A 119,859-nucleotide genomic window follows, 5' to 3' on the forward strand; every position below is an offset into this window, starting at 1 on the left:
CTCAGACTACATTTTTAGGGCTTGTTCACACCAGGTGAAGTGAGGTAACGGGTGCAAAATGTCATGTTTTTTCCTGTACCACACAAAAACGTTGCCTTTTGCAGTCACACGTGGGTGCCAATATTTCTGACACCCCCACACATCTAGCAAATGCATGCATGTTCCTGCCCATTAAAAAAAATGCGACTTGGACGAACGTGCAAAAAAGCACGTCCTCGGGACTCACCTCCCGGTGTGATTGAGCTCTGACTGGTGTGCCCTGGGATTGTGCAGTTCTAAAGGGTACCTTGGCAGAAAAAGGTTGAAAACCGCTGGTCTGTAATGTGATTTTTCTGAATATATGTGAAAAACAAACGCACATTAGCCTGGTAGTGTTCATCTGTGCTGCTATTTGAAGGGCTCTGGGATTGTCATACACGATGTTGCTGACGCTCTCCACTTTCTTTTCAGATGGCAAAACGCTCCCTAAGGCCATTCTGCACAGTGTGCAGCCGCCACTTCAAGACTCCACGCAAGTTTGTAGAGCACATGAAATCCCCAGAGCACAAACAGAAGTCACAGGAGGTAAAGAGGAGGATGATGGGTTAGGAAGCTGAAAAGCTCATTTGTTCTGCCGCAAGCTTTTAATTGAGCTGGATTGCAGGTATACGGAGAGAGGAGCAGAGTGGAGGCGTACAGCTTGAGCCAGGTGCCCTTTGGATTGGATAATTTTAGTCCAGCTTAAAAGAAGTGTTTTTGTGTGTGTGGGGGGGGGGGTTGCAGTTTCATATGTACCAAGGTGGATGCGTCATTGGTCCGATGCTGCATCTGTTCCCCGCTGCCTTCTCACAACTCCCCAAGCAGAGTGCTGCGCACTGTCAAACAGCCGTCTCAGGCTCTTGGCGGCTCGCTGAGACAGGTATCAGTTCAGGCACCTGGCGGATCCAGACTTTATTGTTGTGATGATGCAGTGCCCGGACTGATTCCAGTGACGTCAGCAAAATGAATTGCACTCCTGTGACTCATAGAAGCCCAGTCAAACAAGCTCAGGCTGGACTTCTCCTTTTAAAGGAATAATATAAAAAAAATTGTCCTACATCGGTTAAAATAAAGCTGTTGTCCCACATCAACTCTCCTCTCTGCAATACAGCACTGGTCCTCTTAACAGGTTGAATTCATTCCACTTAAAGTGGTTGTAAACTCTCAAAAAAAAAAACACTGCAAAACAAAGCATTGCATACAAGCTCATTCTGAAATGCCTCAGAAGCTGTTGCAGCAGTCCCCGTACACCGCTGTGACCGCCACTTGTCTCCTGGAGTTATTTCCGGGTTTGTGGGCTCCAGCGCTGATTGGCTGGAGCCGCAATGTTACTCCCGTGCATGCACAGGTACTGAAGAAACGTCACGAGCAAGACGTTTCTTCAGTGCGCATGTGCTGATGACATCGGCACATGCGGATACAGTGAAGATCTCCTAAACTGTGCAGGTTTAGGAGATATTAACACGGGACCTACAGGTAAGCCTTCTAGGCTTACCTGTAGGTAAAAGTGGTAGTACAGGGTTTACAACCACTTTAAGGCTGGTACACGCAGGCCAGATATCGGTTGGGTTAGCAGACTAGCCAACATTCGGCCAGTGTGTAGAACAGCCTGTCCAACAGAAACCAGCTTAATGTTTGGGGGATCCCCATGCTTGAGCTAGTATACAAGGAAAAGAACAGCTGCTCCCGGTGTATTAAGATAAGGCTGATTGGAGTATTTTGAAAAAGAAAAATGGCTGCACATCTAGAACTTCCGATTGCCTTTTATTTTGCTTCACAAAGATAACACCAGAGACCCCAAACTGTGGTCACGTAGACACGTTTCACACATACATCTTGTGCTTAATCATTACCAATATCACTAATTAACAACCACTAATGATTGAGCACAAGATGTATGTGTGAAACGTCTGTGACCATATAGTTACATAGTAGGTGAGGTAGAAAAAAGACACAAGTCTAACCTATGTGTGTGATTGTATGTCAGTATTGCATTGTATATCCCTGTATGTTGCGTTCGTTCAGGTGATTATCTAATAGTTTCAATGCCCCCCCCCCCCGCTGAGACCACCGCTGTGGAAGGGAATTCTACATCCTTGCCGCTCTTACAGTAAAGAACCCTCTATGTAGTTTGAGGTTAAACCTCTTTCTTCTAATTTTAATGAGTGGCCACGAGTCTTGTTAAACTCCCTTCTGCAAAAAAGTTTTATCCCTATTATGGGGTCACCAGTACGGTATTTGTATATTGAAATCATATCCCCTCTCAAGCGTCTCTTCTCCAGAGAGAATAAGTTCAGTGTTCACAACTTTTCCTCATAACTTGTATCCTCCAGAACCTTTATTAGCTTTGTTGCCCTTCTTTGTACTCGCTTCATTTCCAGTACATCCTTCCTGAGGACTGGTGCCCAGAACTGGACAGCATGCCCCAGATGCGGCCGGACCAGAGTCTTGTAGAGCGGGAGAATTATCGTTTTATCTCTGGAGTTGATCCCCTTTTTTTATGCATGCCAATATTCTGTTTGCTTTGTTAGCCACATCTACTAGGACTCCCAGGTCCTTTTCCATCCTAGATTCAGTTTGTTGTCTCTGGTGTGATCTCTGTGAAGCAAAATAAAAGGCAATCGGAATTTCTGGATGTGCAGCCATTTCTTTCTTCTTCCCATGCTTGAGCTTGTGTTGTGGCATGGCCTCATTGGAGTCTAGCCCAGTGATGGCGAACCTTGGCACCCCAGATGTTTCGGAACTACATTTCCCATGATGCTCATGCACTCTTCAGTGTGGTTGAGCATCATGGGAAATGTAGTTCCAAAACATCTGGGGTGCCAAGGTTCGCCATCACTGGTCTAGCCATTCTCAACCTTATGCACATGGGTCTGCTTCATGGTGTGTGGCTTATGGATTTTTTCCTTTCACATTGCTACAGTGTGACCCAAAAACATTGGTATTTTTGTGTCACGTTGACTAGTGTGTTTATACTGGGAGGGCAATCCCCCTGTCAGAACTCAATAGCTCAGTGGGGAGATCGCTGTACTAACATCACAAGGAGCACCACTTTTATTTTTTTTTTATTTTTTTTCTTCGTTAAGCTTGCTGGGTTGAGCAAAAAACAAGTGGTGTACCAAGCATTATTGTAAGCCCAGGGCTTCAAGGACCAACTCCCTGGATTGTGGGTCATCAAGCTACACAGGGCTGACACCACACTTTTACACCCACCACCGGAAGATGACAATTGGCATCATGCAAGATACAGTTCATGCTGGTTTCCTAAGTACAGTGTAAACCTGCCTTTGTTTTGTGAGTTTTGCTATCATGTGGGAATGATATGCTCTGAGGTCAATGTCTTCTGTCTGCGGTACATACAGTGTCTCACAAGTACACCCCTCACATTTTTGTAAATATTTTATTATACCTTTTTCATGTGACAACACTGAAGAAATTACACTTTGCTACAATGTAGTGTATTGAGTGTACAGCTTGTATAATGGTGTAAGTTTTATACAAGCTGTACACTCACTACTTTTACATTGTAGCAATGTTTCATTTCTTCAGTGTTGTCACATGAAAAGGTATAATAAAATATTTGCAAAAATGTGAGGGGTGTACTCCTTTTTGTGAGATTCTGTATACAAAACCAAAAGTCATAGAGTGGACTTTGTGACTTCAGCATTTTGCCAACTTTTAGTGGTTAACAGCTTACCGTTCTATAATACTTGATCCTTGGGGTTTTCTGCTCAGCAGGAATCTTTCCATGTCCCATCCATTGTCTTGCATAATCTTTTCCAGGTGAAGCTTTCTGAAAAGGAGCCGTGGAACATGGAAGAGTCAGAGGATTTGATCACAGTGGATGCAGTGGGATGCTTTGAGGACGAGGATGATGAGGAGGAGGAGGAAGAGGGGATTAGTGCAGATGATACTGCGGAGGAACCAGAGAGCTTTATGGTAAAGAAATTATTTTGGATGCAAGTCAATTGTTCCTAAACTTGCTGATCTAGAGCAGACTATTTAAAATGTTAGCCAAGTGCAGCCAAACCTGATATTTGCCCACTGAGACCAGTATATTATAGCACAAAGGCTGCATGTATTTCTCTCATTGGCTTTAATAGCTACAATTCCCATACTGCAACCATTTCTGTTATTGGGCCTATTGCCTAGCGGGGTAGTCCCCATATTTTTCCATTCATGCTAGTGGAGGATTCAACTGATATGTTCACAAGTGACGGTAATGGGCATGCCAAGTTACCAGTTAGTCTAGAAGAGGTTGGAATAGTAGAAATGGTCTGTGAATATGGTGTCCTTTTGCCAGTAACGAAAATCAGGTTTGTTTAGAATTGTTAATTTATGGTAACAAATGGTGAAACCTCTTTGTTTTGTAATCAGCTTTCTTAACATTTTAGGTAATTTTCCACCTTTTAATTCTTGTAAACTCAGAGCTGTTACTTGAGTGAGTAAAGTGTAGCAAGAGAGCTAAAATGCCTTTCTTGGAGAAAATGCTGCTCCAGGTACTTTACTGTTGGCCACATGTCTGAAGGCCTACAAGCTGTTTTTTGTGGTCCTCTTCTGAAGGGAAACATACGTTTTTATATCGGCTAACTTTTGCAGTAGGGTCATTTTTAATTCCCTTTAGTAGGGCTCATATGACCAAATGCCTAGGCTTTGAGATATGTGGTAATATGAACGGGAGCATGAACCAAAATGATTATCTTCTGAAGAAAGAAGTGTGTAAAACTCAACTTCAGACAAAATGTTTTGCTGCTTCAATCTGGTGCTGTCCCTTGCAGTAACACTTTTCCACAAGATGCCTTAAAGTGGAGTTCCACCCAAAAATTGAACATCCGCTTTAGGCCGGTTCACACATGTGCAGTGCGAATTGAAGCTCTGGCTTCCCTGCAAAGAGAAAAAATCAGTTGTTCTGCACATCAGTTTTTGATCAGGTTAGGATTGCATCAGTATCAAGTCAGGTTTACATCAGGATTTTACTCTGTTCGCAACGGAGTGCATCTGCAAATCAAATGCGTTCCCATAGAAGATAATGTGCTTGCAATTTGCACCTCAATGCCCAGAAAATGCACAAGTTTTCTTTTGGTGCTTTTGGGGAAGGGCCTTTTTCTTAAATTCCCCCCCCCCCCCCCCCCAAAAAAAAGTTGCACAATCTCTTGGTGAAAAGATCAGATTGAAGTGATCACATTCCCTCCTGTTCTCAGCTGTATAACAGCTGGGGGGAGGAGAACCAGGAAGCACTTGGTGCTTGCAGTGAGTGGCTGTGCAGCAGGGGCGGGTCAGGACAAGTCTGACCATTTGAGGAGCGCACACGGAGTTCCCAGCATAGCTAGAGAACTGACAACGATGTACTCTCCTGCTTGGTGTGGTCAGTTTTTAATAGGAAAGCTAGAGGACTAGCAGGAACACCATGGATTTCACATAGGAAGGAAGCAATCCAAGGAGACCAGGATACTTTTCTCAGACAAGCACATGGTACAACAAATGCCTATCAGGAATATGAGGTGCTGGGGTAACCAACGTTTTTAGTTCAGCTCTGCTTATTTGTATTTGATTGTATCTGAAGCAGTAAACTGTGATAGAAATGTATACCTGCAGAAGCACTAGAGGGGCCATAGAGCATTGCAGTGACGTGAAGATGAATTCAATTAGCACCCTTTGCATAAACCTGCTCATAGATTAATCAAAATTTGACTGATTCTGCAGGGAGCTGATGAATTTTGATCATCTATGGCTGTTCCCGCAATCTAAACAACTTTTATCAAATGGGGATGCTGGAAAATTTTCTCTATCAGCTGCAGCGCTGATCAGTGTATTCTGACAGTGGAGGAAGCCCCATTGCCAGAATACAATAGCACAGCAGGGAGGATTCCTCCAGCCACCTCACATGTGGATGTAGGAATTTTCGTTTTTGTTTTTTCGATCAGCTGTCCGTCAAAAAAAAAAGCCCAACGATTTGGTTTATTGGCAGCAACCAAAAAGCTAAAAATACTTCTGACTGGATAGCTTTTTGTTTGCCGCTAATAGTGTTATGCAAAGAGCACTTGTGGACCTTGTCTTCAGTTCATTGCTTGGATGTTCTATTTAGAAGTGCACCACGACTCGTATCTGTGTAGGACATAAATTTTTTTTTTCCTGGGACAACCTCTGATGTGGCAGCAATTATGCAGCCTCCCTCAGTTTAACCATGGGTGCCAGTGCCACACTTTTTGCATCTGTCATAAGAAATTGCAGGTTATGGCCTCTGGCCGTATTAAGTGATTTCAATTGGATGGACATTTTTTGTTTTCATACATCATGGGACACAGTCAGTAATATTCATTACCTGCTGAGTTATACTCCATCGGGTGAATGGACACTGGTAGACCAAAGGTCTTCAGACAGGAAGTGATTTAATTTTTTACCAGTGGCTTGAAAGACCCTGTTGACAAGAAATTGGAGTTATTAAAGGCTTCCTTTTCTTTGGCTGGTTTAGCTATTCAGCCAGCTGTTGCAGCAATTGGTATTTACCAGTCCGTAAAGGATCAGGTCAAACGGCCTGATAGGCCTAACCAGGAGGATGATCTGCCTGAAAGTAAGACCGATATTGCTTGATCGCTGTGTTTTGCTGCTGTTGCTTTAAAGGATTTAGTACAGCCGGTTTCTCATCTGACTCTCTCTTGTCTGTACATTTGCACAGACTTTTATGGCTTAAAAACTGGTCACCCGAGCTTCCATGTAACGTTATTGGTGGGTTTCCCATTTTCATGGGGAACGTTTATTCGGTGATCACCTGGGCAAATCTATCCAAAAGATTTCCGGAGGGAAGAGTTCTCTACTTCCTGTGAAGAAAAGCACCAGACGTCCCTCTTTTAAAAACCCATGGACTGCTTCCTCAAATGTCTCAGCGTCAGGGCAGTTCCGCTGCCAACAGGATGCTAGGGCCAGGGCCAAAAAAATCTAAATCCAGCACCAAGCTCTCCTTTTGCGGGGGCACTCCCACTCCATTGGGTGGGGGGGGAGGCTGCTGCACTTTGCGGACATTTGGAAAACCAAAATTCAGGACAAGTGGTTCACCTCAATTGTATCTCGCGGTTACAAGCTGGAGTTGCGTGGAGGTTCCCCCTCAGAGGTTTCTAAGATCCAGTGTTCCCTCGGATCCTCCAGAAAGAAACTTTGCTTCAGGCACTACATTATCTAGTGCATCAAGAAGTGATTGTAGAGGTTCCTGTATTCAAAAGGGCACAAGGTTTTACTCAAACCTGTTTACGTTTCAGAAACCAAACCGGGACACGAGGCCCATTTTGGACCTAAGGTGCCTGAACAGGTATCTATTAATAGTCCTTTTCGGATAGTCTGTCCGTTCAGTGGTAACCTCACTCCAGAGGGGAGACGTTCTAGCCTCCGTCAATATAAGACACATATTTACACTTGCCTATCTTTCAGCCTCATCAGGGGTTTCTATGTTTTGCAAGAGAGCAATGTCCTTTTCAGTTTGTGGCTCTACCATTTGGTCTTGCTACATGCTCCCGGGTGTTCAGCACCAGTATTGGGTCTTTTAAGGGCCCAAGGGATCCTGGTGCTCGGGTATCTGGATGACCTCCTGCTCAAAGAGAACTCTGTACAGGCTCTAGAACAGAGCATAATTTATACAGTGTGGTATTTGAAAAGCTTAGGCTGGATAATAAAATACCAAAAAGTCAGCCTTGAGACGAGCTCAAAGTCTAAAGTATTTGGGTCTGATCCTAAACTCAGGCCAAGCAAGAGTATTGCCACTGGTAAGGATCTGTGCCCTGAAGGATCAGGTGCATCAGTTAAGGGGCACCAGACAACCCTCCATTTGGCTCTGTATGAGTCTTCTAGGGAGGATGATATTCTCCTTTGAGGAAGTGCCCTATGCCCAGTTCCATTCCAGGCCCTTACAACAAGACTTCTTGTTGGCTTGGAACAGAGTAAGAAAAGCCCTGGATTATACAATGTGCTCATCTCCTCAGGTATGCTTAAGCCTAAACTGGTGGTTGCAGGATCAGAACATGCAAAAGGGAAAATCCTTTCTCCCGGTAACTTGGAGAGTACTGACTACACATGCCAGTCGACGTTTTTATGAATACGAACACACCAATTCTTAGCACCACATCCCAGAATTTACAGATGCCCGTCTCTCAGGCTAGGGAGCAACCCTAGACTGGCTCAGAGGAAATTGTCAGGGACAGAGCAGACCCTGCCCATCAATGTTCTAGATTTACAGGCAGTACGTCAGGCCCTATGGTCCTGGAAGGTGGAGATTCAGGACTGCCCCATCAGGGTTCAATCTAACAATGCCACAGCAGTGGCCTATATAAACCACCAAGTCAGTACCAGGAGTCGTTTAGCTCTGAAGGAGGTGAATTACATACTAGCTTGGGCAGAGGGACATGTGCCAATTCTATCAGCAGTCCATATCCCAGGAGTAGAGAACTGGAAGGCAGATTATCTCAGCCGCCAGCAGATCTGCCCAGGGAAATGGTCCCTACACCCAGAGGTATTCCAGGAAATTTGCCAATGTTTGGGATGGCCAGAGGTCAACCTACTGGCATCCAGGTTCAACAAGAATCTACAGCAGTTTGTCTCGAACAAGAGATTGTCTGGCAATTGGAGCAGATGCTCTGATAGTTCCATAGAGCCAGTACTCCCTGGTTTATGCTTTCCCTCCGATCCCCCTCCTTCCACATTTGTTTCCAGGATTCGGAGAGAGGGTGGCACCAGCCTGGCCCAGAAGACCCTGGTTCCCGGAGATTGAGACTGACGATAGGCGGGCCATGGGCGCTTCCACGTCGCCCTGATCTACTGTCTCAAGGTCCTATATTCCACCCCAATTTACAGTCTCTAAATTTGACGGCATGGCTATTGAAACCAGGGTGTTGAAGGACCGTGGCATCTCAGGACCAGTGGTGTCTACTCTAGTTCATGCTAGAAAAGCTGTCATTAGGAAAATTTATCATAAGGTCTGGAAGACTTATATTGCTTGGTGTGAAGCCAGAGAATGGCGTCCTCGGAAATGTGATTGGGAGAAATCTCTTTTCTACAGTCAGCTGTGGAAATCAAATTTGGCTTTGAGTACAATCAGGTCAAGTTTCGGCCCTATCGGTATTCTTCCAAAGGCCTTTAGCCTCCCACTCACTGATCTGAACCTTTTATGCAAGGAGTCACTCGCTTGCTTCCCCCCCCCCCCCCCCCCATTAGGTCTGTGTTTACAGACACAACCACTTGAACCTATTAAGGAAATTCAGGGAACATGCAGGGAACCATAGTTGATCCTTCACCATGACAGTCATGTTACAACTGTTGCATCCTTTTTGCCAAAAGTGGTGTCAGCCTTTCATTTAAATCGGTACATTATTTTGCCGCCTTTTTTCGCTCAGCCTCGTTCGGCAGAAGAGACATGACTGCGTTCTTTGGACGTTGTCCGGGCAGTCAAGGTTTATTTGTCTAGATCTGCAGAGATCCGAGGATTAGACTAAAGACCAAGAAGCTTCCAAAGCTTCCATTGCCAATTGGGTCTGTCAATTGGACATTCAGGCCTACAGTCTAAAACGTATAGCTCCTCCGTTTAGGTTGAGAGTTCATTCTACCAGGGGTGTAGGAACCTCCTGGGCTTTTTCGCCATTGGGTATCTGTGGCTCAGATTTGTAAGGCTGCTACCTAATCTTCAATGCTTATGTTCACAAAATTTTATCAAGTGGATGTTAGAGCAGCTGAGGATTTGGCTTTCAGCTGCAGTGTACTGCAGGCTGCTCTATATAAGTTCTGATGGCTATTGCTTGCTCTGGGATGTCCCAACAGGTAATGAATATTAGCCTGACTCTGTGTCCCATGCTGTATGAGAAAGGAAAATGGGATTTTATTATTTTTTCTCATCATACTTACCTGTAAAATCCTTTTTCTTTGAGTACATCATGGGACATGGAGATTATTATTATTATTATTATTATTATTATTATTATTCAGGATTTATATAGCGCCCACAGTTTACGTAGCACTTTACAACTTGAGGGTAGACAGTACAAATACAATACACTTTAATACAGTAGGAATCAGAGGGCCCTGCTCCTTAGAGCTTACATTCTAAGAGGGAAGGTCAAGAGATACAAGAGGTACTGTAATAACTGTGGGCGATGTGCTGATTGAGAAGATAAATGTACAGTTAGGTGGCCAGATAAGCTTCTCTGAAGAGATGAGTTTTCAGGGATTGTCTGAAAGTGGATAAAGTAGGAGAAAATTGGACAGATTGGGGTAGAGCATTCCAGAGGATTGGAGGGGCTCTGGAGAAGTCCTGAAGGTGAGCAGTACACTGCTGCTGCTAAACTGACATTTTGGAGGAGTTGGGCAATCTTCTTTTTTTTTTATTTTTATTTTTTTCAACTGCACCTGAACTCTCCTCTGTTATCTTATCAGTACATGTACACAGGGTCATTTATAATAGTTTATAGGTAGTTGCGTTTAGAGGCCTTTTTTTGGAAAGCAAAAAAATGAGTTCAGGCGCTGTGTTTAGAGGCATTTGTACCATCAAGCGCTTTTAAACCAGGTAACTCGCATTTAGCTGCATTTTGTTTACAGGCGGTTTAAATTTTTTGGTATTTGGAAGAAGAAAATATTTTTTACAAACGCTTCTAAGCGCAAAACGGACGTTTTAAACGTGGGTTACTATCTGTCAAGTTAAAGCGTTCAGGAGAGGTTGTAAAAAACATCCCATGTACATTAAGACTGAGCCTGACCTGTGTCCCATGATGTACTCAAAGAAAAGGATTTTACAGGCAAGTATGATGAGAAAATCCTATTTTTGATCTAATTATTTGGCAGGGCCCTGCTTATGGTCCTCTTCTCTTCCTTTTTTTTTATTTTTTCCTAAATGGGATTTGTCATGTAAAGCTGTTTTTTCCTCTGTATATACAAGTAAAATCCTGACAAAAGTTAATTCTTTGCTGTATCCAAAACAAAAATTTGCCCTGCAGTTAGTTTCATATTGTTATTTGTAGTAATGTACTGTTATTGTGCAGGTACAGGGAGAGGACAGGGGTGCTGACCGTGGGGAAGAGGAATACAATCCAGACACTGCCTATGGTAAGTCCCAGGACTGCTCATCCTGCGTCGTTAGTCTTTTGGGTGCCGCCGTGGCAGGATTGAAGGTCCACACCAAGTGCCGTAGTCAGGAGAGGCTAAGCGCCATCAGCATTGCTTTCTTCCTTCTGCTTTTCAGTTTCATTGAGTTTGTCCGTGATTGTCTGTTTCCCTCTGGATCTTTTCTCTGATCACTACACCTGTAGGAAAGTCTGCTCTTAGTCCTATGTATTTTGTGTTGTCTGTGAAGCATCCATCCATTTCCCTCATGTTCTCCTACCCCCTCTTATCTGGTTCCTGTAACATACTTTCTTCTCTGTTCTTTATTTTATGTTTCCCTTTTGATATCCATTCTGTGATTTGCCCTCCCGTTTCACAGGCCTGGATTATATGGTCCCCGTCGAGGGTTCTCTCTGCAGGCTGTGTCACAAATTCTATCCTAGTGACTCTGCTGCCCGGCTCACACACTGCAAGTCCTTGGTGCATTTTCAGAACATCCAGGTTAGACCCTTCTCCTATTGCATGGCCTGGCTTCTGTTTTGTTTGACGCTCACTCTCTGCGTTTTTCACTGTTGCATAATCATCCTACCTGGTGTCCTTAGCTTTGACTCTAGATCACTGTGTTTCATCCATCCTTACTTATTTCCTGGTCATCTGTCTTCTGGCTTATCTCCCCAACATCCTGCAGCATCTGCTCCCTGAATTTAATAGCTTTTTGTGCAAATTGTGAAGCCAGATGTTACCAAGAATAAGTCTTCCCCACATCTCTTGATCCTGGCAAGTAGAATCAAATGCAGCACAAATCTGACCGTCATTAAAAGCATAGAGCAGTTGTATTTGGCACTGCCAATGCTTGTACAGCTTAAAGGAGAATATAAGAAAGAAACAAATCTTTAAAGTACGTTTTACAGGCTTTTGACCAGATGGTCCTGGATAATATAACCTCACTTGTATCATAATAATAGTTTTATCTTTATTGCCCACCTACCCAGCCCATAATGAAACTTACTGGAATAAATTATTATAGGTCACCATACATGGATACTGTGCAGTACATAGTATTCAGTGAGAACATCAGGAATGGTTTATTAATGGGGAAAAAGATGTCTAAATATATAATATTAGAGCTGTGATTTTTCTTGGGCAGGTGAGCAAATGAAGTTGGAGATCGGATAAATATAGGCAAACCCAACACGTTTTTTATCTGCTCCCTATTTTAAATGAGCTGTAGTGTAATCATACATTGATCAGAGAGGAAATTGCACAGTAATGACTTTGCTTAGGAGGAGGAATTTCAAGCTTAACCGTAGCTCATCTTCTACTGTGGTGGGGTTTAATACAACTAAAAGGGCTCCTATGGGCTCTTGAGAGCCTGTCTATGCCTGTCCTTTCTTCTTTGGCTTCTATGAATCACGCATCATACTACAGCTTCTATGAATGAAACAGAACCTCTGAATGGAGTATATGTGGATGATTGATAGGTCCACCCAGTCCAAATTCGTGGGTCACCTATGCTACATTTAGATTATTTTTCATTCATAGAAGCTGTAGTAAGGTTTCTATGAATGGTGGAAAAGTGGCATAGTCTGGCTCTTGACAAAAACCTGTGATGACAACCCCTTAATTGTACTAAAACCCAAAGCACTGGGGAATTACAGCAGCAGGGGAAAGAGGAATCCGCACAGGGGACACATCCTACTGACTAAGTTGTGCTGAATTTTCAGTTTTTTTTTTTTTTTTTTTTTTTTGGCTACACTAAATCTAAGCTTTAAATAGGAAAGATATAAAAATGCAACATTAGCTGAAAGGAGATAAAAATTCACCCTTGCCACGGCATACAATTAAATACAGCAGACAGTGCCTTGAAAATAGTCATACCCCTTGAAATTTTCTACATTTCCAACACAAAGTGGCACATAATTGTGAAGTGGAAAGAAAACGATAGATATTTATGCTAAAAAAAATAAAAAAATGTCAAAACCATTTATGGTTTTACTTCCACTTCACAATTATGTGCCACTTTGTGTTGGTCTATCCCAATAAAATACATCTGTTTTTGGTTGTAACATGACAAAACGTGGAAAATTTTAAGGGGTATGAATAATTTTTCAAGGCCCTGTAATATATTTGTAGTGTTTAAACGGGTACATTTCTTCTTCTTTTTTTTTTTTTTTTTTTTTTTTTTTAACCACAATGCTGCAAAAATTTTAATAAAAGCTAGATGAATCAAGGAAAATACACAGCTTTGAGTATGCAGTGCATCTGGAAAGTATTCACAGCACTTTTTTTCCACCTTTTTGCTATGTTACAGCCTTATTCCAAAATGGATTAAATTCATTATTTTCCTCAAAATTCTACAAACAATACCTCCATAATGACAACGTGAAAGAAATTTGAAATTGTTGCAAATTTAGTAAAAATGAAGAAAAAAATCACATGTACATAAGTATTTACAGCCTTTGCCATGACACTCAAAATTGAGCTTAGGGCATCCTGTTTCCACTGATAATTATTGATGTTTCTATAACTTGATTGGTGTTCACCTGTAGTAAATTGAGTCTATTGGACATGATTTGGAAAGGCACACACCTGTCTATATAAGGGCCCACAGTAAACTAAACATGTCAGAGCAAAAACCAAGCCATGAAGTCCAATGAATTGTCTGTAGACCACCGAGAAAATTGTGTCCAGGCACAGACCTGGGGAAGGGTACAGAAAAATTTCTGTAGCATTGAATGTCCCAATGAGCACAGTGACCTCCATCATCCATAAATTGAAGAAGTTTGGAACCACCAGGACTCTTCCTAGAGCAGAACGCCGAAGGAGAAGGCCTTAGTTAGGGAGGTGACCAAGAACCCAATGGTCACACTGACAGAGCTCCTAGCATTCCTCTGGAGAGAGGAGAAACTTCCAGAAGAACCATCTCTGTAGCACTCCGCGTGTATGATGATGCGGCCAGATTGAAGCCACTCCTCCAGTAAAAAGCACATGACAGCCCACCTGGTGTGTGCCAAAAGGTACCTGAAGGGCTCTCATGACCATGAGAAACTCTGTTCTCTGGTCTGATGAAATAGATTTAACTCTTTGGCCTCAACAGCAAGCATGTCTGGAGGCAACCAGGCACTGCTCATCATCCCTACAGTGAAGCATGGTGGTGGCAACATGCTGTGGGGATGTTTTTCAGCGGCAGGAACTAGACAGGATCGAGGGAAAGATGAATGCAGCAATGTTCAGACACATCCTTGCAACCTGCTCCACAGCGCTCTGGGGCAAAGGTTCATCTTCCAACAGGACAACAACCCTAAGCACACAGCCAAGATAACCAAGGAGTAGCTATGGGACAACTCTGTGCATGTCCTTGAGTGGTCCAGCCAGAGCCCAGACTTGAACCTGATTGAACATCTCTGGAGAGATCTGACAATGGTTGTGCACTGACGCTCCCTATCCAACCTGATAGCGCTTGAGAGGTCCTGCAAAGAAGAATGGGAGAAACTGCCCAAAAATAGGTATGCCAAGCTTGTAGCATCATACTCAAAAAGTCTTGAGGCTGTAATTGTTGCCAAATTAACTTCAACAAAGCATAGAGAAAAGGCTGTGAATACTTGTGTGTTTTGTTTCAAATCTTTGAAAATGTATAATATGTTATGGGGTAATGTTCGTAGAATTTTGAGACTGAATCAATTTTGGCATAAGGCTGTAAAATAACAATGTGGAAGAAGTGAAGTGCTGTAAATACTTTCTGGGTGCACTGTACATTCGAGAACACAGCACATTTTATATATATATATATATATATATATATATATATATATATATATAAATATAAATTTAAAAAAAAGGGGGGGGGCTAGCAACAATCTGCCCAATAATACCATGAGTCAAAGGGCAGCAACAACGGGTGCTTGATTCACATTTTGACCATTCACTTACAAAGCGACACATTGCCGCTTTGCTTTATTTTAATGCAACATGGTAAATTTGACAGGCTCTACCACCTGTGAAACTCTCCCATGGAAGTGAAGGAGACCACACTGCAGTGCAAAATCCCTCTTTGCCAGTTAAAAAAAATAAAATAAAAAAAAAAAGCATACGGAGGAGGCAGTATTGCCTCCTGACCACCTGCAGACCTCCCCTCATTGTTCTCTGAAAAGTGACTAATCACAGGGCCATGATGAACACTGCTGCGGGTGTGAAAGGAGCCAAAATGATAACAAATTACCTGTTAAAATGATAACCAGCTTGGAATATTGCTATATATAATATATAAACAACAATATAATTTTTTTAAGAATGTGTATATTTTTATCATAATAAAGAGGTGCTCCTTTAGCTTCAGTCAAGTGTCTGAGCCCACCCTTAAGAGGAGCCTCCTGGGAGTGTATGTCATCAGTTTGCTGCAGGCAAAGGGATGCATTTCCCCTGTCTCTCTCCATAGAAAGCCAAGAACATGAAATATTTTGGATTGGTATTAACATAATTGTATGTCTGTGGATAAATGATTTAACAAAGATGGCAGCATGCCAAGATTTAGTGTGATCTGTTTTGAGAAGTACATACTGTAAGTGTTTAGGCTTATGCCTTACTTGGCATGCATTTAACATGAAAGTTTGGATTTTTGCACTTACTGGAAAATCCACGTCCTATAGTTTGAAACACACAAATACTTTTGGGATATACTGCTGCCTACAAGAGGATTTGGACACTAGCAGAAAAAAAAAGTATCAGCACAGTTAACCCCTCCTACTCCCAACATTCCTCATTTTTATGAAAAGGCAGTAGCGGGAGAATGACGGTAGACACGGATGGGTGAGGTCTTCGTCCCTTGTTTAAAGGCTAAGTTTACCTGTGGCACATGTTACACCTGCGAAGTGAAGGCACTGCTGGTGTGCTGAAGAAATGGGGACATGCAAATATGCATCCTTGATGTCCACGGAGGGAAAACATTGGGAGTAATAATAGCGGCCTGTGACTCTATGGGTGTAACATACGTTTAAGATACTCTGCATTGCGGTGACTGAAAGCTCAGGGGCCACTAATGCTGCAGGACAATCTGCTAAGGATTCTGCAAGGGAAGGTATGGAAGCATATTTATTACCTCTGCAATCAGTCAGCATCTGCTGAAGTGGGAGCACCCAGTACAGCTGAACTGTTTCCAGGATCCAATATGTTGCACTGCAAGGCAGGGGCAATGTAGCTAAGCGTATTAGGCAAAGCCTTAAATACGAACAAACGGATTACTGGTAGTAGGTGGGTGTAGGCAGGCAATAGGATGAATTCACATGTCCAGGAGCAGCAGAGTGATGCTTCAACGTTGGAATTCTTAGGAAAGAAAGTTTAGTGTGTGTGTGTGTGTGACACTTCACCTAGTTGGTGTTGATGCTCTGTACCTCAACGCTGGCGCCTTTTGATGGAAAGTGGGAATTTCAAATGACGTCCAAAGGTCCAAATAGGGTAGCTCCATGCACTAAGCTCATGCAACCTACTCATAAAGTGAGTTAAACCTGGGTTAAATCTATCTGGGTTAACACTAGTTCTGTGCTATGGCGCTAGATCCTGAAAGTGCTCTATGGCTAGCTAACACAGTTCATTCAAGTCTGTAAAGTGCCAAAATGCAGAGCCCAGTGGCCGAATGTCACATTCCACAGCGGCCATCCAATCCAGAAGGTCTAGGTACAGCATCTGAAGCAATTTTTGAGGAAACTGATCTGGCTAGCTGTGTTTAGAGACCAGCTCGGGCATCTTGTGAAGTAATCTTAACTGAAGGGGGAAAAAAAATGACTAACAAAGGTGTTTTTTTTTTTTTTTTTTTTTTTTTTGTGTTTTTTTTTTTTGTAGAGAAAATACATCCTTGCATACATACAGAGACATTGAGGTCCTCTGACTAAGCCCCTGTTGGCTGGTTAAACACATCAGGGGCCATGGTTTGTGGAGCAGCACTGGCTGAGGCTATTTTAACATCTATACTTGCACTCCGGTCGGGTGGGGAGTGCGGCATTCCCTGTGTACATAGATTGGATTTTGTTTGCCGGAGTCCAAATGTTTCTGTAGGCAGCAGTATACCTCTACAGTCTATGAATTTCTGTGTTGTCCTAAATGTACCTAGAGCCCACCCATACCATGTGTAGCTTTGTAGAAACAGGACCAGAAGCTAGTCTGCACACATGACCATGATATAAACACCGCCACGCAAGTACTTGCTCAGAAGAAGGCCCTTGCTTAGGAAGCCAAGGGTGGGACCTTTTTAAAATGCAGAACCGAATAAAACACCTTTTGGAGTACAGGGGCAGAACACTAAACTTGGCAAACCAAGGCAAAGTTGTTCTCAGACATGCATTACAGATTGAAATACACATTTTGCACTTTCAAATCACTGACTTGCCCAAGAGACAGAACTGTGTGAAAAACTCTAAATGCTTTATGCCTAGTTAGAAGTCAGGTTACTTCGAGCTCCAAACAGATGGAATGTTGGCACTGGATGCCCTCTAGAGCCAGCACAATCATTTTTCAAATTAATTTTTGACTTTACATTTACAGAGATACAAAGCTGTAAAGAATCGCATGGCTACCCAAGGCGAAATTTCAGCTTTAAAGTCGGAGGGTGAAGGAGAGAAAACGACTAGCACCACCAGTCACAGAGATGAAGATTTGCCTAATCTGGCAGAGAAGAGCAGCTCTGTACCAACAAAGCTGACCAGCGAGAAACGCACAAGAGTACAGATTGGAAGTGGCAATGAGGATTCTAATGCAGGATTTGATGCTGCTGTGGGTACAAGTGGAGAGGATTCTGGGTACCTTATGGAGCCAGAGATGCAGCTTGGCAAAAGTGAAGAGGGAGAAGTGGTGGCAGTTGACCAGGAAACCGCCTATGATGATAGCACACTGAGCCCTGTCCATGACCAACTACTATAGGCCTACAGACTTGGCTGCAGTAGTGTTTATTAGTGATTTTCTATGGGGATAAGTGTTAGAGAGGCCTTCTGGTTAGTCCAAGTGAGTGATGGCAAAACACAGATGTTAGGTTATTTAAAGATAGTGTATCCTACAGATGGCATTTCCATACATAAAGGAAGTATTCACAGCATAACTGTGGCTTTCACCTTTGTTATAATGCAATAGTATTTCTTTCCCATTATGTGGAAGGTTCAAAGTGCATACAAAGAGAGCAAAAATGGATGCCGATGTAGGATAAAAATGTAAACTTAGCCTAGCAGCTGTGTTGTGTGGTGTGTTTTTTTTTTTTTTTTTTTTTTTTTATTATTTTAAACTCAAACTAAATGTGTAATGTGACCACGCATGCCCAGCTAAGGCTATGTGTGCGGTCTATATGGTGTAATATTAAATGTATTAAGGCCTAGGCACCTGGTCTCGTGATGCTAGATAAGCACATTTGAAAGGAGGTTGGGACTTTAAAAGGAAGCGGCTGAAGTGTGGAGGTAAAAAAAAAGTATTTAATTTAATTCATAACAATATGATGCAGAGTAAATTCATATATATACATACATGTACATCTATTTGGCACAAGATATGTTTATGATGACATCAAGGTATATGTAAAAACACATCAATCAAGAAGCATATGCAAACAATAGATAGTATGTAGAGCAGCAACATGGCCTAAAAATGCCTTAAGGTGGCATACCCGGTACCGATGTCTATAATCGCATAGTCTAAACAAAAATTTACTGAATTAATATTGGTGACATCGTCAGGACATAATAGATATCACTGTAGCATCCAATGTAGCTTGACACGTTTTGTGGATGTATCTCCACTCATCAGGCGCAGATGCAACCGATTCCTGTAAAATGTACAGATATGGTAAACCTCACTCTATATAGAGGTGAATAGATACAATACATAAGGTGCTTAAAAAGAGCTTAACCAAGCATATCTACCAACCCTGGCAGCAAACGGCAACTGGCACATGGTGAGTCAGAGGCACAAATCACCCCCCGGGAGCTGAGGCGGTGTATTAGGCAGCAACAGTTGTAGTGGAAAATGCCTGGGTGTGAGCATGAACTCCGTGTACTGGCAGTGCTGGTATATGGGTCGGCGAACAGACGTATCTAAAATCGGATGTATAAATGATGTTGTCATAAACATATCTTGTGCCAAATAGATGTACGTGTGTGTGTGTGTGTGTGTGTGTGTGTGTGTATATATATATATATATATATATGTGTATGTATGTATGTATGTATGTATGTATGTATGTATGTATGTATGTATATGAATTTACTCTGTATCATATATTGTTATGAATTAAATTAAATACTTTTTTTACCTCTACCGCCGCACTTCAGCCGCTTCATTTTAAATTCCCAACCTCCTTTTAAATTTGCCTGATATCGGGATGGAGGCGCTAACCCGTGCCTCATTTAAAGTCACAAACTGTTTTTTATCTAGATAAAGTAGCACCACATTCCTAAGCAGGAGAGCTACTGCCATTTTCAACAAGGAGATATAACGGTCTGCATGACAGTTGGTGAGGTGTAATATAGTTCAGGACAGTTGGTAATTTGACACAGATTGTAAAGTACAAGTGGCCACTGACTTACTTGTAATTTGGATAAACAATTTTTTTCATTATATGTAGATAGGTTATCTTGACATCTCTTCCTGACAAAACCACTCCCCCCTTGCTGTCTCATATTTGCTTCTGATATTACATCAGATCCCAAACTCTATATCACACCTGATATAGCTGGCAAGTTGCAGTAGAAGATGAAGGAATTCTGACAAATGTTTAAGCTTATCCAACCAGTCAGATTATGCTCAGCAGATTTTAACATCTATGATGAGGTTGTTTTAGACATAAATTGAAAGGTATAGTTATGTCCTTATACAACCTGTAACTGTAAACTGTAATTCTTCTGAAACCAACTTTGGTTGTCCAGCTTCTGAAATGTGTGAGAGCCTGTCTTGAATTTTTAATGTATATTTTACATTGACCATTTAGGTGCTTGTTTAGAATTATACAAATAATTGCTGGTAGTTTTCCTCATGCAGCTACTAAAAAAAAAAATGGGTGGGAAATTTTGATCAATTGGTAAAATCAGATTTAGATGACAAAATATTTGGATGGAAATTGCCTAGAGTGGGTTAATAGGCAAAACTGTGAATCAATATTTTCTGATTAAATGGCAAACCTACAATTTTTTTAAATAAGTCAGTCTCTCAGTGTTTACATTATGCAGTTAGAGACTCAATTTAGCAGCGCTTTTGGAGATGGCCTGCAGTACCCCATTTGTGCTTATAGATGGTACTGTGTGACACAAATCCTGGCTGTTTAAAAAAAAAAAAATGTACGAAGCTCCAATATGGTACTGGATACATGCTTGAAGATTTGGTAGATTTTTAATGATAAAACTGATACCATGGATCTGGAAGATTAAGCAGCTTTACAGCAGTCTGCAACTACATTCAGAGACAGCTGGCTGTGGCCCTAAAAGTGGATTCTTACTAATATATAAATGCATTCCAGATCAACGGCAACAGGGGTCACTTGTAGAGTTAGTTCATGATCAAGCTTATTGCTTTGTTAAATTTTACCAGCTATGTTTTTGAATTGATACTGTATTTATATTCCAATCAAGCTATTCCTGAAACACCCATAAAGGACTGTATGTGCTGTACAGTGTCTACTGTAAGGTTTGTAGTGTTACACGCATTGCCTCAGGGGAAGAAAGTGGAATAAGGTATATTGTGATTGGCAGGGTATCATGGAAAATTTCTGGTGTTCTTAGTTGGGTTTCAGGCTTGAACATGACCACCTTAGTTAGATGGGGCTGGGTTTATAATAAGGCATTTACCATAGGCCAGTACTAGCAACTTACAAGTAGCGGACTTTAGCTTATAACCGTTCAAAGGAACTCCTATCTCTGCCCCATGGTGGTACATAGAACACCTGAACAGAGGATGTGTGGAGGTTACCACCTGAGGATTAATACTAGTTTTAGGATTGTCATTCTGGTTCGATGACCCCTCTGACTGCCTTTCCTGGGCTACATGTTTGTATCGGATTGGCATGCTTATGCCCCCCCATTAGTTATTGAAAAGTGACAGATTTTACCCCTGAAGGGATTGTGGACACCTTTTTTTTTTTTTTTTTTTTAGGAACACATTTTATACCTACCTGCTCCGTGCAATGGTTTTGCAGAGCGGCCCTGATCCTCCTCCATGAGTTCACCACCAGCACTTATGGCTTCCCCCCTTGGCGAGTTCACATAATAGGCCACTTGCTATGTGGGAGGGGGAGGGGGGGACTTGCGTGGTCTTGCTCCTGAGCCAGCTCTGTGTGTTCAATAAAAAAAAAAACCTGTGTGCAGCAGCACCCCCAATACTGATCCAGCAATGTCCTTGAGCCTTGCTTCTCATGGGACTTGAGCTCCTGGTTGGCTTTTGGCAGCAGCAGGACCCATTGGCTTCTGCCGCTGTCAATCACAGCCAGTGAGCCAATCAGGAAATGGAGAGGGTGGGGCAGAGCCAAGCCACAGCTCTGTGTGAATGGACAAGTACACAGCCATGGCTTTCAGGTGCTTGGGTGCCCACACAGCAAGCTACTTGCTGTGGGGGCACCTGGAGGGAGGGGCCAGGAGTGTCGGCAGGGAACCTGAGAAGAGGAGGATTCTGGCTGCTTTGTGCAAAACCACTGCACAGTCACAGGTAAGTACAACATGTTTATTTTTTTTAAACAAAAAAAAAAAAAAAAAATCCATCCACTGAGCTATACAACTACATCATGACATGATGGTATAATGCAGTCACAGAAATACAGTCCTCTAGTGGCACTCCTTAATCCCTACTAATTTCACCCAGCAAAGGCTAATCTTGCCTAAGTATGCTTGAGCTTTTTCTGGAGCTTGGCAGAACATATGTTTTTTTTTATATATATATATATATATATATATATATATATATATATGTGTGTGTGTGTGTGTATATATATATATATATATGTACACAACGGGGTTACCAAGGCCACTCCAACAAAGATGCCCCATTGCAGAGCGAAGACTCTAGGAATGCTAGGAAGTTCATTTCCATAATGTAATGGAAAACTCAAAATGAATGAGACAGGTCCCAGTGTTTGGCACAAGAGGCTCATATGTTAGGTGGGGACAACAGACACTTGCTAACATTGTCTATGGAAAAGTAATGCTATCTTTTGATAAGCACTGTATAAAGTTTAACTGTAATCCAGACAGTCCATCTCATTGCTTTAAAAAAAAAGGCATAACTAGCTAAAATTGTAAAATGGAATTTGAAACGTTACACAGGTGGCATAGGTCAGTTTTATGACCGAAAATAGTCCTAGGTTGGGTTTTGTGACAATTGGAGAACCTTGCTTTAAATTTTAACTTAAGTCAAACTGTTAAATATACATGGAAATTGATTCTGCCAATGTTCAGTATTTGTAATTGATAGATCCCTGCCATACTAAATAAAGCTAAAAGGAAGTGCCACTGCTATTCACAACTGTAGATATGTGTGGATTCCTGGGTCACCAACTTGCCTTCAATGGCTCATTGTACTCTTGAGTATTTCCACACTGGTGAGAGATTCCTGTGCCCACCACTCCCGATTGGATGCAGTTGTTTGTCCATAATTTTCTGTGCAACTTCTTTGACTTTTCAGTTGAAGGATGTCAGGCAGGAGGGTGCCAACAGAGCCACACACATTTTGCCCAGCTTATCATGCTTAAGATGAGAACTGATTCTTGGCAATCATCTTGATTAGCTTTAAGCCAACGCTAGGGAGGGTTTGGCTGCTATAAGTCTGTACAGTGCTCTTGATAACATGGCAATGGACTCTGCTATTAAACCTAGTGTTAGTGCCATTGTTTTATCAACAAGCACACTGTTGCATCACCTCTTGAAAGCCTCCTACTTGCAGGCAATGCATGTTTCACTTGCAGTTCTTTGGGATAAATGATGAGAACTCTTCACTTTTGGTCCATTTACAACTTTTTTAGGAAACAAACTTGTCATTTTTAAACATTTTTAGTATAATAAAAATTGTAGTGAAACAAAACCAGTGTTTTTTCTTGTATTGGTTTTATTTTTATTTATTTTTTGTATGTAATGTATGCAGATGCCAACTTAAAAGAATTCCTTTTAAAGCTTTCAGATTGATAAAGAAAGAGTTAGACCCTCTGTCGTGTTGAAAGCCTCAGTCACACTGTTCAGCCTAATCAAAGTATTTAGAGGCTTCTTAAACGTTTACACCAACCCTAGTTTACCAGAGCAAGATTCAACAGAAAGTGGGGTAGATTAGGCACTATTCGCATTGCTGATTTGCCACACTGCAAATTCCTGTGGTACAAATCTGCTAATTCCTGCTGCTGAGATTGCGTGTGGATATCAGCGGCCGCTGAGACTATTCACTGCAGTGACAGACAGGCTGTTGGTGGCTGTGGCTACTTATTGCTTATTATTTTTCTGTATCACCCCAGTGATGGACATAAAGGTGCCCCTCAGTGTAGCCTTAAAGGCTTCCCATTCTACGGAAGGGACCGCTGCTCCCAAATTGTCCTTCCAGTAGCCCGTAATACCCCTCCTGTACCACCTCGTCCTCCAACCAGTAAGAATTTAGGCGCCAAATGGCAGGGCTCAAACCCGGGAGGATAGCAAGGTCCACAGAGAGGGGAGCGTGGTCTGAGACACCTCTAGGCAAATAGACTGCAGAGACAATGAGAAGAGTATCCGCCGGAGCAAATGCCATATCAATCCGAGACATGGTGTGGCAGGAGTTGGAGTGACAAGAGTATTGGTTCTCATTCGGATGCTTCCAGCGCCACACCTCCTTAAGGTCATAAACCTGTATCCAGTTTAGAAGAGAGGGGAAAGGCCTACCCCCGCCCTTTCGGCCCACAGCTGGGACCAATATGGCGTTAGTCACCCACAAAAAAAAAAAAGGTCCAGGGGGTCTGTTCTACAGTTGAAGTGATAATTTTGACAATACTTCCACTGAAAATGGTGGCCACGCCACAAACTGGTGAGGGGGTAATGTGGAGTCCAGTGTGGCTCTCAACTGGATGTAAGTAAAAAGGGAAAAAACATGTCCTGATCCAGCATGTAGTACCACTAGTGTTGATGTTCAGAAGTCGGTCGCCCTTCCTCATGGCAAGGAAAGAGATCGCAGGCCGGTTAAGGAATAATTCCAGGTGTAAAAGCAAGGTCTAGTGTATGGCTGAGTTGTGTCCTTTGATGTACAGGAGAGATGTCAGGATTAGTATCTCAGAGCATATAGGCATCAGGGTAGAAGTGGCCGACATCAGTGGTATACTCAAAGCACAGGACATTCTGCTCGCTCGGGGAACCCAACAAAACGGAGATTGTTCCCGCGCAAATGATTTTCCAAATCATCAATTTTAGCACGAAGGGCAGCCATCTCCCCGGTGGTATCACGCATATTAACCGACAGGGGATGCACCGTGTTCTCCAAGGAACTAATACGTTCGTCCATGTCTCCAGCCCTGTCACGCAGGTTCTGGACATCCTGCTTCAGGAGTGAGAAATCCTTACGTATAGAGGCTATTTAATTAGTGAGTGAGGCTTTGCAATCCTGTATAGCCAGCATAATGGTGGCCAGTGTAGGTTCACTAGGGGGAGAACTGCTGGGAGTCCTGCGATAGCTGAGAGTCCTGCAATAGCTGGGATTCCTGTGTTAGCTTGGGGTCTATTTGTGTGCAGAATTTAGCTGGATTTGAAGCACTCACCCCAGTAGTCTGTCTCCTGTCTGCAGAGAAGGATGCCTGTAGCGTGCCTGCCTGACTGGCATGCGTTCCAGCGCTATCTTGCCCCTGGAACCCGGTCAGCCAGTCTGCCACGGATGGGGGCCAGGGCGGCCGTACTTCACCATTTTGGCCAGCCTGCTTTGTGGAATGATTTAAGCCCTTCAGTGAGGCGGTAGAATGGCTGTTGAGAGCTGGAGAGGTGTAACTATGTGGCTGCTCGCTCCACCATCAAGCCACACCCCCCCTATTAAATGAAGTCAGTTGCTCAAAGCTACCAAGTAGATTCAGACTTTAAACTCTTAAAATTGATTAATCTGATTGGTGGAAGATGATATTTATATTAGGGGTGTTGAATATAATCGGTGCATCACGATTCAGGCGTTCACGATGCAGAGCCTGCATGGTGGATAAAGCCCCCTCCCCTTCACTGAAGCAGAAAGTTGATGAGCTGACTGCCAGTACAGTGTAGGAGGCGTTCAAGGAGACCCGACACGAGGAGGTTTCATTGGAGGCAACGGAAGGCGAAAACATACTGAGTAGCATGGAGGATGGGGAATCGGCTGACAGAGTAGGCGACTACCAGTGTTCACTGATCCCATCCATCCTTGCTGCCGCTGATCCCAGCAACCTCTCTGCCACTGGAGAAAAATTGTTTCTCTAACTGCTCGAATTTTTGGATAAAGTTTTTAACCGTGCGCAGTAATCGTGATGCATTGTGGAATCTAATCGTGGACAGGATAATCGGAATTGAATTATGAGACAAGTGAAGATGCGCACTCCTAATTTATATAGTATGCAATAGGGTTGGTTTATTAAGAATAGAGGGTGCCAAGTGAGCTTAGAAAAGAGGGTGGAGTTGTGTTCATTTTAATTGGGCAATCGTGGGATAGCAAAAATCTTTTTTATTTCAGAATGCTGCAGAGACCACTGCTTCCACACACAGAGAAATGGTCTTTCTCTAGAGCAATGCAGCCAGGGGGACGGGGATTTCCTACTCTGGGTCTGGCCACTTTTCTTTTTCTTTCAATCATTTTTATTAAACATGTAAACATCAAGTTGCACATCAATTTTACATTATAACGTTACTTTACACTCAGATTCAGTTTAACAATATGTATTGCATTAGTGGTTACAATACTTTCCAACATTGGGGTATGTTTCGTACAACATGGAACGTTCTCATCCGTATATCCTGTAATGGGAGAGGGGGCTCCCCCTGCGTGCCCCTATGGGATCATTCTGCATCGCAGGGCGTCGCCCCTCCCCCATCCTTAATATACCATCAACCTTTTCATGTCTATCCAAAATTAAACCCTTATGATCAATATAAGCTCAAAAGAAGGTATGTGGAGGAAAAGTAACATATCAGAAACTCTTTAGAACGTAAAAAGGGAAAGGCCTTTATAAGTTTAAGGCTTAACAAAGGAAAGAGACGAACGTAGAAAGTGGCTTCTCCAGGGTGCCCAGTTATACTCGTATTTGTAAGCTCTGTTGTCTTTATATGCCATTATTATCTTATATTCAGCTATTGTATTTAATATGGCGATTACTTCTCTAACATCAGGGGCTTCCATGCTTTTCCATCTGTACATTATTGCTGCTAATATATGCGTGGTTATAGACCTTACTGGTTTTGGGTAAGTGTGCATATTTATGCTCAAAATGGCTGCTCGAATTTTTGGATAAAGTTTTTAACCGTGCGCAGTAATCGTGATGCATTGTGGAATCTAATCGTGGACAGGATAATCGGAATTGAATTATGAGACAAGTGAAGATGCGCACTCCTAATTTATATAGTATGCAATAGGGTTGGTTTATTAAGAATAGAGGGTGCCAAGTGAGCTTAGAAAAGAGGGTGGAGTTGTGTTCATTTTAATTGGGCAATCGTGGGATAGCAAAAATCTTTTTTATTTCAGAATGCTGCAGAGACCACTGCTTCCACACACAGAGAAATGGTCTTTCTCTAGAGCAATGCAGCCAGGAGGACGGGGATTTCCTACTCTGGGTCTGGCCACTTTTCTTTTTCTTTCAATCATTTTTATTAAACATGTAAACATCAAGTTGCACATCAATTTTACATTATAACGTTACTTTACACTCAGATTCAGTTTAACAATATGTATTGCATTAGTGGTTACAATACTTTCCAACATTGGGGTATGTTTCGTACAACATGGAACGTTCTCATCCGTATATCCTGTAATGGGAGAGGGGGCTCCCCCTGCGTGCCCCTATGGGATCATTCTGCATCGCAGGGCGTCGCCCCTCCCCCATCCTTAATATACCATCAACCTTTTCATGTCTATCCAAAATTAAACCCTTATGATCAATATAAGCTCAAAAGAAGGTATGTGGAGGAAAAGTAACATATCAGAAACTCTTTAGAACGTAAAAAGGGAAAGGCCTTTATAAGTTTAAGGCTTAACAAAGGAAAGAGACGAACGTAGAAAGTGGCTTCTCCAGGGTGCCCAGTTATACTCGTATTTGTAAGCTCTGTTGTCTTTATATGCCATTATTATCTTATATTCAGCTATTGTATTTAATATGGCGATTACTTCTCTAACATCAGGGGCTTCCATGCTTTTCCATCTGTACATTATTGCTGCTAATATATGCGTGGTTATAGACCTTACTGGTTTTGGGTAAGTGTGCATATTTATGCTCAAAATGGCTTGCTATCTATACTCCCCTGTGGATTTAAGTCCGACGAGGCTTTATAAGCCGCTTGGATTGTAGGGTGGTTTGCCAAGTCACTATCTTTTTGTAAATCACGTGCCATAAGCAGTGACAATGAGGATCTACCTTGCAATCCGTGCTATTTCCAATTGACACCACGGTTTAGTTCTGGGTTCCTCAAACCAGTTTCTAAGTTTGTCCAGAACAGCCGCTGTGTGAGAATCTTTTAGTACTGGCACCCCCATTCCCCCTGCTAGTTTGAGTTTACTTTGTATGTAAGGTGAGCATCTGGCTCTTTTACCTGCCTAAATAAATTTTGATAGCTGTCTTTGCATAACAGTGAAAAACGTCATAGGTAGCGATATTGGTAGAGCTCTGAAGTAATAGAGCAATTTGGTTACAAATAGCATTTTATACGCTGCTAGGTGTCCAGAACACGTCGGGTAAAGTTTTTGGATTCTATTAAGTTCCTGCTGAAACTTGTTAATGAGGGGGTTGTAGTTAACATGATAAAGGTTTGTTAGAGGAGAGGTAAGTTGGACCCCTAGATAGGTAAGTGAGCCTTTAGTCCACGGATATGGGAGAGATTGTTTAAGGGAAGTTTCTACGTCAGTTGTTATACCTATACCTAGGATCTGTGACTTTGTGGCATTAACCTGGTAGTAGGAGACTTTACTAAATTGTTGTAGAATTTTATGGGTAGCAGGTAGTGATATGGTTGGGTCGGATAGGGAAAGTATGACATCATCCGCAAATAGAGATAGTATGTGGGATGGAGTATGCTTTTATACCTTTTGATGTTGGGATTTGTTCTTATTTTTTTGGCCAGGGGTTCCATAATTAGGGCAAAAATTAGTGGAGACAGGGGACATCCCTACCTCGTACCATTTGTTATTTGGAATCATTTAGAGAACATACCCTCTGCAAACACAAACGCTGATGGACAGGAGTACATTGCAAGTATTGCAGGGGTGTACAAACTTTTTTCAAAGTGGGCCGGATTTGATGAAGTGAACATGCCTGAGGGCCGACCATTTTGCCTGACATTCTTTGAACCATTGAAAATTCGGTCTAAGTGTGTCCATCCGAGCACTAATACACGGCCCAACAAGAATTCTCCCGCCTTTGTCGCACTCGTTCCCAACACACATACGAATGCTCTGCACTTTAGGGGGCACCTTTAATTCTTAATGGTACCCCACACATTGGAAAATGTAGGGTGCTTTTGGTGCAGTGCAATAAAAAAAAAAAAAAAAAAAAACACACACAGACACATGTGCGCACACACACACACACACACACACGTGCACACACACACACACACATACAGACACATGTACACACACAGACACATGTGCACACACACACACACACATACAGACACATGTGCACACACACACACATACAGACACATGTGCACACACACATACAGACACATGTGCACAGACACATGTACACACACACACACACATACAGACACATGTGCACACACACACATACAGACACATGTGCACACACACATACAGACATACATGTACACAAATACAGACACATGCATACACATACATACACACACATGAATAAAGGCCTTTTTAACACGAATCTAGCTTGTAGTACAGTACCTTTGCAGCTTCCTCATTCAGCCGGGTACTGCACTGTAGGGGGAAGCAGAGAGCACAGCACAATCCTCTGCACTTTACTTTCACTTTTGAAGCTCACGGAGCTTCTCACAGTGCCGGGGATCGGCTGATCTGACAGCCCTGCTCCCATGGCACAATAAATTGAGAAAGAGCAGGCGGGGCGTTCAAAACCGGACCGCGGGCCGGACTTTGGACATGCCTGAAGTATTGCATCTCTTATAAAGCCCACTAGCCCAAACTTCTGCAAGACTTTTCTCTCAAATACCCCCAGTGTACTCTATCGAAAGCCTTTGCATCCAACGCAAGGAGCAGAGAAGGCTTCCTGTTCTGTTCCACGAGATGCACCAGGTTTAACATCCGCCTAGCAGCATCTGTAGCCTGACGTCCCATCACAAAACCAACTTGGTCATATTTAATTTGGACAATTGGGTTGCTAATCTGTTTGCAACTAGTTTAGCGTAGATTTTCACATCTTCATTTAGTAGTGATATAGGTCTAAAGTTTTGTGGCACATGTGGTGCTTTTCCAGGTTTGGAGATTGTCGTAATTGTTGCTGTGAGCATGTCTGGTGGAAATTCTGCACTCGACTGTGCTTTAGTAAAAATGGTGATAGAATATTGGTATACATTTGGTAATATTCTGAAGAATACCCATCTGGGCCTGGGGATTTGTTTATGGGGAGCCCTTTAATCGTGTTTTCTATTTCCTGGATTGTAAGTAGTAGGTTTAGCATATTCAGGTCGGTTTGTGTCACCTGGGGTAAGTTAAGTGAAGAGAGAAAGTCGGAGATTATCTCCTCAGTAGGTTTGGGAGTTTTGGGGTCGTTTCTGAGATTGTATAATTTTGCGTAGTAGTTGCTGAACACGTCAGCTATTTCTTTAGGATTCGTTACCTTCAAATTTTGTGGGGTTTATTAAATAGGGAATTCTTTGTTTAAATGTCTTTTCCTTCACCTGACTGGCCAGAAGCTTCCCCGCCCTGTTCCCACACCTGTAAGACAGCGCCTTCAGAGAATGTACCTGACTATCGTACTGAGCTACCAGGTGTGCTCGCAAGTCCTGTCTAGCTGTAAAGGGTGATTCTATAAGTTGTTGGGAGGCGTTTTGTTTAAGGGTTTCCAAATAGTTAATTTGTGCAAGTAGGTCAGAGAGTCGTTTAGACCGTTGCACTCATTTGTATAAGCAGACCACGTACATAGGCTTTATGTGCACTCCATAGTGTGAAGAGGTCGCCGACCGAGGGAGCATTAATGGCAAAAAAAATCCTCCAATGCCTTTTTAATTTGGGTTTGGTTTTCAGGTTTTGACAGGTTATAAAGGTCTATTCGCCACATGTTTGCTCTGGTCTCAACTCAACGACCCCCCTACACACATGACATCATGCGGTCAGACCACACGCCTATATCCATGTTCCAAACAGCACAAATTTGTCTGTTAAAAATAGATCTATGTGGGAGTATGTATGGTGTACACCTGAGAAAAACGTGTAATCCCTCTCGGATGCATGTTGACACCTCCACACATCGCATAGACCCCGAAGTTAGCATAAATCGGTCAATAGTCGCTCTACGCTGTTGGAGTCTAGGCCACTTTCTAAAGAAAACAGACTGTAAGACTTTGCAAACCTTTATTTTGATTTATCTGGAATGTATTTTGACATTGTTCAGTTGGGCTTAAATCATTTTTGCTATTGTACATGCATATAGGCACAGCATAAGAAATACAAATTTTACATTTTAAAATGCAGAAATTCTATGTTTAGAAAAATCTGGATAATAAAATGTTATCAGTTAATATACCATTGCAAGAATACCATTTAATGTTCTTGTGATGGAGGTAAATAACAAAATAACCATTCTACCAGCCAAAAGAAGTTTGATAATCAGGGGATTCATTCATCAGGACTCCACTCATGCAGGCTACAGTCATGCATTTTCATTATATATACACACACACTAGTGGGTTTTTTTTTTTGTTGTTGTTGCAAAAAGGCATCTTAAATAAAGCAACTGCATGCAGTTACACTGAATTTGTTCAAGGCACAGAGAAGGGAAATGCTGCCGGGGGGGTGTTAAGAAGGCAGTAACCCAGAAGAGCGATGTGTACAAATACGTATTGCCTTCAGTGCTGCACATAATACAGCAGTGCCTGAACATTGTAAATAGTGGGGATGTATCTGTTGGAAGTGACAGACATGAATGTATTTAATGTACCATAAGGCACTGACTAGGCAGTGGGGGTGTACGCAGTACAAATATTTTAAAATGTAAAGTTTGGTAGCACCTGTATGACCCCCACTGGGGTGCTTGTGTGAAAAGCCAGCAGTACTGTATAGAAGAAGCATGTGGTATAGAGAGGAATTGCAAGTTTGTGTGCGTTTTGGTAACACACAGCCATCATCTCTCACTGCAATCTTCTAATTGTGGTAAAAGCGCTACATGTTGCCTTCAATGACCCACGCAGCTTTAAATGTACACAGTAATAAATAACATGAGCCAAATTAACAAAGGTCTCTATAAACGAGGGTTATATTGCAGACATAGACCTAGTGTTGCTGCTCAACCCTAATTGTCCTCCATGTCAAAGTGGTCAACCATTACACGGTGTGGGTTTCCACCCAACGACACAGCCTTTGTGAATATCGGCAAGGGCTGACGGTGGAGAACTCCTGTCCACGGTAACGCATGCTCTTCCAAAGATGCTCCAGCCTTTTCCTCAAGCCATACACAGTGAATATGTCAATGATGCCAACAAAGTATCTTTGTTCTGGCCCATCCATCACATGCAAAGGGTTCCTGTAGTTTGGCAGCAAGCGACGGTTTTGCGCCACAACATTAGATATGTCAGATACCGTGCTGGCTTGCTGCCCAATCTTCTGCATGGTCTGACGTCTGGCAGATGTCACTTCTGGGGTGCCGCTACAATCTGTGCTGTTATCCTCTTTATCCACAGATTCGCCTTCCTCTTCTACTGTGCCAGGAACGGAGGCACAGTGAGATGTAGTAGGACTGCCAGTCCCATTTACAGACCTAAAAAAAAATAAAAAATAACACTATTATATTCTCTGCTTATAGCAATTGGCTTCACCTAGATGCACTCCAATGTAACTAAAAACGGATATAATTCTAAAGAAAATCTCTAGTTTACTTTACAGATATACATGTAAATGGGTGCCTAAATAATATAAATAAGTTAATGTGTCTGCAAATATTAATGAAAAAAAAAAAACAATTTCAAAGATTAGTTTACACACCAGCATTTGGTTAGAATAGGAGCACTAAAAGCTTCTGCAACCAAATAGATGCTATCAGTAATTTTATCCTGTTAAAGTAGCAGAGCCTGTTATTTAACCTCTCTTCCATGTGTTTTTTTTTTATTTATTTTTTTAAATCCACGTTTATCTTCTTGTAACACTTTATATTTAACAACAGTGTGCACAATGATGATCTACAGAGCCATACAGAATTCTTTTTATAATTCAAACCTGCATTTCTACATTGTTCATCAAAGAACACAGGAATTCATAAACAGGTGGGTTCTACTGCCACCTACATACGTTTGGGACATTGGCAAACAGAAAAGTTGTAAGACAGTCTTTGTATAACCCATCCTCTACCCAGCATCCCTCTTCTTTTTTTTTTTTTCCTCTAGTGACCTAGGGCCTTTTACACCTTTTCTTCAGCCTTGCCGAAACAACATATTTCTTTATTGTACATCATGGGACACAGAGCCATAATTAAGTAATTACTTAATGGGTTATGGGCCACCTTCAGGTGTTGACACTGGTATACCCAATACAGGAACTTGACTCCCCTTTATAAACCCCTTCTCCTTCCAGAAGTACCTCAGTTTTTCCGCCAGTGTCTAAGGTGTTGGTCACGAGTGAAGATGTGCTCTGAGGAGCTCCAGGAGGGATCCATGCTGGATTTAAAAAGCCTCCAACAGGAACCATCCACCCCACTGCGGCCACAGGATGGTACCCGGACCCCGCATAGAAGTATGGGGTTTTGCCTGTAACAGTTCTCTTTGAGGGCTGGACCCTAGGAACCAGGACTCTTGTTGGTCTTGCTACATTACCCAATGTTGTCCCGAGGGTGCTATACATGTCCAAAGGAGTGGAATCTCTATTAAAAGGGACCCGGTCTTTGAAGGTTTTTTTTTTAACAAATATTTTTTATTTATATTTCAAAAATAAAATGGAAAACAAACATGCATCAAAAGGGTACATACAAATAGTATATGCAGACAGAGAACCAAATTGCCGTACACAGGAATCCCAAACATCACCAGGCAAAGTGCAGAGTCATAGTCAGTGCAGTACATATTATAGCCATAACCCGAGACCACCCACCGTAACAGAAAAACCACAGAAGATAACACAAGAGGAACCCACCCCCCCTAGCCTAGTCAATGGTCAAGTGTTTCGCCTCAACCCATGCCGCCCAGATCTTCCCAAATTTCCCGGGACAATTCCTGCCCAGATATGTGAGTTTGTACAGCGGCAGGGCCGCATTCACCAGAGACTGCCACAATTTTTTTGTAGGAGGGAGAGGTTGATTCCATTGCAATAGTATTGCTTTCCTCGCGTACAATGCAGTGTAGAAAATGAACAGTTTCTTCCCCCAGCAAATGTCCAAAAAATCACAGATACCCAGCAGGAGAGGTAGTGGGCTAAGTGGGATCGTAAGCTCCCCCACCGCATTAATGTCGGCCAAGACGTCTCCCCAGAATCCCACTACCCTGGGGCAGGACCACACCATGTGAAAGAAGTCAGCATCGTCTACGTTACATCTAGGGCAGGTAGTCAGACGGTCAGGGTAAATCCTTACCAGGCACGTCGGCGAAAAGTACACCCGATGGAGGAATTTCAGTTGTATAAACCTGTCCCTTGCAGAAATCGCAAGAGTCAGATATTGCTGTACCCCCCCCCTCCCAGTCATCCTCAGTCAGCTCCGGAATGTCACTGCGCCATAATTCAAACAAATGGGAGATCCTAGTCTCATCCCGCATGACCAGCTCAGCATAGATTACAGACATTGTGCGCGTCCCCCCCTCCCCCCGCAGAACCAAGCACATCCTCCACAGCAGACACCCCCAGAGACACTCCGGAGGGGAACTGGGACCGGAAGGCGTGTCGCAACTGTAGAAACCTGAAAAAAATATGGTTCGGCAGGTCTCTAGCTTGTTTAAGATCGTCAAAGGAGAGTAGTTGCCCCTGAGACACTATGTCCCCCAGTGCTATAACTCCATATCTGGCCCAGGCAATCGGATCAGGGATGGATTGAATATGGGGCAGGCGGGGGTTCCCCCAGAGGGGAGTCCCCGGGGCCCACACCCCCGAGCCCACCAGTTGCTTGTGTACCAGTTCCCATACTTTAAGAGTCGTGCGCATCGGAATAGTTATCCCGGGGTTAGATCGTGGTCCCCTATGGATCAGGTTCCCTAGTTCCGCGTAGGAGCCCAACAACGCCGCCTCCAACGAGGATGCAGGGTTGGCCGGGCCCCCGGAGAGCCACCATTTAATAGTCACTAGGACTGCCGCCCAGTAGTACTTCTGGAAACAGGGTAATGCTAAACCTCCGCGCACAAGGGGCCGCTGGAGGGTCGCTCTAGCTATTCTAGGGGGCCTACCATTCCAAACGAAGGACGAGACAATGCCATCTAGTCTCTTAAAAAATCTAAGTGGGATATGGACCGGGGTCTGGCGGAAGAGGTAGGTGAACTTAGGAAGAACCGACATTTTAATTAAATTGACCCTTCCCACTGGCGAAAGCGGTAGGGACCGCCACATAGTACATTTCTGGACTAGCTGGGTGACCACTGGGCTTAAATTGAGGGTAATAAACAGTTTCAGGTCCCTGTGTATTTCAACACCGAGATACTTAAATTGAGAAACCCTCCGCAGTTGCTCATCAAACCGGAAGGCCCCAACACCGTCATGTAGTGGAAACAGAGTCGATTTCGCCCAATTAATGCGTATACCCGAAAACCGTCCAAACTCGTCGATAAGCGATAACGCTGCTTTTAGGGAGGTTCCGTCATCTCTGAGATACAACAGAGTATCATCAGCATATAACGAAACCTTTTCCTGCAAAGGGCCCCTGACAATGCCCCGAACCCCAGGAGAGGAGCGGAGGAGAGCCGCCATCGGTTCAATTGCCAGAGCAAAAAGTCCCGGTGACAGGGGGCACCCCTGCCTGGTTCCCCTATGGAGGGGAAAAATCGGGGAGAGGACCGTACCCGTGCGCACCCTAGCTGTGGGGGCCGTGTACACTGCCCTGACCCAGGAGACGAAGGCTCGACCAAATCCAAACTTACGGAGGACTTCCCACAAATAGACCCACTCCACGGAGTCGAAGGCCTTCTCCGCGTCTAGGGAGGCCACAACCTCCTCCGTGCCTTCTTCATCCCCCGAGGCCAAGACAGTGAAAAGTCTGCGAATATTAATATCAGTTCCCTTCCCCGGCATAAAGCCTGACTGATCTTCATGGACTAGGGTAAGTATAACATCGTTCAGTCGCCTGGCAAGGATTTTGGTCAGCACCTTTGCGTCTGAATTGAGCAGGGAAATAGGTCTGTACGACGAGCACAGCTGGGGGTCCTTCCCAGGTTTAGGGATTACCACTATAATGGCTTGTGCCATAGATGGAGGGAGATCTGCCTCCTGAAGGGACGTAGTAAACATATCATGCATTCGAACAGACACCTCCTCCAGGTAATGTTTATAAAATTCTGGGGGTATCCCATCCTCCCCAGGGGTCTTCCCCGGCTGCATGGACCGCAGCGCAAGCCGGACCTCCGCCAGTGTAATCGGGGAGTCCAGACCGTCCCTGGCCTCAGTGGTGAGGGCAGGGAGTGTCACCCCCTCTAAAAAGGCATGCAACGCCTGCGGTGAATACTGTGCCCTAGAGGAATAAAGGGTGGAGTAGAACTCTGCAAAACAGGCGTTAATGGCCAGGGGGTCCGTCACCAATGTCCCAACACTGTTCCGTATGCGAGGTATAGTGGAGACTGGGGCCTGCTCCTTAGAGATCCAGGCCAACAGCCTCCCCGTCTTTTCGCCCTGTTCAAAAATCCTCTGCGTCTGAGCAAGGTGACGCTTGCTCGTTTTAGCCACCCGAAGCAACACCACCTCCCGGTACGCTACTTTCATATCCTGTGCCGTGAGCGGGTTGGCCGTGAGGGTGAAGCGGGTTTCAAGGTCAAGGGCCCTGGCTTCTGCCTCCTCCACCGTGATCCTATCATTTCTATGCTCCCGGCCAATGGAAGAAAGGTAACACCCCCTCATATAAGCCTTGAAAGCATCCCAAACCATCCCTCCCGCAGCCGTGCCCGCGTTGGAGGCCCAGAAACCCCTCATTTCACCACCCATCTCAAAGGCAACAGTGGGGTGCTCAATCCATTAGCGGGACAATCGCCAGAGTCTATCCCTCGGGGGGGTAGAGGTCTGCAACGTACACAACAAGGGGGAGTGGTCAGAGATGCCCCAAGGGAGTACCTCAATGTCAAGAACCCTGGGAAGTATGGGGGCACCAGCATAAACAAGGTCTATACGGGAGAGTGTGTTATGGGAGGAGGAGTAGCGCGTAAACCTGCGGTCTGATGGGTGTTTCCACCTCCAGACATCCTCCAACCCAAACACCTGGGCCCAGCGGGAGACCGGCGAGTCCGTAGCCCGGTCAGGTGCCAACCTATCGAGGGAAGGGTTAGGAGGGATATTAAAGTCCCCCGCTAGAACTACATTGTCAGTATGAAATTGGGCGATCAGGGCAGTTAATTTGTGTAACAGAGACAGGTGCGCTGGAGGTGGCATATAAAGACCCACCAGCACCATCTCTAACGTGTCTATTCTGGCGTGCACCAACACGTATCTCCCATCCTGATCTGTAACAATGTCAAGAGGCTCAAAATTAAGGGACTTATGGACGAGGACGCTAACTCCCCGGGCATAGCCGGAATACGTGGCATGATAGTGATGTCCCACCCAGGGGCGTTTCAGGCCCATAATCCGTCCCCCCACTAGATGCGTCTCCTGAAGAATACAAATATGCAGAGCATATTTTTTCATGTAGTCGAAAACAAGGGAGCGTTTAATCTTCTGGTTAAGCCCCCTAACATTCCAAGACAGGATCTTCAACGGAGCCATAACCTGGAAGGGCAGGGGGGACCAACGGATAGGACCGCCTGACCAGTGTCAAGGCACAGAAATCTCAACCCATGTAATGCAATGACATACACAGTACATTTGTTATAGTAGAGCTGTCCACAATAGAACACATATAAGCATGTAACAAAAGAAAAAAAAAAAAAAACACAACCAAGAAACAAACAAAACTCCCCTCCCTTCCCACCCCACACCCCAGAAAACCAACCCCAGGGTGTTTGAGAACCCGAACCAAACTGAACTAAACCCATTCAAAGGAGAAATCTCCCGTGGGGGCGGTGCGTATCAACCAGCACACCTAGGACAGAGTCACCTACGCAGAGTAGACAGACCTCCGCGCAGCCGCTTCCTGGAGGCAAAACAAAATTAAAGGGGAACAAACAAGAGTATGGATGACACCTCAGCTTGATCGCTTGGAAAGTTCCAAGGGCCCAGTCTTAGTTGCAACTCTTCCAGCAAGGAAAAAAAAAACAGAAAAAATCGTCAGGAGAGTAGAACAAAACAAGGGGGGAGAAAAAGGAACACCTCCGGGAGCCAGGGCAGTCAGAGTGTCCAAATCCGGCAACACGGTGTAACATGTCCACGTCCAGAGGGAACCACACACACCCCCGCAGGCAGAGGCCCAGGGGAGAGGCGAGGCCAGAGGGCCCCCAGGGTAGTAACATGGACCCCCCCGTGGATCAGCAGTGTATAACCGCTCCAGAGCAGCTCCTCGCCCCCTGCCCAAAACAACAAACGGGACAGAGGGGGGGGCAATTCAACAGAATTCCCAAGTTCAGAGACGGAGGGTCAAAATTCGGGGGGGGGGGGGGGACTAATCTGCTTACCAGTGGACAAAGCTGGGGATGCGCGTGAACCTCCGCCAGGGACGTGCCATCTAGGAGCAGCCTTGCCGGGGAAGTGAATCAATCCAACTGGAGGCCTCGCTCGGGGACGTGAAGAAACGGACGGATTCCCCATCAATCACTCTGAGCTTCGCGGGGAACATCATATTGTACTTGAGACCCTTGGCACGCAGCTGGGCCTTGACTTGGTCGAATGTCCGGCGTTGCCTCTGCGTCTCCATGGAATAGTCAAGGAACAGCATTAGTTTAGTATTTTCAAAGCGCAGTTCGCCCACCTTCCTCGCCTCCCGGAGAACCAAGTCCCTGTCTCGAAAGTTCAACAGGCGGAAAATAAATGTGCGCGGCGGGGCCCCCGGCGGGCCACAAACAGACGGGATTCTATGCGCTCGTTCAACCACAAATTGAGGAGAGAACACAGCTAGCGGGAGAAGTGTGCGCAGCAGATGCTCAGTAAAAGCCTCTGTATCTCGGCCCTCCGAGCCCTCCGGCAGGCCCACCAGCCTCAAGTTATTCCTCCGATTCCTGTTCTCCTGATCCTCCGCCCTGGATTCCAGCGCCTTCACCCGCACTTGTAGGGTGCGGAGGGTGGCATCGTGGTCGCGGGTAACATCTTCCACGTCCCCCACTCTACGCTCCGCCTCGGTAAGCCGCTCCCGGTGCTTATCCATATCACGCCGGATAAGCCCCATGTCGAGCTGTATCTGCTCTACCTTGGTGGTCAGGGTATTCTGGCAGCCCGTAATCGCTTGCATAAGAGCCTGGAATTGATCAGTATCCATCGGCGGCGCATCCGCCTGGTCCGTCTGAGACGCCATGTTATAGTGGGCCTTCCCGCGTGCAGCGCGGGTCTGTAGCGGGGTGCCCGGCGGGGTTCCCGGTGCCGCGTGTTTCTTCCTATGGGAATCGGAGCTACCCCTGCGCATCCCCAACTCTCACCGCCGCTTCACCGGCCCAACAGGATAGGCATATGTCCCCAATAGCCGGATAAAAAGCCTGCCAGGTGCGGAGCTCCGTCACAACACGTCCTAGCTGGTTGCCATCTTGGCCACGCCCCCCGGTCTTTGAAGGTTTAACTACGCTGCCCACCATGATGGGTGAAATTTGGATCTGTTTACAGCAGTATCCTGCAGCGAGGAAAAGGTAGGAGAAAAGCATCAGAACTGCAAAGTCCACCTATGACTTTTCCTTAAATATATAATGTTGTAATGCCTCAAAAACTCCTCTAGAGAGAGTAAGAAAGTATTACCCTGTTGATTCTGTGCTACAAGCTTGTGTCTTAGCAGCCGGGGGGGGGAGGGGGGGGGGCTCTCCTCTCCCCCCCCCCCCCAAGGGGAAACTGAGTGCCAGAGGGTACAGGTACTAGGTACAGTACATTTGTAACAGTATTATAAGATAGTGTTATAAACGCTAATAGCTGTTAAACTGCTCAATACCCCCCCCCCCCCCATAGGGTGCGGGGTGGCGTTTTTAGTAAAGAAAACATTTACTTGCCAACTAGAGTGTAAAACGCTTTCAGAGGGGAGACATGCCACATGCCGGCTGCGGCCTCCTTTCCTCCTTTTGGCTGTGTTTAAAGCCGTTCACATGCGCGCGAACGAGGCTGACAAATTTCAGGGAGGGGCGTGGCTTAAACAACGACGCACAGAGTCGGTGTGCAGACTCTGCGTCCTTAGAAAGTACACGGCTTAAAAGCTAATGCTCTGAGAACACAAAGCTGTCTACCAGAGCAGCTGAAGCAAGGCTGCCACAGGAACACTGGAGCATGCGAGGGGGTTTACACAGGCATTTTCAGTACAGGAAAATACATCATTGTTTAGCATTTGTTTTATCTATGCTGTTAATGTTTTTCCTGCTATTGCTCAGCAAATAGAACAGTTCTTAGAGTACCTCTGCTTTGTGCTTAGCACTATGGCTTCCAAGGCTACTACTAAGGCACCCAAGGTTACAACCCCAGGCACTGGTAACTCCAGCCATGCCTCCATACTGTCATCCTCTCCGGCGATACCAGATATGGCAAGCCATGGTGAGTCTTTGGAACCGATTGGTGGTGCAACTGCTTCTCACACTTCAGCCCCTGTATACATGACTGAAGATGCATTTTTCTCTGCCCTGCAGGGCTTAGAAGGAAGATTAGCAGCTTTAATCGCATCCTCCATCCAAGGTGATAGGAAGCCTGCTAGATCCCTCTCTCCCACTCCAAACCCTTTATCAAGGAAACAATGGGGACAAGATGAGGCGTTACCCTCAGACAATTGAGAGGAAAAGCAAGCCGATTATTCTTCTGCTGAGGAAACAACAGCTGATGAATCAGCTTCACAATCTGAGGTACAAATCCTAATGGAAATGGTTTGTTCAATCTTCATGCTACCCCTAACAGAGTTAGCTGAAGGCCCGGTTTCCTCATTGGATTCTTTGAAACCTTTAAAACCTTTGCATGCGTTTCCAGTCCATGCATTACTAGAAAAGCTTATTTATGCCGAATGGGATCATCCGGGTAAGCATTTTCTCCCTCCAAAGATATTCTCAGTTCTCTATCCCATGGAGGAAAAATTCACAAAAAAGTGGACGGTTCCAGCAGTTGACGCTGCGATTTCCAGTGTGAATAAAAGTCTAACTTGTCCAGTAGACAATGCACAAATGCTTTAAGATCCAGCAGATAAAAAAAAGTTGGGATTCCTGTTAAGATCCTTTCTTTAGCAGGGACCGTTACTCACCCTGCAGTTGCAGCAATAGGTATCTGTCAGTCCTTAAAGGACCAATTCACACATACTCTTAAAGAGCTTCCTGCACAACAGGCCTGTCAATTGGCTGAGTTACCAAAAGCATTATGTTTTGCCATAGATGCTATGAAAGATGCTATTCACCATGTGTTCTGCCTTGCGCTTGTGCTAGTACACATGCGTAGGACCCTTTGGTTAAAGTATTGGTCTTCCTAAGCACCTTGTAAAAAGCTTCTGACTAGTTTTCCCTTTCATGGGGAGCGATTATTTGCTGATGATTTGGATAAATACATCCAGACGATTTATAGTGGAAAGAGTACTCTTTTGCCAGTCAAAAGAAAGAATAAATGTCCCTCATTTAAACTGACTTTCTCCTGTACCAGGGGCATCCACCTCTAGGCAGTGGCAACAGCCTTCACCGTCAAACTCTAGAGGAAAACCTCAGGGTCAGACCCAGGCACAAAGGAAGACCTGGGCCCGCAAATCTGCAAAGCAGAATGCTAAAGCCTCATCATGAAGAGGCATATCCCCTCACCAGAGTGGGGGGAAGACTTCTGAACCACTCAGAAGTCTGGCAAAGGGAAATTCAGAACAGATGGGTAATCTCCACGGTGTCTCTGGGATACAAACTAGAATTTGGGAGTTCCCACCGTCTCGTTTCCTGAGCTCAAATGTTCCCAAAGATCCAGGGAAAAATAAATCCCTGTTTCAAGCATTAGACCGATTATTGGCTCAGGGGGTAATCGTATAGATTCCCAAAGAAGAGTAAGGTTTGGGGTTTTATTCAAACCTGTTTACGGTACCAAAACCAAATGGGGATGTCAGACCCATTCTAGATCTAAGGAATCGAAATCAGTTCCTGAAGATCCGCTCTTTTTGTATAGAGTTAATCAAGTCAGTAGTTTCCATCCTACAAGGAAAATAATTCCTGGATGGCCGCACATCAAAAAAGCATCTTTATTGAAAAAATATTTAAATCCAAGTACAGTAACCTCATAAAAATAGGGAAAACAGGTCAAATAGCTACTGCGTTTCACGCCCCATCATGGCGCTTATTCATAGCTAAAAAAGAAGCGTTTTCATGGGTAGATATAGAAGCATTTAGACAACCCTATAGGCTAAACGACCAATCAAAAAGAGCAATCTCAATCCCATGAGCATGCTTCAAAATACTTCCCTTAGCAAAATGGAACACACCTGAGCAACAAAAGGGTGGCCAACACTTGTACTTGTCAGCCATGCTCAGTGTGTGAATCCAATAATCCTGGATCTAGTACAAAATGACAGCTTCAATATCAAAGGTATCTTATCGGACATTATCTGCTGAAAAAATTGCCACAACTATGCATACTTCACTATCGTTATTGGAACTATATAAAAATGAACACATATCATATAAAGAATCCATGCATATTGTCATGACACCTGTAAATTTGAACAGATCCAAAAAATTGTGTTTTTTTTTCTCAATTTTGGTTCAACTGCCTGCTACAGTGTCTTGGTCACCTACAGCTGCCTGAAACCCTCATTAGCACCAGCCGCCTGGGTTTGTGAGTATTAAAAGCCTTGCCTCACTTTGGGCTTAGTTGCCGATCACTGTGCTGTCCAGTATGCCCTCCAAGGACACAAAGGGGACAGTCCTCTCAGGCCCATACTCCCCTAACAGTTCTGTGGGCATTTACCTGGTATCATGAATAGAAATGACATCCATAAGCTGGGACACCTATTGTTATAGGGTCTAAGCATCTGGTTGATCCTCTGTCACCTTACATGGCTTCTGATAGACTCCCCTAATCTGGTTCAGCTTCAGCTATTGGTCGTTCTGGTAGTAATGTGTTACAGATGGTTCCTGGTTCCTTTCTTGGTTCTATCATTGGCTGTTGCCCACCTCTCCGTTGGATTGCTTTTGGACATCCTGTTTGAATTCATGTGTCCTTCAAACGACAAAAATCACTACACGACATAACAACTTACCTGTAAAATCCTTTTCTTGGAGTACATCATGGGACACAGAGGTCCCTCCCCTCTTTTATGGGGTTTACGTATATTACTTTGCTACAAAAACTGAGGTACTCCTGGAAAGAGGAGGGATTATATAGGGGAGTGAACTTCCTGTATGGGTTATACCAGTGTCCATCACCTGAAGGTAACCCATTAAGGTATTACTTAGGCTCTAAGTAATACCTTAATGGGTTATGGGTCACCTTCAGTAATTACCTAATGGGAAGTCCCATAGCAATACTACTTGAGGGGAGGGAGAGACAACCTGGAGGGCACCCCCAGACTTGAGGACTTATACTGCTGCCTGCAGCACACTGTGCCCGAAAGGCGCTAGCCTCATACCTCCTTATATCCACCTGATAACATTTTGTGAAGATATGTACTAAAGACCAAGTTGCCGCGTTGCAGATCTTGAATAAGCCATGGAGGCCTGATGACGCCTTGCCCAAGAAGCACTAACCAACCTGGTAGAGTGTGCTTTGACTTGAAAAGGAGGAAAAGTTCTCCTTAAATCATAAGTTTGAATTATAACTTGCCGAATCCACTTAGCGACAGTGGATTTCAACGCTGCCTTTCCTTTCTTAGGACCTTCTGGCAGAATAAATAAGACACCAGTGTTTCTAATCTGAGTAGTTGTCTTTAAATAGATTTTCATTGCTCTCACCACATCAAGACAATGTAGTGACTTCTCTTCCCTGGAACATGGTTTAGGAAAAAAATGATGGCAGGACAATATCTTGGTTCAGCTGAAAACCTGAGACCACTTTTGGCAAAAAATCTGGACGAGGGCGTAATACCACTCTGTCCTCATGAATAAGTATGGCTCTTTACACGAAAGAGCAGCCAATTCCAAAACCCTCCTTACTGAGGATATAGCAACCAAGAACACCAGCTTCCTTGTCAGAAGGACTAAGGGAATATGCTGTATCGGTTGAAATGGCTGTTTTTGTAACACTGACAAACTAAGTTCAAGTCCCAAGGGCTCAAAAGGTGATTTCACTGGCAGATTAAGCCGCATCACCCCTTGCATAAAACCCCAGACTAAAGAATGCGTAGCAAGCAGTCTTTGACATGATCGATAAGGCTAAGACTTGGCCCTTAATAGTACTCAAGGCCAACTTCATCTCTACCCCTAATTGTAGAAAGGCAAGAATTCTGCCTATGATATAGCTCTGAGGGTGCCAAGCCTTGGATTCACACCAGGAAACATAAGCCCTCCAGACTCTATAATATATAGTTCTGGAAGCTAGCTTCCTTACATTAATCAAAGTAGAGATAACTTACCCAGAAAGCCCACGTTTCTTAAGAATGTGGGTTTCAATAGCCAGGCCGTTAAATTTAGCATTCGTAAAGTAGGATGGAATATCGGGCCCTGTGAGAGCAGGTCTGGCCTTAGTGGAAGGGACCATGGATCCTCCACTGCCATCGTTACGATTTCTGCATACCATGAACTTCTGAACCATGTTGGTGCTACCAGAATTACTGGCTTTCTTTCCAGCTTGATTCTGCAAAGAAGTCATGGTAGCAACTGAATAGGGGGAATGCATAGATCAGTGAGAACTGATCCCACGGGGCCCCGACGCATCTGTTCCGCATGCGAGTGGATCCCTTGTCCTGGACACAACATTGACTAACTTCATGTTGAATCTGGATGCAAGAAGATCTATGTCCGGAGTCCCCCATCTTTGGCAAACAGCCAAAAAATGCCGGTGTGAAGAGACCATTCCCCTGGGAATAACTGCTGGCAAATTAAGTAGTCTGCCTGCCAGTTTTCTACTCCCGGAACAAAGACTGCTGATAGGCACGGAACATTCCTTTCTGCCCAAGTTAGAATATGGTTCACATCTCTCTGCGCTGAGAGACTCTTGGTGCCCTTGAGCCAGACGCACTGCCTGAATCTCTAGGATGTTGATGGGCAAGGCTCTTTTGGTTCTTGTCCCTGGACAGTCGTCTTCTGTAGTACTGCTCCCCAGCCCGAAAGGCTGGCATCTGTCGTTCCTACTTTCCAAATAATTGGTCTGAAGGATTTTCCTTTCAGCAGATTCTGGGTTAGTAACCACAAACTGAGGCTTGGGGACAGCTGCATTGGCAAGTCCAAAGCTTGGATCATTTTGTTCCAAGCAGACATGATATGGTTTTGCAACAATCTCGAATGGAACTGGGCATAGGGGATTGCTTCGAATGAAGCCACCATCTTTTCCAAAACATCATGCAAAAGGCCAATGGAGAGATCGCCTTTCGACCTGACCATTCCCAACCAGCTCTCGTATGGAGTTGATTTTTGCCGGAGGCAAGAACACCATTCTCTGGGCTGTGTCTATGATCAGACCCAAATACTCCAGCTTTTTTTAGCGGTTTAAAGGAAGACTTCTATAGGTTGAGATTCCAGCCCAGACTTTCCAGGTAACTGGTTGTAATGTGTACACTTTGCTCCAAGCGAGCCACTGACTAGCAATAGATCGTCTAGGTATGCCAAGACTGTTATTCCCTGTGCCCTTAACCTGGCTAGAGGTGGGGCCAGCACTTTTGTGATCGCCTGGGGTGCTGTAGCTAGCCCAAAGAGGAAGGCTACAAACTGAAAGTGCTGCTGTTCTACTTTGAATTGCAGAAACCTTCGGTGAGCAGGAAATATAGGGACATGCAGATATGCATCCCTGATGTCAATGGACGCCAGGAGTTCTCTTCCTTGTAGGATAGAAACTACTGACCTGATCGACTCCATGCGAAACGGATTTTCAGGAACTGATTTTGATTCTTTAGATCTCGAATGGGTCTGACATCTCCATTTGGTTTTAGTACCGTGAACAGGTTTGAATAAAACCCCAAACCTTGCTCTTCTGTGAAGATCTGTATGATCACCCCCTGAGCCAATAATCGGTGTAATGCTTGAAACAGAGATTGCATTTTCCCTGGATCTTTGGGAACGTTTGATCTCAGAAAACGAGATGGTGGAAACTCCCAAAATTCTAGTTTTGTATCCTAGAGACACCGTGGAGATGACCCATTTGTCCTGAATTTCCCTTTGCCAGACTTCTGAGTATTGCAGAAGTCTCCCCCCCACTCTGGCAAGGGGGGATGCCTCTTCATGATGAGGCTTTAGTATTCTGCTTTGCAGGTCTTCTTTTGTGCTTGGGCCTGACCCTGAAGTTTTCCTCTAGAGTCTGACAGCGGAGGCCGTCGCCACTGCCTAGAGGAGGATGCCCCTGGCGCAGGAGAAAAAGTCAGTTTAAATGATGGATGTTTATACTTTCTTTTGACTGGCAAGAGTACTCTTCCCACTAGAAATCGTTTGGATGTATTTATCCAAATCATCCCCAAATAGTCACTCCCCATGAAAAGGGAAACTAGTCAGAATCCTTTTGCAAGGTGCTTCGGCTGACCAATTTTTTAATTCAATCTTATTTTATTCTGAAGAAAAGTTGAAAAAGAGAAGTTAAACATTACAAACAATAACAAGATACACCAACAATATGCTTCGTATGTCTCTGAACAAAAACATGTCCATGGTACAGATAAAAGGATTGAAAGCATGTATAGAGAGACTACCAGGAAACCGTTAATGATAACAATCCTTGTTTGGGGGAGAAGGGGAAAGGAAAAAAAAAAAAAAAAAATATATATATATATATATATATACATACATATAGAATAAAATAAATAAAGCATATAAGCTAAAGAACCTTTCGTCTTCAGTTCAGCCAGGGGGATCAAAGCTGACCCCTGCGCAGAGCTCCAGACGAAATTATATACAAATCTGTAGGAAAAATATTACGTAGGGTTCTTACACCAATTCAGGAACACTAGATAAGTCGAAGCCATGGTACATTAGCTAGATGTATTCCTAGGGGTGTATGGAAATATATAAAAAATAAAAAGAATCAGGGACATATAAGAGGGGGCATAGAGATAGGGGACGAGAATCACTCCATCATGGTCCCAGGGCGACGCCGTCCAGGCCATGTTCAGCCCAGGAGATAAACTCAGAGGAATATCGGAACATGGACCATGATGTCCAGGTGAATGTAAACTGTTCATTTTTACCACATTCCTCTGCCAACAGACGTTCCAGGTCCCTTATGCGGTCCACCTCTGTAGCCCAGTCCCCCAGGGAAGGCATGACCGTCGATCTCCAGTGATGGGGGATCACTACCCTGGCCGCCGCCAGGAAGTGTCGTAAAATATCTTTTTTGATGGAGGCTGACCAATTTTTTAACCAAAGGGTCCTACGCATGTGTATTAGCACAAGCGCAAGGTGGGTCTCCTGATGAATAGAGTCTTTCATAGCGTCCATGGTAAAACATAATGCCTTTGGTAGTTCGGCCAACTCACGGACCTGTTGTGTAGGGCCCTCCTTAAGGGCCTTTCTGAACTGGTCCTTTAGGGACTGACCAATGCCCATTGCAGCGACTGCAGGCTGAGTAGCGGCCTCTGCCAAGGAAAAAAGAGGATGTTAACAGGAATTCCAACTTTTTATCTGTTGGATCTTTAAGCATTTGTGCATTGTCTACTGGACAAGTTAAACTTTTACTCACACTGGAAATCACAGCGTCAACTGCTGGTACATTACATCTTTTGGCGAATTTCTCCTCCATGGGATAGAGAACTGAAAATCTCTTTGGAGGGAGAAAATGCTTATCCAGGTGATCCCATTCAGCATAAACTTTTCTAGAAATGCTTGAACTGGAAACACATGAAAAGGCTGTAAAGGTTTTAAAGAACACAAGGAAGAAACCAAACTTTCATGCTACTCCTAACAGAGTTAGCTGAAAGTGGAATGAACCATCTTCATAAGAGTTTGTACCAGCAATCTCTCAGATTGCAAGGCTGAAAAAGGTTCATCAACTGTTTCCTCCACAGAGGAATAATCGGTTTGTTTTTCCTCGTGATCGCCTGACGGTAATACCTCATCCTGTACCACTGTTCCCATGGTTAAAGGATTTGAGGTGGGGAGGGGGATCTATCATGCTTCCTATCCATTTGGATGGAGGATGTGATTAAAGCCACTAATCTTCCTTCTAAGCCCTGCAGGGCAGAGGAAAATGCATCTTCAGTCACATATACAGGGGCTGAAGTGTGAGAAACAGTTGCACCAGCAATTGGTTCCAATTCCTGGCTTGCCATGTCTGGTATCTCCAGAGAGGATAACAGTGTGGAGGCATGACTGGAGTTCCCAGCGCCTGGGGGTGGAACTTTTGGTACCTTTGTGGTAGCTCTGGAAGTCATAGTGCTAAGCACAAAACCAGAGGCAGTTTAAGAAAAATTTACTACTTGCTGAGCAATAGTCTAGCAAAACAATGCCACCATAAAGATCAGCTTTTGGTGCTGAGTAACAATTGTATTTCCTGTACTGAAAATGCCTGTATACATCCCTTACGTTCCCCAGCGCTCCTGTGTCCTTGTGTGTCAGGCTTCCTCTCTTCAGTTGCTCTTAGATCTTCTGATAATGAGAGCGTCTGTTTTTAAAAGCCTCAGGTGTGAGCCTGATTGCCATCCGCATTGTCTTCTGCCCCTCAATGTGTGCTCCACGTAGATGCTACATCCCGCAAACGGTGCCTGCTTTAAGCCACACCCCTTTACCAATACCCATCCCCCCCTCCTTGATTCAAGACTGAACACTAGTCCGCCCGCAGACAGCATTCGGGTCTCCAAATGCAGACCCAATGAGGAGGAGGCGGCTGTGATCGCTGTCTGGCACTCTTACCAGAGTTCTGAACGCACTGCCTTCTACAAGGGCTGAGGCGCAACAATTTCTCCTCCATGGGATAGTATAAAAGGCAAATATATAGCAATGTAATATCCATATGGGAAGCCGCCACCACATCTCTTTGGCAGGAGAGTTTTACCAGCAGTAGTAGGTTTGGCTCCTAGTTTGCAAGATAATGTAGTGACTTGTTTTAGCAGGAGCGTTATACATGACAATATTTTGTTTATGAACTGCTGCTGTACCCCCGCTTAGTTCCCTCAGAAAAGGAAACGGCATCTGTTCAATTAAGAACCCCCCCTTGGCTGCTAGGACACACACGCTGCTATAGCTGGAAACAGAGCTGCTGAGAAGCAACGTACCAAGGTATGTGTATTTTACTCCCTCTAGTGAAGATTAGATGTTTTTCATATGGAAGAAAAAAAGCATAGGTGGACTTTTTACAGTTCCTAGGCTTCTTACCTTACCTTATCCTCTCTGCAGGATACTGCTGTAACAGACAGGCCAAACTTCACCCACCACGGCGGGTTGCGTTAGTAAAACTTCAAAGACCAGGTCCCTATTATTATTATTATAGGGGTTCCACTCTTTTGGACCTATATAGCACCCCTCCGGAGCAACTTTAGGTAATGTAGCAAGACCAAAAAGAGTCTTAAGTCCTGGGGTCCAGCCGTTACAGGCAAAACCTTGTTCTTCTATACAAGGCCCGGGTGCCATCTTTTGGCCTCAGTGGCTTGGATGGATCCGGTGTGTGGACACTGGCAAAAAAACTGAGGTACTCCTGGAAGGAGGAGAGGTTATAGAGGGGAGTGAACTTCCTGTATTGAGTATACCAGTGTCCATCACCTGAAGGTGGCCCATACAGAATATGCTGTACAGGAAGGGGATTCCAGGGAGGAGGGTGGGATCAGTTATGGTACTTCCTGGGAAAGCATTTCACTTGTGTTCCCAAAGGCGGAAAGACAAATCATTGTGGCTATCTCCAAATAGCCCCCTATGTTGTAATAGATCTTTGGGAGAGTTTTTGAAATTATCTGATGGGAAGAAGACCTGGGAAAAATATGGCATTAAATACTTACACCATATTTGTCAGAATGATCGTCTCTGTACTTTTGCCCAATTAAGAGAACAATTTGGAGAACCTAAGACTTGGCTTTTTCGCTATGCGCAGCTGCAGCATGCAGCGATCGGCCAGTTTGGGGGAGCTGAAATTCTGGTACAGAATACAGACTTAGAGAAGGTTCTGATAGACCCAGATCTATCTAAGCGAATCTCTAGATACTATGGGGCAGTGGGTCCGGGGGTAACGCCCGCAACTTCTCGGACCAAGGTGCGGTGAGAGATGATTGTCCCGAAGTTGTCAGAAGAACTGTGGCAGGAGGTACTGGACACATTTGGTGTCTGTTATCTCCTCTACGGATAAAATAATTCAGTTTTGTTACCTTTACCAGCAGTATTATACACCAGATTTACCAAATGCATAGGAGGGAAACTGCTATCTGCCATAAATGTGTGGGGGCAGAAGGCACTTTTCTACACATGCTCTCCCTTACGTTGCCTCCTAGGGGTTTTTGATCAATAGGAGATCAATGCATGCACTAAACTGTTCCTTAGGATCCTATTCTTTGGAGTGAGGAAACTCATTGCCAGATGTTGGATTCATGACGAACAGCTGACTCTGGGGATGTGGATAAATATAGTAAATGCAGATGTGATGTTGTATAAGAGGACCTATGAAGCTAGAGGGGCTCCCAAGAAATTTAGGAAGGTATGGTTCCGGTGGGTGGACTCTGAGAACACACTGGAGGAGGAGGGGTCATAGACCATTAGATAGTCAAGACTTTCACTTAATCCATGGCAAGGGGAAGATAGTGAGTATAGACTTCTCAATGTGTACAGACTCAGTTTCTTGTGTCTTATTAAACACAACACTTAATGTTGACATCCCCAGGGGGGTTGTTTGGTTGTTTATACAGAAGGGAGCATCTCCCCTTGGGGTAGAGAGACACAGTTTGTTTCTCTCCCGGAGAGGGCAAAGGGTCGGGGGGGAGGGGAAATCATCCTCTTTTCTACTGGTTCTTTGTTCTTAATAACCTGCTTGTTTAATGATATTTTTTTGGGGGGAAAAAAAAAAGGTAAAAAAGCACATATACTGCATTGCAAGGTAGGATCAGAGGCTCGACTGGCTCAGTTAGGTTAGATTGATATCTGCAATGTTATCGACATGGATGTGTGTTTGCTGCTCTATAATTGTTGATGTAACCCCTATCTGATGTACTGTATGAGTATTCTTTGTGTGCACAATAAAAACTTAAAAAAAAAAAATGTTATTACTTAGGCTCTGTGTCCCATGATGTACAATAAAGAAATTTGCACAGGTCCCATCCATCTGTGTTTTTTGCTGGCCCCGTTTATTGCTTTCTCACAAAACTGAGGCATGCTGGGTAATAGAGAGTTTATACAGGGGATGGTCAGGTGTCCCGACCTCTTGTAGGGCAGAGATATAACACAACTGTTTCTGAATTGTGTGTCCCTCAATTAACTGGAAGAAAAATTTTTTGATGGCAAGTACTTTTTTTTTTTTTTTTTTTTTGCTAATAGGGGCAAAGTAAGCCGTTAACTAAATATCCACTGCCTCCGACTGTAGCCATGTTTATCTGCTGGAGCAAATTAAAAGCCCTGTGTAAGCTCCAAGTTGCCAGGGTCGGAGCCTGTACTGATTAAGGACCCTCTCTACACTTATATATAACAGAGATGTGTTCAGTTGATTGGCACCTAAAACTTTGGACAATGCATAGTAGAACAAGGGGAACATACACTATATTACCAAAAGTATTGGGACGCTTGCCTTTACACGCATATGAACCTTAACGGCATCCCAGTTTTAGTCCATAGGGTTCAATATTAAGTTGGCCCACCCTTAGCAGCTATAACAGCTTCAACTCTTCTGGGCAGGCTGTCCACAAGTGTGTCTATGGGAACGTTTGACCATTCTTCCAGAAGCGCATTTGTGAGGTCAGGCACTGATGTGTTGACCAGAAGGCCTGGCTCACAGTCTCCACTCTAATTCATCCCTAAGGTGTTCTGTTAGGTTGAGGTCAGGTACAAATCATTTGATGGGGGGATTATGGCGTGGGGTTGTTTTTCAGGGTCTGGGCTTGGGATGCCATTAAAGTTCATGTATGTGTAAAGGCAGGCACCCCAATACTTTTTATTGGTGGGGTGAAGGAACTTTACTGGCCTCCACAGAGTCCTGACCTCAACCCGATAGAACACATTTGGAATTAGAGTGGAGACTGCGAGCCAGGCCTTCTTGTCCACATCAAGGCCTGACCTTACAAATGCTCTTCTGGAAGAATGGTCAAACATTCCCACAGACACACTCCTAAACCTTGTGGACAGCCTTCCCAGAAGAGTTGAAGCTGTTATAGTTGCAAAGGGTGGGCTAACTCAATATTTAACCCTACGGACTAAGACTGGAATGCTATTAAAGTTCATGTGTGTGTAAAGGCAGACGTCCCAATACTTTTAGTAATATAGTGTATGCTCCACCATACCTGAAATTGCTGGGTGTTTGAATGATCAAGTAGGAAAACAGGGTGGCACAGGGATAATAAATACGGAAGGCAAGGGGTGGTGGGAGCAGTTCTCCTTTGATCCTGCTATTGCTTCCTGAATAGGCATAGAATATTGGAAAGTATACTGCAGTCTTCAATGTTTTTTTTTTTTTTTAAATAAAGATGCAAATGAAAATCAGTTTAAGGTAACAAAACAATCGTATCACTATAAATTCCGTTGTTAAAAACTTTCTGTGAATAGTTTTTTTTTGTGTAAATTTGAATAGACATATCACATAGGCTCTGCTTCCTGCTTGCAGTGCTACACAATGGGGGTTATTTACTAAAGGTAAATCCACTGTGCACTTTGAAGTGCAGTCAATGTAGATCTGAGGAGGACAAGGAAAAGAAAAAACAGCATTTTCTTTCTTGCACGCGATTGGATGATAAAATCAGTAGAGATTCCCCTCATTTCAGATCTTCCACTCAGATCTACAGCGATCTACAGCAAGTGCACGTGTAATGCAGAGTGGATTTGCCTTTAGTAAATCAACCCCATGAGTTGGCCTGACTCACTGAAGTCAATGCATTCCCTGGCTGTCATCTTATCTGTACAGTTGTCAATCAATCACCTAATGCTCCCTCTAGTGGCTAAACTACAACTCCTTATACTTAATATATTCACAAAAATATTGGCCAGCTAGCTTGTAAAACTATAATTTTAACATAAACACTAATAATCCTAAGTATGTTCTCACTGAAATTATACTGTACTTTAAATTTAACTGACAATTCCTTTCCCACACATTTATTGTCTCTGGTCACCTTTTAGTGCGAACAATGAGGTTGGCTAAGGACCAGTTTTGGCTCTTCTCATCAGCATGTAGAGGCTGAAATCCTAGTAGCAGGCTGTAGTCCAGAACATTAAGCTCACGCAAGAAGCGGGTGTCAAGCTCTGTTTGACGAAGCAGCCAAGACCGCTGTTGATCTGAGGGAAGAGAGATAAAAACATAAGGATTTTATGGTCACGCAGCTGGCCCTATGGCAGCAGGTTTTTTTTTTTGTAACTTCCTGGGTGGTGGAAAACTGAACGCCAAAAATAGGCGTTTCAGCTTACCTTCAAATGTCATATCTTGGAGTATGGAACAGGACACGGGCTGGATATTCATTTAATGTTAATGATACGGCCTTTGGATGATATAACTGAGGTCTTGTATGTATCACTGAATTCTGACCAGTCATTGTCTGCAAGCATAGAGTCCATAGAGGTCCAGTTTGTCTGGGCCACTTGAAATCTAGGGTTAGTTAGTCGTGAGGGCAGCATAGTATGTGGAAATAAGTTTAGTGGGGTCAGGGTGTCGCAGTACTTTCTCTGAGGTATAACAATGGGATCTTCTAAAGAGCCGAACTGGGTATGAATGGTGTGTCGGAGTTGGTAGTAGTAGAGGATTTAAACCCCTGTGTGTCGTACAGATGGCACAGGTATTTAACTCCCTTGGAGTACCATCATTGCAGGTCAGGTAAAGAGCATAGTCTTTAAAGTTGGGGTTGAACCACAGAGGGTTATTAGGGGACGTTGATCACGGTTCCTTTTAAATTTTGGAGACAATTATTTTAAACAGGAAGAGTGAGGTAGTTAGCATAGATGTGCCTGGGCAGGCCGAAGCCCATCCTCTGTATATGATATTATGGAGCATCTCTAGAGAGGAGGCGATGGCTCCCTCAGTGGATGTACAGGCATTTGCCACAGCGGGGTGGAGCCAGTCATGGATATGGACCAGTTGGGAAGCCAAGTAATATAAAAGTTAGGGAACGCTAAACCCACCAAATGCGCCGGTAACTTTAATGAATCTAGCGTCACTCTGGGGCATCTACCATTCCATAAGAATGCCATGCATATGGTATCTATCCATTTGAAGATGGATTTAGGGATCTTACATGGTGTCTTGGCTAGTACATATAACAGCTTAGGTAGATAGATAATTTTAAGGGTCTTGGGTGTCAGCCAGTTATACCAGGGTGTCGTCCGCATATAGCGAGATCCACTCTTCTATTGTAGTAATAGGGAGGCCCCTGATCTGTTGGGAACAGTGAATGCGCACAGCTAGTGGCTCCATACCCAGAGCAAATAGGAGGGGTAACCACGGACACCCCTGCCTAGTGCCTCTAGTGATGGAAAAGGTGTCCATAGTGTAGAAATTAACTCGTATGTGGATCTGTGGGGAGGTGTAAAGGAGTCTTATCCAAGCAATAATGCAGGAGCCGAAGCCATACCGCTGTATTACTTGAAAAAGATAGGGCCATGCCACACTATCAAAGGCTTGACGTGTGTCCAAGGACACAATGGCCCAGGTTGGTATGCACTCATGGGGATATTGAAGATTATGGAACAGTCTACAAATATTCATTCTCGTAGAGATCTACCAGGTATAAAGTCTCCTTGATCGCACCTGACCAGTTTCGCAACTATGTTGTTCAGATGGTTGGCCAATACTTTGGCAAGGATTTTAACATCCACATTAATAAGTGAAATCAGGCGGTATGAGTCACACTTAAGAGGATCCTTGCGTGGTTTCAGTAATAGAATAATCAAGACCTCCCTCATTGTGGGGAGAAGAATCCCAGCGGTCAGGTCTTTGTTATAAGTTTGCAGAAGAGATGGGCATAATAAGTGCTGAAACTGGGAATACCACTCTGCAGGGATGCTGTCTAGACCTGGTGTCTTATGTGCCAGATGTTGCGAGATGGCCACCGTGATTTTCTCGACAGAGAGGCACCTCTAAATCTCCACTGTTCTCAGCCGAGAGGGAGGGGAGAGATATCTGGGTCAGATAGTCACTTAGTTGGGAGTCAGTGTATTCTGCTCTGGATAAGTACAGGTTCTTGTAAAAGTCCAGAAATGTCTCCACGATATCTCTTAGAGCATCACTAATCTGTGCCTGTGCAGTCATAATTCAAGGGATAGAAATGGGGGGTGTTCAGGTCTAGTCAGATAAGCAAATTTTTGTGTGAGCTCCAGTAAGCGGAGCTCATGCCCTCTGCGACTCTGCAGCCAAGTATCTCTGTTAGTTGGACTAGGGCAGTGATGGCGAACCTTGGCACTCCAGATGTTTTAGAACTACATTTCCCATGATGCTCACCTACACTGCAGAGTGCAGGAGCATCATGGGAAGTGTAGTTCCAAAACATCAGGGGTGCCAAGGTTCGCCATCACTGGACTAGGGTCAGAGGCATAGGTATTTTCTGCAGATGTCATAGCTGCCTTCAATTCCACAGTATGTTGTTTGATATTTTTACGTAGAATGCCAGTAATGGACATAAAAGTACCCCACAATGTGGTTTTAAAGGCCTCCCATTCAGTAAGCTGGTCCACTGTGCCCATATTTTCAGTCCAGTAGTTCGCTATACCCTTCTTACATTCTCCCTGTACTATCTCGTCCTCCAAGCAGTAGGAGTCCAGGCGCCACACACTCGGGCCTGATCCTGGAAGGAGGAGATCCTCAAAGGGCATGATCCGACACCCCCTAGGTAAGTAGGATATGGCAGAGACCACTGGGAGGATATCTCTTGTACTAAATGCCAGGTCTATAGGAGACATGGTGTGGAAAGAGTCCGAATGGCAAGAAAATTGACACGTATCCGGATGTCTCCATCTCCATATCTTGGCGAGTCCATACACCCGGGCCCACTCAGTAAAGGAATTGAAGGATCTGCCCCCTCCCTCCAGGCGGTCCATGGCTGGGCTCATTACAGCATTAAAGTCATCCACATACAGCAGTGGGCCTGAGGGCCTAGACAATAGCATGAGTGACAGTTTTACCAGCACATCTGTGGAAAATGGGGGGGGGGGTACATAGACAGTAACCAAGGTGAGTGTCACTGAGGCAATTTGTATCATAAGTATTACATACCTGCCTTCTGGGTCTGTTTTAATCTGAAAAACCTCCACATGTAGAAATTAGGCCAACAAAACTGAGTTCCCCTCTTGAGTAAACTATATGAGTAGCATGATAGGATTGATCCAACCAGTGGCACTTAAAGTGGGGTGCCCCTTAAAAAAATAAATAAATTATAGGTCAGCAGCTACAAATACTGCAGCTGCTGACTTTTAATAATCGGACACTTACCTGTCCCAGGGTCTAGCGATGCGGGGGAATGAAGCTGCGCAGTCATCTGGGACCTGTCACGTGTCCCAGATGACTGTGCTGAGGGGAAGTGACGTTGGGTGCCCGGGCACTGAAGGAGGCAGACTATGAGGAACCCCCTAGCAACAGGCATTTAGAGGCGAGTTAAATTCCAATTTTACTCTTTTTTTTTTTTTGGCGGAAACACCACTTTAAGGGACCTTGTCTTAGAGTCACCCAGATGTGTTTCCTGGAGACAAATAATGTGGGGGCATTACTTTTTCCCAGGACCGAGAACACTAGGGATTGCTTCTTAGGCAAGTTCAATCCTCTAGTATTCCAGGAAATTATTTTTAGCGGTCTGGCCATGGCACAGCAAACAGTGCAAAGTATATCCTTAGAGCTGGTGGCAGAGGCATAACATTGCATGCCACGCTGTTTGGGATATATACGAGCAGAGACATACAATAACAAGTGTAAGGCACTATTCAGGTTAAATGAAGCACAAATGCACATGAAAAAACAAACTACAAAAAAAAAAAAGTTTTCAAAAACAGGACCAAAAATAAGAACAGCTAAAAAGAGAAAAAAATAGGAAGTCCCTGAAAAAACCTGTATCCCCCTTCCTGCTTGTCCATCCCAAACATAGTGAGCCTTGGATCCCTGAACGGAGAAAAACCTTCACTTAAACGACTTGAGAACTGTTCCGTGGCCACGCCACCAACTGGTATAGGCTTGGCTCCTGAACACCACAACAGGAGAGAGAAGAAAAATACTTCAGCATTTAAGTGGTCCGGCTTCAGGATACTCAGCATTTGTAATTGGAAGCATATGCGAGTGATGGTATATGCAGCATAAGGAGTTTGACCTTGAGGATTGTAAAAGGGTCCAATCTGGAAACGTTAAGATTCCAGTTCTGGAACTCTCAGCAGAAGGGGCAGCACATTTCCTGAGGATCATAGACAACATTAATGGCATAGTATGTGGGCCCTCCATCTGCCCTTGGAGATGAGGGGTAATGAAACTGCCACATGGTAACATATAGGTATGTGCAGGGAATTTGGCCACCTGTGATCAAACAGCCTTGTGTCTCAGCACGGCTTCATAACGGTCATTTAGCCACGCCATGGCTTCCTTAGGGTTGGTGTAGAAGTGATCCTTGCCATCATGGATAACACGCAGTTTAGCCGTGAAAAGCATGGCGTAGGATAGGCCCTCAGTGCACAGATGGGCCTTCACCACTGCAAAGGAGATGCTTTGTCATTGGACATCTGCTGAAAACTCAGGGTATATGGAAATGGTGTTGCCATTGTATTTTATTGGGCCTTTCTCTCTGGCAAGACGTAAAATGGCAACCTTATCTTGAAATTTAAGGATCCAATTATGAAACGTGAGGGAGCTCCAGAAGGGGGGGGGGGGAGCTGAGGGGTTGCGATGTGCACACTCAATAACATAAGAAAAGGAGGGTGCATCTGTCCCAAAGATGTCCCTCAGCCAGGTATACAGGAATTTTTCTGGACGAGTGCCTTAATCTCGCTCCGGGAACCCCACAAAACGAAGATTGTTCCTGTGCAACTAATTTTCAAATCGACGATTTTTGCACGGAGGACCGCCATTTCACCCATGTGGTCCCGTACATTAACAAATAAGGGGTGTACAACATCCTCTAAGGAACTGATACATTCTTCAGTGGCCTCAGTTCTATCTCTCAAGTTTTACACATCTTGCTTCAATAGGGAAAAGTCCATGCGGATGGATGCAATCTGTGTACTAAGAGAGGCCTTACAGTCCTGTATAGCTAGCATTATGGTGGCCAGTGTAGGCTCAGCAGAAGGGGAACCTGGGCCTGGGCTGTATTCACTATGCAGGGGGGAGTCCTGGGGTTGCAGGGAATCATGCTATGTATCGGACAGGGCAGGGGCAGAGTCACTCACCAGGGCTGCAGGTTGTCTGTGAGGAGCTGAGTAGGACGGCTGCATCACGTCATGCTGCTCTGCCTGTGTCCCAGCACCATCTTGCCATCTGAACCAGGCTAGCTGTCCTGCCGCAGACATCGGCGCGGGTGTCCCGTATTTTACCATGGACACCAGCCTGAAATGTTCCCACGGCTGTGGGGAGTAATTTGGTTCTGGTCCGGAGGAGAATGGACCCAGCATTGCTTCAGGATGCCGTTCGTTAGCCGGAGCTGTGTCGCTACACGTCAACTCTCTCCACCCCCACCTGTCTTACTGTTTCATGATGCTGTTCCTAATACAGGTCCAGGCTTTGCCCATCATGGTTGTCATACCTCCAGAGGAGTCATCATGGGTCAGGAACCTTGGCCCTGGAACTGTATAGAACCCTATGACTACATTATTGCAGTCAGTGTCTAGGAGAGCACCCAAACTATAATCAGTGGCCCAAGCAGTATTACAGGTCAGCATTTGGGGTCTGGATATGTCTGGGACAATGGAAGACCTAAACATTTACTACTATTGAAGGACCAGTCACCATATTACTGTTCATAGATGACATTCCAATACATTTTGTATGGGTACCAGTTTTGAGACAGAGGCTGGGCTGTCTAGAACAAACTACAGTGAAGTCCGTGTTTTCATTGACAGTACAGGTACTAATGCAACCATGTCCTGACTGGCTGAAAAAACTTGAGGAGCATAAATCAATCCAAAAGTAGCAGAGAGTAGTGGAGAAATGAGACAACACGGCCCTAGGAAGAGTTTGGAAAAATGCATTTACGCAGTGAGTAAATGAAGACTTCATGATGGCATCCAGGTAAGAGGGTGTACACCAGTGGTTCTCAACCTCAGTCCTCAAGTTCCCCCCAAGGGGCCATGTTTTGGGAACTTCTCTTAGCTAAAATAGCTCTTATCAATACCATGTCATTGAAATTGATTTAAAGCAGCTGTGCAAAGTAAAGGAAAACCTGAAACCATGGCCCGCTGGGAGAACTTGAGGAACAAGGTTGAAAACCACTGGTGTACACAACTTTGCTGTTGAAAAGGGAACCATCACATTCATACTACAGAGGGAGCTTTACAGTTTCTACCAACCATTGGGTAACACCAATGTTAGCAGTGTTAACCACACCTGAAAACCGATTTGCAGTAGACAACTTTACAGAGGTAGCTGTGAAGAGATTTGCAGGCATTAATGAGGCGATTGTTTTTCTTTTCTTTTCTTTTCTACAACCAAAAGAGGGAATTTGTATAGAAATACTGTGACACAACAGTGAGCCAAGCATTTGTGGCATGATCCAATTGACTTCAGTTGGCGAGTTTGACAGGTGGTGCCATCTGTCACACTCAACAGTTTGAGTTAAATGTGCCAGGAAGCAAAGCATTGCAGCGAGTGTACAAACCCCTCCAGTTGCCATAGTAGGTCTTATGTGGGCAGTCAAGGGATGGTAAAAACACACATCAACTGCCTGTGTGAATGGGGCCTTAGAGTAAATACAGTGGTATCATGATACCTGGAGATTAGACAATGAGCCGCTACACACTGATCAATTAAGCCTACTTATTAATTCATTATTACTACTTATTAATTACTGTTTTAAGCACTGCACAGGGGTGTGTGCTTTACAAATAATATGATTTCTATAACAGCTTACCTGTAAAATCATTTTCTTGGAGTACATCATGGGAGACAGAGCCTTAAGTAATTTTTTAATGCGTAATAGGCTACCTTTAGGCAATGTACACTGGTATACCCAATCCAGGAAGTTCACTCCCTATATAACCCCTCCTTCTTCCATGTGCATATCAGTTTTTGTAGCAAAGCAATATACTTAAACCCCATAAAAGAGGAGAGGGACCTCTGTGTCCCATGATGTACTCCAAAAAAGGATTTTACATGTAAACTGTTATAAAAATCCTGTTTTCTTTAATCGTACATCATGGGACACAGAGCCTAATTAAGTAATTACTTAATGGGACATCCCATAGCAAGGGAGACACAACCTGGAGGGTATCCCCAGACTCGAGGACCTATACTGCTGCCTGCAGCACACTGCGCCCAAAGGTGATATCCTCATACCTCCTTACATCAACCTGATAACATTTTTTGAATGTATGCACTGAAGACCAAGTTGCGGCCTTACAGATCTGAGCCATGGAGGCCTGATGACGCACTGTCCGAGAAGCACTAACCGCCCTGGTAGAGTATGCCTTAGCTTAAAAAGGGGGAATCTTACCCCTTAAATTATAAATTTGAATTATAACTTGTCGAATCCATTTAGTGACAGTGGATATTGATGCTGCCTGTCCTCCTATGGCAGAATAAATAAGACATCAGTCTTACGAATCTAAGCAGTTGCCTTTAAATTTTCACTGCTCTCACCACATCAAGACAATGTAGTGACTTTTCTTCACTGGAACATGGTTTTGGAAAAAACAATGGCAGGACAATATCTTGGTTCAGGTGAAAACTTGAAACCACTTTTGGTAAAGGTGTGGACAAGGGCATAACACCACTCTGTCATCCTGAAAAATCAAATATGGCGCTTTACAAGAAAGAGCAGCCAATTCTGAAACCCTCCTTGCTGAGTATATAGCAACTAAAAATACCAACTTCCTTGTCAGAAGGACTGGGGCAGTGATGGCGAACCTTGGCACCCCAGATGTTTTGGAACTACATTTCCCATGATGCTCAATTACATTGCTAAGTGCATGAGTAACATGGGAAATGTACTTCCAAAATATCTGGGGTGCCAAGGTTCACCATCACTGGACTAGGGGAATATGTTGTATCGGTTCAAATGGTTGTCTTTGTAACGCAGACAAAACGAAGTTCAAGTCCCAAGGGTTCAAAGAGGTTTGACTGGCGGATTAAGCCGCATCACCCCTTGCATAAAACCCCAGACTAAAGAATGTTTAGCAAGTGGTCTTTTAAACAAGACTGATAAAGCTGAGACTTGGCCTTGAATAGTACTCAAGGCCAATTTAATTTCTACCCCTAAATTTAGAAAGGCAAGAATTCTGCCTGACATATCTCCAAGGGTGTCAACCCTTGGATTTACACCAGGAAATATAAGCCCTCCAGACCCAATAATATATAGTTCTGGAAGCTGGCTTCCTTGCATTAATCAGGGTAGAGATAACTGACCTGGAAAGCCCACATTTCTTCAGAATGTGGGTTTCAATAGCCAAGCCATTAAATTTAGAGGCCGTAAGGTAGGATGGAATATTGGTCCATGTGAGAGTAGATCTGGCCATAGTGGGAGGGACCATGGGCCCTCCACTGCCATCTTTACGACCTTCTGGGCCATGCTAGTGCCACCAGAATTACCGGCTTTCTTTCCAGCTTGATCCTGCAAAGAAGTCAAGGCAGCAACTGAATAGGGGGGAATGCATAGATCGGTGAAAGCTGATCCCACGTGGTCACCAACGCATCTGTTCCACATGCGAGTGGATCCCTTGTTCTGGCCACAAAGTTGACTAACTTCATGTTGAATCTGGACTAGACAGACTGCCTGAATCTCTAGGATATTGATGGGCAAGGTTCTTTCGGCTCTTAACCACTGTCCCTGGACAGTTGTCTTTTCCAGTACTGCTCCCCAGCCTTAAAGGCTGGCATCTGTCGTTACCACTTTCCAGATAACTGGTCTGAAGGATTTTCCTTTCAGCAGATTCTGAGTTAGTAACCACCAACTGAGGCTTTGTGACACCCTTGGGCACAGCCACATTGGCAAGTCTAAAGCTTGAATCCTTTTGTTCCAAGTGGACAGGAAACTGTTTTGCAACAGACTTGAATGGAACTGGGCATAGGGAACTGCTTCGAATTAAGCCACCATGGTTCCTAACAACCTCATGCAAAGGCGAATGGAGGGATTTTCTTTTGACCTGGCCATCCGCACCAGCTCTCATATGGAGTTGATCTTTGCCTGAGGCAAGAACACCTTTTCTTGGGCTGTGTCTATGATCAGACTCAAGTACCCCAGTCTTTTTAGCGGTATTAAGGAAAATTTCTCTAGGTTGAGAATTCAACCCAAACTTTCTAGGTAACTGGTTGTAATGCATATGCTTTGCTCCAAACGAGCCCCCAACTAGTCTATTAGCAATAGATCATCTAGGTACGCTACAACTGTTATTCTCTGTGCCCTTAACCTGGCTAGAGCCACAGAAACTTTTGGTGAGTGGGAAATATAGGAGCATGCAGATATACATCCCTGATGTCGATAGATGCCAGAAGTTCTCCTCCTAGAAGGATAGAAACTATTGACCTGATTGTCTCCATGCGAAGTGAGTGGATCTTCGGGAGCCAATTTCGATTTTTTAGATCTAGAATGGGTCTGACATCTCCATTTGGTTTTGGTATCATAAAAAGATTTGAATAAAACCCCAAACCTTGCTATTTTGTGGGGATCTATATTATCACCCCTTTAGATCAGTCTAGTGCCTGAAAACAGACATTGTCTTTTCTCTGAATATTTGGGAACTCTTCACCTCAGGATATATATAATACACACAATCTAGAACTTTGGAAATCAGATATGAAGAACATACACTCACCTAAACAGATAACATTTCCTTCAAAGTTCACATCCTTGAAGACCTGCAGAACTCGGCTTCCCTCTGGTTCTGGCTCAGTCCAGCGACTTACGTGACAGCCTTTTATATCATAGCTGAACAGATTGGAGACAAGGCAGTTACTAAACACCACCTGTGGCCACCCTTGAATTTAAACATGAGAGGAAAAAAACAAACAAAAAAAAAAAACACCCTACCGGCCAATGATCCTCTCATCTGGGAAGAAGACACTCTGCATGATAATGAAGTATTTCTGTAACAGAGGACAATAAAGTGTATTTTCACTGAACAAATATTTTGAGATTTTATTATAGTGTTTATGTTAGTGTATTAAACTTTTTTTATCATTTGAAAAGATTATACCCTCTGTCAGGTTTTTATGGGTCAAAAAGAGCTCCATAGCTCAAGGGTTAGAGCACTAGTCCCATAAACCAGGGTGTGCGAGTTCAAAACTTGCTGGGGCCTGACCACAAGTGCTGGCGACCGTATCTTACAAAGCGGAATAATAAGGTTTTTAGTGTTGCGAATCAACCTTTTGCTTGTCCGCCGAGTATTGTCACTAAGACAGAAAGTGTTGGGAAATCCAATGGGATCATCTAGTTTATGTCAAAGAGAGGATTTCCACAAATTTTGGTGAGAATTTATCCTCGCTTCACCAAGACATATACTAAAATTTTAACTTTGGTGAGATTTTCTCTTAACGTCACTCTATCCAAAAAAAAAAAAAAAGTAAAATTTCCACTTAACTTTAACATTATCACATGCTTGCTGTTCCATATTTTTGTTACTGTATTAAAGATTTAAGCTGGCCACACACCTATAGATTATCTGCAGATTTTCTATGCAGAGCAGCGCAATTTGACTGAGGAGAGTTGAGCACATGCGGACAAATGTGAACCTAGAGTTTTAGAGAACTTGTAGTCGTTTGCTACAATTTTTTTTCTTTATATATTATAGTCAGTACTAAAACATTTATTAAATTGTTTTGTAATATTGTAGATTTGAAATATTAAAACGTTACAGAGTTTTACATGCAGCTAAGTATATGGAGATGTAAGCTCCTTCTCCTACTGTTTACAGAGTTTAAGCAGAAGGCGTAAAAGCAGTGATCCCACCCCTTCCTCCGTATGAGTTTTTAATGACAGACAACAAGCTTTAAAGAGGAAGTAAACCCTTCCAAACAACTTGGACCTATAGGTAAGCCTAGATTAAGGCTTACCTGTAGGTCCAAGCAATATCTCCTAAACCTATATGGTTTAGGAGATATTTGCCCGAAAATGGGCACCGCTGTCTACGGCGCATGCGCCGTAGACAGCGGCGCGCAGGCGCACTAAATGCGGCAAATCCAAGAATGGATTTGCCTAATTTGTCGACTCCCGTGCGCATGCGCGGGAGTGACGTCATCGCGGCTTCGCCGTATGGCAGCGGCGGAGCTGCGAGACGCGACTCCCGTGCGCATGCGCGGGAGTGACGTCATCGCGGTTGCGCCGCTGTGATTCGTCGGAGCTGCGAGACGCCACCAGCAACATGGATGCGGCGGACTACAGGGGACAGCGGCGACTTCGCTGGCTCCTGTGTCAGGTAAGTGACACATAATGAGCTACTATGCGATGCATAGTAGTCCATTATGCTTTACCTTTGCAGGGAAAAAAAGAGGAAGTAAACCCATCAGGGTTTACTTCCTCTTTAAAGTAGTGAGCTTCTGCTGTGCTTTCTCTTTAGCTAACTTACAGTGCTCTGGGAATCCTCTTTTTTTTTTTTTTTTACAAATAAAATAATGACAAAGGCATTTATATGTGCCTCCATTTAAAAACGTAAAACAGTAAAATACAAATGCTTAATACAAATGCTACGACAGATGCTTGATTGGACATTTTAGAATTTCTGACAAGATCAATGGGTATTTTTTGTACATATTAAACAGATATAACCTTCTATTGGTTTATTTACCAGACCAAAATGGAGCCAAATAAGAGAAGTTAATTGTTAAAGTTAAAATACATTTTAAGAATAGGATGTAGAGCGTATATGTTGTGCAGACATGCTCACCTTCCTCTCTTGATCCCGTGTGATACTATGAACTCCTGGAAAATAACAAATGTATCATAAAATACATTTTTCTTTAATGTCTTTTTAAAACAAGATTACATTTACTGTGTAATCTATTCCGTATTCGATAATAGTACATGGTTAGTAAGGTTGAATAAAGAAACCAGTCCATCCAGTTCAACCTGAGTGAGTGTCTACAATTGTCACATAGGTCTCTACCCTCAAGGAACCCACAAATCAAGGACCCCATTCATATACTAGGGCCAATTTTGAACAGAAGCCAATTAACCTACCAGCATGTCTTTGGAGTGTTGGAGGAAACCAGAGTACAAGGAGGAAACCCACACAGCCACAGGGAAAACATGCAAACCACAGGCAGGTAGTTGGGATTCGAACCAGTGACCCTTTTTACTGCTAGGTGAGAGTGCTACCCACTACACCACTGTGCCACCCTGATAAATACAACATAAGATACTGTATGACTGATATAACTGTATTACTTAAGTGCAAGAAATAACAATATCACAACACTTATTGTGAAAACAGAGGCTATTCAATGAAATAGGAAAAAAAAAAATTGTGTAACGGTAACACGTGCAAATGCGCACAAAAACGTTGGGGCAGGGACTTATAAAGACTCTGCTGACTCAAAGATGGCTGCCAAGGGTCATCTGGATGCAGCGCAGCCAACCGGAATGCTGCTTCCAGGAACCCGAATTTTCCCTGATTTGCTCTCCGGTCGGGCGCCACCTTCAGTGGAGGAAGCAGACTGCACCTGCCTACAAACTGGCTCCCCTATTGCTTCATCATCTCATACTCCAACCCTGCTGTACAGGTACTGCAAGAAGCTGATATCAGGTCAAATTCAGGTACTTACACTGCTTGCATTTAAAATCACAGTTAATGACTTACAAAGTAATAAAGTAATAAAGTAGCCTTCGCAAGTAAACTTTGGATATAAAAAAGTCTACACACCCCTGTTAAAATTTCAGGTTTTTGTGATGTAAAAAAAATGAGACAAAGATAAATCATTTCAGAACTTTTCCCACCTGTGGGAAACTGTGTTCAGAATTAAAGCGGAGTTCCACCCATTTAAAAGTCGGCAGCTACAAAAAGCCGCACTGTGAATGGCTGGGCACTCTTCTGGGACCTATGACATGTCCAAGAAGATTTCAGGATGGCAGGGGGGAGAGGTGAACTTCCTTTCCAGCGCCGCAGAGCCAGGGGAGGAAGTGGGAGCTGGGTGCCCGTATAAACAGGGTACCCACTCCTCCCCTAAAATAATGTGGCATGTCAGGGGGCCATCTGCACTTAAAGCGGAAGTTCCATTTTTGAGTGGAACTCCGCTTTAAGCAGTCACATGCAAACTCATGTTAAATAGGAGTCAGTACACACTGCCATCATTTAACCGCTTCAGCCCCGGAAGATTTTACCCCCTTCCTGACCAGAGCACTTTTTGCAATTCGGCACTGCGTCATTTTAACTGACAATTGTGCGGTCATGCAACGTGGCTCCCAAACAAAATTGACGTCCTTTTTTCCCACAAATAGAGCTTTCTTTTGGTGGTATTTGATCACCCCTGTGTTTTTTGTTTTTTTTGAGCTATAAACAAAAAAAGAGAGCACCCATTTTGCAAAAAATGCATTATTTTTTAAATTTTACTATAATAAATATCCCCCAAAAATATATAAAAAAATAATAAATTTTTCCTCAGTTTAGGCCGATGCATATTTTTCTACATATTTTTGGTAAAAAAAAAAAAAAAATCGCAATTATGCGTTTATTGATTGGTTTGCGCAAAAGTTATAGCGTTTACAAAATAAGGGATAGTTTTATGGCATTTTTATAAAAAAGTTTTTTACTAGTAATGGCGACGATCTGCGATTTTTATCGTGACTGCGACATTATGGCGGACGTGGCGGACATTTTTGACACATTTTTGGGACCATTGTCATTTATACAGCAATCAGTGCGATCAGTGGCGTAACTAGAACCTTCAGGACCCCGATGCAGGAAACTATGGAGGCCCCCCCCCCCCCCGACCTCCGGACAGGGCTCTTTTCTCCGTGCCCGATGGTGGAACACCAGGGCCCAGTCCCAAGTGGGTGGCCGCATATAAAGGAACTGATTTAAAAAACATCAATTACAGCCACTGTGCCCATCAAACGCCACCACTGTACCATCAAACACCACCACTGTACCATCAAATGTCACCACTGTGCCCATCAAACTCTACCGCTGTGCCCATCAAATGCCACCGCTGTGCCCATCAAATGCCACCGCTGTGCCCATCAAATGCCACCGCTGTGCCCATCAAATTCTGTTGGTGTGCCCATTAAATGCTGCCACTGTGAATCCCCACTGCCAGCTCGCTGTCTGCCCGCCACTTACCCTGTCTTGGTGGGGCAGCGGGTAACGGCCATGAGTGGGGTGCTCCATGCATCTCCTGCCATCCTCATCTCCCATCCTCTCCTCCTGATGGGCGTCCAATAGCTGTGCCTATCGTTTCAGCCAATTAGGTGATGGGTAACAGACCCGCACACCTGATTGGTGGAGAGGCGGTTCAGTGTTAGGAAAGTGAATATTAATTCACTTTTCTAACACACCTGGGTAGACTGTGAGCGTCAAGCATGGCGCACGCAGTTCACCTATTTTGAAGCCTATTAGAGCCCATGGCTCTAATCAGGTGCTGCAAAAACACCCCCCGCCACTGTAATTTAGGCGCCCGGCACCCCAAAAGGGACAAGACACCTAAATATGGGGTGGCAGCGGTGGCCATGGATAGATTCATGCTATGCTATGCATGAATCTATCCATTGGTCATAGAGGGGGTGGCTGGAGAGAGGGGGCGGCACCTGTGCACCCTTTTGGATGCACCGCCACTGATAAACACATGCACATTCACTTACATACATATGCATACATGCACACTCACACACATGCATATATACACATACACACACATACATGCATGCTCACACACATACATGTTCCCACACACACATACATGCATGCTCACACACACACACACACACACACACATGCTCTCACACACACACACACACACAAGTATGCTCACACGCACACATACAAGCATTCTCACACGCACACATACAAGCATGCTCACACGCACACACATACAAGCATGCTCACACGCACACATACAAGCATGCTCACACGCACACATACAAGCATTCTCACACGCACACATACAAGCATGCTCACACGCACACACAAGCATACAAGCATGCTCACACTCACACACAAGCATACAAGCATGCTCACACTCACACACACATACACACACACACACATACAAGCATGCTCTCACACACACACACACATGCATGCTCACACACACATACATATAAACACAAATACAGTAGCTAGTCTTATAAAAAAAAAAAACGACAGACATTTACCTTGGCTCTTCCTGCCGGGTACTGCACTGTAGGGGGAGACAAAGAGCACACACTGTGCTTTCACTTTACCCTAATGTGAGGAGCTCCCTGCATAGTGCCGATTTCAGTTCAGCTGATGATCAGGGAGCTCCTCTCAGCCTCCCCTCCTATGGAAGAGTACAGGGGGCCCTCAAGGGCCCCCTGCAGCAAGGGGCCCGGTCGCCATGGCGATCTTGGCGACCCCTATAATTCCGCCAATGAGCGATACAAATGCACTGATTCCTGTGTAAATGACACTGGCAGTGAAGGGGTTAACCACTAGGGGGCAGGGTAAGGGTTAAGTGTGTCCTGGGACGTGTTTCTAACTGTAGGGGGCATGGCTACGTGTGACACGTCACTGATATCTGTTCCCGATCACAGGGAGCAGAGATCAGTGACACTGTCACTTTGGCAGAACGGGGAGTTCTGTTTACATTAACATCTCCCCGTTCTCCCCCCCCCCCATGAGACAATCGCGGGTATCCTGGAAGGTGGCACTCATGCGATGGCACGGCGGCAAATTTAAAAGGGACGTAGCTGTACGCCCATTTGCCTGTCCGTGCCATTCTGCCAACGTACATCAGCACCGGTCGGGAACTGGTTAAAGTGCCTCTGATTAACCCCAAATAAAAGTAAAGCTGTTCTAGTAGGTTTTCTGACATTTTCTTAGTTGCATCTTACAGCAAAAGCCATGGTCCGCAGAGAGCTTCCAAAGCATTAGAGGGATCTCATTGTTAAAAGGTATCAGTCAGAAGAAGAGTACAAAAGTATTTCCAAGGCATTAGAACACAGTGAAGTGGAGAAAATATGGCACAACTGTGACATTACCAAGAACTGACCGTCCCCTCCAAAATTGATGAACAGACGAGAAGAAAACTAGTCAGGGAGGTTGCCAAGAGGCCTACAGCAAAATTAAAGGAGCTACAGGAATATCTGGCAAGTACTGGCTTTCTGGTACATGTTACAACAATCTCCCGTATTCTTCATATGTCTGGGCTATGGGGTAGATTGGCAAGACGGAAGCCTTTTCTCACAAAGAAAAGCATCCAAACCCAGTTAAATTTTGCAAAAACACATCTGAAGTCTCCCAAAAGCATGTAGGATAATGTTTCATGGTCTGATGAAACCAAGGTTGACGTTTTTGTCCATAATTCAAAAAGATATGTTTGGCACAAAAACAACACTGCACATCACCAAAACAACACCATAACCACCGTGAAGCATGGTGATGTCATCATCATGCTTTGGGGCTGTTTTTCCTTCAGCTGGAATGGGAGCCTTAGTCAAGGTAGAGGGAATTGCAGTTCCAAATACCAGTCAATATTGTCACAAAACCTTCAGGCTTCTGCTGGAAAGCTGAACATGAAGAGGAACTTCATCGTTCAGCATGACGACCCAAAGCATACATCTAAATCAACAAAGGAATGGCTTCACCAGAAGATTAAAGTTTTGTAATGGCCCAGCCAGAGCCCAGACCTGAATCGGATTGAAAATCTGTGAGGTGATCTGAAGAGGGCTGTGCACAGGACATGCCCTCACATTCTGACAGATTTGGAGTATTTTTTCAAAGAAGAGTGAGCGAATATTGCCAAGTCAAGATGTGCCATGCTGATAGTCAAAAGGGGCTTCAACAAAGTATTAGTTTAAGGGTGTGCACACTTATGCAACCATATTATTTTATTTTTTTATTTTTACTTCCCTCCACCTAAAAGATTTAAGTTTGTTACACAGTTTATAGGTCACATTAAAAAGGTGGAAAAAGTTCTGAAATTATTTATCTTTGTCTAATTTTTTTTACATTACAGAAACCTGACATTTTAACAGGGGTGTGGCGATTTTTTTTATATTCACTTGAAGCCTATAATAAGGCTTACCTATATGTAGTGTAAATATCTCCTAAAAGTGTCCGGTTAGAAAGTAGTTATATTACATGCAGCCAGTGACATCACTGGCGCATGCGCTCTGAAGGAATGGCCACCCATACCATTCCTTCAGAGCCCTGTGCCGTGAACAGCGGGTCCCGCGGGAGTGACATCATCGTGGTTCCCCCAGTCACAGAACCAGAGTCTGCGAACCTGGAAGCATGACGGGTGAAGATGGGAGCGCCTGCAGCGCTGACATCTCGGCATTGGAAGGGCTTTGTTTTAAGGTAACTTTAACATAATGTGCTAGTATGCGGTGCGTACTAGCACATTATGCCTTTACCTTGTAGGTTCCCAAAAAAAAAAAAGGCCAGCAGTTTACAACCACTTTAACATGTAGAAACCCTTGAAATAACTTTCAAGTCTCAGGGAACCCCTGAAAATGGTACAGTAATATTTTGACAGATGGTCTGACTCAGTATTACAAGGCAGTTAATGACTGGTTCAGCAGCGAAGGGGTACCTGAGCAGGTGTGAGATTTATTGTCAGATGGGTGTTTACCCACAAAAAGGAATCAGTCTAGCCAGCCAATGCTTACCATCCCTAGGAGAGTCGTTCTGTAGGTGCCTAGGCCTAACAGACTGGGAAAGCTCTAGTTTGAGCAGAAGCTAACTGAAGGATTAAACAGTCTAAACAGCCAGGAGGCTGTATTCTTCAGAGTGGCTGCATTGACCAGACCATCAACTAATGAGAAAAGAGGGGACACTGACCCAGAGTCTCTCTGGAGTCCAATAGGCAGGGAGCATGTACAGTTCAAGGTGGGCAACTCAACAGCCAGTAGGCAGGCATGTAACTATTATGTTGTTCTGTGTTAGCGTGATGCTGATGAAACCCTGCGCTGGAAACCTTTGTATAAAAAAACCTTTTAAATAAAAGTGGGCAAAAAAAAAAATCCCTAAAAAGTTGGCACGTGAACTGGGTCCTTTACTTACATTTTGGAAAAAAAAATTTGTTTTCTTTATATATATATATATATATATATATATATATATATATATATATATATGATATATATATATATATAACTATTTTAATTATTGCTTGGAGCTTTATTTTATTAAAATAATTTTTTTTTTATTAAAAAATAAGACAACAGTACAGTTAGCCCATTTTTTTTTTAAATATGATTATAATAAATAATAATAATAATAATAATTATGAAAGATAATGTTACGCCGAGTAAATTGATACCCAACATGTCACGCTTCAAAATTGCGCCCACTTGTGAAATAGCGACAAACTTTTGCCCTTTAAAATCTCCACAGGTGATATTTTAAAATTCTACAGAGTGCATGTTTTGAGTTACAGAGGAGGGATTGTGCTAAAATTTTTGCTCTCGCTCTACCGATCACTGCGATACCTCATATGTGTGGTCTGAATACCGTTTTCATATGCGGGCGCTACTTACATATGCAGTCGCTTCTGCATGCAAGCTCGGTGGGACGGGGCGTGTTTAAAAAAAATAAAAGCATTTTCTTATTTATTTTACCTTTTATTTTTACACAGTTTTTTTTTTTTTTTTTTTTTAAATTGTGTCACTTTTATTCCTATTACAAAGGAATGTAAACATCTCTTGTAATAGAAAAAAAAGCATGACATTACCTCTTAAATATGAGATCTGGGGTCAAAAAGACCTCAGATCTCACATTTACACTAAAATGCAATAAAAATGAATAAATTGACATTTAAAAAAAGACAAAGTCTCTAGACTTCGCTACTCGTTGGTTTTGCCTAAATCACGGAAGGGGGGGAGGGGCGAATTGGTCTGCCCGACCTGATCTCCTATTATCGAGCCTTACATCTGTCTAGAGTGGTTTCATGGTGCACTCCCTCACAGTCTAAACTGTGGGTGCAAGTGGAACAACATGCCTCATCGATTGTTTTGTCTGCACTCCCATGAGTCGCTCATAAATATTATCAGAGATTGAAGAGGCATTCTACAATCGGGGCTACTATTGCAGTTCTTACTCATATATTCTCAACAAAAAGCCTCTCCCCCCCCCCACCGGTGATCCAGAACCCAGACTTCATACCCGGGCTTTATAATAAACAACTTTGGGGGTTGAAAGCACTGGGTAGAACTAGATGCATGCATTTTGCTACCCAACAGGGTTGGATATCTTTGCAGGATCTCTCCACTCTTTCACAGCCTCCCTTGAGTCCTTGGTCTGTCACACAAGCCGATCTAGGGGGGCAGGCGAGATGCCCACCAGCGAGATGCTGCCCGTACAGCCCGCCCTGTGTGCCACAGTGCCTGGATAGGAGGATCGGTATATAAAGGAAATTAGCCTTCTATATTCCTCCATGCAACCTCTGAATGCTTGCAGGAGTGAGAGGAAGAGAATCAAGCATTCAGTGGCTGCATGGAGGAATATAGAAAGCCAATTTCCTCTATATGCAGCCCCCTGCCGATTCTCCTATCCAACTTATTTTACTTATTTTAATGCCCCCCCATTTCACCTTGTGCTCCCTGCCCCCCCCCCCCAGTGATCTCCTCCTCCACCTCACTCTCCTGCCCCCCCACAATTCTCTCCACCCCTGTTCCTTCTGCCCCCCCTACTCTCCAGCTCTCCCCATCCTTCTCTGGCCACCATCCCAGTGCTCTCCACTCCTCCCCCTTTCGCGCTCCCACCCCAGTGCTCCGCCCCATCCTTTCCCCCCGCTCTCCACTCCCCCCAGTGCTCTCCCCCCCCCGTTCTTCCCCCCCCTGCTCTCCACTCCCCCCGTTCTTTCCCCCCCCCTGTTCTCCCCCCCAGTGCTCTCCACTCCCCCCAGTGCTCACCCCGTGTTCGTGCTCTCCCCCCCCAGTGCTCTCCCCCGTTCTTCCCCCCCGTGCTCTCCACTCCTCCCAGTGCTCCCCAATCCCCCCGTTCTTCCCCCCAGTGCTCTCCACTCCCCCCAGTGCTCCCCCCCTGTTCTTTCCCGCCCCCAGTGTTCTCCCCACCCCCCAGTGCTCTCCCCCCTGTTCTTCCCCCCCCAGTGCTCTCCACTCCCCCCAGTGCTCTCCCCCCCATGTTCGTTCTCACCCCCCAGTGCTCTCCAGCTCTCCCCATCACTATCCAGCCCCCACCCCAGTGCTCTCCAGACCCTCATTCTCCCCACCACTGTTCTTTCTGGCCCCCTGGTGCTCTCAAGCTCCACCCATCGCTCTCCAGCCCCCCCAGTGCTCCCTACCCCCGTGCTCTCCACTCCTGTTCTTTATTGGCTCCCCCCAGCACTCTCCACTCCCCACCCCTGTGCTCTCCACTCCTCCTGCATTTTGCCCCCACCCATGTGCTCTCCAACCCTGCCAGTGCTCTCCACCCCTCTAGTGCTCTGCAGTCCCCCGTGCTTTCCACCCCTGTTCTTTCTGGTCCCCACTGGTGCTTTCAAGCTCTCCCCCCTGCTCTTTGTACCCCCCCAGTACTCTTCAGTCGCCATGCTGTCCACCCCTGTTTTTCAGCCCCCAGTGCTCTTCGCCACCCCACACTCTTAGCCCCCCCCAGTGCTCTCAGCCTACAGTGCTCTCCACCCCTGTTCTTTTTGGCCCCCCCAGGGCTCTCAAGTTCCCCCCAGCGCTCTCCACTCCCCACCCCTGTGATCTACACTCCCCCCTGCTCTTTGCCCCCACCCATGTGTTCTCCAACCCCGCCAGTACTCTCTGCTCCCCCTTCTCTCCAGCTCCCACCCAGTGCTCTCCACTTCCCCAGGACCAGAGGACAGGCTGACTGGGGTCGGAAAATAAGGATGGCTGAAGGTGGAGGTGGCCAGGGACCACTTCATCTCATAGCAAACAGATCCTCTGGAAGGAGCACCGTCCCCATCCAATGGTGGGCACAGTGAGGCCGCATTTGTTGGCAGGGTGAGACTGAATTCACGGGCAGAGTAAAGCTGCATTTGGTGGGCACAGTGAGGTTGCATTGGTGGGCACAGTGAGGTTGCATTGGTGGGCACAGTGAGGCTCCATTGATGGGGACAGTGAGGCTGCATTGATGGGGACAGTGAGGCTGCATTTTATTGACACTTGTGAGGCTGCATTGAGCTCTTGCATCAAGTCTGCGGTCTCTGACCATCTTCTGTATCATGTCTGCGGTCTCTGAGGGAGTCTGGAGAGGTGTCAAGAGTGGGAGCGCTCCCGGGATGGGGTTCATGGGAGAAGTCAGACTTGTGTGGACTGTGGAGAGGAGACTATAGCATAAAACCAGAGCCACTGAGCTGGAGCCCACTGACTGAGCCCTTACCTTAGTGTATTCTTTCTGCAGAAGGTGGCCCCCCCCCACGTTCTAAGTTCCTGGGGTCCCCCTTGATGATTGACCACTTTTAACTGGAATTTTATATATATCTATAAAGCCCTATGTGATTTCATAGCTATATATAATACATGTTTCATCAAATGTGCATTAAAATGCATGGTTTTCCCTTTCATGAACAAGAAAATAATGACGTTATGCTGTTGGGCTGGTATAATAATGCTGTGGGGCTGGTATGAGATTTTATTTTATTTTTTTATTCCCAGTCCGGCCCTGCCTTCAGATTTTTTTCACAAGACTGCAAATCAACAGGATTATTTTACTGGCCCACAAATCCTCTATAGCAAGTCACTTTCAAGAACAGGGATATAAGCTATTGGTCAAGTGGTATAGGGTTCCTGCCTTAAAGCGGTTCTGCACCTTTAAAAAAAATCTTAAAAGCCAGCAGCTAAAAATATTGCAGCTGCTGACTTTTAATAAATTCACATTACCTGTCCCAGGGTCCAGCGATGTCGGCGTCAGATGACGAGCGATCGCTCCTCTCTCTGCTGCCTCCGCCGCCATCCTCTGTCAGGGAATCGGGAAGTGAAGCGTTGCGGCTTCACTGACGGTTCCCGACTGCGCATGCGCGAGTCGCGCTGCGCGTCTCTGCTGGTCCCCGCTGTGTCCTGGGAACTGTGTGTTTCCCAGAACACAACGGGGGGGGGGCACCGGAGGGGGGGAGGAATCACATGAGAACTTCCACTTTAGAGTGGAGAACCGCTTTAATGAACAACCTTTTGTTTGTGGTGTTCCTGGTTCCTCCTCTGCCACCATTGTTTTGTATATAAGCGCTTGAAATTACTTCTGAAATGGAAGTGTATTACTTTTAATACATTTTATTAGTCATACCGAATTACACTATGTGGCCCTGATTCTCCATTTCTCCTACCCACTGATTGAAATTTGACACCAACCACCTCTGCATGGAGACAGACTTTCCATAAGTTTTGGGACACATTTTCCAAAGGTTATATCTCAGCTGTCGATTGACAACATAAGATTGCTTGACTCATAGAATTTACGTTCTTTTGGGTTCGAATCATCTGGTAAGCCTGCATCTGTTTCATTGGTGGTGCTGTCACACTGGTGATTTCAATTTCCATCTTCCTTGTCAACATGCTGGTTTAATGATCTTCAAGGCTCTGATTAAACACTGGGGACTCTATAATATTGCCTACGGACTTTCTATATAAGTTTTGGATTTATTTTTGGAATTATTCACATGGCACTATTTATATGTGATAATTGGTGTGATATACAGTTTACGTTATAAGTTTTGTCACTTTCTCACTTGTTAACAGGCGTGACATATAGTTTATGTCATAAGTCTTGTCAATACTCACTTGGAATCATTCTATACAGAATTTATGACATTAGTTTGACTAGGCCATTAATTCAAAGACTTTAGCGCTACAGTTTATGCACCTTTTCTATTTTAAAACAAAGTTATCTGTTTGTTGTGTCAGCTGCTACTATTTCGGCAGCGCGGGGTATGTTTTACACTACATCGTAGTTTGTGAACTTTCCTACAGACTAAATAATCCACACAGATTTGGGTTATTTTTACCAACGAAATGTAGCAGAATACATTTTGGCTCAAATTTATGAAGAACAATTATTCATTTGCAAAATTTTATACCAGAAACTAGGAAAAATGTGTTTGTGGTTTTTTTTTCAAAATGTTTGGTCTTTTTTTGTTTATTTAACAAAAAAAAACCCCCAGTTGTGATTAAATGCCACCAAATGAAAGCTCTAGTTCTGTGAACAAAATGATAAAAATGTAGTTTGGGTAGGTACAGTGTTCCATGACCGCAAAATGGTAATTTAAAGTGCGACAGCGCTGAAAGCTGAAAATTGACCTAGGCAGGAAGGGGGTGCACGTTTGTACAATCATCAAAAAACTACAGACACAACAGCGGAAATTTTGCATTACTGTACAGAGTGTGCTCACCCAGAATCTTCACCAGCAGGGAGTGCGGATAGGCCTGGAAGTGCTGAATATACTTTGGCAGGATCTGTAGCAGAAAGTGAACCTCTCGCTTACTCTGCGTCTTAAGGAAGAATCGCTTGTCATTTCTAAAAACAGAACATAAACACATAAGTAGTTAAAGTGTACATAAAGAAATGTTTTTTTTTTTTACCAGTGTGGATATAATGTGTAAGGGTTAGAAACCCTGTAAGGTTTATATTACTGTTGTATCTTCACTGGGGAGATTCAACCTCTCTTTGTCCTACAGACCCTTGTCACTGAGGAAATCCAACATTTTAAAGTTCTCACTAGAGCAAGAGACATGGGGAAATCAACCAAAGCAGAAAGAGGTTACCGTATTTATTTATTTTTTACTTTACACACATTTTAAGAGGCTTCAACACTTTTTCTATCAATCTTCATCATTTAATTTATATGTTTTTTACAATTTAGGGTCCAACTTAAACTGGTAGTAAACGCCCTTTGTTCTTTTGTACCTACAGGTAAGCCTATAAATAGGGCCAGGTTTAAATTGTCATCTGTGTCTCCACTGGGGAGATTTCCCCTCACTTCCTATCAGAAGTAAGGGGAAATCTCACTAACGGGGAAAGGGTGAGAACCTTTGACAGTGATTTTATGCCATTTTGTCCTGCCATAAACACAGCTGTTCCACCCATACCTTGTGCTAGTGTCACAGGGACACGGAGTGAGGTAATATCTCTCAAATGGGGTCACCGGCAGAAATAAATATATGGCAAAAAATTTAACTATTCCCCACTTTATCAAAAATGAAGGTTGGCTAAAGATCAGCTTTAAAAAAAAAAAGCATATTATAAATATATTCTTTAATATAGTTAAAGGACAGCCATGCTAGCTCAGTGTTAGGAGGTAAAAGGTTCTATCAATAAATCCTTTGAACTCACGTCAGGAAGAAGTCTGCTTTACTCTTGGAGTTACTGATGAACTGCAGATAGAGGCCGCAGGCTGACAGAGAGCGCTGGTAACCTTCCTCAGACATCCCGAGAGACTGGCGAAAATGCTGGAACACCGGGCTCGCATACGTCCTCATCATATAACCCTGTTGTATGCAGGATTGGAGGTTTTAGACAAATATTAACGGTTTAAAGGCCAACTCTGGCCAAAGGGTTTATTAGACTCGGGCAGAGTGTGAAAAGGTTACAGTCTGTAGGAGGTTGTGTGTCTGGAGTTGGGCTTTAAAGTGAACCTGGCCTGGTTTAAAACGACTTTAAGACAGTAGTGCTGAAGTGTAAGACCTATATGTACCTATGTTAGTCTTCAGATGGATCCCTGGGTCCTAAAGGAGCACTCTAGTTAGACAGGCTCAGCTCTACATGGAGCATCACTATCTGCCCAACATACAGCCTGTCCTTTAAATGCCAGAATCTCAATGTTCTCTGGAATTTAACAGTAGAATGAGAAAGGGTGGGGCCTATTTATCAAACGTTGGCTTACTCAAGTATATCCCAAGATCCAAAGGGGCTCCACCGGATCACATGTATGATTAGAAGTATAAAATGGTTCTCTCCAGACACAGCAAGGTTCCTGGACCATAAGATTCCTCAGTGGGTCGCGGAGAGGCTGTTCCAGCTGTCAGTGTAGGCTTCTGGGCAGATTCCGACCATATGGTTGGTATCTTTTCAGAGACTGGACTGGTTCTGTGATGTCAGCTGACAGCGGGCTTCAGCTAACTTTCAGCTTAAAACGCATCACAGGAGCGCAGAACTGCGCTGCTGTGATACATAGGAGAAATATAGCCAAAATAGCTCTGGCTATGCTTCTCCTTTAACAATAAGAATTACTAGAGTTTGCAGAAAAGAAAATTGGAGAGGAAGTTGGCATCATTTGGTGTTGTTGAACCAGTTTCAAAGTTTAAGTAAAGCATCTGAAAAGATTGCCGGTGTGAAATTGAACAGGGAAGGGGGGGCCACAGACTGAGTGTGTGTGAGCTACCAAGGTAATGGAATTCCTCCACATTTCCGGTGATTGTACACCATCACATTACTGTTTCAGGAAGATGGTTGGAGGTGCTCTCAGCCAGCGTGACCATCATTGGTGGTGGATCAAGGCCTTGCTTACATACTGTCTATTGCAGCTTTTCTCAACCAGGTTTTCATGGAACCACACAGTTCCTTCAGAGGTTTCTAGGGGTTCCTTGAACAATGAGCAATTTCTGCCTCTAAGATAAGCTACCAATGACACTAATAACCATCTTTTTGTAAGGGGAGCCCAATTCTCACTGGCCACCAATGGAAGTATCAATCTTCACACTAATGAAACATGAGCTGTAGATATACTGTAGAAATTATTGAAAGGGGTGCACTGAGACCTGAAAGTTATTTCAAGGGTTCCTCTGGGTTAAAAAGGTTGGTAAAGGCTGGTCTACTGCTTCATACTTTAGATATGAATGTTCCAATGTTTCATGGCCCTGAGCTCAAAAAACATTTATTGAACACACAAAATGTTTAGACCAGTTTGGGTTTTCCTTTAAAGCCCAGCTTTCCAGCACCTACCCAGTTTTGGGCTCACATCAATATTAAAAACTGTAATAACTGGCTGTGGTCATAGCACATCTCTGCTGTTTATGCAACTTTCTCAGGTACAATGGCACTACATAGCGGTTATAACAAATCTTACCTTGTGTCCCTGTGTTAGTTTAGCACTGTAATCTTCATCTGTAAGTTGGGGCTATAAGAATAAAGACCAAATTCAAATAATATTTTTACACCTTGGTGCAAATTATGCCACTGCAATGCAGATGTACAGCAGCTACATCCAGCACACAACAGTGTACTAAACTAATCAGTCTGTATGGGTATACTGTATGCAGTGCCCGGACTCCCAGCTCTCCCTCTGCTGCTGCCCGCGCTGGGCTGACAAAAGGAGTGATGCCAGGGTCACTACTCCTGTCAGCCTTATAGTAGAAGGAACTTGTGGTGCCCTCATCACTATAATACACACTGAGCCCAGGGCAGCTTTCCCTTCTGCCTAGCCATTGTCCCGGGCCTAACTGTATGTACAGTATATATATCATGAATTATATAGCAGTAGTACCAGATGTAAAGTAAAAAAAAAAAAAAAAAAACAGGACAGAGAAAACAGGAAGATATCGGCTCACTGTATTTCTTGTAGGATCATTGTTTATTTATGCACGTATTAAACAGTGTATGCTTGAAAAAAAATGCTTTCATTGGTAAATTTAACAGACCAAACAGGACCAGATAAGGGGAGTTCTTTGATGTACACACACTTTAATATTAGCACTTCATCTAACCTTTAGTCCTCACTATTTACCATAACCATTCAAATTAACCCTTACCCTAAAACTTAATTTAGCAAGTAACTTTTTTTAAAGTTTTGGGTAGAGCACAGAAGGTTTAAAACCCTCACTGGTTTCTTTTCTGCTACTTGTGACCTTTTGAGGAGATTCCCCTTCACTTTCTGTTCTGCAGACACAACAGGAAGTAAGACAATCTCTACGTTCACACCTATTAATTTTTTTAGTGTATTTTGCAGTTTGCAGAATGCACTACAGTCCATTTAACATGGTTTCCTATGGTACTAGTTCACATCTATGCGTTTTGCAGCTGCAGCGTTTTTGGAAAGGGTCGGGGACTTTTTTCCCATGATTTCCAGCTAATAGACTTCAAAGGAGCTGCACCAAAAACGCAAGCGGTGCATTTTTGATGCAATTTTTTACGTGTTTTGTGGTTCTCATTTTCCCACTGTATATAGGTGGTTGCTAACCACGGGCCAGGGGGCCGCGAAGCCGGCCGCCGCGTCCTTAACAATTGACCAGTCATCAACTGCAATCTCCCAGTCACCAGACTGGGAGATTGCCAGGGGACATACTGGTTCTATAGACAGGGCCGTCTTTAATATTGATTGGACCCTGGGCAAAACTGTTCTTGGGCCCCCTCCGCATGCAGTTTTGCTCTCCACTTGCTCTGAGACATATAATAAATAGCAGCTAGACTCAAAATCAGTTTACTGAATCAGATCAGGCAGCTATTGCGATTAGTTGCCAGAGGTTACAGTGTATCATTACCGCTCACTGACTGGTTGCTAGAGGTTACAGCACACATTACAGCTCACTGATTAGTTGCTAGAGGTTTCAGCACATGATTTCTGCTTGTTGAGAATACTGTACAGTAATACGGCTCACTGATTCATTGCTAGAGGTTACAGCACATCATCTCCTCACTCCAGGGGTCATGCTATACATATGGATGCCGCCTTTATTTACATATCTATGCAGCTATTTACATATGAATGCTGGTTATTTACATGAAAACACAGGGTCTGCAGATGAGTCATCTGTATACAACAAAAGGGCGGAGCTGGGCAGCATTGGTAGCAGCACTTCACACTGAGATATCAGGACACAGCAAGAGACAAGGAAATTTAAACTGGAATAGTTGGCAAGTATGAGGCAGCTGCTTTGGGTCCCACAATAATGACAGGGCCCAGGGCAGCTGCCTCTTTCGCCCTGCCTTAAAAACGGCCCTGTCGATAGAGAGATATACCCACATGCTGTTACCTTACAGCGGTAAAGTAAGGGGACATCTACAAATTACGCTGCACATGAGCCAGGAATTCACTTGCCATCAGCACTCTGTCACCAGCACTAGCACTTTATCTTTTGCTGAAACTGTTAACATACAGTCACCAATCCATGCTGCACTTTATATTTTATGGACATTATTAATTTTATTTGTTTTCACCTATGAAAAGCCTTGTTGATATATTTATATGAATATATATTTTTTTGATACGTCTTTATACGTTCTTTTAGGATTTGCTATGCATTTTTCATAGGAAGCGCATCTTTTAGTGCACTTTCAACTGAGCACTGTTTTCCACTTTATTTGTACATTAGTTGGATATATTTCATCACCATTTTACCTAATGAAGAATAAGTTGAGCATGTGATACACCTTCTTTATACTGTCAAGGATTTGACATATATTTATAATAAGATATTGCCTCGTTCAAATATATCTTTTAGTGAGCACCTTTGCACTTTACTTGCACATTATTCATTTTACAGCGCAGCATTACCTTTATTTTATATTTTATTTGGGTTCTGATATTTCCTTCAGTGTCTGCAGCAGTATTTAAATGTACAGATTTGGTTAGCGCAGGAATATTATTTTATTTTAGTTCTGGGCTGAAGGTGAAAATTGTAGCCTGAACTTTTTTTTTTTTGGACCTGTGAAGGAACATTTTAATTTTTAATTTGGCCTCTTTCACTCTTTGCTAGGTCTACCCCAACTCTTAATAATAATTACTAGCAACATAGAGATCAATTAAATTGCTCAAATACACAATCTCTCAAAATTATTATTGAATCTAGTAATTGATTGTTATTAAATACCATTTCAGTCAAGGTCAACTGATCTTTCAGGATCAAATCAAAGATGAAAGCAATTAGGTTGGAATATTCTGCTAGTTGTGAAAGCAGAACTAAAAGGCAGGAATTTTTATGCTCCAGGTGTCCGACGCCCGCAAGGTCCCTCACTGGCGTTAGCATCTGCTCCTTGGTTTCTTCCGCATGCGCTGCTCCATGTACATTCTGCAGAGGATTGCAATTGCAAACAAGCAGGCTAGTTTATGTTATTGCAGAAGAGAATTTACATGTCTCTTTTGCAATAATGAACCTATCTGTTCATAATACTTTTTGTTTTTTTGCCTTTAGTTCCGCTTTAGAAGACCGAATCTTGAATGATCCTGTTAAACTGTTTACTTTTTCCAAAAAACACCTGTCATTGAATATGACTAGATGTGACTAGTAAGGATTTGCTAGGGACGTGCTAAATTCCCTCACTTCCATTTTGTAACCCAACATTTCATACACCTGAGTGAACAGACAAGGTGGACAGGTTTGGATTAGTTTATCTTTACAAGTGGGACTCCATAGTGACATGAACACACACATCTTACCTGTATGTCACTCTGGGTGACCTCCTGAATGGCATCTCTGAGCCCTTCTTTAAGGTCACACGTCAAACTGTAGAATTCATGCTCTTTGTCAATTTCAAAAAGCCCGAGGAGTTTCCACCGTTGTCTAAGTTTCCAAAAGAGCCGGCGCCTCCTGGTACTGGCGTGGGACTCCCCCTAAAAGAAACACATTATTACTATTATTTTTTTATTATTACTTATTGATAATGCTAATTTGGTCAGCAGAGCTTTACAGCATGAGATACTATAAACACTGTAAAACATACAGATATTACTGGACATAAAACGTACACAGGCCTTGCCCATTAGCGCTTGCAATCCAGCGGTGAACAGGAAATTATACAAAGGGCTTATATAAAATCTCCTTATACAAAATCTTCAGGGAAAGGGCCTGCTACAGATAGGGAGAAGGTAGTGAATTACAGATTAAAAATGTAGATTAACAGCAGCAATTCAGAATGAACATGATTAAAACTGTCTGCAATGTTCTAGCAGGAAAGCTAGATTAAAAAAAAAAATAGGGATAGCAGAGATGATATCAGAGGCATGCAGGAGACAGATGGATAACGATTAAGAGAGGATCGAAATACTGTTACTTCTGTTTTCCATGAAACAGAGACAATGAATGAACGAGGGAGGCAAATACAATAGGTCCAGGCACAGTCCTGCACGGTCAGAATATCTGTAACTGGGTGTGATGCTGAGCATGTGAGCGGTGTGTCATCATCAACTCTTTACACACAGTAATCCCATCTGATATACCCAGAGCACAGCAAAAAATCATCGATGGGGGACAGGACAAGAATAGCATGGGAAACAAAGAACCAGGCTGGTCAGGGTATAGCAGCTAGTATTTAAAGTGGAAGTAAACCCATCGATTTAAAGTTAAAAAAAAGGCATGCCGGGAATGCTAACTGCACATTGGTTGTGCTCTCAGCCAAACTATCAAACCATCCAATGGCTGGTGTCATAACGAATCACATGTGCAGCACCATAGCAGTTGAAGATTAAACAGAGGCAAAGATGGCAGCTTCCTTGGCTGAAAACGATAGGGGAGTTTACTTCCACTTTAAAGTGCTATACAAAAAAAAAAGAATATTTAAAAAAGTGTGGGGAACATGGCAGAGAGGGAGAAAGAGAGAGAGAGAGAGAGAGAGAGAGAGAGAGAGAAAGAAGAAGAAAGAGCAGTGAGAGAGAGAGATAAGGAGAGAGGGAGAGAGAAGACACTTCATGCACAAATGTCTATTCAAGTCAAACCTGAACTTGCAAATAGTAGTACAGGAGCTACTTTCAAAGTCGATATCTGACTGCTTCCAATGCAGACAATAGGGTCCACATTTCCAGATGTGGAAATACGGGGCAATTTAGGAAACAGCAATCACAGGTCAATTGGCTTCAGTATAAAGCACACAAATAGGAAATAAAAGGGGAATACAAAGACACTGAATTTCAAAAGAGTCAACTTCCCTAAACCATGTTCCTTGCTAGAAGATATTAAATGGGATAAAATCTTAGGTACGAAGAACACAGAGGAAAAATTGGTGTGCTTTAACCAGTTCCCGACCGGCACACGCCGATGTACATCGGCAGAATGGCACTGGCAAGCATATTGGCGTACAGGTATGTCCATTTTTAAATGCCACCCTGCCATCGCGTGCACGCCGGCGGCGGCGCTCTCGTGCGCCAGTCAGGACCCCCGTGAGTCCAGTCGCGGATCCCGCAGACTCGAACGCCGCGGGGATACCCGTGATCGTCTCACGGGCGGCTGAACGGGGAGATGCCGTTGTAAACAGCATCTCCCCGTTCTGCCTAGCAACAAGTGACGCTGATCTCTGCTCCATGTGATTGGAGCAGAGATCAGTGTTCACTAACACAAAGCCCAGCCCCCCACAGTTAGTAAAACCTAGGAACACTTAACCCCTACACTGCCACCTCCTGGTTAACCCTTTCACTGCCAGTGTCATTTACACAGGAATCAATGCATTTGTATAGCACTGATTGCTGTATAAATGGCAATGGTCCCAAAAATGTGTCAAAAATGTCAGATGTGTCTGCCACAATGTTGCAGTCACAATAAAAATCACTGATCGCAGCCATTACTAGTAAAAAAAAATTATTAATAAAAATGCCATAAAACTATCCCCTATTTTGTAAATGCTATAACTTTTGCGTAAACCAATCAATAATCGCTTATTGTGATTTTTTTTACCAAAAATTTGTAGAAGAATACGTATCGGCCTAAACTTTTTGGGGGATATTTATTATAACAAAAAGTAAAAAATAATGTTTTTTTTTCAAAATTGTCGCTCTATTTTTGTTTATAGCGCAAAAAATAAAAACCACAGGGGTGATCAAATACCACCAAAAGAAAGCTCTATTTGTGTGAAAAAAAGGACGTCAATTCTGTTTAGGAGCCACGTCGCATGACCGTGCAATTGTCAGTTAAAGCGACACAGTGCCAAATCGCAAAAAGTGGTCTGGTCTTAAGCCAGCAAAATGGTCCGGTCTGAAAGTGGTTAAGATCATAATAAATAAGGGTATTAGCCAGTGAATCCCAATGGGAAATACATTTAAAAGAGCTCAGGGTTCATCATCAGCATTTCAAATTTACGTATGCAATAAGAAATGTAATGGTGCAATCAGGGCGGCTAAGCTAGAACACAAAAGGCACATAGTGGAGGAGAGTAAAAACAATCCCAAGAAGTTCTTTAAGTACATAAATAGTAAAAGAGGAAGGCCAGATAATATTGGCCCCATAAAGAATGATGAAGGGAATCTGATATAAAAGGATGGAGAGATGGCGAAGGTATTTGATTTTATTTTTCTTCTCAGTCTTCACAAGAGAAAACGGGGGGGGGGGGGGGGGGGTTTCAGTAACCAAAACTGCAAAGTTTATCCTCATGACACATCACAGGAAGCACCCTCATGGCTAACAAAGTATAGAATTAGGAATAGACTTGAAAAATTTAACATTAATAAATCACTGGGACTAGATGCCTTGCACCCGAGGGTCCTTAAGGAACTCAGTCAAGTAATTGCCAGACCATTGTTCCTTATTTTTATGAACAGTCTACTGACTGGAATTGTACCAGCTGATTGGAGAAAAGCCAACGTATCACTGATATTTAAAAAAGGACCAAGATATATCCCTGGGAACTACTGACCAGTTAGCTTAACGTCAATAGTTTGTAAACTCTTGGAGGGGATGATAAGGGATTACATACAAGATTTTAGTAATGAAAACGGTATCATTATCAGTATTTAGCATGGATTTATTAAGAGAATCGTTCTTGCCAAACCAATCTATTAACCTTCTATGAGGAGGTGAGTTGCCATCTGGATAAAGGAAGGCCCGTAGACGTAGCGTATCTGGATTTTGCAAAGGCATTTGATACAGTTCCCCATAAACGTTTACTGTACAAACCAAGGTCTGTCAGCATGAACCAAAGGGTGAGTGCTTGGATTGAAAACTGGCTACAGGGGCGAGTTCAGAGGACAAATGGGGAGTATTCTAAATGGTCTGGGGTGGAAAGTGGGGTCCCCCAGGGTTCTGTCCTGGGCTCAATCCTATTTAATTTATTCATAAACGACCTGGGTGATGGGGAAAACCGCTCAATCTCTGTATTTGCGGATGATACTAAGCTGAGCAGGGCAATCATTTCTCTGCAGGATGAGGAAACCTTGCAAGAAGATCTGAACAAATTAATGGGCTGGGCAACAACATGGCAAATGAGGTTTAATGCAGAAAAATGTAAAATTATGCATACGGGTGGCAAAAATATGAATGTAATCTACTCATTGGGGGGAGAACCTCTGGGACAATCTAGGATGGAAAAGGATCTAGGGGTCCTAGTAGATGACAGGCTCAGCAATGGTATGCAATGCCAAGCTGCTGCAAGCAAAGCAAACAGAATATTGGCATGCATTAAAAAGGGGATTAACTCCAGAGATACATTGATAATTCTCTCACTCTACAAGACTCTGGTCCAGCAGGACCTGAAGTATGCCGCCCAGTTCTGGGCACCAGTCCTCAGGAAGGATGTACTGGAAATGGAGAAGGGCAACAAAGCTAATAAAGGGACTGGAGGACCTTAGTTATGAAGAAAGATTACGAGCATTGAATTTACTCTCTCTGGAGAGGAGATGCTTGAGGGGGGATATGATTTCAATGTACAAATACCGTAGTGATGACAGCACAATAGGGACAAAACTTTTTTTGCAAAGGGGAAATTAAAAAGATGTGCAGCTATTTAATGGAATTAGAAGATAAGCTGTTTAACCTTAAACTGAGCAGAGGATTCTTTACTGTAAGCCCTTGTACACACGGTCGGAGAATCCGTCGGAATGTGTCCCATCGGACCGTGTCGTCGGATAATCCGACTGTGTGTGGTATGCTTCGGACTGATTCTGTCGGACCCAATTTTCCAACATGTTGGAAATATTTCCCGACCAACTGGGCCGATCGGACATACTCCGATCATGTGTAGAGAATTTTGATCGGACCAAGTGCCACGCATGCTCAGATCAAATTCCTACATCAAAGCTATTGGCTACTAGCCTGAATATAGTCCCATCGTAACGAAATTACGTCATCATGTTCTGAAAGATTGGATTTTTCGCCAACTCTGTCCGACCGAGTGTATGCAACAGTCTCGGACAAGATCCGACGGACAAAATCCGATGGGCAAAATCCGACGGATTTGGTTGTGGAAATCTCCGGCCGTGTGTACAGGGGCTAAGAGCTGTAAGAATGTGGAATTCTCTTCCACAGGCAGGGAGCATAGATAATTTCAAAAAACTATAAGACAGGCACCTAAACTACATTAAAGTGCTTGTAAACCCTGGGACAAAAAACAAAACAAAAAAAAACCTGCAAGACAAAGACATTATGAGCTAGTATGCATAGCATACTAGCTCATTATGAATTACTTACCTGAGATCGAAGCCCCTGCAGCCATCCTTGTACACCGCTCCAGCGGCCGACATCGCTTCCGGCATTACTTCCGGCTATCGTGGTCTCCAGCGATGTAATAGGCCGGAGCTGCGATGACATCAGTCACTGCGGGGGAGCCGCCAGTAAGGGCACACTCACTGAAGCAACGGCACTTAGATTTAGGAGATGTCCAGGGTAGCTACAGGTAAGCCTTATTATAGGCTTACATGTAGCAAAATGTGTGTTGTAAGGGTTTACAACCACTTTAACATACAGGGATATACAATGTAATACTGACATAACAGCACACACCCAGGTTGGACTTGATGTCTTTTTTCAACTTCACCGACTATAAGGGTGCAACTTGTCATGCTGTTTGAAACTGTCAAATCACATGACAAGACTCACCAGTGTGACCGGGGGCTTAAGATACAATCTTAACTTACATTTAGAAGTTATTGATTGCGTGTCTGTTTCCACCATTTAACCTCATAATTGTAAACTTAAAATCACATTTAATGAACCGAGGATTTCAGCACTAATGCAAATGATGTCTATATTTACTAACTGAGCACCTGTAAGAGTGAAAACACAATGTGTAGGCACACCTACATAAAAGGGACTTCAAGCCGAACTCCAGGCAGATATAAAAGGGCACAAATTTTTGCAGCTTTGTATTCATTTATACAGCATCAAATGTATACTCTATGTTTTAATATAAGAAGTGAATTTATCAAGCTCTAACAGTTTTTGTACAGCAGCCCTCAGACTGAGGGAGAGAGAAGTAGCACAAGGAGCCAATTAGGCTAAGAGAGCAAGGAGCCAATCAGTTTTGCAGTGCTTGTACGCCAACAAGGGGCATTCCAATAGGAGGAGAAAGCAGAATGAGATAGATGAACTCATCACTCGCCTGCTTCTTCTTTCACTGCCCATTCATGGACTGGTGCAGGACAGGACCTTTAAGTGTTAGCTAACTGTAGTAGAGAAAAAATGGTTAATCTGCCCTGCCAGACAGGGCTGTGGTGTGTGATGGGCTGTGTACATTTCAGAACTGGTTGGACATGAATATACATTTTTTTGTGAGTAAAACACCCCACATACAGTATATATACACTTCATCTGTGTATTATCTGTTTGTTTTAAAGCTCAGATTTAGTTGTTATCTTTTTGTTGCCTAATCCTTTCTGGCCTGCTGTACACATATATACGTAGCAGCATGGGTGTGGTTCTGTAACTGTTTGGTGCTTGATCACTATGACCACACTGTCACCAATAGCTCCAGGTCACAAACAATGGGAGCCAGTATGATGGATTGCCAATCACATGATCAGACACCCAGTTACTGTCAGGGCTGGGTTCAGCTCTTCCTTCTCTGAGCTGGCCACTCAGCTGTCGGCTAATTGCCAGCTCCTATCACTGCAGTTACTCAGCTGTTTATGATATCCTGCTCGTCAGTCCTGCCTACTTAAGCCATCCAGCCCAGAGGATCTCTGCCTTCGCCTTAGTAAACATCACAGAGATGCTCTCCTGCATTGCTGTTAAAAGACTTGCTTGGCTGACATCCCTTCTGGCTCCAGATCCTGCTTGCTGTTTTACTACGCTCATCTCCGGCTCCCTAACGTTTGGCTTGTCTGACTATCCGTTCTGGTTCTTGAACTCTGGCTATGTTTTGACTATGTTTGTTCTATTTACTTTTATTAATAAACAAGTGTGATTTAATTGTACTTCTGATTTCATGGTTTCTGACAATTACACTGACCACATGATTGAGAGGCCCATGAAACACATCCCCTGGGTTCAGTCGTCGAGATTTCTTATAACTTCGAAGTGAAGGTGTTAACGCTAAAAGAGATACACTTTAAAGAAAACCTGCACTGACAGAAATACAATATTGACCTTCTGAAAAGACTATTTCCTTGGTTGTGTTTCACTTATTTTGACTCTAACTCAGAACAGGCTGTTGTACTGGGTCACTGACCCTAAGAATTGAAGCCAGTTGATCAGAATTACAGCCAGACATCTGACATTCCCAGATGGACAACAGCAACGGCAGTCCTTGCTTAGTGCAACTTCCTGGTCCACACAGTAACCTCCAAAAGTAGTCAGCCCATGTCATGATCTGGATGAGAGTTGGAGACTTTTAAAGGTTTGAGAACTAAAGTACCCAGTGGGAGGTGCAAGACAGGGAAGCAGGCTGGTCAGAAATGATAAACCAGCCAACCAGAAAAATAAGGGGGAAGAGAAGTGCAAAGTGACACTTGCCCCTCCCATTTCACTCACTGGTACATCACAAAATCATTTTTAAAAGTACAATTAAAAAATAAAAATAAAAAATAAATAAATTTGTAGGAAAGAAAAAACAACACCTTACTGGCACATTTTATTATATATTTTGATCCTTCTTTTTCACTACAATCCCCCAATTTGATCTTTGTCCTTTGACCTCAAGGTGCCTGGCCTTCCTTTTGCCATCACATTTATTCTCTCACCCATCCCATCTTTCTATACTACAGTGGGGTATTGAATAATTCCTGCCTGGCTTACCCCCAACTTAACCCTCCCAATGTCCTTCCCTTCCCCCTCCCTTTTTGATCCTGCCATATGGCCCTATTTCCACCTAGACTACTTCCCAATAAGCCTGCTTAGTATATGTCCCTACTCACCCCCCCCCCCCTCATTTCTAGCATGTGTTCTCCACCCTGGTTCCTTTTTGACCTCATTGGTAAAATGAGGATGCCAGGCATTAATTCAACTCTCTTGGGTTGGCACCCTGGTGACCTGTGCACACTTACACATTATACAGGATGACCTGTGACAAATGGATAGTTTCTTTCTACTCACCTATTCACAGTGTATCTCTGTGTTCTTTGACTACTATCTCAACTGTCATCTGTATGGCTGTTATTTTAGACTATTATATCCAATGTACATTGTATTATTACATGATGCTATTTCTAAAATAAAAATTATATTTAAAAAATGCACATACACTATATTACCAAAAGTATTGTGACGCCTGCCTTTACACACACATGAACTTCAATGGCATCCCAGTGTTAGTCCGTAGGGCTCAATACTGAGTTGGCACACATAGCTATGATTAAGCGCTATTGAGAGTGTGAAATGCATCAGTAATTCATCCTGTGCTCTGCTGTACTTATGAACTTTTTTACTTTTCAAAATAAAGGTGTTCAAATTGGAGTGCGGCAGTCCAGATTTTCTTTCTTCATTACGACATGCTAAGCCTGCACCTGCAGCTTCCATCTTGAAGAGGGTGTTACCTCAACACACCTACCTGGAGTTGGCCCACACCTACATTGAGTTGGCCCACCTTTTGGTCATTCCTCCAGAAATGCATTTATGAGGTCAGGCACCAATGTGAACAAGAAGGCCTGGCTCACAGTCTCTGCACCAATTCATCCCAAGGGTGTTCTATCTGGTTGAGGTCAAGTTCCTCCACCTCAAACTCGCTCATCCATTTAAGGACCTTGTTTGTGCACTGGTCCAAATCATTTGGTGGAGGGGGGATTATGGTGTGGGGTTATTTTCAGGGGTTGATCCTGTCCCCTTAGTTCCAGTGAATGGAACCCTTAAGGTGTCAGCATATCAAGACATTTTGGGCAATCCTCCCAACTTTGTAGAAACAGTATGGGGATGGCCCCTTCCTGTTCCAACATGAGTGTGCACCAGTGCACAGATCAAAGAGTTTTGGGGTGAAGGAACTTAACTGGCCTGCACAGAGCCCTGACCTTAACCCAATAGAACACCTTTGGGTTAAATTAGAGCGGAGACTGAGAGCCAGGCCTCGTCCAAATCAGTGCCTGACCCCACAAATGTGCATCTGGAAGAATGGTCAAACATTCTCATAGACACACTCCTAAACCTTGTGGACAGCCTTCCCAGAAGAGTTGAAGCTGTTATAGCTGCAAAGGGGGGGGGGGGGGGGGCGCAACTCAATATTGAACCCTACGGACTAAGACTGGGATGCCATCAAAATTCATGTGTGTGTAAAGGTAGGCATCCCAATAGTTTTGGTATTATAGGGGGTTATTTACTAAAAGCAAATCTACTTTGCACTGCAAGTGCACTTGAAAGTGCAGTCGCTGTAGATCCGAGGGGGTCATGCAAGGAAAATAAAAAACAGCATTTTAGCTTGCACATGATTGGATGATAAAATCTGCAGTGCTTCCCCTCATTTCAGATCTTCTCCTTAGATTTAGAGCGACTGCACTTTCAAGTGCACTTGCAGTGCAAAGCGGATTTGCCTTTCATAAACAACCCCCAGTGCGTATGTAGAGAAAACAAAGTGCAAATGACCAAATTAACTGTGTTCATAAAATAATATCGCTACCATTTTTTTATACAATGGAGAATGAAGGATGGACACAGGATGGGGTAAGGGGGTTTCTTACCTTCTGGGTGACAACACTCAGGACTGAGTCACGTCTTCCTTCCTCCTCCATTCTTAGAAGTGTCCCAATGCTCAGCACCCACGTGTCCTCATGTTATGCTTGGTCACAGAGAGTTTTAACTACTGCATCCACTTCTTCCAACTGTCACAAACTCGTCACCCTTTCTACACCTCTTTGCACGCTTCAGGATTGAATTCCTTCTATGCCTTTTGATTGACACAAACAGCATTCAAACTAAATGGACTCCTTTCTACTCCCGGTCCTTCTCTCTGTCCCCTGACTCTCCCTTCCCTCCTGCTCTGCACATTCTAATACAGTAACTGGACAATATAACTGCCAGGCCTCGTCCACACACCAGTGACAGGGGACACTGAGCGAAAGGGTCTGTGCGCTGCACCCTTCTCTACAATCATAAAAAATAATCCCTGTATAAAATCGGCTCAGGGTTCTGCAAGCTCACTGAGACACCTGCTCCTGTAGCTCTGCATTCATCTCTGACGGACTCCCCACCCAGGGTTGTAGAATAGACTGTTCCATTAAAATCACTGCAGTACAGGGGATGACACACGCGCACACACACTAGCCCGCTGACAATTTGAAGTGAGGGTGGAAATGTCAGCACACATTGATTAGAGGGAGCCAGTTGACATGAAAAGACAGAAGTAGGCTCTTTTTTTTTTTTTTTTTCCCCTGAAAGAGGAGTTGTATTGCAAATCATAAGCCTCGTGGAGCGTAGCAAAGGGAAATTAGCGTTCAGCCCTTCAGATCAGAAATAACTTGTGACAGTCAGTGCTCTCATGTGCTGACAGCGGTCGCTGGCACAAGTGGACAAGTGGGGAGGGGTCTTCCCTATGAGGGCCACAGAAAAAACCTGGGGAAAGATCTATATGTGCTCCAATTTGGGAGACTCCCAAAATTATAGAGTTAGTACACTGGGGTGCTCTGATGTGGCCATTGCTCCTTACAGGTTTGCAAACGTGCGTGACTAAATTCCTTGTTTTTAACGTAAATTGTTAAGGTCAATTTGGTTTTATTGCAGGCTAGCTGGTAAGTGACCTGGGAATTTTTGTTTTTGATGTGCGTCACCATTCCATGTATTCCTTGCGGCAAAGGCTAGTTATAAGTTGGGCTGGTCGCAATTTGTTTGTACAGAAAGATCTAAGCTCTCTATGCTTTTTCTACAACTAAAAAGAAAAAACATCTGAAGTCAGGGCCAGGTTCACACTAGAACGCCTTCCTGTGCATTCCCATGTGGTCCGTTTTTGACAGCCCATTCATTTGAATGGGTTGCAAAATGCACTGGATGTGCAAAAAGTAGTGCAAGCACTACTTGCATCACAGTAAACCGCATGGTGCTGCGGTACCATAGGATTTGGTGGCTGCAAGTGCACTACATTTTCGAGATGCGTTTTGGGTGCTATTAAAAATTAATTGGCACCCGTGTGCATCTTGCAAGGGCAGTGCGTTATGGTGTGGTGCAGGAAACGCGCATGGAACATGCCTAGCTCGCATCATGTTTTGCAGTTGCGGCTGGTACTCAATTTTCTGGGGGGGGGGGGGTGGGCTTAGATATACCTATCTAATATTAAATTAATAAGGGCACTGTCTCTGGTGGAAGATGGGGTGGGAAAGTAATGCCTCCTGAATGCCTGGCAGCTGCTGCTCTACTGGCCTCGAAAAGTGATCCACTGCAAATCACTTTTCAGAGGGTGCCGTCTGCGCGAAAGAGGCCTTAGCACTACATGTTAACCTTGTGTACATAATCACTGCGGTTATCTATCTACTATATGAGGAGGATTTTGACTTTGGGGGCCATATCAGAAAACTGGTCTGGCATCTCACAGGACTGGCGTGTGACTGTCCAGGGGTACTCCTTGAATGGGTGAAATAGGGTAGGTAGAAGAGAGAGAGAGGGGTGTGTCTATTGCAGTGGCGTGTGGTAGTATATATTCATGGGGGGGGGTGGCAAATAATCCTCCCAAATGACACCAACCCCCCCCCCCCGGGTCGGTCAGGTCACAGGCCCCACCCTTCCCTCCCCAGCCTTGCACTTACCCCATCTGTGTCACGGCCAGCATTTCCTCTGGGCAATGTCTCCTCCTCCTGGTGCTTCACAACAGCTTCCCCTGCGTTTTCTCCCTCCACCTCCTTGGCAGACAGTAGGATCGCTTCTTCTCTCAGGCAATCAGGTGACAGGTCTCAGGACCCACTTCCTGATTGGCTTTCAGGAGAATCAGGAAGACAACAGAGAATATTAATTCACTATTGTCACACAACAGGGTGGGCACAGAGCACAGCAGAGCTCAGGGCGCAGGGCTTTTTTGAAGCCTATTAGAGCCTCTGGCTCTAATCATGTGCTTTTTTTTAAAAAGCACACCATTGGAATCCATGCTTCCAGCACCTTGCATGTAGATTGGGAGCAGGATGCATGGATTAGGGTGGTGGTGCCCCTGCGCCCTGAATTATGGGCCGCCACTGCCTGTATGTCAAGAGCAGATGGAACTGCACACTCAACTAAGGCTTGTCATTTCTTGAAAAGTGATGCAGGACAACTTCATGAGTCAAATGGTGTAAGCCCCAACTAGAAATAATGATTTGCTGGAGCCACCAATTACAAACAACACTGAGCCGATTGCAGATGTGAAAGCAAGGGATAACTTAGGAAATAGTGATCACAGAGTAATTACAGTGCCTTGCAAAAGTATTCACCCTCTTGGCATTTTTCGTGTTTTGTTGCCTCACAACCTGGAATTAACATGGATTGTTTGAGGATTTGCATCATTTAAATTTACAGAACATGCCCACAACTTTGAAGATGTTTTTTTCTTTTTTTGTGAAGCAAACAACAAATAGGACAAAATAACAGTCAATGTGCATAACTATTCCCCCCCCCCCCAAATCAATACTTTGTAGAGCCACTTTTGAGGCTATCACAGCTCCAAGTCACTTTGGATAAGTCTTTATGAGCTTGACATATCTTACCACTGGGATTTTTGCCTATTCCTCCTTGCAAAACTGCTCCAGCTCCTTCAAGTTGGATGGTTTGTGCTTGTGAACAGCAATCTAAGTCTGACCACAGATTTTCTATTGGATTGAGGTCTGGGCTTTGATTAGGCCATTCCAACACATTTACATGTTTCCCCTTAAACCACTCAAGTGTTGCTTTAGCAGTGTGTTTGGGGTCCTGCTGGAAGGTGAACCTCTGTCCTAGCCTCAAATAACACAGAGTGGTACAGGTTTTGCTCAAGAATATGCCTGTATTTAGCACCATCCACCTTTCCCTCAACTCTGGACAGTTTCCCAGTCCTGACTGCTGAAAAACATCCCCACAGCATGATGCTGTCACCACCATGTTTCACGGTGGGGATGGTGTTCTTTGGGTGATGTGTTGGGTTTGCACCAGACACAGCGTTTTCTTTGATGGCCAAAAAGTTCCGCTTTTTTCTCATCAGACCAGAGCACCTTCCTCCATACATTTTGGGAGTCTCCCACATGCCTTTTTCGCAAACTCAAAACGTCCCATTTTGTTTTTTGCTGAAAGTAATGGCTTTCTTCTGTCCACTCTGCCATAAAGATCAACTCCATGCAGCTTACGGCTTATTGTCGTCCTATGTACAGATAGTCTAGTTTCTGCTGTGGAACTCTGCACCTTCTCCAGGGTTACCTTAGGTCTCTGTGCTGCCTCTCTGATTAATGCCCTCCTTGCCCAGTCCATGAGTTTTGGTGTGCAGTCTTTGCAGGTTTGCTGTTGTGCAATGTTCTTTCCATTTGGTTATGATAGATTTGATGGTGCTCCTAGGGATCAAAGATCTGGATATATTTTTTCTAACCTAACCCTGACTTGTACTTCTCAACAACATTGTCCCTTTCTTGTTTGGAGCGTTCCTTGGTCTTCATGGCAGTGTTTGGTTAGCGGTGCCTCTTGCTTAGGTGTTGCAGCCTCTGGTGCCTTTAAAAAGGTGTGTATATGTAATGACAGATCATGTGACACTGAGATTGCACACAGGTGGACATTATTTCACTAAATTATGTGACTTCTGAAGGTAATTGGTTGCACCAGAGCTTTTATGGGCTTCATAACAAAGGGGGTGAATAAATACGCACATGCCAATTATCAGTTTTTTATTGTTAAAAAATATGTTTTATGTATATATTTTTCTAATTTTACTTCACCAACTTAGACTATTGTGTTCTGATCCATCACATATAATTCAGATGAAAACAAAACAAAACATTGAACTTAGGCCACTTTCACACTGAGGCGCTTTACAGGCGCTATATCGCTAAAAATAGCTCCTGTATAGCACCTCTCCGAGGGCTTTCACACTGCATCAGTGCACTTGCAGGACGGTACAAAAAGTCCTGTAAGCTGCATCTTTGGAGCGCTGTAGGAGCGGTGTATTCACCGCTCCTAAAACGCCCCTTCACAGTAAAAACAATGGGGCAATGCTGCTAAACGCCACCGGTTTTATCCCCCGCTAGCGGCCCGAAAAGGGTTAAAACTGCCCTGATAGTCGCCGAATAGTGCCGCTAAAGCAACGCTAAAAATAGCACCGCTTTATCGCCAACACCCGCCGCAGTCAGAAAGTAGCCTGAAGGTCATAATGTAACAAAATAGGTAAAAAGCCTGGGGGGGGGGGGGGGTGAATCATTTTGCAAGGCACTGTAAGTTTGCATAAATTATAGGGAAGTGAGACACAGGTATAAGTATACAGTACTCCATACTACTTTACATTGTAGATCAAATTCATGAAACAAAGAACACTGATGAAATGTGGGAGTGCTTTAAAGATCTGCAACTGACAGCTTAGTGCCAGATACCACAGCATACCTTGAGAGTCCATGCCTCTATGACGTATGGATGGGTGGTTATATTATGGCTGATCTGTGTATATAAATGAGAACCTTTTTTTAGGCCTTGGGTTCAGCTTTAAACTGATCGCCTAAAAATATGAACACACCATTCACCCTCTGAACCAAATCATTGTACAGATAGGTGTGTGATCAGTGTTTATTCTCTATACCTGTGTAGGGAGCAGTTCTGCTGCTCTAGTTACTAATTGCTAACATTCCAATTAACAAAAGTAACCCAGCAACAACCACGACAGACACAAAAGAAAATTCCCCAATACCCTCCATAGCATCATTCATTCATTATCTGGAATCATATTTTCATTCCACCATAAGGTTCTAGAACCCAGGTCAGGTTCATTAATACCAACTTCTAAAAATGCTAGTTGCCTGGCTGTTCAACACATTGCACAAATTTACATTTCCTATAGGAAACCTGGCCTGAGGTTTTGAAAACAATAGTTTAGAGTCGCTGACCCAGGCCAAGCATGTAGTTCAGGATTTTTTACTTTCATTTGACTTCACTGACTGCATGGTTGTTCCAGGTCAGAGACTCAAAGTATCAAAACCAGAGTAAACTTCAGATGTCACCAATGGCAGCCTACATATTTGTAACTACCCACTAGGTATTGAACCAGGATCAGGATGGGGACTGTACCTTTAAACCCAAATCAGCAGCTATCATACTTGTGTTCAGTTCCTTTGGACCATTATATTAAATTATCATGCAATTCTGTAGAGGTTATAAATAGTTTTTCAATTCAGCACTTGTGATTTCTCTGAAACCTCGTTATGTTCTGCTGCCACATGCCAGCTGGTAGCGGGAATCTGGCTTTCAGTTCCAGCTCTATAAGATTAATGTGACAGCGATCACTGTGTGGATCCAAAAACAGGAGGCGGGTCAGTGGCACAGAATCTGCCGGCTCTGAAAAGTGATGTCCCCCCCCCCCCAATTTTATGCAATCATATAGCATGGCAGAGGGGGATGCCTCACAATGCAAGTATACACTGTGAGCACTATGTGTATTACTATTCCCAATTTTTTTGGCATGCAACACAAATCCTGAATATGTATCGCTGATTACATATGTAGTCACTTGGTAAGAGGTCCCCTTTAACCCAAAACTGATTTTTTTTAATTGAAGTGGATGCGTTAGGAACAGATCATTCCCATCTTGGTAATCTGACCATGAAATCTCTGTACCCAAGTTTTCCTACCTGTTCTGGGGAAAGCTTCCCATGGTCCCTAATAGTTTTCTTTCATTTGACATTTTAAATCATGCAGCAGGAGGAGCAAGACTCCCAGGCATTAGTGGCTGAATCTGGAACACAGGTGGGGGCAGGCCCATATCTAGACATCATGTTACCTATGCACACCTGAACACGGATGCCCTACTTTAATGCTCCGTCCCTTGAGTCATGTGATACAATTTATGAAAAATGAAATCTTGGAAGGCAGAATGTTGTCCGATTTACTTTACAAGCTACTTTTCAACTGTGCAGGCAACCAAACTGCAAAGAAAGATGGTTTTATTTTTCTTGAACTGTAAAGAGTCTTCTGACTCCTCAAAACACCCCCTGCATCCCAACAATTCTGTTGCTAAATGTATCTACAAATAACCAGTGGAGTTGGAAAAATTAGTATTAGTTAATGTTGAAGCTTTGTGCTGCTCCACTTTATCCTACTCCTGTAGGCCCTGACCCATGAATACTAATACTATAAACGCAGGCCTGATAGGATGAGCTGGCCATTAGATTTCCCCAAGGGAAATAAGGGGGTGACTAATCCCATCCACATCCACCCATCTCTAAAATATCAGCATTGGACCCAGGGTTTCAGTTAGAAATCACAGGGCCCCATACAGACTACTTGACAGGGCTCTCTTCCACCGACTGAAAGTGTGAGGACCTATCAGTCCCTTTCTCTGTAGTCTCAGCTGCACAGATGAATAAATAGGAAGCACTCCAAGGCTTCCTGCTCATTCACAAACTGAAGCACGGTAAAGACAGTTTACTATGTTTTAGTAATGGACACAGGAGTGATGGTACTGATTGCTCACCGTGTTCATTCAGGAAACGAAGGGGCCAGTAAATGACATTTACCGGCCCCTTCCCCCACTCTCCATCCTGAAACATCCCTATATGCCCTCAGCAGCTTCTGGCAGGGGAGGAGGGAAGCAGACAGCACTGCGGGGAGAAAGGGCACACAGGGGGGTCCGGACAGCAGATGAAAGGGGCACATGTGCTAGATCCAACCCCCCTGCAGTGCACACGGAGGGGGAAAGAAGAGAAGCGGGCAGTGCTGCAGGGGGAGGCAGAAGAGGATACGTTTCTGCAATAAGACAGTACAGCTGGATCTCTTGCTCAGCAGGTGCCCGGTGCCCCGCTTTTGACCTGATGGTGCTCGGGCCCAGTACAGGAGGGCTGGCTGTACTGCCTTATCAGCGGCCCTGGTTGGACCCATGATGCACTCTAATGCGGACTTTCTGCAACTTCCTACAGAATTGGATTATGAATTATGAGGATGTTTTTAAGAGAGCTTAAACAGCCTATAATGCTTTGCTGGCAAGGCCTGCAGTGCTTGTGGCTTTTAAATAGCTGCAAATGAATTCCCAAGGAGGTCAGGATGCAGATCTAATGCAAAAACACAAACTACTTCATCGATCTGAACATTGTACTTACAGACACTCTGCTTCCTATCTGTGATCTGGTCTTGTTCATCTCCATTTCCAGAAATCAGGGACAACATGATCACTCCAGAAGCAAGGGGCGCTTAAGACTTAATGCCATGTAATAACCTGAAACAAACAATATAATATCACTTGGCTACTCAAGAAGTTGGAACTACAAATATTATTTAATATGGCAGCACAATGATAGACAATGTACAGTTAACCATATCATCAGTATAGGGCTGATTATACATGGTAAAATGTGATTGTACAATCTCTTTTTGATTGAGCAACGACTATAAAATGCCTAGTTAAATATAAACCAAATAGATTATTTAGATAGGCCCTCAGGTGAGAAATATACACCGATCAGCCATAAGTTTATGACCGCTGATGGGTTAGGTGAATATAAATAATTATGTCGTTACAATGCCATCTGAAAGTCAGTGGGATATTTTAGGCAGCAGTTAAACATGTTGTCCCTGAAGTTTATGTATTGAAAGCAGAAAAAAATGGGCATTGCAGATTGTTGTGTATGGAGCTGTATAGCCACAGACTGATCAAAGTGCCCATACTGACCCATTTCCAAAGCCAAAAGCACCTACAATGGTCACATGAGCATCAGAACTGGACCACAGAGCAATGAAGAAGATGACCTGGTCTGATGATTCATGTTTTCTTTTACATCTCATTGATGGCCAGGTGAATGTGCATTGCTTTCCTGTGGAAGAGATAGCACCAGGATGCAAAAAAAGGAAAGCCTTCTGTTGGGAAACCTTCCCCTTCTGCTGCGAAATCTTGGGTCCTGCCATCCATCTTACCAACTACAAACGTTGTTGCTGACCAAGTACACCTCATCATGGACACAGTATTCCCTGATGGCAGTGGCCTCTTACAGCAGGTTATTGTGTCCTGCCACACTGCAAAACCATTTCAAGAATAGTTGGAACACAACAAATTTGAGGTGTTGACTTGGCCTCTATACTCTCCAGATCTCAATCTATCCAGCATCTATGGGATGTGCTGGAAAAACAAGTCTGATCCATAGAGGCGCCACCTTGCAATTTACAGGATTTAAGGTATCTGTTACTGATGGCTTGGTGCCAGATACCACAGCACACCGTCAGAGGTCTAGTGGTGTCCATGCCTGGACAGGTAAGGGCTGTTTTAGCAGCAAAAGGGGGACCTACTCAATATTAGGTGGATGGTCATAAAGTTATGGCTGATTGATGTATATGGTAAATCTAAAGGAAACTGTGCATAAATGATACAGTTTATAGTGTATGTCCACTTAAACAGGTTATTCAGCCATTTCCTGTTTAAATTAAAAGTCAGTAGCTACAAAAACTTTAGGTGCTCACTTTTAATAAACAGACACTCACCTGCCCAGGCATCTTTGGTCCCCGATGATGTTAGCTCTGGGCTGCCGGCTGTGACTCCTTGCAGCTTCACAGCCGGCTTCCCAATGTGCATGCGTTAGCCATGCTGCGCCCTGTGGGTGGTCCTGTAGCTTTCTGGGACCTGTGAAGTGTCAGGCAAAGAAGGGGGAGGATAACTATCAAAACTAGGTACCCTCTGATGAAAGTGATGACAGAAACGCGTCAGAGCGTTGCTACGCAACTATCTATAGAGTCGGCTTATCCTCATCTGTCCTTCCCGGGAACACCGCGGGAGCGGTGAGAGGTTAGAGGGAAATGTACGACTGACATAGTATTGATGTTACATGTCCTTATATTATGCAAACATTGTGAGTATTTTTTGTGAGATAATTTTAAATGAATAAATAATAGTTGTACTCGATTACGCTATGTGGAATTTTTTTATCTATTGCTTGCAATGAGCAAAATACAGATGAAGTGTCCAGTGAACAGCGATTATCGTTTTGATTGATAAGCGTGTTAATCAGCAGGGTCTGGTAAGTGGATCACCTACAGGGCTGTGGCACAAGTGGTGTGGTGATGGAGACTTGGGATCGCTGCTAATATTTTCTTCTACGATCGTCTAGGTTTATACCTGCCTTTTCTTAATGGACTTTCACTGAGTGAATCACCATTTGATACTTTAAGCGGACTCTTAGGGTCCATTCACACAGGGGCAACACGACTTTGAGCGAGACTTTGGGAGGCAACTTGGACACGACTTGAGTATGAATCACAACACGACTTGAGGCAACTTACAAGGCAACTTGAAGTTGCTTCCAGGACAGGGGACTTTACCAGTGGGCCAGTCACATAATAATCAGCTCTGTGGGAGGGAGGGGTTTGCCTAGAAAACTACTTTTACTTCCCGGAAAGTTGCTTCAGTTAAGACAGGGGATCAGACTTGGAGGCAACTTCTATTGAAATCAATGGGTACAAGTCGCCTAGAAGTCGGATTAAGTAGTACAGGAACCTTTTCTGAAGTCGGAGCAACTTCAGTAGTGTACATTAAGATGGCTCTCATTCACTTACATTGATTTTATCATGTTGCGCGACTTGAGGCAACTTGGGGCGACTTCAAGTCGGATCCAAAGTTGCTCCTGTGTGAATGGACTCTTAAGCAGTTTGATATTTTTAAATATTTACTATTTTTGCACTAGCGCTGCTAATGTTTTAGAAATTTTTTCTTTGACATATATTTGATGCATCTCTTTTTAGTATAGCAGCTGCTGACTATTGTTTTGTCAATATTTCTTTCTGTGTGCGCTGAGGGAGGGATACTGAACATAGTTTTTTTTATCTCTCATCCTTTGATAAAACTAGGTACCCGCTTCCCCCCAAAAAATGTTTAAAGCGCCAACAGTTATGGGGGGGGGGGGGAGATGAGGCGGAAGAACAGAACTTCCTCTGTTGGGTAAGGTTCTGCTTTAGTAATGAAGCAGAATACGAAATAGAACATTTATCAGCACCACAGATAGTTACACAAAGTATATATCTAAACCCAAAACATTTTTGTTCTTTTGGATGGAGTACGGAATTGTAAAAAACATTTTTTATTTTTTTTACCCTCTATGCCCCAATAAGGTGATTTGCCTTCACTTCCTGTCCCATAGACACAAAAGGAAGTACAAAGGAATCTCTCTAAAGTTAGGAAAATCCCCAGAAAACAGTTGTCACTGGAAGAAGTGTCCCTGTTGGAAGACTTACTTTCTATTTCTGTTCTATTGTATGCTTGGGTCTAGACTAGGGATGAGCTCAGGCGTGTTCGCATGGTCCACGTGCAGAGCCCGCCAGGAAGTCGGCGCAGCGCTGCACTAATCACAGGCAGTGAGACATTGCCCCATCTCTGCAGCCACGCATCGGGGCAATGTCTGTCTGCCTGTGATTAGCGCAGCGCTGCGCCAACTTCCTGGCGGGCTCTGTACGTGGACCATGCGAACACGCCTGAGCTCATCCTTAGTCTAGACCAGCATTCGCTAGCCTCTGGTGATTACATCTATGAAGGGACAAAACTCAAAGGATTGTCAAACTACCAACTGATTTTTCATCTGTTTTATTAAAGTGCAAAAAATCCCTCATTCATGTGTACTTTATTCCACTGCCTTTTGGCAGCAGCTGGAAGATGTAGAGAAGCAAGTAAAGTAAGGGGTCACATAGTGGGAGATTTACTAAAACTGGAGCACACAGAATCTGGTGCAGCTGTGCATAATAACCAATCAGCTTCTAACTTCAGCTTTGACAATAAGTGCCAGTTCACACTACAGCAATTTGGGATGTGACTTGTTAGACCTCAAGTTGCTGGACATAAGAAATTCCATTGAAGTGAATGAGAGCCATCTTAATGTACACTACTAAAGTTGCTCCGACTTCAGAAAAGGTTCCTGTACTACTACTTCAAGGCGACTTCTAGGCAACTTGTACCCATAGATTTCAGTGGAAGTTGCCTCCAAGTCGGATCTCCATCTATATTGAAGCGACTTTACAGGAAAAAGAAAATAATTTATACAGGCACTTCCCAGCTTTACCCAGGCAACCCCTTCCCTCCCACAGAGCTGATTATTCTGTGATTGGCCACAGCTGAAGTCACCGGTCCCGGAGGCAACTTTAAGTCGTGTTATAAGTTGCGCAAAGTCACGCTGAAGTCGCCTTGCAAAGTTGCGCTGTAAGTCGGGTTGTCCCTGTGTTTACCGAGCCTAAAGAAGGAAGGAAGCTGATTGCACCAGATTTTTTGTGATCCAGTTTAAGGCCTGGTTCACACTTATGCATTTTTTTAGTGTGCTTTCAGTTTTGCAGAAACACACTACAGTCCATTTAACATGGTTTCCTATGGATTATGTTCACAGCTGTGCATGTTATGGAAAGGGCCAGGGACTTTTTCTGGTTTTTGATTCCATTGACTTCAGTGGCTCATAAATGTATATCAAAAAATGCAAAATGCATCTGGAATATGCAAACTGCAACCTGCATAGGTGTGAACCAGGCCTTAGTAAATCTTGCCCATAGTGCATGGTAATTCAAAATAACAAATACATGCTGTAAATGCTGCAGTCTGTCAGTAACCATTACCACATCAGTTTTTGTTCATCTGAGCCCACCCCTCCTTATATCACCTATTGATCCTGACAATTCATCTGTTATTCTTCCACTTCCTTTAGCTGGTTGACAACACTGCTTGTTCTGCAGTGAAATTGTGCAGCAATGTTGTTACCCTGTAGACAGGATAGTCTTAAACCCCATACACACTATCAGATTATCTGCTGATTTCTTCCTTCAGATTTACCAAAACCACATAATATGAGGTCAAACCTTAGGACAGGGCTTGACAAATTTGCTTGGAATCTAGGAGCCAGCTAAAAAAGTTAGGAGCCAGGTCGGTAACGGCAATCCAGACCTGTCCCTGGCCTGACATGGAGACGAGTGAGGGGAGGATAGCGCGGCCCCCCCACCTGTCTCCATGTCATTGCCCATAGCTCTTAGAGGGACATTTTATTTTTTATTTTTTTTTTTTCAAATGACAATTTTTTTTTTTTTTTTGTTTTTTTTTATTGCATTTTAGTGTAAATTTGAGATCTGAGGTCTCTCTGACCCCAGATCTCATATATTTAAGAGGACCTGTCCTGTTTTTTTCAATTACAAGGGATTTTTACATTCCTTGTAATAGGAATAAAAGTGACAATTTTTTTTTTTTAAAAGCACCGTGAAAAAATAAAAAGTTAAAATAAGAAAAAAAAAAATGTTTTAAATGCGCCCTGTCCTGCCAAGCTTGCGTGCAGAAGCGAACGCATACGTGAGTAGCGCCCGCATAGGAAAGCGGTGTTCAAACCACACATGAGGTATCGCTGCGTTCGGTAGAGTGAGAGCAATAATTCTAGCCCTAGACCTCCTCTGTAACCCAAAACGTGCAACCTGTAGAATTTTTTAAACGTCGCCTATGGAGATTTTAAAGGCTAAAAGTTTGTCGCCATTCCATGAGCGGACGCAATTTTGAAGCGTGACATGTTGGGTATCAATTTATTCGGTTATTTTTCACAATATAAAAAAATTGGGCCAACTTTACTGTTATATTTAATTAAAAAAATAAGACTTTTTCCCCGAAAATGCGCTTGTAAGTCCGCTGCACAAATACGGTGTGACAGACAGTATTGCAACGACCACCATTTTATTCTCTAGGTTGTTAGAACTCCTAAACACACATATATATATATTATATATATATATATATATATATATATATATATATATATACACATATACACACACACACACACACACACATTTTTTTTTTTTTATTATTCTAAGTAAAGGTGAGATGGGTGGGCAGTGAAAGCTTCATTAGCATCGCTGGCTGTCATACCAACAGCCACCACTAGATGGCGCCAGATTACAGAACTAAACATAGGACCACAGAAGGCCTCAAATCCGCGGCCTCAATTACCGGCCGGCGGCGGCGCGGCCCGACACGATCACGCCAGGGGGGGGTGGAAGGAGACAGGATACCCCCGCTGTGCTGCCCCAGGCGCCAGATCACAAATTCTAGTCGCCAATGCGATCTGGCGCCCGGGGTTTGTCGAGCCCTGCCTTAGGAGATTCAATGTGTATGCAATCAGGCAGGCCCTTCTACTACATGGTTTTGGTAAACCTGAAGGAAGAAATCAGCAGATAATCTGATAGTGTGTATGGGTCTTTAGATGCAAATGTAGTAAGAAATGAACATTAGGTAAGCGACAAACCAAAAAAACCCTAACGCCAGCTAATATTTTGCAGTTACATCGAGACATACAGCTAAAAAGGTAAGCGCCATAAGCCACCAGTGTTTTATGGGTTGTCTCTTCCAACTGGACAACCTGGTTTGCAAAATATAAGACATGGGAATTGAAAATGAATACATACCTAGGAAAACTATAATACACATACAGTAATCAGAATACAATATTTCTTATAAAAGTGAGCTTTCAGTTCCGATGATCAATGTCTTCCAGTTCACCTGCAATGAATCCCTTCCAGTATATATGTTATGAAGCCAAGCAAAAGTCAGAAGTGATGTAAGTAGAATGCAACAGATGCATGCAAAGTGAGGAGCCGTATATCAGCCAGGTATGGTGGAGAAGACACTTTGGGGTGGCAAGAAACCTGGCCGAGCAATGTCACCGAGGAGAACCATGCAACAAATATAGGTGATCAAGGCACAAGGTGATGGTCATTGTAGAAGCATGCAAGAACATGTAGATTGGTCATACACTGCTGAGTCCAGGCAATGAGCACCAGGCAGATTGAAGACAAGACTGGAGTGCTGAAGGTGGGGCTGCAGGTAGACGAAGACCCAAGTGAAAGGCTGAAATCATTGTGGAGTTTCCTGCCTGGGTTGCTAGGTGATGACTATGCTTTGTTACTGTTCCCCTGTGTCTCTCTGACAGACTCTGACAACTCCTTAGGAATTGCATAAGACAAGCTTGGAGCATCTCAACTACAGCAGACCTGGGCAACCTCAACATTCATAGATCATAAGCACCAGAACAACCAGCCAACTAGTTTATGGACTATAAATATGATTGTACATACATTGCATATTCTTATGATTTACTAAATGTGTTTAAAGCTGTTGTATACCCAAACACAATTTTTTTTATTTAAAAAAAAAAAAAACAAAAAAAAAAACTGTAAGGCAAAGGCATGAGTTAGTATGTAGCGCATACTAGCTCATTATAAAATACTTACCTTAGAATGAGGCCTTGGCATCTGATCCCGATCCACGCCGATGGAGTGGACTTGTTCCCTTGGAGCTTCTCCCGGGTTCGCGGCTCTGGCGCTGTGAGTGGCCACGATTACATCAATGCCAAGTCATAAGTCATGTCAAGTTACATCACGTGAACTCTTCTTTCTGGCAAGGTCCGGCAGCGTCTGCAGGGCCTTCACAGTACATGCGCCACTGACGTCAGCAGTTGCGTGCAAAGTGAATATCTCCAAACCGCACAGGTTTCTGAGATATTAATTTTACCTACAGGTAAGCCTTATTATAGGCTTACCTGTAGGTTAAAAAAAAAAAAAAAAAAAAAAGGTATACAACCACTTTGCACTGTATATTTTTTGACAGCTGTAAAGGAGATTATACAACCACATTGTAAAATGCCAGCTTCAGTGTGCATTTCTAATAAAATTTTAAAAGATTAAGGCCTGGTTCACACCTATGCATTTTCAGTGTTTCAGAAACACACTACAGCCCATTTAACATGATTTCCTATCTATGGGTCATGTTCACATCTGTGTGTTTTAAACCAGTGAGTTTATTTGGAAAGAGTCTATTTTTTTTGCCCGTAGCCGATTCCTTTTTTCGTTTCATAGACTTCAATTGAAAATGCATCAGAAACACATAAAAATGCAGTGCTTGTACTTTGGATATCTTTTTGCTGCATCTTTGCTGGTTTCTCCTGCATAAGATCAGATACCTCCCAAAAATGTGACAAATTAAAAGTAGCCTGAGGTAAGCCGACATAAATCCGTTTTCATCCTCCTGCCCGTGGTTTGAACATGAATCCAGCTGTCCGCTGGCGAAATGCAGAAAAAAACTGTGTACGCAGATATCACAAAAGTGACATCTGCCCCTTTCGGGTCTGATTCAGCAGGAGATCTGTGCACAGATCACTCCGATAAATGGACTGGACATGGCCTGTGTGAAAGGTTCTGTACGAGTTCTACCAATTCTACTATCCAAACAAGACTCGCTGTTCCAGGTGAGGTTTTGAAAACCTGATGATCTGGACAAGTGCCCGCCTCGGCTCGCCTCCGCATATAATCAAAAGAAGAAATGGCCTCACTCTGTACTCAATCAAAATTCTTTTATTCAGAACATCCCAATGTGCTGACAGAAAGCTGGTAGATGCATTTCACACACTCCAAGTGTGCTTAATCATTACCGTAATGATTAATGATTAAGCACACTTGGAGTGTGTGAAATGCATCTACCAGCTTTCTGTCAACACTTTGGGATGTTCTGAATAAAATAATTTTGATTGAGTACAGAGTGCGGCCATTTCTTCTTTTGATTACCAATTCTACTGGGCATCCCATGTTTCCCTTACCCCATCCAAATTCAATCCCCTCAATAAAACAAAAAAAACAAAGCATATGGTCTGTTCTATGTCTCTGAGTGTTTGAGAAGTGAATGTCGGGCTGGGCAGGGTGACAAACAATCCAACATTTAAGCAGGCCATGAACTGCTGAAATTTGAGTTGTGGATTGCCTGTCAACATCACTTGGCCCAACACCCTTTGATCTGTAAATGAAAGAAGTTGGCCTGAAAACTGCCATCGAAAAGTGACTGCAGCCAGTCAGCTACAGCCACTGTTCAGGTATTCCAACAAGCACAGGTGGTAGCTATCAGAATATAATATTTGGCAGGAAATTCCTCCATCTATTTACTAAACAGGAGTGGGCTGGATGAGAGAGTATGGTTATCTCTACCATTAACACCTCCATTTCTTACAATCTTTTCTGTCTTTCAGAATAAGGTTGGCCATAGATCGTTTAAAAAAAAAAAAAACTGATTCCCCCATTCACACAGGAATCCTTTCTGCTGTGCTATTGTGTTCTGACAGTGGGGACTCCTCCGCTGTCAGAATATACTGATCAGTGCTACAGCCAGGGGCATTTCTAGGTGTCAAAAAGAACAGGGGCTTCAGCCCAAAGACCAAGGTCTGGCGGAGGGGGGTGCTACTTCGGCGTTTTTTGGGTGGGTGGTGGGGTTGTGTGCCGGCGGTAAGCTCACTTGCTGGTTGCTGCCTGGTTTACAGGTGGCCATCAATGCTGACCACTAAACTCACTTGCCTGCCACACTGACCTACCTACCTGACATGCACTGACCTACCTGACATACATAAACTGACCTATCTACCTGACACACATACACTGGCCTACATACACTGACAGTAGTGACACAAACACTGACCTACTTGACCAGGAGACTTCTGTGTCCTGCAGCAGCAGCTCAGCTGTGGTGTGCAGTGCACGCCCATCTTTACAGCAGGCAGCCGGAGGAGAGGAGGAGAACCGAGCAGGGATCTCACACGGTGGCTGCATTGTAATTCCCATCTTCTGGAGCCTGCAGCGCCTATGATGGATGTCACACGTCCCCGCAGTCCCACCATTGCACCAGTGGGATGTCTATCAGCTCTGCAGGCTCCAAAAGACAGGACCTGCTATGTGACTCGGCGGCGCTCAGGGCTATAAATAGAACGGTGCCCACTCGAGACTCTGACTTTTCGGGCCCCACTCGGTGCTTCAGCACACTTAATTCCTGAACATATAGATTACCTTTGATGCCGTGGACGGGACATTCATGTCACTTTTCTTACTCAAGGGGAGTCTCTGTTATCGTGCACCATTGAGTCCCATGGAAGCGTGTATGGGTTAAGGTAGATCCCACAGGAGATATGTCTTTATCCAGGCCCAGTTACATGAACTCTCATTTGTGATGATAGGTATTTACAATCCCTTTCCTGCTAACTGTGTTTAAGGAACAATGGTCTTTGCTGCAATGTACCCAGAAGCCTATGTCTTATACTTAGGTGATTTTTAACCTACTCTTGGACCCGGTCATGGATAGACACAGTGGCCTCACAACCTCAGATCCCATCTGCTTTTGGCTCCTTGGTTACCGACTTTGGTTTTGTGATTTATGGCGAGTTTTCAACCCTCCCGCACTAGGGCATATTCATGATCCATTCCTAGCAGAGAACACCTGCTGATTTGGCCCTGGGCAATTATACATTTCTTACCAAATTGTCCTCTATTACATGCCTTCCTAGGGGAGTGTCAGATCATTCGCATTTGTCACTTTCAATTGATGGATCAAAATTTGGCAGAACCAATTGAATTTCAATCAATCTGTGGCCAGCTTTAGAGAATGTTTAGCATCCAACACTTGCTGTATCAACTTTCGGCATCTCCCTCCTGGCCACTACATCACTAGTATGCCCCTTTAAGAATTCAGGAACACATTTTGGATGTAGATTTGTGGGAGGGAGCCGCAGCAAAAGAGCCCGATGTTGAAATTTCTAGCAAAGATTGGACGGAACATGTGTTAATGGTATTGTAAATACACTTTACACAGCTGGGTGTAATTAAGCATTTTATTTGTATGACAGTTTATTAACTAAAGGAGCAGTCTTCACTTTGCAAAGCGTATGATCATTCACTGCATTAAAGTGAAATTGTGTTCACGTTGATTACCCAATCATGTCAAAGGGAAATAAGATTTTTTGTTTGCACATGATTGGTTGATTAAAGATAAAACAGCTCCACAATATTCAATAAGCTTAGGAAACCTTCACTTTACAAAGTGAACTTGCTTGATTCCTTTAGTAAATCAGTCCCAATGTCTCTGTATAGCAATGTTTCAACTCCAGTCCTCAAGTAACCCCAACAGGTCATGTTTTCAGGCTCTCTCATTATTTTGCACAGGTGATTTGATCAGTTTCACTGCCTTAGTAATTACCACAGCCATTTCATCTGAGGGAAATCCTAAAAACATGACCTGTTGGGGATACTTGAGTTGAGAAACATTGCTATATAGGACAACCTTACATTAAGTAGGTACAAGATAAATAGTAGAAAGTGGCTGTCTGCAATGGTAAAAGCAAAAGCTGCTTATTATGAGTGCCATTTCCCAGGGGACGCCATAATCCTATCTCTATTTACAGCAATCAGCGTACAAATTGGTGCTGGGATTCTTTCCTCGTAACAAAGAGGCGGATGGGGAGTCGGCGTGCTATTGACGTGAGCAGGTAACTCTCAGCTGCTCCCAGTGCTGATTGGGTCACATGTCTATGATTCCATGTGTGTGCTAAAACTGGCAACCTCTACCAAACCTCTTCATCTCTGCAGAATGATGACATACTGTTAGGCTCCCAACAACATCACTCATACCTCCCAACATTCTGACATGGGAATGAGAGACACCTATTAGCAAAAGTATGTAGGCAAAGGACAGGCACACCCCCTGCCATGCCCCCCTTAACCACTTGCTGACCAGCCGCCACAGTTGCACTGCTGCAGAATGGCACGGCTGGGCAAAGTGATGTTATGTTACTCGCCCCCGGAGCTGATGTGAGTGCCCAGTGGTCACGATAAACGCCAGCCTTCCGTGATGGCTCAGGGCACACCGAGAACCGGGATCTGTGTGTGTAAACATACAGTTTCCAGGTCTCTGAGGGGAGAAGAGACAGAGCATGAACAGTGGCCTGTCATCTCCCCTACACAGTCCCCTCCTCCCTTTAGTTAGAACACACACTAGGGAACACAATTAACCACTTTATCGCCCCCTAGTGTTAAGCCCTTCTCTGCCAGTGACATTTTTATAGTAATCAATGCATTTTTATAGCACTGATCACTGTATAAATGCCAATGGTCCCAAAAATGTGTCAAAATTGTCCAATGTGTCCGCCATAATGTCACAGTTTGAAATAAAATCTCAGATTAATCTCAGATTACTAGTAAAAAAAAAAAAATTATAATAAAAATGCCATAACACTATCCCCTATTTTGTTGAACCCATAAGTTAATTTCTACCACTACTATTCCGTTATATTGGCCTTTTGGAATTTACAAATGCGGCAATTAAAAAATTGGATGAAAGGTTTTGCACTGGGAAACACTTTTTTATAGATAAATAGTGCATTTTATATATAGCTGTATAGAGCAGACCAAAATGAGGGAAAAATGAGGAGGAAAGAGGGACAGAGGGACTTTGGTCCAAATGAGGAACAGTCCCTCAAAATCAGGGACAGTTGGGAGCTTTGCATCATTAGCTGCATGTTTGCTGCAGGTCAGTGATACAAAAAAAAAAGTTAAAGCCAGAAATAGCCAGACAACTAGCATTTTCAAAAGGAGAACAACATTTGTAGCCTTTGTATTTTTGATAGTACAAGTTTTTGGATTGTCACTCCACCCAAAACTGATATTTCAGATTTGACTGGCCATCAGTTGCCTGATTTAGTCTCTGACATCTTACTGCTAAAAATACAATGGCAGCAGAATGTGGGCAGACCAAGTAGTAAGTCTATTCTCTCTTTGAAAAACAGCAATCAGCAGTGTGAGGTATCTTTCACAGCAGAGGGGTTGGTCTTTTTCATAAAGGATCCTGGTGAGGGAAAATTGAGTATGCAAATGAGGCTAATGTGTCAGGGTTAGAAGGTTGGTTAGTGTTAGGATTAGGTGACAGGGAGGGTTGGTTTTAGAGACAGGGATGGTTAGTGATAAGGCTACAGAGATGGTCACTATTTTCTGACATGGATGATTAGTGTGAGGGTATAAGGATGGTTAACATTAGGGTTATCGAGATTGTAAGTATGAGGGTTACAGGGATGAAGGGTTAAGGTTACTAGGGTGGAAAAGGACAGTTAGTATTAGGTGACTATAGGAGGGTTGGTGTGTGGGTCATAGAAAGGTGTTAGGATTAGGACGATTAGTATTAGGTGACTATAGGAGGGTTGGTGTGTGGGTCATAGAAAGGTGTTAGGATTAGAAGGACAGTTAGTATTAGGTGACTATAGGAGGGTTGGTGTGTGGGTCATAGAAAGGTGTTAGGATTAGAAGGACAGTTAGTATTAGGTGACTATAGGAGGGTTGGTGTGATGATCATAGAAAGGGTTAGTGTTAGGATTAGAAGGACAGTTTGTATTAGGTGACTATAGGAGGACTGGCATACGCGTTATAGGGAGAGGTAATGTTAGGATAATGCCGCGTACACACGTAGCAGACTATCCGGCGGACTTTCCGCCGGACTTTCCGAACAAGCTACCTGCCCACACACGGTACTTTTGCGGCAGACAAATACGGCGTACTAAGTCCGCCGGACTATCCGCTGTACTTTTGAAATGAACGGACTCGCCCACACGCGGAGGAAAGTCCGCTCATTTTGAGCGTGTCTACAGGTAACCGGGGCCAGCGACGCCTCCTTCGCTTCACCTGGTATGGACTTAAAGGAGAATCCCTACGCCAAAAAATCGGCGTGGGGGTCCCCCCCTAGGTCCATATCAGACCCTTATCCGAGCACGCTACCCAGCCGGCCAGGAAAGGGGGTGGGGACGAGCGAGTGCCCCCCTCTCCTGAGCCATACCAGAACGCGTGCCCTCAACATGGGCACGTGCCCTCAACTGTGCGGCCCCCCACCCCAAAGCACCTTGTCCCCATGTTGATGAGGACAAGGGCCTCTTCCCGACAACCCTGGCCGTTGGTTGTCGGGGTCTGCGGGCAGGGGGCTTATCGGAATCCGTGAGCCCCCTTTAATAAGGGGCCCCCGGATCCCCCTGGATCCCGGCCCCCCACCCTATGTGAATGAGTATGGGGTACAATGTCCCCCCCGGATCCCGGCCCCCCACCCTATGTGAATGAGTATGGGGTACAATGTACCCCTACCTATTCACCTGTGAAAAAAAGTAAAAAAAAAACATAACACACAAGGGTTAAAACAGTTTCTTGCACAGCTCCGGGGGGTCTTCTTCCGTCTTCGGGGGTCTTCTCGCCGGACTACTCCTATCTTCTGCTCTTTTGCTAGCTCTTTCACTAGCGGAAGAGCCAGGCTTTCTTCTTTGCCGCCGCCCTCTTCTTCCGACTTCGGGGGTCTTGTCCCCCCTCTTCGGTTCTTATTGCCGGGCCACTGCGCCTTCTTCTAGCTCGTTTACAAGCGGTGGCCCGGTCTTCTGTTCGCCGCTGTCGCCGTCTTCTGTTCTTCTCTTCTGGAGATGTTGCCTCGTCGCTGTCTCCGGTCACAATGACAGGCACGCGGCGTGCGGTGATGTCCCTATATAAGTCACCGAACACCGCGTGCCTGTCATTGTGACCGGAGACAGCGAAGAGGCAACATCTCCAGAAGAGAAGAACAGAAGAAGTCCCCACCCCCTTTCCTGGCCGGCCGGGTAGCGTGCTCGGATAAGGGTCTGATATGGACCTAGGGGGGACCTCCACACCGATTTTACGGCATAGGGATTCCCCTTTAAGTCCATACCAGGTGACGGGGCCAGCGATGCCTCTTTCGCTGGCCCCGGCGACGGCTTCAAAAGTCTCCGGGCGGGAAAAGTCCGTTCATTTCAAAGGTACGGCGGACTGGCACACAAACGGCCATACTGTCCGCCGAAATGCAAGTCCAGCGGACAGAGTGCAAAACTACTTTCTTAGTCCGCCGGACTTTTGGGTAAAAAACAGTCCGTCGGAGCCTACACACGGGCGGATTGACTTGAGTCCGCCGGACTTTTCCACCAGATTGTTTGATCGTGTGTATGAGGCATTAGAGGATTAATTAGTGTTAGCTGACTATAAGAGGGTTAGTGAGGGTTTTAGGGGGGCTAGTGTTGGGTGACTAGGAAGGTTAGTGTAATGCCGCAAACATGACCGGACTTTCCGCCTGAATAAACTCTGAGGCCGCGTACACACGGGCGGACTGTTCGCCCAACCTTGTCCGCTGAACAGGGTTTGGGCGGACAGTCCGCTCGTGTGTGGGCTTTCAGCGGACAGTTTCAGCGGACAGTTGGACGGACAAAGTCTTTCGGAAATTCCGAAAAACTGTCCGCTGAAACTGTGTTTGAGCGAACAGTCCGCCCGTGTGTGGGCCTGTCCGCTGTACTTTCGAAATGAGCGGACTGTTCCCGCTCGGAAAGTCCGCCCATTTCGAGCGCGTGTACAGGTAGGCGGGGCCCGCGAAGGAGACGTCGCGGGCTCCGCCGCCTGGAATGGGCTTAAAGGGGAACCCCAACGCCGAAAAAAATCGGCGTGGGGGTTCCCCCAAAGTCCACACCAGACCCTTGTCCGAGCACGCTACCCGGCCGGCCAGGAAAGGGGGGCGAGCGAGCGCGCCCCCCCTCCTGAGCCGTACCAGGCCGCGTGCCCTCAACATGGGGGGGTGCCTTGGGGAAGGGGGGGCCGCGCGGCCCCCCCACCCCAAAGCACCTTGTCCCCATGTTGATGAGGACAAGGGCCTCTTCCCGACAACCCTGGCCGTTGGTTGTCGGGGTCTGCGGGCGGGGGGCTTATCGGAATCCGGGAGCCCCCTTTAAGAAGGGGGCCCCCGGATACCGGCCCCCCACCCTATGTGAATGAGTATGGGGTACAATGTACCCCTACCCATTCACCTGTGAAATAAAGTACAAAAAAAAAACACAACACAGGGAAAAAATATTTTATTGCACAGCTCCGGGGGTCTTCCGTCTTCGGGGGTCTTCTCGCCGGACTCCTCCGCTATCTGTGTGTAGCTCTTTTACTAGCGGAGGAGTCCGGCTTTCTTCCTCCCCGCCGCCGGCCTCTTCTCCCGACTTCGGGGGTCTTGTCCCCCTCTTCGGTTCTTCTGCCGGGCCACCGCGCCTTCTTGTAGCTCTTTTACAGGCGGTGGCCCGGTCTTCTGTCGCCGCTGCCTTCCGTTCTGTCGCCGCCTTCGGTTCTTCTGCCGGGCCACCGCGCCTTCTTGTAGCTCTTTTACAGGCGGTGGCCCGGTCTTCTGTCGCCGCTGTCGCCGCTGTCGTCGCCGCCGCCGCCTTCCGTTCTTGTTCTTCTTCTTGTTCTTCTTCTTCTTCTCCTGGAGATGTTGACTCGACGAGCTCTCCGGCCGGAATGCCAGGGACACGCTCCGCTGCCACTTATATAGTGACAATGGGGCGGTGTCACATGGTATATGTCACATGGGTTGGTCACATGGTGACCCCGCCCCCTTACGATGTCATAGTCCCCATGTGACATCAACCCATGTGACCAACCCATGTGACATATACCATGTGACACCGCCCCATTGTCACTATATAAGTGGCAGCGGAGCGTGTCCCTGGCATTCCGGCCGGAGAGCTCGTCGAGTCAACATCTCCAGGAGAAGAAGAAGAAGAACAAGAAGAAGAACAAGAACGGAAGGCGGCGGCGGCGACGACAGCGGCGACAGAAGACCGGGCCACCGCCTGTAAAAGAGCTACAAGAAGGCGCGGTGGCCCGGCAGAAGAACCGAAGGCGGCGACAGAACGGAAGGCAGCGGCGACAGAAGACCGGGCCACCGCCTGTAAAAGAGCTACAAGAAGGCGCGGTGGCCCGGCAGAAGAACCGAAGAGGGGGACAAGACCCCCGAAGTCGGGAGAAGAGGCCGGCGGCGGGGAGGAAGAAAGCCGGACTCCTCCGCTAGTAAAAGAGCTACACACAGATAGCGGAGGAGTCCGGCGAGAAGACCCCCGAAGACGGAAGACCCCCGGAGCTGTGCAATAAAATATTTTTTCCCTGTGTTGTGTTTTTTTTTTGTACTTTATTTCACAGGTGAATGGGTAGGGGTACATTGTACCCCATACTCATTCACATAGGGTGGGGGGCCGGTATCCGGGGGCCCCCTTCTTAAAGGGGGCTCCCGGATTCCGATAAGCCCCCCGCCCGCAGACCCCGACAACCAACGGCCAGGGTTGTCGGGAAGAGGCCCTTGTCCTCATCAACATGGGGACAAGGTGCTTTGGGGTGGGGGGGCCGCGCGGCCCCCCCTTCCCCAAGGCACCCCCCCATGTTGAGGGCACGTGGCCTGGTATGGCTCAGGAGGGGGGGCTCGCTCGCCCCCCTTTCCTGGCCGGCCGGGTAGCGTGCTCGGACAAGGGTCTGGTGTGGACTTTGGGGGAACCCCCACGCCGATTTTTTTCGGCGTTGGGGTTCCCCTTTAAGCCCATTCCAGGCGGCGGAGCCCGCGACGTCTCCTTCGCGGGCCCCGCCTACCTGTACACGCGCTCGAAATGGGCGGATTTGCCTCCTCCTTACGTGGGCGAGTCCGTTCATTTCAAAAGTTGAGCGAACTGTTTGCCCAACCTTGTTCGTCAAACAGTCCGCTCATGCAAATTTTGAGCGGACTGTTTGCCGAAACTGTTTGACGAACAAGGTTGGGCAAACAGTCCGCGCGTGTGTACGCGGCCTGACGGTCTTTCCATCTGAGTTCCGACCAAACGGACTTGCCTACACACGATTACACCAAAGTCTGTTTGTTTCTAATGCGATGACGTACTGTCTAGAAAAGGAAGTTCAATAGCCAGTAGCCAATAGCTGCTCTTGCGTTGTATTTGGTCTATCGGAATAGCATACAGACAAATGGTTTTCCCGATAGGAATTAATTCAGTTGGAAAGATTTAAAACATGTTCTATTTCTAGGTCCGGCAGAATTTTTGAAGAAAAAAGTCAGATGAAGCCCACACACGATCGTAATATCCAATGAAATGATTCCGTTGGAATTTTTCTGCCGCAAAGTCCGGTCATATGTACGCGGCATAACATTCAGTGCTGGGAAAAGGTAATCGACTGCCCAGGGTGAACATGTCAAACTGCGCCCCTCCCACCCAGAGGGTATGCATGGGTTAAAATGTATTACTGCCTAGTACACATGATGAGAAAATGGGATGAAAACAAACACATTTGGAGAGATCGTATGATAATCTGATCATTAGTGCACAGCTTTCAAGAGCTGATTACGACAGTTCATGTAAAAATATCACAAAATAAGCATCAAAAAAGTATTTTCAAGATAACGGAACGAACGATTTTCATGTAATTATTATGGAAAATGAGTATGAAAAAAAATCCAATGACCAAGACATGCTCGGAAATTAAAGGATAGATTATAATACATCATTTCTGAAGTTGTATTCCATCAAATGAGAATTTTTGTAACTTTAGTAACCTATTTGTTTTCCATATGAGACTAGCATGTAAAAAAAATTAAAAATTGTCCGATATTCTCATAGTGTGTATGGGCCTTTTATTCTAGGAATAGATGGAGTAAAACCACTTAAACTGGCATACATGCATAGTTTTTTTTTTCATTCAGCCAGTGGATGCAGAAATCCCCTCCGCCGAAATGTATTCTGACAGTGGGGACTCTTCTCTGTCAGAATACACTGATCAGCACTGCAGCTTGCTCCTGGTATATTCACCGCTCCTACAGCGCTGCAAAGAAGCTGCTTGCAGGACTTTTTGTGGTGCCTTGACAGCGCGGCACCCCAGTGTGAAATCACTCAGGCTTCACACTGGGATTGCAGCTGAGGCTTTTTTCAGGCGCTTTACATTCGCTATTTTTAGCGCTAAAGCGCCTGAAAGATGCCTCCAGTGTGAAAGGGGTCTAATGCATAGAATGTATTAAGGTGAAAAACCACAAGACTTTACAACTCCTTTAATGTTCCGAAAAGGATGATGATGCTGAGGCTTTGGGTGGAAGGGGAGAGCACTGCAGCAAATAAACATGAGGCTATTTCCCCCCAGCACTGCAAGGATGGACTATCACACTTTGCTGTAGTTGGGTTGCATCACATCACTTGTTATTAATGGTGAAGGGGGCAGCAAACAGTGGCACTGCCACCCCCCCCAGTTGGTCAGTTGATCGGGTTCGGAGCACTTAACTCATCTATGGGTCCAGAGCACTTACCCCATCTATTGGCGGGCAGCGCTTCTCCCGGGCTTCATCGGCGCCTTCCTCTGCTCTCTGCGGGCATCGTGGTGGCAGCTTTCCCTGCTCTCCGTAGCTTCCGTCTCTTCCCTCCTCCTCTGTGTCCAATTGGGGTGCTTCTCTTTTCAGCCAATCAGAACACGGGTCTCATACCCACTTCCTGATTGGCCGGGAGGAGGATCAGTGTTTCAATAGCAAATATTTATTTGCTATTGCAACACACCTGGGTGGGTTTGTAGCGCAATGCTCTATGCCCCAAGCCCATCCTATTTTTAAGCTTATTAGAGCCTCTGGCTCTAATCAGGTGCTTCAAACCCCTCCATTGGAATTAATGCGTCCGGCCTCCTGGTGCCCCTAATGCCCAGGCCGCCCTGGTCTGCTATCTATCATCTCTTATCTTTAGTCTGTTCGAGGAGAGCTCCCATGTGTGCTGAGCAGAAAGTGGTGATCGGGGCTGCAGTCTTGTGTTGTATGCCTGCTCTGCCAACCTGTACTAGAGCTCTCACTGTCACCATCCAGCCTGCCAGGAACCTGTGCCTGGGAGAGTGTTTCTCTGTGATCAGTGTTCATTTTGGTCGACTAAAATATTTTCGTTGACTAAATTAATACTATTTTAGTCAACTAAAACACTTCAGATGAATAAAATACAACTAAAACTAAAAAGGCATTTTAGTCAAAAGACTATGACTAAAATGAAATTGAAATTAACACTGCACTACCACATAAGAATATGTAAGGGGCATCGAATAAGCTGCTGAAAGAAAAAAAAGGCTTTTCTTATTTATTTTTTCTCCTTAATATTTAATGTTGGTAAAATATTCAGGTAATATGAGCAAATGCATTACAGCCAATAAAGTTTACAGTTTTTTTTTTTTTTTTGTATTCTAAAGTTGTACTTCTGTTTGTCAAAAAGCAATATTTTTGTTTATGAAACTTGGTTTTATTTATGATGACGTTATATAACACAACCTGTGCCTGTAGTGCATGTTCAAACACCATAAGGCTCCATGCACACTGAAGCTCATAAATGGCCGTTTTTGGGAGTTTGGGCATTTTTTTAGCAGCCCATCCATAAACTCCCCTCTATATTATCCTATGTATCCATGCACACATGTATGTTTTTGTAGGTTTATCAGCAGTTGAGTTTATGGGCTGTTGTCTGCAACCAGCACCAGCATTTAACGTTTTTGATCCATTGAAAAAAAAAAACATTTCTAAAAAAAAAACAAAAAAAAAAATTTCTAAAAAAAAAAAAAAAACTAACACGGAAAAACACAAAAATAAAAACGCTATCGCAAAAACTTTGCAAGGCACTGCAAAGCTACTGATGTTATTATAACGTGATTTTAATGTTCAGTGTGCATGGAGCCTAAATAATGTTATTCGATTTTTACTCCAGGAGTAAATAAAGAGTTTGGCAATACTAAAGAAATGCTTAAAGGGGTTGTAAAGGTAAATGTTTTTTCACCTTAATGCATTCTATGCATTAGGCCCCTTTCACACATGCGGACGATATGTCCGTATTTCATCCATCCGTTTGCGGATGAAATACGGGCATACATTCATCCCTATGGGATAGCGGGTGTCTGCGGATGTTCACACCCGATATCGTCCGCCTCCGCTACTGTCCGATTCTGCAGACGGAGGAAAATCCTATTTTTCTATCCGTCTGCAGAGCGGATCGGATGAACACGGACAGACGGTCCGTGCTCGTCCGATCCCCATAGAG

General features: G+C 44.3%; 2 protein-coding genes across 5 annotated transcripts in view; one reads left to right on the top strand and one right to left on the bottom strand.

Annotated features, from left to right (window-relative positions):
- CIZ1 (CDKN1A interacting zinc finger protein 1) overlaps window positions 1–19,254 on the top strand; it is a 75,762-nt gene extending 56,508 nt beyond the window's left edge. The window contains exons 12-16 of the mRNA XM_077478767.1: window positions 451–564; window positions 3,802–3,957; window positions 11,031–11,094; window positions 11,471–11,592; window positions 17,626–19,254. Coding sequence (XP_077334893.1) covers window positions 451–564; window positions 3,802–3,957; window positions 11,031–11,094; window positions 11,471–11,592; window positions 17,626–18,000 — 831 coding nt within the window. The 3' untranslated portion in view covers window positions 18,001–19,254. The remainder of the gene's footprint in view (window positions 1–450; window positions 565–3,801; window positions 3,958–11,030; window positions 11,095–11,470; window positions 11,593–17,625) is intronic.
- An 11,503-nt stretch (window positions 19,255–30,757) lies between these two features.
- On the bottom strand, window positions 30,758–106,059 carry PIP5KL1 (phosphatidylinositol-4-phosphate 5-kinase like 1). Of its 4 annotated transcripts, XM_077478769.1 has the most exons (11): window positions 105,590–106,059; window positions 99,292–99,407; window positions 82,396–82,569; window positions 79,090–79,140; window positions 77,358–77,512; window positions 76,417–76,541; window positions 64,833–64,867; window positions 62,981–63,036; window positions 62,766–62,878; window positions 52,958–53,120; window positions 30,758–32,173 (listed from the first exon to the last, which is right to left on the bottom strand). In XM_077478769.1, exons 2-11 carry the CDS (start codon window positions 99,334–99,336, stop codon window positions 31,741–31,743), a joined length of 1,350 nt encoding a protein of 449 aa, XP_077334895.1. In that variant the 5' UTR covers window positions 99,337–99,407; window positions 105,590–106,059; the 3' UTR covers window positions 30,758–31,740. The 4 variants fall into 4 exon arrangements, with proteins under 4 accessions (XP_077334895.1, XP_077334894.1, XP_077334897.1 ...); XM_077478768.1 differs by lacking the exons at window positions 99,292–99,407; window positions 105,590–106,059 and adding an exon at window positions 91,759–92,342; XM_077478771.1 differs by lacking the exons at window positions 99,292–99,407; window positions 105,590–106,059 and adding an exon at window positions 83,671–83,796.
- Window positions 106,060–119,859: the final 13,800 nt, after the last annotated feature.

Source organism: Lithobates pipiens, unplaced genomic scaffold, assembly GCF_037356315.1.
Source record: "Lithobates pipiens isolate NorthernLeopardFrog02 unplaced genomic scaffold, aLitPip1_a1.2 Scaffold_1, whole genome shotgun sequence".
NCBI lineage: Eukaryota > Metazoa > Chordata > Amphibia > Anura > Ranidae > Lithobates > Lithobates pipiens.

Bases quoted from the DNA above. Each gene is read 5' to 3' on its own strand.
- PIP5KL1 (XM_077478768.1), bottom strand. From the start codon at position 91,809: ATGGAGGAGGAAGGAAGACGTGACTCAGTCCTGAGTGTTGTCACCCAG. The intron at 62,879-62,980 runs GTAGGGTGTTTT...CAATCTGTTCAG, and splicing joins GATGAGAGGATCATTGGCCG to CTATGATATAAAAGGCTGTC. The intron at 53,121-62,765 runs GTGAGTGTATGT...CTCTTCCCTCAG, and splicing joins AGGAAATGTTATCTGTTTAG to ATCAACAGCGGTCTTGGCTG.